This window comes from Scardinius erythrophthalmus (genome assembly GCF_964197995.2).
Source record: "Scardinius erythrophthalmus genome assembly, chromosome: 25".
NCBI lineage: Eukaryota > Metazoa > Chordata > Actinopteri > Cypriniformes > Leuciscidae > Scardinius > Scardinius erythrophthalmus.
In genome coordinates this window covers 5066704-5197859 of record NC_138245.1, presented here as the reverse complement: position 1 = coordinate 5197859, position 131156 = coordinate 5066704, and the positions used below count along the sequence as shown (strand labels likewise).

The window sequence follows — 131156 nt, the reverse complement described above, 5'->3', positions numbered from 1 at the left end:
ACCTGTACACGCATACCTGACTATGAACCGCTCGTATTCTCATATTCATATCTTTGATTTTTAACTCTAAACAAATTTTAAATAAGATTTTAAACTTCTCATTTTCCTGTAGTTTTATCTAATTTTACATGGTCTCTTTACCAGTTTCAAAGCACGTTTGTTCATTATTCATTTTCTCTTAGAAAAGTCAGCTGGGTTGTTTTGGTTCATTATCATTATTTTGCTTCAGCTTGCTTTTTAGCAGGCCGATAACAGAAAGAGACAGACAGAGTACCATCCCTTCCTCCACTCAAGCAGTCTCTCTCACTATACACAAATAATCTTTTCAACAGCCTCCTAAGACTGTAGCTAAATGAATCATAGTCTAGAACCCTTAATAGTTCACAAAAGTTTAAATACAAATGTTTAACTCAAATTAGAACCATTACAACAATCTAAAATACATTATGCTATGAGCATTTCTAAGGTTTTCTTTAGTTTAAATACTCAATTCACCTAACCTTTGTTATCCAGAAATTTCTCTTAACTCATCACAAGCTGTCTTCATCTTTAGCCACCACCATGTCTAACGACCTTCAGGAGTTAAAGTTAAAGTTAAAGTTAAAGTTAAATCTATCTTACAGACATAAGATTTCAATATCAACTACTATAATATTTTCCTTGCCCATAAGGCAACCAGCATCATGTTCCTGACATAAATTAAGTTTTGTTACTGTCTCCACAAAAAATAATGACAATCACCTCACGGTCTCAGCTGGCTCTTGAAAGCCCATTCCCATCAGCTCTTTATCTATAATCTTCATCAGGGTGTTGTCCCCTGGCATGGTTGCAAACACTTGTCATAATGAAAAACAAGCCATACAATGAATGCGGTTTCTTGCAAGTGGTATATAGAGAAACTCACATTTTCTGGGGCAGACTGCCGTAACTCCTCACAGCTCATCTCCCCTCTCAATGTTCTGCTGATGCTGCTGGCCTCACAGTCATCCGCTCAACTCTAATACCTTTCTCACATAAAAACACCTCCCTTCAGGAGATGCCCAGTGTCGGCGTGACCCCCTGCCTTAGGTTGACCTCTGGCCAAAGGTTCTTACCCGTCCTTGAGTAGCCACTTCGTGCACACTGGTAACCGCTCTTTCCCACCACAAAATCAGTTTTCCCCAACAGACTCAGTTGTTTTCTGGAGCTTAGGAAAGGCACATTCAAGAGTCACCAGAGCACTCTGGACTGCCAGTGTTAACACAGGGAGACAGGTTAATAACAACAGTATTTAATCACCTAAATCTTTTAAACATCTTCAAATCAGCAAAATCGCAACTGAATCAACCGTCCATTCAGTGTACTGTTACATCTGTAGCCGGAGCCATCAGCCCTGTTTCATGGTGGAGGCTAAAATCAGACAAAGAAGTTACTGGTCCTAAACTAGTCAAAAATGTCACTTCTATCGTTTAAGACTTCTTTAAAGTCATTCAGTTTTACTTTTAAAACATTTACAAATTTCCCTTTAAATGTATGAAATCTGAACTGCCTTGTAGCATGATTTCTTTTAACATCCATGTCTATGGTTTTCAACTAAAACAATGTGCCTTACTATATTATGACACAGGCTCAGATAACAGCTTTTAGCTGACATTGAATGAGAGAGACTCTGAGGCATTTAGGACTGGTACACTGCATTCTCTTCTAAAATTGAACTTTACCTACCATCTTTTAACTCTAGCCCAGCAGCAAGGCATCTTTGCCAGAATTTACATGTATTTTCAAATAAACATAATTTTTACATTTGTCTTTTGCCCACATCAGGGAATTTAGACATTACATTACAAATTTCCACTCAGATCTAGGGCTGGGACGGTTACCGCATTACCGCAATACCGCGGTCACGTGACGCCTACCGCGGGTCTGAGCTCGTCACCGTCATCACCGCAAAAAAAAAAAAAAAAAAAAAAAAAAAAAAAAAAAAAAATATATATATATATATATATATATATATATATATATATATATATATATATATAATAAAAATAAACACTGGCCTTCACATGTGTTCACGTTGTGTCTAATGACATGGATTCATTGATTCTAATGACATGGATTGTGTCTAATAACATTGTGTCTTACATGGATTCAAGGTTTTCTAAACAAAACTTATCATCAAAAGATGGACCAAATCCGACCTTTCGCAAGTTCGCAAGTTGTTTCATGACTCATAATAACATTCCATCTATTGACTATAACCCCTTATTTACACTCTGTGGCGCGTTACGGCTGCGACGCGGCTACCGGAGCTGATCGCGCCCACTCTAGTCAATGCTTGTGTTTACAACAGCCACGACGCGGCGCGTTTCAGAAGCGCCTCTCCGCGCCGCTTCGCTAAAGATAGGCGCCTAGTCTATTTTCGACGGACGCCGCTTCCAAGCCGCACCGTAAATAAAAAAAAAGTAAAAGCAGGACCTCAGCTTTTAATTGCACGTGCTTATTTAACACAATTCTCTCACGTAAAGACCGCATTTGTCAACCCTCGCGGAGTCGCGGCAAGTGCACACTCACAGCACCAGAGAGTAATCTTGACGGCACTTGCAAGAAAATGGATAAGTAGGCCACATAATCAAATTCACAAATATTACACCATTTAAACATTATTAAAAATACATAGGCTACTGAGTTACTAAAACAATATTTGTCAAAGAATACACTTGTATGTTCACAGTTTGAACGTTCTTGTTTCCATTTGTTTAATTTCAAGATCTGAGGTGAATTATCGTGAATTATATGAGGTTTAAAGCGGTTTACCGCAATACAGCGGGAATTTCTTGCTTTTCAACCGCGGTAAGAAAAAATCCATACCGTCCCAGCCCTACTCAGATCGTGTCTCTGTCGCACTGGCCGTTTCAGCCACAGCACACATCAGATTCAGATAAGCAAACTGTTTCAGCCAATCACAAGCTTATCTTTGGAAAGCAAAACATCAGCTCCTAGTTCTTTCATGGTCAATACTATTCCTCCACGTTCAAAACACTAACAAACTGTTTGTTTAATCAGACACACATTTTACATTTAGCAACTGTTAATCCAGTAATACTGCTTCTACTTATTTGATCACATTTCATCTCAATTTTAGTTGTCAAGTTCTCAATTACTTTATTGTTTTTTTTTTCCTAGGAGTTTATCAATCTGCAATTAGGATTCACACTAACTTTTGAGGCTGCTAGCACTCTCCACTTGTGATACATTTTTTGCATTTATCATTGTAAATAATCTGTGAGATTAGTCTCTCTATATCATCTAAACCCTTTTAAAGTATTCCATTAAAAACACAATCATCCTTTTAGTTACCGGTACTTTTAAAATATTTTGCAACTCATTTGTTGGAGTCATTATCTGTAATTTTACATCAACCTGTATTCATCAATTCACTAGCTCTTTCCTTCAAAAGGATTCCCTTAAGACTTAAATCTTTCAACCTTCTTTTAATCTTCAATCTTCTTACGACTTCCATCTATTAACTTTCCTTTAACTTTCTTTTCTCCCTTATTTACTTGCACGTTCTTTTCACTTTCTTTAGCACTGCGTTCACATTCTTAGTTCTTTCTCAGACGAAAACTTTAATATCGTCATTTAAATACTGTTCTACTTTCAAAAACCCACATTAATACGCGTCACTTTCACGTTATCACTTTCTTTTCTGAGTGTCCATTTACAATTACGGGCTAAATGGCCCCGCTGACCACAAGTAAAACACTCTCTTTGCCTATAGTTTGATCATTGAGCTTTCAAACGGCTCCAACTTACTGCACACCCTTGAAGCAGTGTGTCCCGATCAGGAATGTAAACAGAGCCACTGATAAGCCGTTCTCTGTATTCTTTTACAGTCCACCAGTGTGGATTCGATCACAATAGCCGAATCATAATCTTCATCATTATTATTGGCAGCACATTAATTTCCATAAGTTGCAAAGAAAATCACTCAACATATTCTAAGGGGTTTTCACTAAACATTTTCTTTCTTTTTTTAACTTCACATTTCTTTGAAGTCAAAGCTTCAGAGCACAGCTGCTCACAGCATTTGCTCTCTTCTGTCTCACTATCAAATGGTTAGTCTGCAGATTCAACTTAATATTATTTTCTCAGTCCCACTATCTCTGCTGTTTCTCAAAAAAAAAAATATCATATTACATATCTCAATCCCTAAATTGCACAGACAGCCATTATTGATGCTTGCTCCTTCAACTCTTGTTATGAAAATTCTCTACCAGTAAAATATAATTGTTCCCATTCTGCTTAATAAAACTTTTGTTCATTCCTCATCTTTGTCACTTAATTTGTCTTAACAGGCGTTCATAAATAGTTCCATAAATTCTATCAGAAATTGTATTTTCATAACATACATTTTACTATATTTCTTCTCAGCTTTCCCTACATGCTAGTTCCTTCTGCATCCTTTTCCCTTCTTTTCGCTCTGCCTCATCTAACCAGTACACGATTGTTTGCTTACAATCCACACACACGTCTCACACACAACAACCTTTTGTTTTTCACTTCCCTCTTCCATCGAGTCTCTCACCGCTGTCAGCCTAGTGACACTTAACATTCCCTCCCTGGGAAAATCTTGGTACTTAATCAACTTTACCATAATTTTTCTTCATTTGACTGTAAACCGGTGTACAAAACCGGTCGCATTTATTGTTAGATGACCCCATTTTGGCTGAATCTCCCTTCTGGATTTAACTCTTTTGACACGTGCCTTACTGATCCGTCAAACGTCTTCAACAGATCCGATTTTTTTCACCCAAAATCGGCCAGGTTTTAGCAAATATGCTCTGTGATTATATGAATCACCTGTGGCACTTTGGTCCACCTACAAGCTAGTGTTTTCGTAGAAACCGGTCTGAATCTGTCAGATCAGTTTCTCACTCAAAACTTTCTCTGCTCGTACCAAAAGCAAATTCAGCCAACATGGTTCACGTTCACTCATCATTTTTGAACCCCCAAAAAGAAAAGAATTTAGCTGTCTCTTACCAGAGATGTTTTGTTGCCACGGGTTCGTTTTCACTTTAATTCCAGTGGTTGCTTCCTCCGGACCCCGGCAGAACGGCCCCTCGTCCCTCAAAACTATTCGGGGTAGGGCTGTGACTCTGAGTCCAGGAGGCCAATTCACTGTTCGCTCTCGGGTCCGAAGGGCACATCCAAGGAATCCCACTCTTCTGACATCAAATTGTTGTGGCAAAAATTCATCAAACAATCATCAACTGCGTAAGAGACACTCTGAAATTCAAATGATCATTAAAAAGTATTTTATTCTTGCAAGAAGGCCCAGTTGCCACACAGAAGTCACCAGTACAGTCTGTGGAACAAGTGCGACAACGAGAGGGAGGGCAGAGGAGTCTTTATACTGCTTTCAAGGTCTCCTGCTTACAGGCCCTTATCTCAACAAGGAGAGGCTTCCCTGCTAGTTTTCTGATACTGCTAAGTTTATTCTTACAAACTCACAAGTTCTAAATTGGGCGGCCTCTCACCCTAGGGGTCAGAGGTCCCTTTTCAATCTGCCTCCTCCTGACGTCTCACCTGTTTCCCAGTGTTTAAAAACACACACACACACACACACACACACACACACACACACACACACACACACACACACACACACACACACACACACACACACACACACACACACACACACACACACACACACACACACACACATTAGTCATATGTTGGCAGACCACATACAGTCCAGCAAAGAGTCATTTCAATGTCTTACTGAAATTAAATGAAAATCAATACTGTAAATCAATGAAAATCAAAATTTCCCATAACACACACACATATATATATATATATACATACATATATACACAATAAAGTTGAATCAAATCAAATCAAATAAATAGAGCAACATTGCTAGTACAGTAAATACATTTAAATAGTCTATGTGCAGCGTGATTCAACGTGAATAATTTATTTTTACACAGCAATATTTAAACAATAAAAAATGAAAATACAATACAATTATTTCGCTTTTAGTGCTAATGTGATAGTACTGTGCAATAGGTGAAAAAGTTAATATTTTGTGATTTTTGAAAGGTGCAGATTGCAGTGGCCAGTGGTATGACAGGGATATCTTGCACTGATGAGCAGCGTAGATGGAATGCAGGGACCAGAAGAAATCATGAACAGAAACGAATCAGCCAGATAACATTTAAACATCACAGAGCTGAGGATGTATATATATGGTGCGTCATCAGCAAGGGAGGGAGAAAGGCTAGCATCTACACCATGCTATGACACACATCATGACTTCAGAGATAGTCAGTTCTTCAGATACAAAAGCTCTGTTTGATCTAAAAAATAGTCTTTTAGAAAAGTGCTACAATGCAAATGTACCAGAGCAAGCAGATGACATTGATAGTGTAGAACTCCACCAGCCACATGGGGAGACTTTGACTTGCAGTAAATGTAAAGCATTTTACAGCAACTACATGGAGATGAACAGCGACCAGGCAGCTGTATTGGAGATTCAAACACAAAATCAGAGCTTGTCAGAGGTTTGGCATAGTGCAAGACAGATAAGGATCACTGCTAGTTCAGCTAAAGGTGTACCAGTACGAGCAACAACAAATCCTGATAAATTCATGAGAGAGCATCTCTTCCCCACCTTTTGGGGTAATGCAGCTACAAAGTATGGGAGTGAGAAAGAGGTAATAGCTCTCAAAGTTCTCATGGCGTGACGGTGTGCTTAAACGTCTTTAAGAAACCAGCGTTTCCTTCAGCACAGTATGTTAACTTTTAGCATAAGTGTGTTCATTTAACAAATGACTCTTTAGCATCGGCTCTTTAAATGAACCATTCTGACTCCCACACTCGTGTGTAATAGTTTTTTGATTCAGAATAACGAATCGTTCAAATGAGTCAACTTTACGCTCCACTTTAAGTGTCAATACAGCGCAGTTTAGGTATATGATGTTTTTAGTCAAAGAGCAGCTGCAGCAATAAATCTTAATCAAAATAATAATAATCTTAAATCTTATCACAGCTTAAATAGCAATGTTTGACAAAATAATACCTATCAGTGATTGTTTATAAGCTCATTACAGAATGTGGGAAAAACTCAGCATTTGGTCCTTCATACATGCCATTTTAAAGTGTATTAGTGCTAAACTAAAATTCTGCATTATTATATTCTAAAATATATTGTTTTATAGATTGACTAACTTGTTTTATTGTATTATATATATATATATATAGTTGTGTGAAACATGCAATTTATTCTTTTATGCCTCATAATATATAGGCTTCTAATAGGGTATTAAGTATAATTGTAACTTTGTGTAAGAAAAGTGTTGTATAAGAAAAACACTGTATAAGGTTTTTATAAGAAACCTTATTATATGGAAACAATGTAAAAGGTTTTTATAAGAAACCTTATTATATGAAAACACTTTAAAAGGTTTTTATAAGAAACCTTATCATATGGAAACACTGAATAAGGTTTTTATAAGAAACCTTATTGTTAAGAAACACACTGCAAAGAGTTTTTATAAGAAACTCTTGAATCTGGTTTAAAGAAAAAAGACACTGAGACATGTTTTGATAAATTGTTTTATTGGTTTATAGAAAAGACACCACAACTGTTGTTTGTAAAGCATTTATTGAGAAGATGGTTTATAAAAAAGAGACACTGCAATTGGTGATGTAAAGACATTTATTGAGAAGATGGTTTATAAAGAAAAACAGACCACACTGAATGTTGTAAGCATTTATTAAGCATATGGCAGAGTAGAGAGAAATTGAAAATGTATTAGAAAGAGCTTTACCAAAGAAAGAAGAAAAATGCAATCATTACCGTCTATGTGTTGCGGACGAGACACAGAAGATACAGCGATGAAGAAAAGGTCCAGAAAAAGGAGGACGGAGAGACAAAGGCTTTATAACCAAGTCCTAGGGGGTTTCCAGGAGAGGATGACCAATGAACAAGTTTTAGGGAGATTCCAGGAGGAGATTTCTGAAGATGTCCAAAAGTTGATGGACTTTAAAAGAGCTGGGATGGCATGTCCAGTCAGACGCTGATTCACCAAGGACGGCCTCTCCGGTGTTAGATGCCTTGCCATTGCGCCTCATGAAGATGAAAGCTTGCAAATTATTTGGTTTGGATTTGCTTTTATTTTTATTTTATATATTAGTACCTTTTATGTAAACTAGTTAACCTGTATTTAATAAAAAAAATACATATAATTGAAATTAAGAAGCTCGCCTGCCTTAAGTCTCTGTTTTACTAAATATTGCGCTGAACTAAACCACGGAGCAGTCTTTCGATTGAATTGTAAGTATGGAAATTTATATACTTGTTTAGAACGAATTCGACTGACTTTACCTAACCTGAGAATAAACAAAATAAGGTAGAAGGTGTCTATATTTAAGACTCAAACAAGGGGTTAAATTAAGCACCATAAAACAAGAAATATATATATAAAAAAAATTATTATTACGAATTTGGTCCAATGTACAATATTTGCAAAATATACACACATGCCTGAATATGTTTATGCAAAGGGCTATACAGACATCTAGTGGCTAATGTATGGTATTACATATTTTGTTTTATTTTTAACTAATCTTTAACTAAAAAATAAAAACACAACATTTAAAATTTTTACACAATCTACATAGTTTATTTTAAAATAGCCCTACATGTTGAATAAAGCCGTGATCTTTCTTAATTTGCCTGACTGGACGTGGGGCGTTGGCAGTGGGAGTTTCCCTACATTACCTAGACAGCGAACATCCCGTTACGTGAGGAAAGATAAGAAAGGACATTTTGGGTACTAAAAAAGCTACTCTCCTAATTTCTACAAAATAGCAGCGGAATTTCCATGAATTAAAAGCGATTTTACCCGCAGGCAGCATCGTTTCTACTAGCAGCAGTGATTCAATCTGCGTCTGAGGAGATTGTAGAAAGCTGTTATTTGCACATGCACCAGCGCGTGGCACACGTGAGTCATTACTGGCAACAGAAACAGGAACTACTGTATAATCAAAGCAGCGCTTAAAGCAACATCATGGAACTTTTCCTCTGCGGTCGCCCTACAGGTTGGAAGCGGAATTGTCCATTACCGCTGTCGTAAAATGATTTACGGTTACTGTATATGAAGCATGTAGGCTTTTTTTCATATGGGCAATGATAATATTATTAATCTTCCTCCTTTTATAATTTATACATATTTAGTAGACTAAACATTTTAACTCAAACATTTGCGATTTGCATGTCGATTACAATGCTCAAATCTGAACGAGAATAATAGCGATAGCATCCTAACCATCTAAAACTAACGCATGTTAGTGTTTACTAGCTACCAGATTGATAATTCGCTCATCTACTAGCTGATTCATGAAGATAAATAAATGGAGGACCAGATTTCCAGTTTCCGTAACGTAGCCAGGCAGACAACAGATTAGAAAAACTAAAGATAGTATGCAAGCAATTTACAGTTACTTACTAGTTCAACAGTATGACGGCCAAGTCAGCATCGGTCTGGTAACACTCCTAACTCCATTAGCTCACGCCAGCGAGCAAACGCTCGACCAATATTGATCCTCGTCCTGTCTTTCAGTTTATCACTCTCCCTTTTCCTCTTCCGACTCTACTCCGACAAAACCTTGGACTTCTTACGTTTCGCTGCTGCTTCAGCCATGACGAAAACAGAAGTACGAAAACAAACGCGCTGGTTGGCCACATTTGAGGAAGTGTTGGGCGAAGTGACGTATGCCGTAAAGCAGTCGAATTTTGTAGTTCTTTTTGAGCGCTGGTTACTACCCGCACCCCGAAGTTACATAGTGCCAGTAAAAGCGATACAGACCCCGTCAGGCTCTGGCAGACGTCTCATTCAACCTACTGTAAGTCGATGTACTGTCACAAGGGTCTTGGAAATATATTATGAAGGTTGAAAAGTTCCATGTTGTTGCTTTAATATAGTGTTATTATGCCAAAATACTTATTTATTTAGTTTTAAATTAAACCATTGTAATCCTGAAAGTATTCCCCCTTTTTTCAAAATGTAACTATAATCTGATTACGACGTTTTTTGACGTAACTGTAACAGATTACAGTTACTGGATTTTTGTATCCTGATTACATAACGCCGTTACCCTGTCGACACGTCACAGAGCTGCAGGCTTCAAAGGCTAAACTCGTCCTACTTGACTAGTTGCTTTAATATAGCGGTTCAGTGTCGATATATGATTTTTGCATCAGTCTACAGCTTTTGATCAGTGTGCAATTTTGAATCAGCTAAGTGTGCAGTTTTATATCCGTTTTAATCTGTGTCTATTTCCAGATCTGTGTACAAGTACAGTTGAATTGCACTTTAGAGCTTTCTGATCTGTGTACGGTTTCAGATCGTAAGATTTTACTAGTAGGATTTTGGATCAACGTAGAGAATGTATAGTAATACATTGAGCAAGCTCAGGCCCCAGACACGTGTCAGTCCTGCTCAGATGAAGGTAAGAAAGCTATCATAGTATTGAATGTGTTTTTTCAACCATCATCAGTCACGGTCGTTATTAACATTAAGCCTGCGTTCATATGTGGAGCATTGTATTAAGGTGTTTTCTTATTCTTATGTATCGTCAACAGGAAAGGTCCACGATCTCCAGCCGACCGCAGTCTGTCAGGCTTCCTCCGAACTATGTCTCTGCCAGAGGTGAGCTAGTCCAGCAATCTGGATGGCGTGGGAAGTGAGCTAGGGCTCCCTGCCCATGGACGGGGCACGACACAGATCGACTACTGGATGCTCCATCGCCGTGACTTCAAGCTCGCCCTAGACACCAAGGTGATCCCATCGGACAACATTGGTCCCCAACATCGACCACTCATCCTCGATGTACGCCTTAACTTACAGCGGCAACCCCAGGCGCGGAAGACAGGGCCTGAATGAATCAAGTGGTGGAAGTGGAGTGAACACAAGTGCCAGCTAGCAGCAGCCTTGGCGGCCTCAACATCAATCCCTGTCACCCAGCAGAAGCCATGTGGAGTGAGATTACCACCCAAATCCACACCATCGCCACTCCTGTCCTTGGTAAGACGAAGCCAGGAAGAAGATTTATCGAAAAAGCAGTCTGGTGGTGGACTGAAGAAGTGCAAGCGGCGATCAAGGCAAAGAAGATGGCCTACAAGAACTGGTTCCGAACACGACAGCCCGCTGACCTCGACCGATACAGGACCCTCAAGTCTGCGGCGAAAAGGGCAGTGGCCACCACCAAGGCGAAACTCCTCGACGAGCTGTATGACGAGCTGAACACATCAGAGGGGGCAAACAAGATCTACCGCCTAGCCAGCTCTCGTCACCAGTCTACACAAGCCATCGCCCAAGTAGCCACCATCAAGGACGTCAACCACCGTCCGCTGCAGGACCCACCAGCCATTCTCCAGCGATGGCGCGACTACTTTTACGGAATCTCCAACGAAGAGTTCCAACACCCCCCAATACCAAGCATGGAGCCTGTTGTTGGCCCAGTACCACTAATCACCATCACCGAAGTGTCACAGGCTGTCAAGAAGCTGAAAAACGGGAAGGCAACTGGACCTGATGACATTCCTGCCGAAGCCTGGAAACTCATGGGACGCGGAGGCGCAGAAATCCTCACGCTACTCTTCAACCAAATCATTGCTGTTAATAAGCTTCCCCAAGCCTGGACAACTAGCACCACGGTGCCGATTTGGAAAGGCAAAGGGGATGTCAGCGAGTTCACTAACTACCGGCCAATCCAACTCCTATGTCACACGATGAAGCTGATTTGAGCGCATCCTGGACTCCCGCCTACGCTCTATCATCAGTATCATGCCAAGCCAATGCGGTTTTCTCAAGGGCTCTGGAACCACAGATGCTGCTAATGGAGCCCGCCTGCTAATGGGGAGGCACAGGGAGAAGAACATACCGGTCCATATGGCCTTCCTCAATTTGGAGAAAGCTTTCAACAGAGTTCCCCACGATCTTATATGGCAAACACTTCGATTGCACCAAGTCACGGAAGAGTACGTGCGCTGGACCCAACTCCTCTTCCGAGGTACCACAAGCAGCATCCGGTGCGCTGTTGGAACCTCGCTACCATTTGACATCTGGGTTGGCGTACACCAGGGATCAGCCCTATCGCCGCTGCTTTTCATCCTCTGCATGCACACAGTACCAGCCGACATCCAAACGAACCACCCATGGATGCTGCTGTACGCTGACGACGTCTTCCTCGCCAAAGAGACCCACCAGGAACTCAACGTCCAAGTGCAGCAGTGGAATGACCACCTTGGCGAAAGCGGCCTCAAGCTCAACCTGGATGAAACGGAATACATGGAAGGTGGCGCCCAAACTGATGGCACAATCCCCATCAATAGGAAGGACCTGAAGAAAGTGGAGAAGTTCAAGTACCTTGGCTCCACCCTCTCGGCTAATGGAGACAGCCTTCCAGACACCAGAGCAAGAGTCAATGCTGCCTGGATGAATTGGAGCCAAGTCACTGGTGTCCTCTGTGATCGACGCATGCCCACCCACCCCAAGGCAAAGGTTTACAAGACGGTAGTCCGCCCAGTCGCCCTCTATGGAGTAGAATGCTGGCCTGCAACCATCAAACACGAACAGGCCCTCCACACAATGAAGATGCGTATACTCAGATCTTATAAATCTTTAATCCCCCCCCCTCCCCTCTCGTCCTCTCCTCCAGGAAAGTCTAGAAGAACAGCAGGTAGCAGAAGGGAAAGAGATGGAGGAAAAGAAAAGAGAAATACTACATTTGTTGAATGAAATGAAAGTGTTAGAGCTTACCACCTCTAAGCAAGAGGCAGAGATAAGGCGCTTGAGTGCTGAAATAGAAAAATTGGTAAATACACAAACACATTTACATACACAAAAAGACACACTGATGTCACTGTGTCTTCTCTACAGTTCTGTCTCATAAGATTACAGACTAATCGTGTGTTCAACAGGAAAAGGAAGCAAGTGTAGATACATGAGAGAAGCTCCTCTACTACAATTTGAAGACCTGGATCGAAACAATATTCGACAATGTCACAGCCGGTCCCTGTCAAGAGAGCTTCTCCAAGTTTAAGGACCCCATCGAGCAAATGGAAGTGGTAATAATGCACAAATACTTCTGGCAATCTTGAAATAATCTGTATTTGTTGTTGAAATGTTTTTTTTTTTAATGAAAATGAGCTACAGTAAAGATTTAAAGTCGGCACACAGCAATGTGTGATAAAATGCAACTTTTAAAATTTTCACAACTGCTTTGATCAATAACTTTTTGTTTGTTGTTGTTGTCATTTTCCCTCCAGATTTGGGACTTTTTGCTAGGGGTGCACCGAAATTTCGACCACCGAAAATGTTCGGCCAAAAATGGCATTATCGGTTTTGGGCCGAAAACAAAAAAACAAAAACAAAAAACGTAAACCGAAAATGAACGTCACCCGCCCGACAACAGGTTTTTCGACAACAGGTTTGATACACCACCTGAAATCACAACATCCAATTGAACATGAGGAGTACCGCAAAACAACATTGGTTAAAAGTACCCCAACTACATCCCAAACACCCTCGGTGGCCACTCTTTGAAAAGACTAAGAAATTTGCAGATGATTGTGCCAAAGCGGTGGCATTACTGAGAAAGTAATGGAATTCATTGCCTTAGATGACCAGCCGTTTTCTGTCGTGGAGGGCATTGGATTTCGTAGGCTCATACAACACATTGAGCCATGTTATACACTGCCAGGCAGACGCTATTTTGCAGAAACATGTCTACCTGCAATGTATGACCGAGTTGCAAAACACGTTCATGAGCTCATGTCCACAGACATACAAACTCTAAAGTTTTACCACAGACATTTGGAGCTCAGACGTTAGCCAAAGTAGCATGCTTAGCTTAACAACGCAGTGGATTGACCCCGATTTTAAATTGCAAAACATTTTGCTTCACTCACGGGAGTTTGTTGGGTAACACACCGCAGCAGCGATATCTGATGCTTTGTCTACAATGCTTGACACTTGGCACATTGAGAAGTCTAATGTGCATGTGATTGTCCGAGATAATGCACGGAACATGATAAAGGCTATGGAGGACAGTGGACTGAACAGCATACCATGCATGGCACACACGCTTCAGTTGGCTATGAATGAGGGAGTGCTGAGTCAGCGCAGCATTTTAGAAATAACAGCAATCGGGAGAAACATTGTGGGACACTTTAAGCATTCTCTGCTTGCTTATTCCCGACTGAAAGATTTGCAAATACAGTTTGTGATGCCACCTAAACGACTCCAGCAAGATGTAGCTACTCGCTGGAACAGTACGTACTATATGTTGCAAAGTCTACTTGAGCAGAAGCGGGTCATAGCTGCCTATATGACAGATTACGATCTGCCCGCTACTTTGAGGGCACACCAGTGGATGCTAATGGAAAACAGTGTCTCTTCTAGCCCCATTCGAACAAATGACAAAGGAAATAAGCTCGGCTAAAGCCTCGGTTGCAGAGGTTATTCCTTTGGAAACAGATCAAGGTGTAAAAACAGCTAAAAAGACTCTATTGGAGGCTGTTAACAAGTGCTTTAACTGAGTCCAACCCTCTCTACTGTATTGCAACTATGCTAGACCCGCGCTTTAAAGAACATTACTTTGACGAAGAGAAAAAGCAGCGAGTGCGTGAAATGAGACAAAAAGAGCTGACGGAGATGGAAACATCTGGTGAAGGAAGAGACTCGACGGGGAGCGCACCGCAAATGGTGCCTGAGAAACGGTTATGTACAAGTGAGGAGGCATACACTCCCTCACTTTCTGAGATGTTTGACGAAATTTTACAGGAATGCACCCCGATTCGTAGCGGTGTTGGAACAAGCGCAGCCGCACAACAAATAGAGACGTATCTAGCTGAACTACCCATTGCCAGAAGCGATGATCCCCTTGACTACTGGCGCGCGAAGCAAGGCCGCTTTCCATTGCTTGCGCGGATTGCACGCTAGTATTTATCTGCCCCAAGCACCAGCACAGACAGTGAGAGACTATTCAGTGCAGCATCTCATGTTCTTAATGAGAAGAGGAACCGTCTTTCCTGTCAAAAAGCTGAGCAACTTTTGTTCTTAAAGAAAAACCTGCCACGTTTGCTTAAATAAACAGCTGTCCAATTTTCTGTGTGTAAAGCATTTTAAAGCAATTTATAGCAATTTTACATTAAAATTTGCATAGCACTGCACAACTGTTTCCTAAGGCTACATGGGCTTAAATGTTGTTTACAGTTTGAGTTTGGATTACGTTCTATTGCTGTTTTTGCACTGTTGTTTTGCACAGCAATTTAAAACGGAAGTAAAAAATTGTTTACATGCAGCAGCAGAATAGAGGCCCTCTGCCATTCTGTGATTTTGTGTGCAGTTATTCAAATAATTGTGGATCGTTTTTTGCACAAACAATTTTATTTGATGGAACAAAACTTGAAAAATAATATTATTTGGTATTATTATTTATATTTATTGTTAAAAATATTTTAGTTTTTTTTATGTAACTGTTAACAAAAGTTTGATTATTCTATTGGTTTGTGATTTTTCATTTCAGATCCATTAAATGCAAGCTAATATATATATATTATATTATATTATTTATATATATATATATATATATATATATATATATATATATATATATACACACACACACACACACACACACACACACACACACACACACACACACTCACCTAAAGGATTATTAGAAACACCATACTAATACTGTGTTTGACCCCCTTTCGCCTTCAGAATTGCCTTAATTCTACGTGGCATTGATTCAACAAGGTGCTGAAAGCATTCTTTAGAAATGTTGGCCCATATTGATAGGATAGCATCGTGCAGTTGATGGAGATTTGTGGGATGCACACCCAGGGCACGAAGCTCCCGTTCCACCACATCCCAAAGATGCTCTATTAGGTTGAGATCTGGTGACTGTGGGGGCCATTTTAGAACAGTGAACTCATTGTCATGTTCAAGAAACCAATTTGAAATGATTCGAGCTTTGTGACATGGTGCATTATCCTGCTGGAAGTAGCCATCAGAGGATGGGTACATGGTGGTCATAAAGGAATGGACATGGTCAGACACAATGCTCAGGTAGGCCGTGGCATTTAAACGATGCCCAATTGGCACTAAGGGCCTAAAGGTTGAGCCACAACCCCAACCTCTGTAAGACAGAACGACATCTCGATGCCGAACTGCCATCTGCTCGGACTGAGCTAAAATCAACCAATCGTCGAGATAATTTAATACGCGAATGCCCTGGAGTCTCAGAGGAGCCAGAGCTGCATCCACGCATTTTGTAAAGGTGCGGGGTGATAAACCTAGGCTGAAGGGAAGAACCCGATACTCAGGGGTGATAGTAGAAAAAAATCCTGAGCCTGAACTTTTTTCCATGGGAGGTAAGCGGGCCCCTAAGCCAAGATATATGGCTGATCAACATAATTGTCAAGCGGGATCCAGGGGTGTTTTTTGATAAATAGTCCCTTGGCAAGGTGCTGTGTTTTCACACTGCCTGCATCCTTGTCATAAAATCGGACCAGTACATTTAGAATCAATGGGTACATTTTGGGGTGGAACGGTACACAGAAGTCACGGTTCGGTTCAGACCTCGGTTCAGACATCACGGTTCGGAGGGAAAAGCAAAACAAAATTGCAGAAGGCAATTTTTATTTTATTTTGCATGTCTCAGGCTGTACCACCAAAGGAAAATAAATGTCTTAAGCCTTGTATTTTTTATATAAGTTTTATTAATAAAGTAAAGGCATAGAACCAGTTTATTTGTAGTGCACTGACAATAGTTTTATATAATTAGTTTATTAATTAAATTAATAAAAAGACAAAAAGACCTTGAGATATGTTTGGTAATTGTACCTGAATTTAAAATTAATTTGCTATATTACAGATCAATATATTTGTTTTACTTAAAATATTAATTAACACTAACTTTATTCCTAGCTCAATTATAAATAATTTAATTCTGTATAAAATAATACTACCATTAAAAACACATTTAATTTTCTATAACCAATGTAGAATGTGTAACTTAAAAATAAACAGATTAGTGCTGTGTTTGAGGACAAGAAATGAAAACCATGATGAATGTCCAAAAGACGGCACTGACAGACTGTTTTTATATGGGATTGGATAAATATTTCTGCGTTTAAACTGTGTGTGTGCGTGTGTGTGTGAGATTTTGGTTGGGTGGCAGTTGTAGGTTACAGTTTGTCAAGAGTTTACAGTTTGACAAAAGCACAATGTTGTTTTATATTGCGAGTGTACACAAATGTAAGTTAACACTTTGCAGTTTGAATGATGTCCCGTATGAACAAAAAAATGACGGAGTATGTTCGATCACTGTTCAATCGCGCCCGCGCCTCACTCAGACACGCACACAACATATTCCAGCATTGCAATCTTTACATCGCAGCCTGCTTCGGAGCATAGACAGTATGGCCAGAGAATGTCTAATAGGAAGAGAATTGGCACTCTCTGCTTACTTCCGGTTTCTGGACTGGCTGCAGTAACACGTCTCTGTCCATGCGGGGGCGCTCGCAGGCGAGTGCAGAATGAATGGAGGTCTATGGCGAAAAACCCTCAAAATCCACTTTTCTCAGGATATAATTTTTTGTCTAGTAATTTGAATGTTGTATTCGAAAGGAGATGCAAAGAAATTACACATTGCTGGGTGTTAGATTTTTTAGAGTCACTTATTTGGTTTAAAAAGTCTTTTAAAATGTCAATGACGTCAGAATGCTGACGTCATTTATGGGGCGCCGTTTGTAAAGCGGCTCACGCTGAAAATAACAGCAACATTTTGTCACATTTAACTTCAAACAATGTTAAAAAAACTGGTATGAATTTTTGACAGTCACTTTTTACCACATTTACAACAATATTTGTCAACTTAGAGATATTTTAAATAGTTAAATCTAAATATTAAATGTTACACCTAAATGTTAAATATTAAATCTAAATGTTAAATCTAAATCTAAATGTTAAATCTAAATCTAAATGTTAAATCTAAATCTAAATGTTAAATCTAAATATTAAATCTAAATCTAAATGTTAAATCTAAATGTTAAATCTAAATCTAAATGTTAAATCTAAATATTAAATCTAAATGTTAAATCTAAATGTTAAATGTTAAATCTAAATCTAAATGTTAAATCTAAATATTAAATCTAAATCTAAATGTTAAATCTAAATGTTAAATCTAAATCTAAATGTTAAATCTAAATCTAAATCTAAATGTTGAATCTAAATCTAAATGTTGAATCTAAATGTTTTGGGTGAAACTAAATATTTAACTAAAATGCAAATTCAAAATGCCGGAAGTGGCAAAATAAAAGCTCGAGGTGGTCAGTGTGTGTTTATAGCATGGTTTATAGTGTCAAATAATGAATAAAAACCATCTCATAATAATAACTATAATATAACGATAATAACTTCCTAAAATAATAAACACGTTTGGAGAAACTGTAGAGTTTCGTAATGAGAGTGATGACATGACATTCAGTCAAAGTGAGCCCCCTAGTGGCTGGCTATTATGGCTACAGGTTATAAGTCCCGCACTTTTCATAAAAGTTACACTAGCCTACTCTTCAAATACAGTTTCTCCAAACGTGTTTATTATTTTAGGTAGTTATTATCACGATAATCTATGTCCAAGAGTCCATTTCCTCGGATGAGATGGTTTTTATTCGTTATTTGACACTATAAACCATGCTATAAACACACACTGACCACCTCGAGCTTTTATTTTGGCACTTCCTGTTACCGGCATTTTGAATTTGCATATTAGTTAAATATTTAGTTTCAACCCAAACATTTAGATTCAACATTTAGATTTAGATTTAACATTTAGATTTAGATTCAACATTTATATTTATATTTAGATTTAACATTTAGATTTAACCTTTATATTTAGATTCAACATTTAGATTTAGATTTAGATTTAACATTTAGATTTAACATTTAGATTTAACATTTAGATTTAGATTTAACATTTAGATTTAACATTTAGATTTAGATTTAATATTTAGATTTAGATTTAACATTTAGATTTAGATTTAACATTTAACATTTAGATTTAACATTTAGATTTAGATTTAATATTTAGATTTAACATTTAGATTTAGATTTATATTTAACATTTAGATTTAGATTTAACATTTAGATTTAGATTTAGCATTTAGATTTAACATTTAACATTTAGGTGTAACATTTAATATTTAGATTTAACTATTTAAAATATCTCTAAGTTGACAAATATTGTTGTAAATGTGGTAAAAAGTGACCGTCAAAAATTCATACCAGTTTTTTAAACATTGTTTGAAGCTAAATGTGACAAAATATTGCTGTTATTTTCAGCGTGAGCCGCTTTACAAACGGCGCCCCATAGTCATTAGCAGAATGCTAGCGTGTTATGGGCAACAACAACTCAACCTGTAAGAAATCGAAAAGAAATAAGTAGGGGTGCACGATATATCGGCCGCCGATATAATATCGGCCGATATGGTCATTTTTTTTACACATCGGTATCGGTCCGATGTCAAAATAGGGCCGATGTGAACAGGCCGATATTTGACGTGTGAAGTTGAAGATGAAGTTACTGATGCTGACTCGTGATCTTACTGTGCGTTCACACCGCCGCCGACTTGAGCTGCAAAGAAGCTCTGGCCGCCCAGTCAAAGACGCTTGTCAAAAAGTACGAGGAAGCTTGTTGACGCTTTGGCCGCTCTGACGTAGCAGCATTCTGTGTTCGATCATGGGAGAAGAGAAGTGTCACACCATGAAATGTAAACAGAAAAAACAAGCAATGCATTCGGCAATTTAGGATATCGCGCAAGATTTGTCAGCACAGAAAACATTTCATCCCTGGAGAGTTTTTTTTCGACACCATCGTATCAATTGATTTTGATTAATATGCGCGAGGGAGAGAGAGAGCTGCATTCAAGACAGCGCTCGGGTGAGTAAGCGCGCGCGCGGCCGGGACTCTCTCTCTCTCTCTGCTCGTTCTTATGCCCTGTCAAGCTGACAGGACTTTAAAACACATGCAAATGATACACTTTCACTCTATGATGGTTAAACTCTGCAATTAATAATTTTTTCTCGGAACTAATGTTTTGGTAGGAACAAAAGTTTACATCGTATGTTTCTCCGGAATCAGCCAGCGCGAAGGACGTCTATTCCGATTGGTTGCTGGCGTTTTGCCGCTGCTTGCCGCTGAACCGCGTCATAGCTCATTACCATAAAGTTGAGCTTCTCTCAACTTTCAGATTGACGCTCAAAACGCTCAAAACGCCCAAAACGCGACGCCGAGGAATTTGACGCTCCTTGCAGCTGAGAGAAGCCAGCTTCCATTGAAAATGAATGACTTCCGGTAACTTTGGAAGCTCAAGTCGGCGGCGGTGTGAACGCACAGTAAGCAGTAGTGAACGCGCCTGAGAGAAATACACATTTCATACAGATGACATAAGCAGAGAACAGTCTGTTTTCTTTCTTGTTCTGTTTAAAAATAGATGTTTCAAGCTTTCTATATAGGCTATGTCTCAGGTCTGTGAGGCAGGTAGGTTTCGGTTCATTTGAGACGCGCTTCAATTCACGCGCCGTCGCCTCAATGTCCTGATTAAATATTTTCTAATATTTACTTCTTGTTTATTTTTTATGAAACATTGATCAAAATTAAGATACAATTAATACAAAACGAAATTAAATTTAAAGTCAGGCTTTGTGCTTTCTGTTTGAGGTCTCTGTGAAAGTTTTAAAGCAGTCTTTTAGTGCCGCACGGACGTCCGTAGGCTAATGGAGAACTGTCCCGTCAGTAACATTGTTAACGCAGTCCAGTGCGACTTATGTTTTTTCCTTCTTCATGACACATTTTTGATTGATCGTTTTTTGACTCGTAGATATTTGAATATATTGTTTGATATTCGATACCCGTTCGGATTTGATTTTTCTCAAAAGTGACAGCACGTGTGATTTGTGGATTACTGATAAGCGCGAGTGGAGAAACGGGTTTATATATTCATTCTCAGTGTTGAGAAACGTAGCCTTCATGTGTTACGTTATTGTGTTAATAATAACTAAAGTAGCCTACCTAATTATGTTACATATTTATTTTGTATGAAAACTAGCGCGTTCGTTACTTATGTATTAAAAAGTAGGCGTTGTATCAGTGCTGCGCGAGCTCTCCCTCACAAACACGGACGCGCGCACACAGAGAGAGAAGATAATTGTAAAATGAAAAATTGACGGGCTAAATTTAAATTTTGTTCTTGCTTGTTTTTTTCTATCAAAATGTCAAAGCATTTTGTATTATCCATCCGTGTTTTTAAAATTCGTTAAATGACGGACGTTTTACTGTTAACAGCCCATAGCCTATGTCGGATTCGTCTTAAATAGCCTGTTATTATTTTTAGAATAAGTGATTCGTTATGCTATTATTGGACTCCTGTCTATTCATTGTCAACTGTTTTCTATAAATATGTTTGTATTGGCTAACATTTATTCAGCTAATACGTGTCCTGTTTAAAATGTGCAATGTTCAAAGGCAAAGACAGCACGTCAGAAATAGAAGCCCTTTTCCCTGTGCTATTTAGTATCATATTTGGATATTGGAATAATAAATTAAGTAGCCTATCTTAATTGTACACAATGTTCCTGTTTTTTTTTTTCCTGTTTTCTAAGGGTTTCTTAATTTTAGACATGTTGACCAGCACACATTAGGCTATATGCAATGCAATAAAATGCATGTGTGTCGTATGTGTGACATATTTTGCATACAGGTAAAGGTGCCCAATATCAGTCATTTCTAAAGTAAAAAAAAAAAGTGTTTTGGAAAATAGCTCTTTATTTGATAATCATTAAAATTTGTTTTCTATACAGAGATATCGACATCGGTAAATATCGGTATCGGCCATAACAGCAATATTAATATCGGTTATCGGTATCGGCCACAATTTTCACATCGGTGCATCCCTAGAAATAAGTACTCGATCATTCAACTTTCGACCTATAACCCATGTTGAACTTGCAAAACTTACAATAAAATCTGAGATTTCTCAAAGGCAATCAGGTGAAAGAGACACATTTAGCCGTCTAGCCCCATAGACTCCCATTCAGTCTGCACTCGCCCGCGATCACCTCCAGTGGAATTCTAATGGAACTGCAACCAAGATCGATACAATGGGGCTAATAGGAAGTGCCAAGGCTCTCCGTAGACGGGCTCTGGTATGGCTTCGGAGCTAAGGCATGGCTACAGATTAGGTGTCCCTAAAGGACCCGCATATCTAACAGTAGTTCCGCATTACATTAATTAAATTGCACGCGAGTTTTATTCATTTTTATACCGTGTATTCTCCGTGTATATTCATGCACCGAACCCCACCGTTGTCCGTGGCCTCATCAATGTTAAGTGAAAACATGTTATTCTTAAGCTTGTCGGACAGATTTCTTTTAAATTCTGGCGAGATGCCGGGTGTGTAATAAGATAGCCCGCATGCTCCCTCGAGACAGACAGATGCATAACGGTCAGTTTATCCTCCGCTAATTTCTGTTAGATAGTCTAATTTATTCTTTATGCCTTTATCGACAAGTTTGGTATCTTCCCCTGGCTTCATAAAGTTGCACTCCATGACTTTGACTATGTTTCGCGCTGCCAGTGTGGGAAACACATTCGTAGTGTATGGGAAACACAAAACAACAAATTCGCACGTGGAGTGACTGCTGAAACAATCTGATTGGCCAAAAACCAAGACCAGACCCTACCCTTTTACCGATTGGCTGAAGTAGGCTTACTGGTGTGGTTTAGTGAAAGCGCCTCTCAGATCTTGGGAATTGTCAGATCACGCGAACGCAAACCTGTTTTCTTTTTTTTTCCCGCAGACAAGTCTGTACGCCGGAAATCCGGCATGGCGCCGGAGCGCTATCAGGCATGGATACTGGTATGCTTCGCCCCCGAAAGCAAACCTCAGGAACTTCCTGTGATGAGGATGGATAGATACAAAGTACACGCTCCTTCAAGTCTATTGTGACAAACCAGCCCTCGGATTGAATCTGTGACATATTAGCATACGTATACTTTGAACTTGAGATTCTAAAACCTGTTGTTTAATTGACACAGGTCTAGAATAGGATGCAACCCCTCATCCTCTTTCGGAACAATGAAGTAACGGCTGTAAAACCCTGACTATCTGCTGGGAGGAGGAACCCCTTCTATAACTCCTTTTGCAGAAGTGTCAGTACTTCCTGCTCCATAATCAGAGCCTGTTCGGGCTCCACCACTGTGGGGAGGAACCCCAGAAATCTGGGCGCCCTTTTCTATAGTGTGCAGGACCCACTGAGAAATATATGGCAGTAGTTTCCACGCTGCCAGAAATTCTACTAGGGGAACCAGTCTCTCGAGACTGGCCTCTGGATTTGGTTGAACAGTCACTTTGGTGCCTTGAAGCAGCGAACCGGCAGGGAACAACCGAACTGACCGTTCTATGCCCCTCCTCGGAGGATCGCATGGGGACGCTGACACCTCGGTGCCCTGAACGGAGAACCGGCAGGGAACAACCGAACTGGCAGCGCTGCAATCCTCCTCTGAGAGTCGCACCCCAGAGGGTGCCGAGGAGAAATGATTTTTCAAAACCGTCCCTACCCCGGAGGAACCTTCAGAAGCCTGATAGCGTCAGCGTCAGGACTTCTTGTCTAAGTTTTATTAGAGATAACGACAGTACTCAGATCTTGCCTACCTCTAACTAGCTTTGTTCCTACGACCCTCCTCGCAGGCACCTCGGCGCCGTGAAACGGCAAACCGGCAGGGAAACCGAACTGACTGCTCTACGACCCTCCTCGGTAGTGGTGCAATGGATCATCATTGATCCGTGATCCGTTCGGATCAATATCTTCGGTTCGGCACACACGTGATCCGCGGATTGATTTATGAAAAAAAAAGTTGAGCATGTTCAGTCCACACACAGCGTGGTCATGGCGAGCGTTATGAACCGCAGAGAGCGTGACGCCTCATTCGCGCCGCAAAACCTCCAGACGTGCGTAAACGCGTCTTTACATTGAAATCACTCGCGCCAGACGCTCTATTCGCGTTTGGTGTGAACGCAGCATGGGTGACGGCGAGAGAGAGAGAAAGAGTGCCTGCGAGTGCGAGCGAGCGAGAGTGAGGTCTGCGGTCTTGGCCATTAGTTGATTTACTTGTTTTTGTGTAGGTAATACGTTGTCAAATATGTTTAAACTTAAATGAACTACCTATACAAGTAGTTATGTCTCTTTGTATTAATTTGTCCTGTTATTGACATAATGTGCGTCATTGACAAAATGCGCAACCAGATGTTCGAATAATTCGAATATGTGTTTTTCAGAGGGAATATTCGAACGTCATTTTTGAGCAATTTTGATAGCCCTATATGACAGTGGAAACACAAAGCATTGGTCCATGTTTAAAGGAAGGAGATTCCTTTTTATGTTGCACTTTAAGTTGTTTTTCATTAATTATGTTAAAGGGGTGGTTTACTGCCTTTTTTCTTTGCTTGATTGTGTTTATGGGCATGTCTTCGTGTTTCGTTTGTTAAAAAACTTATTTTTCATAAATTTCACCTTTATTGTAAGCTGCTTCCTCCTCTGTCATTTGAACGACCGGTTGACTTCCTGATTCTATGAAACCACTCCCTCAGAAACAGGCAATGAGCTCAGATTCGTTAGTTCGGCCGGTGTGTTGTAATTGGCTAAACTGCGTCCGGAATCTTCACGCCCATTACCTTTACGGGCGACAGTTGCATGTGCTCCAGACCCGGTCAAATGTCAATATTGCCTCATCAGTTTGAGCCAGAATCAGATGGTGATGAAGAGAGTCAAGCAGAACCTCCGCAAACACGGCTCTTACTAAACGTTTCTGAATGGTAATTTTTTTTTATTATTAATATTTTCTCAAAGAATTTCCATTCGCTGTTACTTGAAAATGCTACTGCTGTTTGTTAGCTTTTGAGATACGGTTTCCCCCTGATTAAACATTTAATATAACTTAATACATGACTGAGTAATGCCGTTTTTTAAAGATATTGTTTAATTGATAGAATGAACAACCGTTTAACTATTCACAAAACTTACCGGTAGTTTACTCAGTTTGTCGTTTTCTTTAGGTGTACATGTGATAACAGCAGCTGAAGTTTGCTGTTGCAATAATTTTTTTAAGTTTGTACACGTTTCTTATACACACAAAATAGCATCGAACTAACTAGCTACTATAACCAAACAGCTTTGGCATTGGTTTGCGTTCTTGATCAAATAAAAAAATTACGTCATAAAGTAGGCCTATACATGGAAAATACGTTTACAAAATTTGTACAAATTCGGGTCCAAAATGTTTGTACGCATCTCTCATATACTAAAGCCAGCGCTGGCATTTTTTTACATCCTTGATAAAACTAAAACATTACGTCTTAAATTATACAGGCAAATACATTTAAAATGATTCAATCTTACTTGCAGGTTGTGGCCCAACAACTGCTGCCTCTGGTTTTAAAGCTGTAACTGCTTCATGTTGGAGTAATAGTTTCTTGTTGAATCCGACATTGAACTCGTGTAGATTCTGGAAGCTGTCTTTCGTAAAATGCGCAGAACAGAGAGCTAAACTACGATTTTAATTGTCAGGACATAATCAAACATAAATTTTAACCATTGTTGACTAACTACAGCGACTGTAGGAAGCCTGAACACAGAAGACCCAACAGCTGGGTGAAAATAACACTTTGACGGCTACAGCTCTCCACTACAACTCCTCCTCTTCGACAGCAGAACATGTTCCGGAGGGAGGGTTGATGTAAATGTATGGGTTAGTTACGTATAAAACCCGGGAAGTATCTCGTTGTAGTCCCATTCGAGTCGTTTTTGTAGGCATTAAACTTCCTGATTTTTAAAAGACAATATCTCCGCTTACGTTGAACTTTCAGCGCAGCAACTTTGCAGATACTGTTCATGCACCAACAGCAACATTACACACTATTTAAAATGAAAAAAGTGAAATAGCAATCAACCACCCCTTTAAAAAGAAAATATTATGCCTTGTGCACTTTAAGTTGATTTTATATATTTAAAAGATATATTTTAAAATAATTTAAAAGTGTTTTTTTTGCCGATCCGAAAAATGATCCGATCCGTGACTCTGATCCGAGAAACGATCCGAACCGTGAGTTTTTTGAGCCGTTGCACCCCTACTCCTCGGAGGATCGTTTGGGGACGCTGACACCTCGGTGTCCTGAAACGGCGAACCGGCAGGAAAACCGAACTGGCAGCGTTGCGACCCTCCTCAGAGAGTCACACCCCAGAGGGCGCCGAGGAGAAACGATTTCTCAAAACCGTCCCTACCCCAGAGGGGACCACCCTCAGAAGCCTGCAGCCTCGGCGTCAGGGCTTCTTCTTCCAAGCTATTTTAGAGTCCTCAAATCTTGCATATCTCTAACTGGCTAGACGGCGACCGCCACACAGGTCCCCCCCAATTGTGGATGAGCCCAGATGGCGAATCTCTGTTTTGCCGCACTCTATGCTGCGAGGAGCTTAAGTAGGCTGAGACTGCTCCCTCCCAGCAGTCTCAGGAACATTAGATCGGTGAGGAAGAAACATCTGGAACGCCGCTGACGAGTTTATTTCTTAGTTTTTTTGAAAGCGGAGCGTCCAGAAGAACAGACATATTTTATCTTAATTTTTCTTTACATCAGAAAAACTGTATATATACATATATATATATATATATATATATATATATATCACTCCGTGGCCACCAGCAGGAAACAACCGAACTGGCAGCGCTGCGACCCTCCTCAGAGAGTCGCCACCCAGAGGACGCCGAGGAGAAATGATTTCTCGAAACCGTCCCTCCCCGGTATAGTTTATCTGTTGCGCAACGCAATTCTCAAAAAGCGTCAGTGCTGTTACATCCTCACATTCATCCATGTCCTTATATACTTTACCTACCAGTGCTGCCTAATAATATTGATTTATTATTATGATGGCTGGTGGGTAACGTTGGGGTTATGATGACGCCGACCCAGGAGAGAGATAGCTCGCAAGCGTCTCTTTAACCCAAGGCACTGTCATACCATGATACTTAATACCCATAACATTACTATAGTAGAAGTTTAGGGATTAAACACATAAATAGAAACCGGCTTATTCCACGATCTCGACACCTCAGTGTGGAGATATGGAAAAAAAACGGCACTCCCCGACGAGGAGGCTGAAATATAGAGTTTTCCTTATATTTTCACTCTCATGTTCGGCTGGCCAGTAATATTTAATTTAACAACAACACTAGATAAAACCTCCTTTTATAAACTCCTCTTTATTCAACAGAGTTATGAGCTGACTTATTTATAAATCCTATTTATAGAATAAAAGTCTTTGAAAGTGACCAAATGTAACAAATTTAATTTGTATAAAATAAAAATAAATCAAATTAGTTCATATAATAAATTAAACAGTGTGTGAGTAATTCACAGTCAAATTTTATCTCAATTCACAACTGGACACAATATCACACCCAACAGGCAATATATTATATGTCAAAATAAATGAATGTGTCTGTCACACTTCCACTACAGATGAACTGATTAAAAAAAAAAAAAAAAAAAAATTCAAGGGCACTGAATAACCACAATAAGAATGATAACGAAACACTGTGGGACCCCACACACACACAGAACAGTTATTCCGAGTTCAGACTGCATGATTTTAGCCCCGATTTTGGCTCGCCGACAGGTTTTGAGAAATCGCCGACAAATGCCCGAAATCACAGGCAAATCGGTGCTCGTTCACGCGAGTGACAATCACGCAGTGTGAATGAGCAAAGACGCGATCTGAGAGAATCACCGACGAGTCGCCGACGCCCGTGAGATATTTGGCATGCTAAATATCTGGACCTGTCGGCGATTCAAAATCCTGCAGTGTGAAAAGTGTTCTGACTGAAAACTACATCGGCGATGACCGGCAGCCAATGAGAGAGCAAGATACAGAGCAGCGGGGAGTTCGGGGAGCAGTTATAGATCACAATATCAGTATTTTAATAGATATATTTACAATTATATCAAACAGAAACAAAACACAAACATTTGCTTGACCAGCAGCAACAGCAGCACATTGCAACATTATTTATTTACCCCCAACTCTCTTTGCAGAACACACAGTCCTTGCTCCCCTTGTCTTCCCAGCCATTTCCTCACGCATAATGTGTTTTTCTTTTTCTCCTTTTCGCTGCAAATCAGTGCACAGACAATTTGGATCGCAAGCTTCTTGCAGGCTATCATTTTTAATAACAATTTCAAACTCGCACGAGAACTGCGGTCTTACACACGCGGCGTGCTTATTTTGCGTTATTTCCTTATCACTTCTCGCGTGTGTGTTGGGTTGCGAAACGTAGTTTGCGGGCCAGACAGGAGTTGTCGGCGATTCTTCCTCCTGAAAGTCATGCAGTGTGAAACCTCCTGCCGATGCATCGTGCAGTGTGAACACACCAGCAACTGAATGTTACCCCAGATAGTCACGCAGTGTGAAAAGAACAGTGACCCGACTACTTTGAAAATCGTGCAGTCTGAACTCGGCTTTAGTTGTTAACCCACACACACTGTTGCAGGCCTGAGACGTTGCTGGGATACGTGGGGGCCTTTGAAACAATAAACTAGCCGCTTCACTCTCCTGAGCGGGAAAAACAAACATACACAAAAGGTACCTGAACTCAGTTGGTAACCCTAAGTAACTCAGCTGCACTCCGAGTAATCCCAGGAAATCTTCCTCCGTTGCGCTCGTTGCTGCGCGCCGATGAACACAGGCAAACGACTCCCATAGACAGTAAAAGAAATGGACACAACGACCCCTTTGGATTCAACGGAGAAAAGCAAAGTCAATTAGAAGCACTCACTTCCTGATGGCTGAGCGTACTGCGCAGACTCAAACTGAGCTTGACGACGTAGATGTGACGTCAGCAACCCGTCTGTCTTCTAGTAGCTGTGCCAAGCGAAATCTGAATCATTCCCTTCTGAAACTTGCAGAGACGGAGAGTGTGAGTAGGAGCTGTCCATGAGCGGGGAGCAGGAGAAACTTTTGCTAAGTATTCTGATTAATTACTTTGTCATTTTGCCTCCACGTCCCCCCGATCGCCCGCGAGCTTCTCCTCCTGTCTATTCACCTTATTTTCGAACGCGGAAGTAAATATGGGTCCAATGTCCGGTTTTTGTGCGGCACTTCTGTTTCCTTGCTTCCCTGGACGCGGGTCAATCTGACTGCAGTAGATGTGAAAGATATGAATAAAAACGATATTTTCTGAATTATTCAGCCAGTGCTCATACCTGTATTTACATCCTGTTTTCGTTCGAAGTCCATAGTAATCGATTGTCGAGTTCACGCGCATTGGTTTAGTACCTATGATCACGCGCGTGAACTCGACAATCGATTACTATGGACTTCGACCGAAAACAGGATGTAAATACAGGTATGAGCACTGGCTGAATAAACATCATTTTTATTAATATCTTTCACATCTACTGCAGTCAGATTGACCCGCGTTCACCCCGAAGGAATCACTCACATGACCTGTGCACTTGTAATGACACATCAAGGATGTTAAGAGGCTAAAAGCAGGTTTAAAACTTGCCCCATTGAAGTCAACAGGGTGCAAATTTTAAAAAGAGGATAACATGGTGTAGGCAACACCGATTTTTGTCGTTGTTCTCTGTATTGACAGCACTCCAAATGTACAAAAAAATTAGCTCAATGTTAAAATTGACTGGAGTTCTCCTTTAATAATGCCATCAGAATGCAACCAAAGCACAGGATAGCAATAAGTAGATGGCTATAAATAATTGTAAATCATACAAAATACATGCCATGATCATGATCATGCCATTATGCCATGATGACTAGATTTTATACAGAGGTTACTATAATGATTTTGTTTCTCCTTGGAGTTTTTATTGAGACTTCGAAGCCCAGCCACTTTTCTAGTATCGGGTGGTCTTCTGTAGGTCCTGTGTTCACGAAATGGAAAGAACAAACATACGGTCGTTTCGGTGGTTTCTTCAAATGTAAAGCTTTTAACCTCAAGCCAGCGACACACTGGCTGCGTGGCGTGTCCCTTTTTATTTCGGCTCCCATGTTAACAGGTTAGAGCTTGCACACTGCCTGCGTGACGCACGTCAAAACGCGTGCATGCTAGAAATAGAATCAACGCCTATTTTTCACGCGACAAGCAAGCGTTTTGGAAGCGAAATAGAATAGGAAAAGATGTTTGTATGTAATTTTGACATGAATACATATTAATAAATTACATTTTCATGTTTGAAAGTTTAGGTTTTGACATAAATGCAGATATAAATGTAATTAAAAAAATATTATCGATTTTCAAATATTGCACCTGTCAATACAGAACGAAATATTCTGTTGCCTTTTTTGCCGTCAACACTACCGACGTTGTCTTTGCTGCTATATATTATGTTTAACATGAAGTATAAGCCTTCCACAACTCTCTCCCCATATGTCGAATATATCACCAATGAGGCTTCTCATATGTCACCTAGCAGCAGCAGCGCCGCGTCAGACACGTTTCTGGTGTGCAAAGACATGGAAAACGCAACAGAAACGCCACGCTCACGCCACGCAGCCGGTGTGTCGGTCGTAGGGCGCCTGATGGTTCAAATGTCAATGATTTCAATGATTAAAACACTCCTGCTCCAAGTAAAATCTTTATTTTGTACCAGTTATTATGACCAGGGTTCGAAATGAGGGGGGTCTGGGGGGGTCCCGGACCCTCCATAAGTCATTAGGGACCCCCCATAAGAATTTATTTTTGGATTTTGGGGGGTCCCCGACAAATGTATTTTAACATTAAAAATGATTGTGAAAATTCTAGGTCTTTAGTGACGTTTTATATTTATAACAGTAATTAATTTATTTCCTAGCGCGAGGCAGCAATCAGGGCAGCTATTATAGCCGAGTGAGTTCCTATACAGCGTCACAGATTGCTGTTGTGGTGCTCCCACAGACATGTGCTGTAGCTGAACGCGGCAAAACGAAACAAAGAGTGAAATCCTGAATGAAAATCCTGTAAGTGCTTCGATTATATTTATATCTCCATAATTGCTTATAGTAAAATATTAGGAGTTCAAGTTCCTATATCAAAAGTTGCATTAACTAGATATCCAGTGTAATGATTAGAAGAGTAGGGTCCGTAGCCTACGTTTGTCAACGTTTCTTGCTATCTGTAACGTTATGTGTATGAAGCCAAATGATCTGCCAGCTAACAGCAGACTATGGAAGCTTGTTTCCGCCACAGAGTGAAAAATAAAAAAGGTAATTGCGACTTTTTAATCTCACAATTCTGACTTTTTTTCTCACAATTGCGAGTTTACATCTTACAATTCTGACTTTTTATCTCAGAATTACGTGATATAAAGTCGCAATTGCAGGTTATAAAGTCAGAATTGCGTGATATAAAGTTGCAATTGTGTGTTATAAAGTCAGAATTATGAGATATAAACCCGCAATTGCGAGAAATATACTTGAAATTCTGACTTTTTTTCAGTTTATATCTCACAATTCTGGCTTTATAATACGCAATTGGGAGATATAAAATCAGAATTGCATGATATAAAGTCGCAATTGCGTGTTATAAAGTCAGAATTGTGAGATATAAACTATTCTGAGGTAAAAAAAAATAACATAAAAAAAAGTCTGTCTTTTTTTCCTTAGAATTGGACTTTATATATCACAATTGTTAGTTTATATCTCACAATTCTGAGAAAAGATGTCAGAATTGCGAGATATAAACTTGCAATTATGTGTTATAAAGTCGCAATTGCGAGAAAAAGAGTCAGAATTCTTACTTTATAAGACGCAATTGCGACTTTATTTCACGCAATTCTGACTTTATAACACGCAATTGCGACTATTTCACGCAATTCTGACTATATCTCGCAATTCTGAGAAATAAAGTCAGAATTGCGAGATGTAAACTCGCAATTGTGAGATAAAAAGTCGCAATTTTCTTTTAAAATGTTTTATTCTGTGGCGGAAACAAGCTTCCATAGCAGACCTAGCAGCTAGACTAGTTATTCAAAGCTAGCATAACAACCTACTTTTCCAGTCAGTGATTACGAAAGATAACCAGGGGTGCGTTTCCCGAAAGCATCGTTGGCCAACTATGGTCGCAAGTTCCGTCGTTACCAATAGAGTTCAATGGACATTGCGATGAACTTGCGACCATAGTTGGCCAACGATGCTTTCGGGAAACGCACCCCAGGTCTGTGAGTTGATTAAAGTGAATGTGATTTAAGCATGAATGAGTATACATGAGAGCTTGGTAAGCTATCTAGGAAGCTAATATTATTTTTCTTAATTTAGAATCCTGCATCATGGAGAGAAAAAGAATTTGTAACTTTGTTGCTCCAGAGTTAGAGGTTTACCTGTTAGATTATAGCCACTTCTCCAGACACCACTACAATACTGGGCCTAGCCCAAACCATGAAAAACATCCCAAGACCATTATCCCACCTTCATCATTGGTCCATATAATTTTGCCTACAGTATATAGTGTAGCAAGGTAGTCTTCAGAATTTTTAATAATTTAATAATTAAATTTTAGGGGACCCCCCAAAAGTCCTATGTCATTTCGAACCCTAATTATGACATCCTCTAACTGCACAAACAATCCCGGTCTTCCTCGAAGCCATAACGATGAGTTAGTTGTTACGAACACTTGTTTGATTAACCGCCACGGTGAAAAGTGAGTTAGCTCGCCAGTGACCGGAAGTGCCTGACCGGAAGTCTCGCACAAAATACCGTCAACTGGCTGGGTCCGTATTTCCGTTAAAAATAAGGTGAATACGGTAATTTCTCTACTGTGCGACAGAGAGTCACGTGGTTATGACGCAATCGTTAGCCTATTTTTACAAAAACTGCTTCTACGGGGCCATAACGTAAGATGCAAGGTAATAGAGCCTTTTATACATTTTCGTGTTTCTTTAGAAATAAATAAAGACAAATGGAGTCTTAAAACGCCTCAGATGTAAAGTTATTCGCTGTCAAAGTGACGCCAAAATGAATGGGAGTCAATGGAATGCTAACAGCAGGTGATGGTCTGCTAATCAATGGCGGCGCCCGGGGAAGCTTCAGTTTTTTCTGAACGATTACCCCCTTGACGACTCCTCTGCACAGCAGTAGGCCTCCGCGATATCGCCCACGGCTGCGCCCTCTCTGATGATGAACATAGACTCGTCCCTCGCGGCCGACAAACTCCCGATTCTCTCGTCAAAACATCAACGAACAACAACCAAAGTTAGTGTCTTCCGTCCTAGAGTCCGTCCACTCCACAGTCATCTCCACGATAACTTTAAACACTGTCCGTAATGGCGATCTGCGCCACAAAAGGAAAAAAAAAACAGGGCCGCGATGTCGAGCGAACATACACGGTGACTCAGTTACAAAACAAAACAACACTCCCTCCAAACCTGTGTGTACTACACACGTTACTAGTCACAAACAAGTGTTTTAATCAGATGAATTATCCAGTTAACAACTTTTTGTTACCGCAATCTCTCAGTCAATCTCTTTTCGATCGACCGCACTTGTCCATATTTTCTGCCGTCTTCTCCTTGAACAACCACTCACGTCACGTTACATAAAACACCAGTGAGGGCGGGACTTAATTCACATAATAAACCAATAAAATAATGAAACGCCTAACTTGTTTGTTAATGCCACGTTTTGGTTTTTACATGTATATAGCAATCAAACTTGAAATAGGAACGACGTTCTTAAAGGAACACAGCCACCTTTATACATCACTATTTTGAAATGTATATTTCAATCACATTTTAGCTCATTATTAGAACCAAACCAAAACAAATAAAATGAGATAACCCAATACCTGAAGAATTGTATTCTACTGGGTTACAAATGCATCAAACTCATAAGTATGTAATGCCAAAGCTGACTTTATTATAAATAAATAAATACATAAATAAATATACGAAGAAATGTAAACAAGCAAAAATACATAAATAAATAAATATACAAAGAAATGTAAAAAAGTACAAATAAATTAGTATTTATACTTTTATTTCCTTATTTATGTATAATTGTATTTTAATTTATGTATAATTGTATTTTTCCACAATTTTTTTTTAATTTTTTTTATTTATACATTTATTTATTTCCACTTTTATTTATTTCCACATTTATTTATGTATATATGTTTTTATGTCTACATTTTAGTGCTGGGAAAAAAATTAATCGTGATTAATCGCATCCAAAATAAAAGTTAGTGTTGGCATAATATATGTGTGTGTACTGTTTATAATTATATTGTATATATAAATACACACATATGCATGTATTTATTTAAGACATATTTGCATGTATATACTGTATATACATTTATATATAATTTATATTATATATAAATATGAATAATTTATATATAAATAAATAAAAATCTTAAATATATACATACATTGTGTGTATTTATGTATACAAAATAATTATATACAGTACAGTACACACACATATATTATGCCAACACTAACTTTTATTTTGGATGCGATTAATCGTGATTAATTTTTTCCCAGCACTACTACATTTATTTATTTTCACATTTATTTATTTATACATTTATTTATTTCCACATTTATTTATTTATACATTTCTTTGTCCGTATGCTAATGAGGGGGGCGTGATTTACCTCAGACATCAGGAATCAAGCTCAGAGTGGCAGTGCTGAAGCTTTGAGGCCACAGTGACACCTTGTGGTGTGGCCAAACGAAACGCAAGAGGTGTGCGGACAATATCACATTAACTGTATATGACTCACTCGTTTAAGACAGTGACTTACCGCCACCTACTGGCTGTTTTAGTTTCATATTTAAACGTACAGTTTAATTGATCCCATCATTTCATATTTCTATATTCAAATGTTTTATTTTTCACATTAATCTCATAACGACTTTTATGCAATTGCAATTGCAGGGTAAAAGCATTCTCCTCTGTATTAAGATTTTGACTTTTAATGACTTTTGTTAATTTTATTTTAATGATAACAGCCATAGTGCCTTATTATTAGGCCTATAATAACTGAGTAGTTTATCGATTAATATTAAGAACTTGACATATATGATGATGTATACCTATTTAATAAGGTTTGGGGGAAAAAACGCCCTTGGAAATCAATTTATAGGGGGAAATATCACCACGACCGTGGGCACGACAGGTTGTCACGATACACACACACAGGGAAATAGGCAAGTTCCAAGAGCAGTATTTATTGGGTAATCCGTACTCACAACTAGTCCAGGCAAGGGTCAAATATCCAGTAAGGCAATCCAAAACACAAGAAACAAACAAGAACAGGGCAGATGCAAACGTCAGAAGTGCTGTGACATAAAACAAGGACTCCATGACAAACACTGAAACAGACAGGGTATAAATAGACAGATACAAACAAGGTAATGGGGAACAGCTGAGTGCAATAATCAAATGAGTCCAGGTAGGCATTATGGGATATGTAGTTCATGACGCAAGGATGACAGAATAGGGAAGAGAGACCTCTAGGGGAAAACCAGGGAACACCAACCAGACACTGTGACATAACCCCCCCTCTACGGAGCGGCTACCAGACGCACCAAGACCCGAAAAAAAACAAAAACAAAACAAAGAGTTCAGGAGGGAGGTGAAACAACGAAGGATCAGGGGGAGGGACGGGGGGCCAGGTCCATGGAGGGGAACAGGAAAAGAGGGTGATGGCTTAGCCGGCAGCCAGGGCGAAGCAGACGACCCCTCGGACAGCCATGGCGGAGACGAACCGTCGGGCGGCCAAAACGAAACAGGCTGTGCAGATGGCCCGGCCAGAAACATCAGTCCATCGGGTGGCCAGGGCAGAGACTTTTCCTCAGGTGGCCAGGGCGAAGCAAGCTGTGCAGACGGCCAGGGCAGAAACGTCAGTCCATCAGGCGGCCAGGGCAGAGACTTTTCCTCAGGTGGCCAGGGCGAAGACTCTCCCTCGGGCGGCCAGGGCGGAGACTCTCCCTCGGGCGGCCAGGGCGGAGACTCTCCCTCGGGCGGCCAGGGCGGAGACTCTCCCTCGGGCGGCCAGGGCGGAGACTCTCCCTCGGGCGGCCAGGGCGGAGACTCTCCCTCGGGCGGCCAGGGCGGAGACTCTCCCTCGGGCGGCCAGGGCGGAGACTCTCCCTCGGGCGGCCAGGGCGGAGACTCTCCCTCGGGCGGCCAGGGCGGAGACTCTCCCTCGGGCGGCCAGGGCGGAGACTCTCCCTCGGGCGGCCAGGGCGGAGACTCTCCCTCGGGCGGCCAGGGCGGAGACTCTCCCTCGGGCGGCCAGGGCGGAGACTCTCCCTCGGGCGGCCAGGGCGGAGACTCTCCCTCGGGCGGCCAGGGCGGAGACTCTCCCTCGGGCGGCCAGGGCGGAGACTCTCCCTCGGGCGGCCAGGGCGGAGACTCTCCCTCGGGCGGCCAGGGCGGAGACTCTCCCTCGGGCGGCCACGGCGGAGAAGACCCCTCGGGCGGCCAAGGCTCAGGAACTGGAACAGACACCACCAGTTCAGGAACTGGAACTGGCACCAACGGCTCAGGCACTGGAACTGGCACCACCGGCTCAGGCACTGGAACTGGCACCACCAGCTTAGGCACTGGAACTGGCACCACCGGCTCAGGCACTGGAACTGGCACCACCGGAACTGGCACCACCGGCTCAGGCACTGGAACTGGCACCACCGGAACTGGCACTGGAACTGGAACTGGCACTGGCACTGGAACTGGCACCACCGGCTCAGGCACCAACGGCTCAGGCACTGGAACTGGCACCACCGGCTCAGGCACTGGAACTGGCACCACCGGAACTGGCACTGGAACTGGCACCACCGGCTCAGGCACTGGAACTGGCACCACCGGAACTGGCACTGGAACTGGCACCACCGGCTCAGGCACTGGAACTGGCACCACCGGAACTGGCACTGGAACTGGCACCACCGACTCAGGCACTGGAACTGGCACCACCGACTCAGGCACTGGAACTGGCACCACCGACTCAGGCACTGGAACTGGCACCACCGACTCAGGCACTGGAACTGGCACCACCGACTCAGGCACTGGAACTGGCACTGGAACTGGAACTGGCACCACCGGCTCGGGAACTGGAACTGGCACCACCGGTTCAGGAACAGACACCACCGGTTCAAGTGTGTGCATAGCCCACACACACCACATGGCTGTGGTCATAATGGCCAGTGTCGCGGTCACTGAGGGCTCAGGAACAGACACCACCGACTCAGAAACAGACACAGAAACAGACACAAGCACAGGCACAGACTCAGGAACAGACACTGGCTCCGGAACTGGAACAGACACAGACACAGGCTCCGGAACTGGAACAGACACAGACACAGGAACAGGCTCCGGCTCCGGCTCCGGCTCAGGAACAGACACCGGCTCCGGCTCAGGAACAGACACCGGCTCAGGAACAGACACCGGCTCCGGCTCAGGAACAGACACCGGCTCCGGCTCAGGAACAGACACCGGCTCCGGCTCAGGAACAGACACCGGCTCCGGCTCAGGAACAGACACCGGCTCGACGGCGGCCATCTTGTCAGGGGACACAGGCTCGGCAGACGTGACGTGAACAGGCTCGGCGGCGGCCTTCTTGTCCGAAGACACAGGCTCGGCAGGCGTGACGTGAACAGGCTCGGCGGCGGCCATCTTGTCCGAAGACACAGGCTCGGCAGGCGTGACGTGAACAGGCTCGGCGGCGGCCATCTTGTCCGAAGACAAAGGCTCGGCAGGGGTGACGTGAACAGGCTCGGCGGCGGCCATCTTGTCCGAAGACACAGGCTCAGCAGGCGTGAGGTGAACAGGCTCGGCGGGCTGTTCGGGCACGGCCTCCAGGATGACAGCGTGCTGTTCGGGAACGGCTTCTGGTACATTGGGGAGGCAGGAAGTCCTCCTTCTCCTCCGCCTTCTTTGATGGCGAATAGCAGGCTCTGGGCTGAACAGAACCTGTGGTGAAGGGAGCTCTGGGTTGGGCATCATCAGCCCAGGGTCGAAGAGAGACTGAAGTGGAGAGTGGTGCCGGGGCTCACATCTAGCACCTCCCCTCCCACGACCTCCACGGGTCCCAGAAAACCTGGCCAGACGAGTTCCCTCAAATGATTGTCCGTGTCTGATGGAAGGGGACTCGGGGGAATTGACTGTCATGGCCTCCTCAGTCTGACTGGCCCAAAGCGCGAAACACTGAAAAATGTTCAAACGCGGTTCCGTCTCTCCGGCTCGAGAAACTCCACCATGCTGGGTTCCTCTCCTCCCAGTAGGGGGAAGGATACGGAAACCCGTACTGCTGGATCTTGACATTTGGATGGAGTCCTTCTGTCACGATACACACACACAGGGAAATAGGCAAGTTCCAAGAGCAGTATTTATTGGGTAATCCGTACTCACAACTAGTCCAGGCAAGGGTCAAATATCCAGTAAGGCAATCCAAAACACAAGAAACAAACAAGAACAGGGCAGATGCAAACGTCAGAAGTGCTGTGACATAAAACAAGGACTCCATGACAAACACTGAAACAGACAGGGTATAAATAGACAGATACAAACAAGGTAATGGGGAACAGCTGAGTGCAATAATCAAATGAGTCCAGGTAGGCATTATGGGATATGTAGTTCATGACGCAAGGATGACAGAATAGGGAAGAGAGACCTCTAGGGGAAAACCAGGGAACACCAACCAGACACTGTGACACAGGTGCTGTGTGAATGGGCATGATGATGCTTCTGTGCTCCAATGCATGGCGTGAGATGCGTGGCTCACTAGCTGCGTTTACATGAGCCCCTTTTGTTTGATTTAAGTAAGTAAATAGTAAGTCTGCAGCCAGACCCTATTGGATTGTTTCGAAGCCTCGACGAAATATGGCACATTTGCTTCAACTGTTTCATTGTTTCATGAAGCCTCGATCTGCCCACCACCACTACACACAGCTAATAACAAACCTATATGAAAGGGTACAGAGGCTGCACGTCGAGTACAACATCAAACACACCAGAACTGCAGAAACCACCACCTGTTGCTGCAACAACCATTTATGCTGTCTTAATCATATAACTAGCCACCTGCACCTGGCCAGTCTCCTCCCACATTATTATACATTGGGAAGATTACTGTTACAATGTTTATTTGGACTAGGGCCTACTATTATTTGTTATTGTTATTTGTACTTATATTTTTTTTCTTATATCTTTATTTCATAGAAAACCACACACACATGCAAAGCAGAATTGATTCAGTCTACTGAGTTGTGGTGATAATAAATGGGTTATTCTCTCCGTATACCAGGGGTACGTTCAAGTTCAAAACGGTGCGCAACGTTTTGCTACGGTTTCCAGGTTGAACGTCATGTTTCCTGGAAACGGCGTGACCCGGTGTGCAACTGCAACGGGGTTTGAAATAAGTTTTCTCTTGTTTGGTGGGTGTGTCAGAACTGCAGTCCAATCAGCAGCAACATGTATATAAAGCACGCGGTATTAAAGTGAACTCGCACAATGTGTTCGATGCAGCTCGGTATACGCAACAACTGAGGATATTAGAAGACATGTTCATCGTAAGTTTTTCTGTAAACATATAGGATAATCAACATAATGATGTAGTTGTTTATATTTTTAGCTTCATTGCAAGTGCATGACATTTGGTATAGAAATAAACAATGGTAATTAAGTGCTTTTCCTAAAAATGAGAAAGAAAAAAAAAGGGTATTAAAACAGTATGAACTACAAATAAAGTCAGTGTGTGAGGCTAAATAGATGTGTTTTACTCTGAATTAGGTAAGATGTGTGCTTCCATTACAGTTTCTACAAATCCCTTCACTCGATTGGGATGTTCTCTTTTGTTCTGGGCGGCAAGTGCAGTAACTGTAACATCAGGCATATTTTGTAGTATTAAACATATTTTTATACCGACTTCATCAGGCTCCGAAAATTCTTCACTAAGAACACAAAGAATGGCCTTCTCAGCTGCCATAGTTGCAACTCTTGCGTCATCAGAACAGTGTGTTCAACCTATTTTTTACAGTCTATGTGATCAACGCATCACCGTTTCTGTTTAAAAAACGTTGTGCAACGTTTTGTCGGGGCTGAACGCAGCCCAGATCATCTCTGGTAAAAGTCTCTCACCGGACGCTCTCTGTCTGTTATCAGCTGACAAATTCAGCTTCTAGCCTAGCCAACATTTTTACATACAGTTTAGTGAAAGCATTGCATGTTCCGGGAAAACTTAAGTTGGTAAATTTCGGTCACGGCGCCTTTTGATTGCTGTTTTTGTTCCGGCAATTATTCATTTACCAATAAATTAAGAACCCTGTGTTGGCTATTGTATTTTTTTTTTGTAGACACAAAATATTAATAGGCATTATTACAACAAGTAATCTAATCTACATTCCTCTCATGGACTTCTTGTGGTGACCATATAAAACACAGGTCATTCTCTCTTTTCAAATTTTAAATCAAAACAATAATCATATTCTTTGAAGCGCTGTTGTGTGACGTCATCGGAATGCATTCTATTCGACACGTCACAGAGCTGCAGGCTAAACTCGCCCTGCTTGACTCGTTGCTTTAATATAGCGGTTCAGTGTCGATATACGATTTTTGCATCAGTCTACAGCTTTTGATCAGTGTGCAGGTTTTAATCAGCTAAGTATACGATTCGATTGATTTATTCAGTGTAATCTGTGTCTGTTTACAAGTACAATTGAATTGCACATTAGAGCTTTCTGATCTGTATACGTTTTCAGATCATAAGATTTTACTAGTAAGATTTTGGATCAACGTTCTATTTTAGATCAGAGAATGAATAGCAATACATTTCCCAAGCTCAGGCCCCAGGCATGTGTCAGTCCTTCTCAGGCTGCACAACGTTTTCGTGATGCAGACATGGCTAGACAGAGACCACAAATAACGCCTCAAAGACGCCAAGAAGTCATTGCGTTGATGAGGGTAAGAAAGCTATCATAGTATTGAATGTGTTTTTTCAACCATCATCATCATCGGTCATCGAGATAGATCTGGAGTTATTTTGTTTAATGTTTGAAGACAAAACGGGTGCATTTCTTGAAATTGAACATTATCCCTGTTTTAATACCTAAAGTATCTACAGTAAAGATAAATCTTTAATCTCCCCCCCAGCAAAGTCTAGAAGAACAGCAGGTAGCGGAAGGGAAAGAGATGGAGGAAAAGAAAAGAGAAATACCACATTTGTTGAATGAAATGGAAGAGTTCGCGCAAACCATCTCAAAGCAAGAGGCAGAGATAAGGCGCTTGTCTGCTGAAATAGAAAAATTGGTAAATACACACAAACACATTTACATACACAAAAAGACACACTGATGTCACTGTGTCTTCTGTACAGTTCTGTCTCATAAGATTACAGACTAATCGTGTGTTCTACAGGAAAAGGAAGCAAGTGTAGATACACGAGAGAAGCTCCTCTACTACAATTTGAAGACCTGGATCAAAACAGTATTCGACAGGGTCACAGCCGGTCCCTGTCAAAAGAGATTCTCCAAGTTTAAGGACCCCATCCAGCAGTTGGAAGTGGTAATAATGCACAAATACTTCTGGCAATCTTGAAATAATCTGTATTTGTTGTTGAAATGTTTTTTTTGTTTTTTTTTTATGAAAATGAGCTACAGTAAAGATTTAAAGTCGCCACACAGCAATGTGTGATAAAATGCAACAAGCAAGCTGATGTTTTTTCACAATTGCTGATCAATAACTTTTTTTGTTTGTTGTTGTTGTAATTTTCCCTCCAGATTCGGGACTTTTTTCAACTTGTGAGAGCCGAAAATACTGACAAAGCCGAGACGAACCCACAAGAAGATTAAGATAATCTGATATATAATATGAAAATATACATTACGCTTTTGACTGGATGGTGTTCTATGAAGGTAAAAGAGTAGCAAAACGTAGTTGTGAATTTGAGAACTTATACAATAAATATTCATACTTGTACGTGAACATTTACACTCACAGCTCCAATGCTTCAAATTTCGCACCTTGACTTTTGCTACTCTTTTCGCGATATATTATGATGCAAAATTGGCTGGGCGGCGGCGCCAACCAATAAAAGGGCTCCTTTGAACACCCCTGTTCCCGCCCCCTTTCTCTCTCGCCGCCACTGAGTTGCAAGTGCACAAGTTAGTTTTGCACCTAATATATCGCTCTTTTACCTTCATAGTGTTCTGGGGTGGGAGGGACAGCAGGGATATATTTATAAGAATGAAAAGGTGAAGGATGTCCTGTTCCAGCCTGAAAACACCGAGATGGCACACCTGCATATCAAGCTCCTAACATCCCATTTTCAGGAACATGAAGATGGACTGGTGTTGCATGCAGATGTGAGTATTTAGCTTTCTTCTTTACTAAGTGATATTTTGTATTCTGACTTGTGTATTGTGTGTCCTCTACAGGTTGCTGCATCTACAGCTGATGTTGAGAAGAAACTTAATCTACCTGCAAGTCCTCGTCTCATTTTGCTAGGTTAGTGTCTTATAAGGATGTTAAGAAGAAACATTGACAAATGGGGGAGATACAATAAAAAATAAAAACATTTCTATTGTATACCACTGTTAAAGAAAAGTTCTCCCAAAAATGAAAATTCTGTCATTGTTTACTCACCCTCATGTTGTTCCAAACATTTCTTTGCTCTGCTGAATGCTACACACTGTTGTATTTTTTTCCTACTATGGAATTACTATGGTATACTATGCTAATACTATGGTGTCCCACAACTGTTGGGTTACAAACATTCTTCCAAATATATTCCTTTGTGTTCAGCAGTCAATTATTACAGAATTTCATTTTTGGGCGAACTATCCCTTTACAATGAAGTCTTCTCAAAGGCAAATCTTGAAATGAGTTGTGCCAATGTTTTCATTATTGTTGTTATATTTTTGGCTTATTTTATTTATTTTTTTGCTGTTTTTATTTTAGGTATGGCAGAGCAGACAAATGGTGTACGATGGATAAGCATAGAGGGCCGTGTTATTTGTGAGTGTCCAGTCTTCATTTTTGACTGCACTTGCAACACTGTTTGCTGTGGACTTGTCACAATACAGAAGGAAGCAGACAGGTAATTAGGTCTTTGTTGAACAGAGGCATGGAGTGGAACAGCAGAGAATCTGAATAGGATGATAAACTTAGCGGAGCGTTAATCTTGGTTTCTTGTTTGCAGGAGACTGAAGTGGATACGGCAGACTGAAGGTGAAGACGGATGACAGAAGACGGATGATCGGAGACGAAGTTCAGATAAGGAATCCTTGAGGTTGGTCGTCAACGGTAAGTTTCAACGGTGAGTATCAGGGTATGTATGTGTCTCTATGTGATTAAGTAATTTTAATTTATAAAGCACATTTACACACAGCACAAAACTGACCAAAGTGCTGGACAATGAATAACTAAAAAGACTCAATAATCAATAGACAATAATCAATAGAATCAATAATCATAATTATATAAAACATGAATAAAAAGAAAACCTTCAATATCAGGGCACACAACACAAAATACAGAAAACAAACAGGAGTGCCAGGTTAGGGAACAAGGAAGGCCAAGGAATAAAAATGAGTTTTTAACCTGGATTTGAATGCAGCAATGGAAGGGGCAGATCTAATATATTGGGGGAGCTATCACCCCTCTGTTTAAGCCGTGAGCGCGGCACAAGCAGGAGCCCTTTGTTTGAGGATCTCAGTGACCTTTGAACTGAGTATGGCTGTACAAGGTCGGTGATATAGGTTGGGGCGAGCCCATTAAGTGCCTTAAAAACTAACAATAACACTTTAAACTGAATCATAAAAGGAGCTGGAAGCCAATGCAAGGAGGCCAGAATGGGGGTGATGTGCTCTCGCCTCCTAGTGCCAGTTAAAAGACGCGCTGCTGCGTTTTGTACCAACTGCAAACGTCTAAGTGATGATTGTGGGAAGCCAAAGTAGAGGGAATTACAATAATCCAGCCGTGATGTAATAAAGGCATGGATAACTTTCTCAAGATCGTTAAGAGATAGGAATGACTTCAGGCGGGAAATCATTCTGAGCTGGTAGAAACTAGTTTTGACAACAGAACTAATCTGTTTATCAAGGCAGAGTTCTGAGTCAAGAATGACAACCAAATTTCTGGCATAAGGTTTGATAAATGGGGTGAAGTGACCTAAATTTTGTACCACATCTTGCCTTGGGAAAACCAAAAATAATGACTTCTGTCTTGTCACTATTCAACTGGAGAAAGTTGTTAACCATCCAAGTTGTGATGTCTTCGAGACAGACCAGAAGAGATTGTGTGGAATCCCTAGATTTTAGAGGCAAGTACAACTGTGAGTCATCCGCATATAGATGAAGAGATGTTATGCTTCCTTATGATGTCACCCAGTGGGAGCATATACGGGCTAAAAAGCATATGACCCAAGATGGACCAATGAGGGACCCCATATGAAACGGAAGCAGAAGATGAGGAGAACTTGCCAATAGATACTGAGAAAGATACAGTGCTCATTCAGTAAATAAACAGCTAAACAGAAGTGTTTTGAGTCTGGATTTGAAAGTGACTACTGTAGGAGCACATCTGATCTCTTCTGGAAGCTGGTTCCATGCTTAGAGTGAACCCTTGGTATTTCTAGCTGACTAGTGCAAAATGCCTGTACAAAATAATTTTTTAAGTGTGTTTTTAGTAATTGTTGGTTTGGTTTGTTTGAGTGCTCATTGTTACAATTACACAGCAAAAGTTCAGTGACATTTTTATTTGTGCATAGTAGAAAGCACAAAGTGAACTCACAAAGTGAATAGGCTACTACAAATGATGGCCGTGAAAAGAGACTGTGAACGCATTGAAAAGGATATGTTTAGTTGATGAATAGCATAGGCTACTATTACACAGTAGCGATAACGTTAAGCGCACCAGAATGAAATATAATATTCAGAAGTAAACAGCATAGCTGAGTTATAGATTCAGTTAACATCCACAAATGAATAAGCGCATCGATTCAGGGAGCAGTGCAAAGTGCCCGTGCAAAATCAGTTTTTGTGAGCTGATCGCCGTCAAAAAAGTTCAGGAGATATTTCTTAGCGATGGCTGATTTCAACAGTTTCAATATGATAAAAAATAACTTTTATATTGATTCAATAGATTAATTGCATTGCAAGTGTCATGAATTTATTGCATTTTTGGGGAAAAATAATCCGTTTTTATAATAAATCTTTGAAAATCAAAATCTGGATTTGAATTTTTTGTGTTATTATAACCTAAAGATGCTATGTGAAAGTTTGAAACAGAAAATAGTGGTTTTCATCTTGCCACTTTCTTGGTAAAGAAAACACATTTTTACTCAAATTAGGCCCCGTCCACACTACTGCGTTTTCGTTTAAAAACGGAGACCTTTTGCTACGTTTGCACCTCCCGTCCACACTAAAACGGCAAAAACGGAGACCCAAAACAGAGAAGTTTAGAAACGCTTTTCGTTTTGAATCTCCGGAGGGTGTTTTAGTGTGGACGGGTCAAAACGGAGGACTTTAGAAACGATGACGTAGTAGAGGCTCACGCTCGGCTCTATGATTGGGTGTCAGCAGTCATGGCGTATATCTTTGCTAGCAGCTGTTGTCCAAGTAAATTCTGCATTTTACAATGCTATAACTGCCTACTTGCGCCGGAGGCAAGCTATTATTCGAGCGATCTGTGACAATTCCCGTGTGCAGCGGCGGTATCGACCGTACATGGAGCGTCGGTTTTGGGTTAACCCGGGAAGAACCAGCGCATGGTGGGATAATTTTAGCAATGAAGTTGTGTTTACACCGGCACGCGCATGCCCAGTGTTGGTGAATGGTCACGTGATCCGCGTTTTCAGTCGTTTTAATGTGGACGGAGATCAATTCTAATACGCAGCTAAAACGCTGGTGTGGATGGAGATCGTATTCGTTTTAATTCTCCGTTTCTAAACGAAAACGCAGTAGTGTGGACGGGGCCTTAATCAAAATGGATTTATCACGTTTTGGAACCAAACTATAATATTCAGAAGTAAACAGTGTAGCTGACTGAGTGTTTTATGTCAGAATGTTTATTTTTAAACCACAACCTTCTAAGTGCTTCTTTTACCGATATATTTACTGATTTCTTTTGCATTTCTCATCGAAACAACGTCAAACTTGGCACTGCACTTACTCGTGCCCGTAGCGAGACACCTGTCAAGTTTGAAATCCATAGGACTAACGGTTCGAGAGATATGCAAATAACAGACATACAGAAACACACACAGACATACAGACAGATGTTTCTGTAATTTATAGATGGATATGATCCTAATGATCTGAGTGATCTGTTGGGTTTATATTCAGTGAGCATATCTGCAATGTATTGAGGTCCTAGGCCATTTAATGATTTATATACCAGTAATAATACTTTAAAATCAATCCTATATCTAACTGGGAGCCAGTGTAAAGACCTGAGGACTGGTGTGATGTGTTCATATGTTCTGGTTCTGCTCAGCGTTCTGTATGAGCTGCAACTGTCTTATGGTGTTTTCGGGAAGGCCAGTGAGGAGTCCATTACAATAATCCACCCTGCTGGTGATGAAAGCATGAACAAGTTTCTTTAAGTCTTGTCTGGAGTATACGCATACTTGCTCTCTAGGGGTCAAACAAGTAAAAATCAAGTCAGGAATCTTGGTGTGTCACTAGAGTCAGACCTTAGTTTCAGTAGTCATGTCAAAGCAATAACTGTGAACTTAGAATCGAAAGACCAGGAGACTTGGTTGTTTCTTCAGCAGGATTCTTTATTGAGAACACGAGCTGTCGGTAGCTGCAGTCACCAAGTCTGACGTGAATGTTCTCTTACAGTTTATATACATTTAGGGGCAGGAACTGAAAAAGACAGGTTTAGGAACCGGTTTTAGACTGAGAGCATTGCCCACCCTAATCCACTCAGCATATCTATTCAAACACTGAGACCCGAGTACAGGACTGGCTGGACTTTCTTGCTAAAACACAAACTCCAAGAGTTTCAGTAAAACAGGACTGACCAGAGTCTTTTGCTTAGAAAACTCTGATAATCATAATTTATACCTAACCTTAACATGCTAAATTCAATGTAAACCTAAATTAAACATGTTAACAAATTTGCATTCCCACACTATCATCTGAAAAATATTGCAAGAATTAGATGCTTTGTTCACCTTGAGATAGAAGTAGATGTGTCTTTAGTCTAGCTTTGAACTGACAGAGTGTGTCTGCTTCCCGGACAATGTTAGGAAGTCTGTTCCAAAGTTTTGGTGCTAAATAGGAAAAGGATCTACCACCAGCAGTCGACTTTGATATTCTAGGTATTATCAACTGGCCAGAATTTTGAGATCGCAATAGACGTGAAGGACTATAATGTGTTGAGAACTCGCTCAAGTACTGCAGAGCTAAACCATTTAGTGCTTTGTAAGTAATCAGCAATATTTTAAAATTTATACGATGTTTCATAGGGAGCCAATGCACTGTTGACAGAACGGGGCTAATATGGTCATACTTCCTGGTTCTGGTAAGAACTCGAGCTGCTGCGTTTTGAACTAGCTGATGCTGTAGTTTGTTTGTTAAGTGTGCAGGGCAACCACCCATAATGGCATTACAATAATCTAGCCTTGATGTCATGAACGCATGAACTAATTGTTCTGCATTTGTCAATGAGAGCATATGGTGTAATTTAGATATATTTTTAAGATGGAAAAATGCAGTTTTACAGATACTAGACATGTGACTTTCAAATGAAAGATTGGTATCAAAGAGCACACCCAGGTTCCTAACCGACGACGAAGACTTGACAGAGCAGCCATCAAGTGTTAGACAGTATTCTAGGTAACCATAGCCATAGTAACCATATTCTAGGTTATTATGTGAGGAAGTTTTTTGTCCAATAATTAGAATCTCTGTTTTTTCCAGAATTTAGTAGTAGGAAATTACTAGTCATCCATTTTTTTATATCAGCTATGCATTCTGTTAATTTTGTGAATTGGTAGGTTTCATTAGGTTTTGAAGAAATGTACAGCTGAGTATCGTCGGCATAACAGTGAAAGCTTGTGGTCGAGGTCGAGGCCAGCATTTACCCGCTATAAAGTTACCATAAACTTCGCAGCTTTAAAAAACAATCATCATTCCCAGAGCCATAGAGAGAAAGAGTTGCGACCCTCCCATACATGGATTTCTCGCCGACGTCATCACTGCTTGCGCACGCAACCAAGAGGCAAAAGACCCGCGGTCTTCATACAGGAGTAAAGGGTTTAGGCTAGTAGCATAGTGGTGGTGTTGTCGCTAAGTGAAAATGCCAAGGAGTTGTTGCGTAATTTATTTACATGCAGGCCTATCTGTTGTGTTTTATCTGCTCATTTAAATTATACGTGTTGTAATTCCAAATCTAGGCGAATGGAAGAGTGGGACAGAAGGAGGAAGTTGTATGTTATATTCTTTCTATTCATATTGACGAGCTGCACATGACCACATAGCACGCAGTTGTATGCATCAAGGGATTTTGTACACTCTAATCATTTCTCTTGTATACACACTTGGTGTCTGAATAAGATTATTATATATATCAGCAAAATAAAGAAGTGTGAAGTCCGCACACTGAAAATTACTGCTCCAAAAGAGTTTATTTTAGCAACGTTTCGACCCTCAGGTCTTCATCAGGCTCAATATAAATGTAGTAATGAAGACAACTTTAAATAGACACAGGTGATCACCTTAATCAGGCACACCCAAGAAATCATGTGACAAATACAAGTCATGTGACAAATACAAGTCATGTATGTCATGTGACAAATCCAAGTAAAATTTTTCTTAAATATTTAAATCTTTTTTTTTTGCTAGACTTTGTGTCAGAGCACTTTGTGGACTACAACTCTTCGCTGCTTTCGACGCGTTTGAAACGTCACCACCACTCGCGCACGGACACTATCTCACGGATCCCGCTAAACATGGCTGTGTCTTTGGTGCACTTCACCGCCTTCTTTCAGGGAGAGGACAAAATCGTTGAGGTTGGTGAAAACCACGGGTAAGTCAACTTTATGGGGTGACGTCACATAGGCGACATGTAGTCTTTCTCGTTATGTCTTTTCCACAACTGCTAGCCGAAGAATCATACCATATACTGTCAAACTCGTAACATGAAAAGTTATATAAAAAATTCACAGACAACATATGTTCACATTCATGGCACAATTCAAACGGGACCAGAAAATAATTATTTTCTCCCATTCACTTGCATTGACGATTTTTCAACCTAGAGGTCCACTTGGGGTTTTACGGATGGGCGGGACTTACCAGCTCTATAGAAATATACTCTTTCAAGTATAGAAAAAATTTGGCATCGTAGGTGCATGTCCACTGTGAGAGACATAATCTAAAAAAAAAATCCAGAAATCACAATGTATGATTTTTTTAACTATTTATTTGTATGATACAGCTGCAAATAAGTATTTGAACACCTGAGAAAATCAATGTTAATATTTGGTACAGTAGCCTTTGTTTGCAATTACAGAGGTCAAACGTTTCCTGTAGTTTTTCACCAGGTTTGCACACACTGCAGGAGGGATTTTGGCCGACTCCTCCACACAGATCTTCTCTAGATCAGTCAGGTGTCTGGGCTGTCGCTGAGAAACACAGAGTTTGAGCTCCCTCCAAAGATTCTCTATTGGGTTAAGGTCTAGAGCAGGGGTCGGCAAATAACTTTGGCCGCGGGCCAATATTTTTTTTAGCCAGTAGATGGCGGGCCAGCTACACGGAGTAGTCCGCAAAAATTAGATCTCATTTCCAGAATCTCACATTCAAATGTCTCTAACGGAAAGAGAGAGATTAAGTAGCCTATAACAATTATAAATGTTATACAAAAATTGTGTTCGTGTCAATATAAATATTATTTTAACATTGTAGCCTACTGTCAGCAGAGAAAAAATGTCACAGAAAAAAAATAATGAAATATAAATAACAAATAAATATCAAATCACTCAAGCAACATAAATGAAAACCATATTGCCCTACTGAAAAATGAAGTAGGCTATTTTCTGCCAAACTATCTCAAACATACTTGCAAAAAAAAAAAAAAAAAAAAATGTTGTTGAATGACAATGGTTTCAGTACCAAACAGCTCCTCAGAGCTATAGGTGTAGGCTACAGGTGGTCAGAATGAAGTGCGGATGCGCTGTCAAAACACGTCGGGAGTCGGCTATTGTCAGTCAGATCGCCCGCTCTGTCCAAACCTACACCAGAGTTCTGACCGCTACCGTCTTTATACTTTAAAATAGAGTCCTGCACGGGTTCGGGTACCCGACGGGTCACCCGCAAATTTTGCTCAAACGGGGGAAAAATATCCAACTGTGTCGGATACGGATGCGGGTCGGGTCTGAAACGTTGGAAACACGGGTCTAAACACGGGTTTAAAACAATCACATTCAAACGTAAAAATATATGCATATTTTTAGAAACACATCTATAAAAAATATGCCTGTATTTCAAGTTTATAAAATAATTTAAAATCCACATCAGTTTATTTGTGCCCACGCACCACGCCCTCCAAGGATTTATAACTTTACCTAGGTTACTTCCACTTTTAAAAATTCATCATAACCGCGCGCACGATCTGCTCAGTCGTCGAGATGGATGCTGAGGAGTTGAAGAAAAGAATAGCCAGTGGAGATTGTAAAGTTGTCGACAATAGTCATCAAAAATCAAGTCCAGTGTGTGGGAGAAATTTGGAGTTATCTGAAGAAAATATTGTAAGGCTTTGCTGCATTTTCGTGTTGGATAGCCGCAAATGTGGAACTTCATCACAGGAAGCACGCAGATAACTGTGGTAAGTTAACAAAGCAGTTCTATCGAACAGTATTTTTCAAATTTAACACTGTTAAGTAGCCTACGTGTGGTGTGCATTAAAATGGCTGTAATCTGTTACCACAATAGTACTTGACAGAGTCGGCGCCAGGGCAGATCTACTGGAGGGGCATTGGGTCATCGGCGGGGGGGCACTGACGTTTGACAAATATTTTGACGCAGTGGCGACATCATAGTCCAACACAGCACAAATGCTATATAAATCTAAACACGTTTATTATAATTATTATTATTATTATTACAATTACATGGCTTGGTTGAATTCTAATATATAACGCGGTCTGTTATTTCTTGATTACAGCCGCTGCTAAGTATAACGTTAACACACCATTGCCATGAAAAACAGCGTTGCTATGGACGCAGGACTTAACCCTAGAGACGGAACGGATTATTTTCTTTAGCGGAAGCAATACAATAGTTTTTAAATAAATAAACTCCTTTTTAAATCAATATTTTGTGTCAAATTATTGATTTATTTTGTTGGTAGCCATGTAATACAACCGCCTCGCTCTACATGATCCCTTACATATCTTCTTACAGGCAGCCAAGTATACACAAATGCAGATATTACTACACATTAATTGCGCAGATATTAACATAAATAAATACATAATCTCTGTATTACATACATACTACATTACATACATAGTCTCCAATACCATCTCTGCTGTTCTTCTTCGTGCAAATTTTTTTATTCCCCAAACTACTTCAGAGGACATTAACGTTAACAACTCGCTGGCAGACAAGACAGACCAGCTTTTGATATGAAACAAAGTCTCATTTGGTAATTTCAAACACTTCAACTTTCAAATTTGGTAATTTTTTAAAGAAAAGTAAACAATACCGTTTTGTGGCTCTTGAATGTGTCGGACAGATCGCTGTAGAGCCTCAGTTAAAGCTGCTCGTGAACCAACCATCTCTACCTTATAGTTAATTTATATTTATAGCATCAAATAAACATGAATGAATATAAAAAGGAATGTTGTTTTGACCATGGAAAGACGTTTGTTGCCTAGTGCCTACCCTCCGTTTTTCAAGTTCAAATCCTCATGTTAATCTACTATGATTGGTCAGATCGCCTGTCAAACAAACTGCTGTTTGAATACACCAAACACTGATCCCTAAAACTACCCGTCATTGTAACCTTAACCAATGAAATAAGCTGCAGGGCGGGATTTCTGCTTAACTGGTTTGCGCCCAGTGGGATTTTTTAAAAATATTTTTATAGAAAGATTAAAAATACGGGAGAAATTCGGGGAAATATTTAAACGGGATGATAGCGGGATAGTAAGGTAAAATACGGGAGAATCCCGGGAAAAACGGGAGGGTTGACAGGTATGGGTAGGAGGGGCATCAATAACCGCTAGGGGGGGCACGGCCCTCGAATGCCCCACCACAGCGCCGACGCTGGTACTTGATCTGTTTAAAACGATTTAATTGGTATGTCTGCTAGGTGTTAAATTAAAATTCAACATTCAAATTCGTCTAAACCTGTTATTCATTTTTTCTATTTTTGATCTGAGCGAACAATCAGAAAATCGGAAAACGAGTCATTATTCGTTTTTTTTTTTCATTTTAGTTCAGGAAATAAATAATGGAAAAACAAGTCGTTTTTTATTTTTTTATTTTTGGTTTTAATTAAAAAAAAACACACGATTGAACAAATGATACGCGGGGTCTATTTGTAAACCGTTATTGTAAAATAAAAATAGGCTGATTAAAAAAAAAACGGACTTCCAAAATAATCCGGCGGGCCAGACAATATTGCTGGCGGGCCAGTTTTGGCCCGCGGGCCGCCTATTGCCGACCCCTGGTCTAGAGACTGGCTAGGCCACGCCAGAACCTTGATATGCTTCTTACAGAGCCACTCCTTGGTTATCCTGGCTGTGTGCTTCGGGTCATTGTCATGTTGGAAGACCCAGCCTCGACCCATCTTCAATGCTCTAACTGAGGGAAGGAGGTTGTTCCCCAAAATCTCGCAATACATGGCCCCGGTCATCCTCTCCTTAATACAGTGCAGTCGCCCTGTCCCATGTGCAGAAAAACACCCCCTAAGCATGATGCTACCACCCCCATGCTTCACAGTAGGGATGGTGTTTTTGGGATGGTACTCATCACTCTCATCTGACCACATGACTTTCTCCCATGACTCCTCTGGATCATCCAAATGGTCATTGGCAAACTTAAGACGGGCCTTGACATGTGCTGGTTTAAGCAGGGGAGCCTTCCGTGCCATGCATGATTTCAAACCATGACGTCTTAGTGTATTACCAACAGTAACCTTGGAAACCTTGGAAACGGTGGTCTCAGCTCTTTTCAGGTCATTGACCAGCTCCTCCCGTGTAGTTCTGGGCTGATTTCTCACCTTTCTTAGGATCATTGAGACCCCACGAGGTGAGATCTTGCATGGAGCCCCAGTCCGAGGGAGATTGACAGTCATGTTTAGCTTCTTCCATTTTCTAATGATTGCTCCAACAGTGGACCTTTTTTCACCAAGCTGCTTGGCAATTTCCCCGTAGCCCTTTCCAGCCTTGTGGAGGTGTACAATTTTGTCTCTAGTGTCTTTGGACAGCTCTTTGGTCTTGGCCATGTTAGTAGTTGGATTCTTACTGATTGTATGGGGTGGACAGGTGTCTTTATGCAGCTAACGACCTCAAACAGGCGCATCTAATTTAGGATAATAAATGGAGTGGAGGTGGACATTTTAAAGGCAGACTAACAGGTCTTTGAGGGTCAGAATTCTAGCTGATAGACAGGTGTTCAAATACTTATTTGCAGCTGTATCATACAAATAAATAGTTAAAAAATCATATATTGTGATTTCTAGATTTTTTTTTTTTTTAGATTATGTCTCTCACAGTGGACATGCACCTACGACGACAATTTCAGACCCCTCCATGATTTCCAAGTGGGAGAACTTGCAAAATAGCAGGGTGTTCAAATATTTATTTTCCTCACTGTATATACTGTCTAAAGACATGAAAATGACTTTAAACGTTGAATATATTAAATGTTGAATTTCAAAATAACTATCTGATGCTGAATTACAAAATAAAAGGCCCCCACAAACTCAATTATAACCTGTTTTATCTATTTGGATCCGATTCAGATTGACATAATTTGTACACAGCCCACTTTCACTTTTTTCACAGAACTGATTACACCTCGGAGTGTCACTCGCACAATGTCAGTACTGTCTAATGTATAACTTCAAAATAAAAGCCCTCTAAAAACTCACACAAAAGCTGTTTTGTCAATCAATTGACCGTTCGCAAAGACCCGCCCCCTTTAGTTACTGTTGCTTTGTCCGACAAGCCACGCCGCTCTCACGCCACACACCATCTCAAACGATGAAAAATACATTGCGGAGCAGAGAGGACACTGACAACGCGCTGACAGACAGGACAGACCAGGTTACTTCTGATGTAACAAAGTCTCAACTTTCAAATTTGGTCATTTTTTAAAGAAATTTAAACAAAATACCATTTTGTGGCTCTTAAATGTGTCTGACAGATCACTGTAGAGCCTCAGTTAAAGCTGCTCGTGAACCGATCATCTCTTGCTTCTAGTTAATTTATAGCATCAAATAAACATGAATGAACATAAGAAGGAGTGTTGTTTTAACCGCGGATAGACGTCAATACACTCCGTTTTTCAAGTTCAAATTCTCCAACGTTTATCTAGTAACTCTCCTGACTGCTTTGTCAGACAAAAATGGCGGATTCGGCGGTTGGCGGATTATGATTGGTCAGATCTTCTGTCACTCAAACTCCCTGCAAAGGGTCAATTCAGATCGGTATAAAAAGACAACTCCCCTTTCCCACTGACCAATTTCACTTCAGATTGATAGTACACCTCCTCAGAGTCAGAGATGGGCACAAATACATCAAATAGTATTTTGTTACAAGTACAAATTCTGTATCATAAAATACAAAATACATTTCTCACACCAGTAGGGTGATATCAGGCAAATTGGGCCATCAGATAAAAAAGGGCCATTTAAGGTTGGAGTGATGATCTCTTTAAAAGTTAACAGCCAATGACTGCAAATAATTTCAAACTATTGCCATAACAGTACTTGACATTTAGCAAATAAGTTTATTGGTCTGAGGTTGCTAACGGGGCGAGGCAATGCCTCATTTTGAGACCACACCAGAAAAAATCAAGGTCAGTGGCCTGACATATCAAATCTTACTTCTCAATAATAAGGTTGATAAATCAATAAAAAAACAAATGGACATTTATAAATAATTATTCAGGATGGCCTCTTTGAAATAAAGTGCTGATATTTTGCTAAATAATCCAGATTTTTATAAAAAAGGTATTTTTAGTTACTGGCCCAATTTACCTGAACGTGTTAGATAAAACCCAATAGAGAATCTTTGGAGGGAGCTCAAACTCTGTGTTTCTCAGCGACAGCCCAGAAACCTGACTGATCTAGAGAAGATCTGTGTGGAGGAGTGGGCCAAAATCCCTCCTGCAGTGTGTGCAAACCTGGGGAAAAACTACAGGAAACATTTGACCTCTGTAATTGCAAACAAAGGCTACTGTACCAAATATTAACATTGATTTTCTCAGGTGTTCAAATACTCATTTGCAGCTGTATCATACAAATAAATAGTTAAAAAATCATACATTGTGATTTCTGGATTTTTTTTTAGACTATGTCTCTCACAGTGGACATGCACCTACGACGACAATTTCAGACCCCTCCATGATTTCTAAGTGGGAGAACTTGCAAAATAGCAGGATGTTCAAATACTTATTTTACTCACTGTGTATATATATATATATATATATATATATATATATATATATATATAATATAAAACATTTTTTTAAAACATTATTTTCAATTGAAAAAAAAATGTCATATTATTACAGTTTTTCTGTATTTTTGATCAAATAAATGCAACCTTGATGAGCATATATATATATATATATATATATATATATATATATATATATATATATATATATATATATATATATATATATATATATGCTCATCAAAAAACTATATATATATATATATATATATATATGGATTTTTTTTTTTTTTTTTTTTACATTTGAGCCCCTGCCCCTGAGGAACTCTCTGCACGAAAATCTGAAACTCGGCAAGATTTAATATTTGAAGTTTTTTTATTACAATGTCTATTTAGAACAAGGCAGTTAGTGGTGTTGGTATACTTGCTCTGGGTGCCAGCACATGTGGGTGTGGATGGAAATGAGGAAGTAGAACAGCTGGCAAAGAAAACATTAAATCATCCACAAATGGAAATTAATGTATCTTTAAGTAAATCAAAATTAGTAAGAAATGGCTAATGATATGGAATAATGAATCTAAGGAAGACATCTTTATCAGATTCAGGAGTGTGGAAATGAGAGGAAAAGAAATGGAAATAGAAACAGTGCAGCATATTATTTTTGAGTGTGCTGCATATGTAAGGGAGATACGACAGTTAATTCAAGAATTAGGATGGATGGGAAATCAATAAAAGTAGACTATTGTTAGGAAACGAGGCAAGACAGTGAAGAAGAGTTATTATTTAAATGTCAAAAGAAAACGGGAACAATGAATAGAATCTAGCTGTTGTGTTTTTTTTTTTATATATATAATTTATTTTTATATTATTTTCTGTCCCTCATTAATTTCTTTCAATTCTTCCAAAACTATGTGCACTCCACATAATGGTAATGCACCTTTTACGTTGGCTTGCCAATCCGCCATAAAACACCAGAAGAAGAAGAACTCTCTGCACGTCGCTGGTTGTTCCCATAGACAGTAAAATAAGGTTGTTCCAGTTGAATTATTGATTAAAGCTTAGTTTATCAGAATGAAATGCATGTTCGTCTCCTGCAGAGGGCGGTATTGATGAACGAGCTCCTCCTCCTCCTGCTCTGAAGCCGCCTTTCACTGCACCGGACATGACAGCGGACAGCCGTCGGACAGAAAGTCCTTCATTTCCAACGGAGAGTAGCACGGGAGATGCGTGGAGTTCCGTTGAAAAACAGAGTCACGACTCTCCTATAGACCGCCACATTTAACGGCTATGTTCCGATCATTTACGTATGCGGAAATTTCGGATGCGTTGAAGGTTGAAATATCTGAACTTCTGCGGCTGGACCGTATGCGACCGGTCGACCGGAAGTGATGTATTCTAATCAAAACAATGAGCGCGAAGCTAGAATGACCACTATTTTAACTCTTTAACCTTATTCTGCAAACGACAATCCTGTAAAATGGAGGTTATTAGTAATTAAGGCAGGAATAATTATTTTAGAATTATTAAATTAATATTTTTACTGATTAGCTCTATAAAATCGACTGTGTTTTTATTTTAGATGTGTTGAGTGTCATTTGTTTTGTGTGGATATATTCAGGCATGCATTACATTAATTAAAGTCATTAATTTTTACCATTGCCGAGGGTTGCTTCACGACCAATTTCAAAGTTCCGAGCGGCTGCCGCTAGGGGGCGAATGCGTCCATCGTATGCGAATGACGTGTGCAGTGGAAAGGCGGGGAAATGCGCTCATTTCCGAGGCGTTTCCGTTATCTTGAGTTAGAAGAATCCGCAGGTCACGCTTCTGAGATGATGTGTGCGCGCGCCCTCAGACACAGGATCAGATTCAGAGAGTGACATATAGGAAGCGCGCGACTTCAACTCGAGGACAACACTGCGGATTAATTTCAACGGTATGAGCTGCAATTGTTATGTGTTTACTTTATTTGTTAATGTTAGATCCAGTAATAATACAAGTCCAATAATAATAATAATAATAATGCAAGTCAATAATACAAATACAAGTGATTCTATACAGATGTGTGTGTGTGTGTGTTTCATGTATACGTGCTTGGGTTCTGTGTCTTTGTTTTTGCGTGTCTGTAAAGGTGACGTAAACAGTGTAACCTTATGAAAAAATGTCTATATTCGTTCACCACAGCTGTGAATTGCTTTTTAAAGTAATCATCAATATATCGTTTTAAGTATATCCTGATATCATTTTCACTATGTATTGATGTCTTACATTTGCATGTCTATTTGCATTTATTTGCACCATTCCCAATATTTGAGTCCAAAGTTGAACAAGCAGCATGCATGTGTACATTCATACAATACACTCACTGTTTAAATCACTTTACATTACATTTGTCTTCAGTGTTATGATGGCTTATCAAATCTCTTGGCAACTATATAGGCATGACACTCAGTAAACTCATGTGTTCGACATCTGTGAGGCATTTCCTGTGATGTGATTTGCACAAAGACTTCTTGTCTGTCATTGTCCTCGGGTGTTCGTTGTGATCTTAAAGTGTTTGTCCCAGTTGGAGCTCTTTTTTAGGTTAATAATATTTTTGAAGCTTGACCTTATTTTCTCTTGACCTATTTAGTGTTGAAACTGACATACTTTTAAAAAAAAACCTTTTTTTTTTTGAGATATCAACCTAAAATTAGAAACACAACTTGTTCAGATTTTTGGCTTTGATTGTCTTTTAGAGTACAACATGTTTTGAAAATATATATTTTATATAAAATATGAAGAATTACATTTTTACATGGTACATTTTCATAAACTCCAAATGTATCACTTTTGTTCTGTTTCATTTTCTTCATTTATTTCACATTTACAAAAATCTGCCAAATGTCTTTTTTTCGGAGGCAGAGAAAGCAAAAATATCTTTACATGAAAGATTATGATTGAGTTATAATTATGTAACAGATATTGAGGGAGGAATTTACCAATAATGCGTTGCCCCAGCTCATTGCATCTTTTATTGGCACACAATTCACTAAAGGACTTATGCAAATCAGGTAAACCAGAAACCAGCCCAAGCTGGCTTAAAACAAGTCCAATCTTACGTCTATATTCCAAAGCATTCTTGAATTACAACCATTTAAGTACGGAAAGTGCATTTAATTAACCTAAAATTAGGAACACAACTTGTTCAGATTTTTGGCTTTGATTTTCTTTTAGAGTGTTTATGTTTTGAAAATATATATTTTATATAAAATATGAAGAAATACATTTTTACATGGTACATTTTCATAAACTCAAAATGTATAACTTTTTTCTGTTTCATTTTCTTAATTCATTTCACATTTACAAAAATCTGCCAAATGTCTTTTTTAAAACAAGTCCAATCTTGCGTCTATATTCCAAAGCATTCTTGAATTACAACCATTTAAGTACGGAAAGTGCATTTTAATGGTTATGCAAAACCATTATGTGGTAAATGGGTTATGGTTATGGCTGGGGGGGGGGGCACTTAAGGGGTTGAACAGCATCATTATGACTATGAGATCCATACAGCTGGTCTTATGTATGTGTGATTCACAGGTCTCCAGTATGGCAGAGTTGCTGCGCTCGCTCCTGTGCGTGGCAGAGAAAGCCGCAAATGTGGCTCGCGTCTGTCGTCAAGAAGAGTCTCTGTTTGAGCTCCTCGTACAGGAAAAGACGGGAGCTGACAAAAACAAGAAATTCGTCCAGGACTTCAAGACGCTTGCTGACGTGGTGATTCAGGAAATGATTCGCCATGACGTTTGTGCCCAGGTTCTTAAAAATAAAGCTTTCATTGAGATCACAATTCATTTTAATTAAACTGATCCGTGTTTGTCGAGGGCTAAACATTCTTCATTCTTGCTTTATAATTATAGTTTCCAGAATTGACGGGCTTTATTCATGGAGAGGAATCAAACAAGTTTGAGAACGGGCTTGGTGAGTTACCTGTCATTTTTTTAATTGTGCTGCATTTGAAAGGATTTCATATTGCAATTATATTTAAATGTCATTCACCGCTCGTGGCACTTGATCTTTGACTCTTTAAGTCAGCATGAAACAGTAGACATGCGATGGTCTTTTCTTCCGTGTATCCGAGTGGAACGGCTTATGGAAAAAGAAGAAATATGGATCTTGTCCATAGGGAGTTGGTTGGGTGGTTTGCTGTTGGTGGATCTCATGTGATTGACAGTTTGCCTCGCCCTGGGCCGGCGCCAGTGAACACCGTAAACATGTGATCAGAGAAGAAAAGATGTCACTGAAAGGGTTGCACTTTATTACAGTACTTAACTTAATTATTATCCGGTTATTGTAATTACTATAAGTAGTACATAGTATGTACATGGGGAACAGGACTGAAAAATAAGTGATTAAAGTTACGAGGCACATGCATTTAAAAAATAAATAATAATGTGCACAAATAAATGATTTATAATAAATGCTGCAATATTCCATAAAAAAAAAACAAGAATTGTCCATTTTGATTTCCTAGTGAATTTAACTCAACTGAAATATGGAAAGCTGGCATATTGTGGATTGTGTGACAATCTAAATTAACATTTCTTTGCATGCAGAAGTTGTTTAGATGATTATTTGGAAAAGTAGAATCAGATCAAATTATGCGAACGTTAAAACCGGTTAAATTCTGAGTTGAAGTACGGTATGTTGAGGTGTGCTGTCCATGTAGCAGTGGTATAAGAAACTATATGATTTCATAAAGGATCCAAGCATTCTGTTGTAGACAACATGAGATTGGCCGAGTACAGAGCCCTGTGGGACTCCCTGTTAAGATTCATGAAGTGCTGTCACAGGCACCGTTTACACCAAACTCAAGCAAATGTTTCTGATCATAGTTTTTAGCCTGACCTATGGGGGTGTGTATAGCCCTATAGAGCTGGTAAGTCCCGCCCCTTCCGCTAACCCCCCTGGACCTCTAGGTTGAAAAATCGTCAATGCAAGTGAATGGGAGAAAATAATTATTTTCTGGTCCCGTTTGAATTGTGCCATGAATGTAACATATGTTGTCTGTGAATTTTTTATATAATTTTTCGTATAAAGAATGCTACAATTTAGCGGGTAGAAGTTTGATACGGTTAGACTTTGTGTGAGAGCACTTTGTGGACTACAACTCTTCGCTGCTTTCAGACGGGAATCTGAAGAAAGAACAGCCCATTTGGTTTGAATGGTGACATTTGGGTACAAAACACACAGGCATCTCGATCTGTCTCCATAGATTATCGCAGCATTAGCACCGTGATTTGACAAGTGGAGGGAAAATGTGTTATGGGTTGACGTCACATAGGCGACATGTAGTCTTTTCCACAACTGCTAGCCAAAGAATCATACAATATACTCGTAAAAACTCGTAAAAAATTCACAGACAACATATGTTCACATTCATGGCACAATTCAAACGGGACCAGAAAATAATTATTTTCTCCCATTCACTTGCATTGATGATTTTTCAACCTAGAGGTCCACTTGGGGTTTTATGGATGGGCGGGACTTACCAGCTCTATTCGCACGGGACTAGTATTACCTGGTGACCTCTAGTCATTTGTAATAATTGCGGAGGTTGTCTGTGATCTTAATCCCGTGCGAATCGACCATGTCTTTGATTTGTAAAGTAAAAATTCCCCCGCTAATAACCTACCATATTTCGCCGAACACCGAGGTCCTGTGATGATATTAGTCCCGTGTGAATCGGCATCTCTGTGATTTGGTGGGGTCGTTTATACTTTTTTCAAGGTTTTTGTTTCCTGTGCGCTTTATCCATCTTTCGTGAAGAATTGAGGCTGCTTTGGAGTGTTTTGATAGTGTTTTGGGTGCTGGGTCATATCGCTATACACCACACAACTATACAATTTGCAGAAAGAGAAAACCATCAGAAGAGCAAAAACAAAAAGAAATATAGCTGCGAGCAGCGATTACGGGCCCAAGCCGGTGGCACCGCAACCCCGGTGCCTTTAGTTACCTAAAGGCACCGGGGTGGCGGTACCGCCGGCTTTGGCCCTCCATCGCTGCTCGCAGCTATATATATATATATATATATATATATATATATACATATATATACATACATACATACACACACATACATATATATGTATGTATATATATATATATATTAGGGGTGGAGCCGAACCCGAATACGGTATTCGGAAAGCACAAATAATGTGTTTTTTACGAATACTTATTTAAAACAAATACTTTTAAAAATATTTGTATTCGGGAACAAGAAAAACTTTATATCAAAAAGCTGCGTTTCCTCATGAGACATGGCGACCGGCGGTGCTGCTGATGTGGTGGCTGAAATATTTTGGATTAGGCTAATGTCACGTTGTCATAAGGGGTAGTTCACATAGCGCGTTTTTTGCGCGTGCAGATTTCAAATGTAGGCGCGCGGCAAGCGCCCTTAAAAGCGAGCGGCGCGCTGCATAGCAACGACAGACGCCACGTGAGGGCAAGCGCTTGTGGAAAGGAGAAAACGGTGCAAACTGCGCTCTTCATGATGACGAGGAAGTATCAGCAAGAATTAATTGATTTCTAGCCCTTGCATTAGCTTTAGATATATTTATGGAGATGAGAAATGAAATAAAAAGCCGTCATTATGTTATTAATATCAGTCCGTCAGAAAAGCAGTTCTAGGCTTATTCTTGGCTGGATAACTCTTAGCAGGTTTAAAAAGCTCTTTTAAAATTAAATATGAATGCAGTTTTGTATTAAATAAAAGTACAGTCAAGTCAAATAAAACATGTTTTATCTCCTGTTTGTTAACACTACAATAAGATACCATTCATTAACGTTACTTAATGCGTTATCTAACATCAACACATTGAGTGAACAATATTTTTACAACATTAATTAATGTTTGTGAATGTTATTTAATACAAATACTTGATTGGTCATGTTTGTTCACTTCATTCATTGTGCATTAAATAATGTTAACATAAATAATGTTAACTTTTGATTTTAAAAATGTATTTTTAAATGAACCCCAAGGAGAATAATTGCGACAGTATAGCCTAACTATTGTTTATTGTTAGGTCATTTTATCTAATGTTATCTAACAAATGGAATCTTATTGTAAAGTGTTTTTAATACTACAGTTTCCTTCTTTGTAACCGCGATATACACTTTAATATATGTAAATTTAATCTAAATTAAGCTTTGGTACCGAAATTGTTACCGAGAACCGTGGATTTTCACTGGTATTGGTACCGAATACTGAAATTTTGGTACCGTGACAACACTAGTAGCTCTGTTAGCTCGGTAATTTAGACAATAGGCTGTTGACAGAGTAACGTTAACGTTATTATATAAATAAAGAATACTTACACTATAACGTAAATTAGAAGTGTAACGCAAAAAAAAAATGATTTTTACACCTATTTTGAATTTTACTCGAATACAAATACAAATACAAATACTTTTCCCCTCTCAACAAATACAAATACAGATACAAATACCGGCTGCTTTGCACACCCCTAATATATATATATATATATATATATATATATATATATATATATATATATATATATATATATATATTATTGTTCAAAAGTTTGGGGTCAGTAAGATTTTTAATGTTTTTAGGAGAAGTCTCTTCTGCTCACCAAGGCTGCATTTATTGATTAAAAATACAAACAAAAACAGTAATATTGTGAAATATTATTCCAATTTAAAACAGCTGTTTTCAATTTTTAAATATTTTACATAGTAATTCATTTCTGTGATCAAAGTTGAGTTTTCAGCATCATTACTCCAGTCTTCAGTGTCACATGATCCTTCAGAAATCATACTAATATGATGATTGATGCTCAATAAATATTCATTATTATTTTCAATGTTGAAAACAGTTGTGTACAGATTTTTTTTTTTCAAAATGCTTTGATGAATGTAAAGTTCAAAAGAACAGCATATATTTCAAATATATATATTTTTAACATTATAAATGTCTTTACTGTAACTGTTGATCAGTTTAACTCATCCTTCATAAATAAAAGTACTGATTTATTTTATTTATTTCCCCCAAAAATAAAATTTTAATTATTACTAACCCAAAACTTTTGAGCGGTAGTGTTTAACGTTACAAAAGCTTTAGATTTCAGATAAATGCTGTTCTTTTGAACTTTCTATTCATCAAAGACTGTACACAACTGTTTTCGACATTTAAAATAATAATGAATGTTTCTTGAGTATCAATCATCATATTAGAATAATTTCTGAAGGATCATGTGACAGTGACGACTGGAGTAATGATGCTGAAAACTCAGCTTTGATCACAGGAATAAATAACAGTTTAAAATATTAAAATAGAAAGCAGCTGTTTTAAATTGGAATAATATTTTACAATATTACTGTTTTTGTTTGTATTTTTAATCAAATAAATGCAGCCTTGGTGAGCAGAAGAAACTTCTCTGTTATGTGCGCGCCACAGACTGCACGCACGTCCGCTTAGAGTTCCGCCTTTTGCCTTCCGTCAATATTACGTTATTAGAAAAATATTTTTTTAGAGAATCGATTTTTTGACATTTGTGAATCGATTCAGAATCGTCCACGTCCGCATCGCGATGCATCTAAGAATACATTTTTTCTCCCACCCCTAGATTTCATACAACAGGTTAATAAACAGTTACAATTAAGTCACTTACATTTTAGATGCAATATTGACTGTTTTTGTTCTGTTTCAGCAGCGAAAATAGTTAAACAAAGATCACGGTAGAACCATCACGCATCACGTGTTTTCTCATAACTGAACGATTCAGCATTTTTAACGAATCGGTTGACTAAAAGATTGAATGGTCAATCCATAAACATCTGTCTTAATCATGATCGACTCATTCGAACGAATCGTTTGAACGAATGAATCAATGACTCGCTTATTAAGATGGATGCCTGGCGACACCTAATGGCGGTTTAGTGTTGTTTAAAAGCATCATTCTTTCCCACATGTGTGTGATTTGTGTGTGCAACATTATCATTATTTTTCTTTCACTATTATATTAGCGATTTAAAAGCACCCACTCGTGTCACACGTCGATTAACCGGTGGGAAAATATCCTCAGACACATACCTAATAAATGTATATTTAAATACAATATTGGCCTACCTGGTAAAAAGTTTTATATACTATTTTGATGTCCTTTTGGACACAAGAGGGCAGTATAGCCCTATGTTTGCTTTTTTGTTGAACCAAATAGCACTAAATAGCCTGTTTTAACTTTTTCATTCTTCTTGAATTGCAAAAACAGAATAAAATGGGTGTAGTTGTGATATTTGTATTCTTTTATATAGAAATAAATGGTATATAATTACATTTGTAGAAGATTTTTAGTGTTTCCTTTTTGGACATTACTTTAATCCCTCGCCATAGCAAAACCGTTTGAGATATTTATTATCCATTCACAATTTAGCATATTTAATGTAGTTTCATCATGTTGAAAAAGTTTGGTACGAATAAAATAAATAGTTTAAGAGGAGTGGCTAAAAATTCAGAGGCTGATTTTGCAAAAAAATTCACATTCAGACCAAAATATCTGACTTCCTGATGGCCAGAGCTATTGAATGTAAATTAGAAAGTTGTCCGGCTTGATGGGAACAATATACAAACTGTTTTTTCTTTACTGTAGTTAAAACTAATCCCCCCACTTTTGTCAAAAGCATGTTGAAAGTGACACACTTCCTGCTGCCAGTTGGTGGCGCTATAACTTTGACTCACAATAGCTACATCCATCTGATCGGCTTCTTACCACGAACACACTGCTGAAGTTTCATCAAGATCAGTTAATGTATGCAGAAGTTATTCCACTTCCGTGTTTCTCTTTTCTCGCCATAAATTCGATTCCTCGCCACAGCCAAACCGTTCGAGATATCAAAAATCCGTCCGCAATTTAGCATCCTCAAAGTCTTGACTACATGCACACCGAGTTTGAAGGGGACACAGTGAATTTTCTAGGAGGAGTATTTCACATTCCACAGCAAGCGTTTTCCAAACAACCCATAATAGCCGACTTCCTGTTGGGCTGGCGTAAAACTTGACCGGGGTAAAGTTGTTCGGCCCGATGAGATCTATATGTGTACCGAGTTTCATATTAATTCATGCGAGCGTGTTTGATATATGGATCAAGTTTTAGAACCCCGTTCAAGGGGGCGCTGTTGAGCCCCCCAGCCACGCCCGGGTACCAGCTTCAGCCCGGCCCTGATGGCCGTGGGTTCTGACCTGTGTGCAAAGTTTCAAGAGTTTTTGAGCACGTTAAGGACCCCAAAAGCCCCTGAAACCTTGATTAACAATATAAAAGCAATAGTCAAATCCCCCCCTCCCCTCACACACACACAGACACAGAGAGAGGGAGAGAAAATTCTTCAGAAAATCCACATTCAAACCAAAATATCTCTCTTCCTGTTGGTCGGAGATGGTTCATGTAAATTAGAAAGTTGTCCGTCTTGATGAGAACAATACACATACCAAGTTTTGTGATTCTAGGAAAAACTAAGCCCCCATTTTTGACTAAAGGTGGCGCTACTGAGCCATTCCACCACGCCCGTTTCTGAAACTTTGCACATGTCTACGGGCTAATAAATGTGATGTGTCTGTTGAGTTTCATGCAATTTCAAGTATGTTAAGAGTCTCAAAAGCATCAAAAAATAATATTAAAGTTTGATGCGTTGCCACGGCAACAGTATCTAAGATATCAATAATCCTTTCACAGGTTTACATCTGCCGTGTGTCTACATTGTACACATAAAGTTTGAAGCAAATCGGGTAAAAATAAGACACTGATTTCAAAGCATTTTGAAAGTGATGTACTTCCTGCTGCCTGTTGGTGGCGCTATAACTTTGACTCACAATAGTCACATCCATGTGATCGGCCTCTTACAACGAACACACTGCTGAAGTTTCATCAAGATCAGTTAATGTATGCAGAAGTTATAACACACTTCCTGTTTCATTTTTTCGCCATAAATTTGTTTCCTCGCCACGGCCAAACCGTTCGAGATATCAAAAATCCGTCCGCAATTTAGCATCCTCAATGTCTTGACTTCATGCACACCGAGTTTGGAGGCGAATCGATGAATTCCCTAGGAGGAGTACATTAAATTCCACAGCATGCGTTTCCAAACAACGCTAAATAGCCAACTTTCTGTTTGGCTGGCGTAAAACTTAGAGCACGAAAGTTGTTCGGCCCGATGAGATCTATATGTGTACCGAGTTTCATATTATTACATGCAAGCGTGTTTGATTTATGGACACGTGTTTGGATCCCGTTCCAGGGGGCGCTGTCGAGGCCCCCTGCCACGCCCGGGTACCAGCTTCAGTCCGGCCCTGATGGCCGCGGGTTCTGACGTGTGTGCAAAATTTCAAGAGTTTTCGAGCATATTAAGGGCCCCAAAAGTGCCTGAAAGGTTGACAAAATAATAATAATAATAATAAATATAGCTGCGAGCAGCGATTACGGGCCCAAGCCGGTGGCACCGCAACCCTGATGCCTTTAGTTACCTAAAGGCACCGGGGTGGCGGTGCCGCCGGCTTTGGCCCTTCATCGCTGCTCGCAGCTATATTTATATATATATATATATATATATATATATATATATATATATATATATATATATATATATCTTTAATGTATTTTTATCATGTTGAAAAAGTTTGGTGTGAATAAAATAAACCACTTAGGAGGAGTAACTAAAAACTCAGAGTCTGACATATCCAAAAAATCCACATTCAAACCAAAATATCTGACTTCCTGTTGCTCGGAGCTAATGACTGTAAATTAGAAAGTTGTCCGGCTCGATGAGACCAATATGCGTACTGATTTTTGTAACTGTGGGTAAAAGTAACCCCCCCACTTTTGTCAAAAGCATTTTGAAAGTGACACACTTCCTGCTACCAGTTGGTGGCGCTATAACTTTGACTCACAATAGTTACATCCATCTGACCGGCCTCTTACCATGAACACACTGCTGAAGTTTCATCAAGATCAGTTAATGTATGCAGAAGTTATAACACTTCGTGTTTCTCTTTTCTCGCCATAAATTCGTTTCCTCGCCACGGCCAAACCGTTCGAGATATCAAAAATCCGTCTGCAATTTAGCATCCTCAATGTCTTGACTTCATGCACACCGAGTTTGGTGGGGATGTGATGAATTCTCTAGGAGGAGTAGTTCACATTCCACAGCAAGCGTTTTCCAAACAACCCATAATAGCTGACTTCCTGTTGGGCGGAGCTAATAACTTAGACTGCGGAAGTTGTTCGGCCCGATGAGATCTATATGTGTACCGAGTTTCATATTAATTCATGCAAGTGTGTTTGATATATGGACCAAGTTTTCAGACCGTGTTCAAGGGGGCGCTGTTGAGCCCCCCTGCCACGCCCGGGTACCAGCTTCAGCCCGGCACTGATGGCCGTGGGTTCTGACCTGTGTGTAAAGTTTCAAGAGTTTTTGAGCACGTTAAGGACCCCAAAAGCCCCTGAAACCTTGATTAACAATATAAAAGCAATAGTCAAATCCCCCCCTCCCCTCACACACACAGAGACACAGAGAGAGGGAGAGAAAATTCTTCAGAAAATCCACATTCAAACCAAAATATCTCTTTTCCTGTTGGTCGGAGATCGTTAATGTAAATTAGAAAGTTGTCCGTCTTGATGAGAACAATACACATACCAAGTTTTGTTGCTGTTGATAAAACTAACCCCCCCACTTATGACTAAAGGTGGCGCTACTGAGCCCCTCACCACGCCCGTTTCTGAAACTTTGCACAAGTCTACGGGCTAATAAGTGTGATGTGTCTGTCGAGTTTCATTCAATTTCAAGTATGTTAAGAGTCTCAAAAGCATCAAAAAACAATATTAAAGTTTGATGCGTTGCCACGGCAACAGTATTAAAGATATCAAAAATCCTTTCACAGGTCTACATCTGCCGTGTGTTTACATTATACACATAAAGTTTGAAGCAAATCGGGTAAAAATAAGAGGGTGATTTCAAAGCATTTTGAAAGTGACACACTTCCTGCTGCCAGTTGGTGGCGCTATAACTTTGACTCACAATAGTCACATCCTTGTGTTCGGCCTCTTACAACGAACACACTGCTGAAGTTTCATCAAGATCAGATAATGTATGCTGAAGTTATAACACACTTCCTGTGTCCCTTATTCGCCATAAATTCGTTTCCTTGCCACGGCCAAACCGTTTGAGATATCAAAAATCCGTCCGCAATTTAGCATCCTCAATGTCTTGACTTCATGCTGACCGAGTTTGGAGGCGAATCGATGAATTCTCTAGGAGGAGTACATTAAATTCCACAGCATGCGTTTCAAAACAATCCATAATAGCCGACTTCCTGTTGGGCTGGCGTAAAAAGTAAAAGTACGAAAGTTGTTCGGCCCGATGAGATCTATATGTGTACCGAGTTTCATATTATTACATGCAAGCGTGTCTGATTTATGGACCAAGTTTTCGGACCCCGTTCAAGGGGGCGCTGTCGAGCCCCCCTGCCACGCCCGGGTACCAGCTTCAGCCCGGCCCTGATGGCCGCGGGTTCTGACCCGTGTGCAAAGTTTCAAGAGTTTTCGAGCATGTTAAGGGTCTCAAAAGTGCCCGAAAGGTTGACAGAAAAATAAGAATAATAATAATAATAATAAATAATCCTACCGAAAACAATAGGGCCTTCGCCCTTTCAGGGCTTGGGCCCTAATAATAATAATCCTACCGGAAACAATAGGGCCTTCGCCCTTTCAGGGCTTGGGCCCTAATGATTAGATGGAGATGGATGACATGTATAGCAGCGGTGAGGAACATTCCTATGTTTATGATATCTCACACAGCTAGACCTATAATAACGACAAGACATTTCCAAGCAAAAGCCTATTGACATCATATCCGGGAGATAAGTCAGTAAATTCGAGTAAAATCACAGGCTTCGCTTATCCCGTGCGAATGGGTAATTTCTAAATCACACGAGGTCCCCAGATAATACTAATACATATGGCTTATGCCAGGATTTGATTTGAGGTTATGCAAACCATTTTTAAAACAGATGGGTGGGATAAAGCCAGTGGGGAGGTTGTGGCCGGAGCACCTTGTAGGCAAATGGTTTCGAGATGATAGTAAAAAGAATCATAGATATCATTATGGAGTATGAGGATATTGGAGGACCTAAAGAATATTTAGCATGAGATAGTAATGCAAATGTCTGTTTTGAGGCGTTCACGAGATGCCTGGGAATAACGTGTCATTGTCTTCATACCTGCAAACTCGTCACCTTCCTGTGAAGTTTGAAAGGAGGTTTTTTATGAGGGCTTATATGAATGTATATCTGGGAATTCTTATTGCTTTTTCTTTTCTTCTTCTCACTGTATGGTGCCTAATAAAGTAGCGCAGAGATTCTTTGTGCACAGGAGTAACTGCGGTCATTTTCCATAAGTGTATTTTCCATATGTCTACTTTTCCATAAGTGCCACCTACTTTTAGAGAGTGAATTTGCATTTTCATTCAGGCAGGCCATTTGCATAATCATTTAGTAGGCTGAAACTTGAGGTTTATCATTTAGGGGGAAAAAAATGTGTCAAAATTTGAATAGCAAAATAGTTTAAGTCAAAAGGTTTTATAGTCATTTACAGTTTAGAATGTTTCCATGTAGTTTTAAAAGAACGTTGCTACCTAAAAAACATATAGTTCTATTCTAATTTTGAAAATTTCTGAAACAATTTTAACTGCTGATTCCAAACAATTAAAAAGAATAATGTTTTTTTTTATTTAACTGCTGATTCCAAGCTATTTTTAGATAAAAAAAATATATATATATATATATATATATATATCTGCTGATTCCAAGCTATTTTTAGATATAAATATATATATATATATATATATATAACTGTTGATTCCAAGCTATTTTTAGATATATATAAAAAATAAAAATATTATATATATATATATTTATTATTATTATTATATATATATATATATATATTTTTTTTTTTTTTTTTACTGCTGATTCCAAGCTATTTTTAGATTTTTTTTAACTATGCTTCTGTGATGGCAAAGAACACTCAAACTCAGAGCTAGTCAATGTATTAATGGAATAAATTGTGATTGTATGTCCATCAGGGGAGAGTGTTACTGTGACGGTCTGTGCTCGGGAACAGGACACGACTGCTCTGTTGGCTAAAGTCCTGGATGGGGATCAAACCGCCGCGTCCCTCCTGAGCAAAGCCATCCATCAGGACCTTCAGCTCAGAGACCAAACAGCCGAATCCCTGCAGCTGTCAGTCAGCCCAGCCGACGTGGGCATCTGGATTGATCCCATCGGTAATGCATTTATTTTCTGTCCATAAAATTAAATAATTTGTTTAACTTAGATATTTAGTTTTACAACAGCATTCTGCTTAGACTGTAAATGCTTAGACTAGTCTATCAAGTTAGTCATTTAATTTTTAGTCTTAAAGGGATAGTTCACCCAAAAAGTTCCCATGATTTACTCACACTGAAGCCATCCTGGGTGTATATGACATTCTTCTTTTAGACTATCGGAGTTACATTAAAAAATGTCGTGGCTCTTCTGAACTTTATAATGGGAGTGAATGGGCACAATTTTTTCCATACAAGTGCATCTATCCATCATAAAAGCGTCCCAAACGGCTCAGAGGGGTTAATAAAGGCCTTTTGAAGCGAAGCGTTGCGTTGGTTTAAGAAAAATATCAACCAAAAGAGTGAAGTATGTATGATGTAAGAGTAGCGTAAGCTTTGACGCCTCTCGCTGTTCAAACAAACAGGACTGGGCAAACGCGTTCATCATTACGTTGTGCGTCAAGTTCAAGTGTTACACTTTTGGCGTAAGTCTGTGTGTACGGCCTCAGCTTGGAAGAGCCAGGACATTTTTTAATACAACTCCGATTGTATTCGTCTGAGAGAAGAATGTCAAACACCTAGGATGGCTTCAGGGGGAGTAATCATGGGCTAATTTTAATTATTTGGTGAACTCTCTCTTTAACTTAACTATGTTTATGTCATTGTTCAGTAGTTGCAGAACTAGTTGTAGGCATGTACAGGAGATAATCATGTTAAAACTATGTGAAAAATGACTACAGAAACTGTGGCTGAAACTGGAAACCTTGTTTTGAAACAATTCAACCTGTAGAATGGAAAACAAGTTTTTTTTCTCAGTGTGTGAATTGTCCAGGTTATCAACATATGTATTTGGTTATTTTCTTTAAACAGATGGGACAAGTCAGTACATTGAAGGGAAAGAAGAAGAGGAGCCGGATGAAGGCTTTTGTCCTTCGGGACTCCCTTGTGCTCTGGTTCTGATTGGGGTTTATTTACGAGCCACTGGTCAACCAATCATGGGTGTCATAAACCAGCCGTTCAACCACAAAGACTCCACGGGTAAAGGGTAAGAGTGCTGCTTTACTGTGTGTAAGTGTAGTCACAGCTAAAGGGGTTAATTACACTCTTTGTAAATATCACAATAATAAATAAAGACCTTAATTAAATCTGTAAGTATGACTTAAGTGATTGAGTTGGACACCAAAAATGCAGTTAAAAAAATCCAACAGTTAATTTTAAGTCTTCAACTATTTGAGAATGGAGAAATTATACTCATTAAGAATTTCAAGAACTACAATTATTACTTATTTCATATCGGTCACAGTGAGTTGTAGAGAATGCACGACGAAACAAAGCAGCATCCAAAATAAATGGATAGTCTATTTTTAATCCACAAAAGAAAACTCAGGAGATCGTAGGAGGAATACACACAACCATGTTAAACTAAGACGATACCGGACCGGTTTTACATGCAAACCAATGGGTCAATTTAAAGAGCAATTCGCCAGAAATAAACAACAACAACAAAAGTCTCTAAAGATTCATGTAAAAACAGAAAACTGCTTTTGTAGCTTGTCGGAGACAAAAAAATCAAATATGAGAAATTAAGAACTACTTTAAAAAACAAGTCAATTTGACCAGAATATTTGTATGTTCAAAATTAGCTGCACAGACCCTAATTAAAACATTCTTGTAGTAAAACTACTTGTAGTGACTATTTCCATACTGGGGTCCAAATAACTACAAGTAAGTATAAATAGTATCTAACATTATTTGTGTAAATACTGCCTTTACATCTGGTCCCCAAACTTTAAAAGTATTGGGTTTTCTCACACTTCTTTTCAGTGCTGCAACAAAATAGTAATGGAGAGATCCAAAAACATAATTTCACAGACTTTTTGACTGAAACTCGAATAAATTAAGAAATTGAGTATTTTGCATGGAATATTCTTCAATTTCGAGTAAACCTTGAGTCTTAAATTTCATAATTTCTCATGTATTAATGTTTGACCAGCTCCAGTGAAGGTTTTCTGTTTTTACCTGTCTCTGCCTTTTTTCAAAATGTTGATTTTTGGTGAATTTCATGGAAACCATGTCAGTTTGAACCCAAATACAATCAATAGCTGCTTTTGGCCGAACGGTTTCAGTTATATTCCCACTTGAGCTTGGTTCGGCACAGCACCATAATGAACCGTTCTCGGTCCGGTATTCTCCGAACGGTTGAAAAAAAGAAACCATATCCATACCGGCTAATAGCTGTGTTTTGGAAAGGCTGTACAAATTTACACATCAAAACATTGCCTGCCTTTTATACACTCCGCTTTAATTCATCAGTTTAATAAATTAAAGGGTTAGTTCACCCAAAAAAAAAATTATGTCATTAATGACTCACCCTCATGTTGTTCCAAGCCCATAAGACCTCCGTTCATCTTCGGAACACAGTTTAAGATATTTTAGATTTAGTCCGAGAGCTTTCTGTTCCTCCATTGAAAGTCAATGGACGGCATACTGTCCACGTCCAGAAAGGCAATACAGACATCATCAAAGTAGTCCATGTGACATCAGTGGCTCAATCTTAAGTTTATCAAGCGATGAGAATACTTTTTGTGCGCAAAAAGTAAACAAAAATAACGACTTTATTCCACTATTCATTTCCTTCTCTCTGGGCCTCGAGTGAGTTCACATAGTGTTTTTGCGCAGCGCTTCTATGTTGTACGTCACACGGATCACACATGACCAGCGTCGGCCAATAGCGAGCCTACGTGTGACGTACAACACAGACGCGCTGCGCAGTTACACTACGTGAACTCACTCGAAGCACAGAGAGAAGGAAATGAATAGTGGAATAAAGTCGTTATTTTTGTTTACTTTTTGCGCACAAAAAGTATTCTCATCGTTATAAACTTAAGATCGAGCCACTGATGTCACATGGACTACTTTGATGATGTCTGTATTGCCTTTCTGGACATGGACAGTATGCCGTCCATTGACTTTCAATGGAGGAACAGAAAGCTCTCGGACTAAATCTAAAATATCTTAAACTGTGTTCCGAAGATGAACGGAGGTCTTATGGGCTTGGAACGACATGAGGGTGAGTCATTAATGACATAATTTTAATTTTTGGGTGAACTAACCCTTTAAGCAAATGATTTAAACTGACGCATTACTTACGCATTACTGCTCCAATATTAAAGTGTAAATTTATAAATGCTTTACTCATCACATCAAAAAAGTAATCTGATTACATCATGCACGTTACTTGTAACATGTTACTTTACTCATTGCATCAAAAAAGTAATCTGATTGCATAAAGAGTTTTGGCCCAAAAGTGGCTAATGTAAGAGATGTGTTTCAGAAAGGCTTCAAATTTACGCGTTGCATGCACGTTAATGTGAAAGTCACAAAATTTCAATAAGTAAATAGTTTAACCACTGCTATCGAGTGTGGGTCGAAAGATTGAAGCTATCATGACCCAATACTTTGGTTACTGTATTACATAATGTCCTGATTTTGTCCTGATCGTAGATGGAAAGGCCAGCACATCTGGGGAGTCTCGTATGGAGATGTGAACGTGTGCTCGTTCACTCGGCCGTCGAATCCTCCGAGCGAGCGTTTGTCGGTTCTGCTGAGCTCCAGCGAGAGGCCCGTCGTGAAGAACGCGCTCGCCACGCTTCCCAACGGATCGCTGATGTACGCGGCGGGCGCGGGATACAAGCTCCTGTGTGTGGTGCGGGGTCGGGTGGACGTGTACGTGCTGTCGGAGGGGAGCACGTTTAAGTGGGACTCGTGCGCTCCTCATGCGGTGCTGCGGGCGCTGGGTGGAGGAGTGTCTGATCTGAGCCAGTGTGTCACGGGTCACACCACTCAACTCACATACCACCAACCACACAAACACAGTCAAGGGGTGGACGTATGGGCCAACCGGGGAGGAATCATCGCCTACTTGGACTCCAGCGTTATTGAGAAAGTCGTGGAGGCGCTTGCTGGGAAGATATGACAGAGATATTATGCAAGTTTTATTTTTTGCGCATAATCTCATGTCCGTTTATGATTCTAGTTTCATAATGTATAGAGGCATATTCAAATGTTGTTTTTTTAGGAGAAAAAAAAAAATATATCATTCTTGCAAAGTTTTATTTTTTGGAAGAGTTTTCATTTTCAAGAGAAAGGGGAAAGGGAAGCAATCCCTTTGTTTCATTACAGATGATATTACAGGTTTTACAGTTACTTGAGACAAAAGGAAAGCTAGAAACTGCAGTTCTGTGGGTTTGGATTGTCATGCGTAACTCATGGACATTCGTGCCCTTTTATGGTGATGCTTTTGACTTATTTTTGAGAAAAGCAGAAACATCATGAGTGCAATGACAGTCTCTCACTGGAACATTTGGCTTGTTGTACTTTACCGTCTCATTCTAAACCTTTACGGACATATTTAAGAAATATTGTGAAATATTATTACAATTTAAATTAACTATTCTCATCTGATATTGTAAACTGTAATTTATTCCTGTAATCAAAGGAATATTTACTCCAGTCTTCAGTGTCACATGATACTTCAGAAATCATTCTAATATGATGATTTGCTGCTCAATTATTAATAATGGTTCTTATTATTTTTTTTATTTTTTTTTGTGCTGCTTAACATTTTTTGTGAAAAGTGAAAACTTGATCACTTTTTTCAGGATTATTTGATGAATAGAAAGCACGTTTTTTATTTCTTCTTCGTTCTTATCCCAAACTTTTGAATGTTGGCGTATCATGATTTCAACAAAAATATGAAGCAGCAAAAACTGTTTCAACATTGATAATAATCAGAAATTAATCTTGAGCAGCAAATCAGGATATTAGAATTCCTAATCACAGGAATAAATGATATTTTAAAATATATTCAAATAGAAAACAAATTGTTATAATATTTAAGCTTTTACTGTAATTTTGATTAAATAAATGCAGCTTTGGTGAGCAGAAGAGATTAAAAATCATTAAAAAAGTCTATTATTCCAAACGTTTGACCACCAGTGTATGTCATATGAAAAACATTGCTTTAAATACAGCAACCTTTGTTTGTTCAGTATTTATGGGATATTTTTATGTTCAAGACCTATCATAACTGTTACAGTCTGTAAAAGTCTTCATTATGTACTGAAATATTAAATAATGAAGACTTCAAAAAAATAAATGAAAAATTGTTGTTTGGTATATTTGTTACCATGATGGAAAAGCTTTGAGCTGATGGGGAAAGTGGGGGAAGATGGGGAAAGTGTGTTAAACAGCTTAGAGGGACACTGATGCCCTTTTACGTGCACAAACCATCAAAAAGATCCTCATTTAATTCTCTCTCGGCTTTGTGCCGGTGCTTATATGACTAGAGCGTCACTTCACACTGTACACATACAGGCCATGTGAGTCAGTTTATAGAAAATACTGGATAAATCTGGGTCTTACAAATCACATTTTCACATTAACAAAACCCCTTTGTCTGTTCTTTAATGTGTAATCAACATTGGGGAAATGTACTTTTAAAAGTATTGCGTTATAAAATTGTGTTACTCCCTCAAAAATTAAGTGACTATTGTTCAACAATCTATACAACATCCACCTTCAGTTTCTTTTAAAAATACATTTAGAATATTATATTCTGAGCACTTTAATATTTCATTAGAGCGATGTGCGGCACACAAAAGATCTCTGAACATTACGAGTTTTACGAAAAACTCAAGTAACATGCATTACGTAATCACATTACTTTGTGGATTATTTTTATTGTGAAATTATTTTTGCATGAAGGGTAGATCGAAATTAAGTTTAAGCTTAATTTGCTTTGCAGAAGACATACAAATGTTATTTTTTACAGTTGTTTGTGGTTCTAAATGGTAAGTACAATTTAGCCTATAGTCTGATAAATTACAGTCCCACACTGCAGGAGTGGAAAAGAAATCTAGCCAGCATAATCTCACATTACGCCAAACCGGGCAACCGTGGACAAGAAGGCCAACGATACAAGTAGTGATCATATGTAGCTTTTAAAAAATATACAAACACAAAGTTGTTGCTAATTTTTATCTTGTTCTGTTCTTAAGTTGAAAGTGCGCAAAATGGAAATGCAAATCTTACGGTTTTTGAGTCAATCACTGATACTTAGCAAACAATATTTTCGAATTTCAACAAAAATTAATGTTACCCTTACGGTAGTATAACGTTATTTTGAGCATAACCAGAAAAAAACAACTTTTCTTTTTCTGTCCGTCTTAGTATACGATGTAACTACTGAATAGTCAAGGTTTAAATAGGAAAAATATCGAAACTCTTTTGTCATTTTTTTGAGAGAGATGCTAACGGTCTAATCAGATTCAATGATCTATGCTAAGCTATGCTAAAAGTCCTACGGCCAGACCCGGAGATCGAGATGGTCCTCAATGCAGAACATGAAATCCATGGGGAGGAGTCGGATCCAGATCCAACTCCTCCCACCTTACATACCTAAACCTACCAATCTCCACCCCCTGATCCCTAAACCCACCCCTAAACCTACCCATCTCCACCCCTAAACCTACCAATCTCCACCCCTTATACAAGATCCGACTCCTCCCCCCGGATCTTGTGTACTGCATTGAGGTGCTACTGGGGAGATCGGCTGAATGGATTCGCAAACGGTAAAAACTCAACTGTTTAACTCTGGGGGAGTTGGAAAATGAAAAAAGTGCTCCTTTAACTTGAAAGTGTGCAAAATGGTAATGCAAATCTTACGGTTTTTGAGTCAATCACTGATACTAAGCAAACAATAAGTTCGAATTTCAACAAAAATGAATGTTACCCTCACGAAGGTATATTTTGAGCATAACCAGAAAAAACATTTAGCTGCAAATGGGCTTTATAAATGATTCTGTATTGTCCTAATGTTCTTCTGTCAACTTAGAGTTGTAACAAATTCAATGAATGAAAGTAGAACGACATATCTAGAGCAGCGTCTGCAGCTGAAGCGCTTTAATGTGGGCCTGAATATTTACTTTACACTAGAGTTTAATGCAGAAACGTTATACTTGCACACGCTCAGGAGCAAAGCATTTGAGAAAATCAGCTTTAATGTAGGAGGGTTGGGGAGAAAGGCAACAAAATACCAGATAATGGGGGGGGGGAGTGTCCTGCACAATATAACCACTTTAATGATTATCTGAATCTAGAGCATTTTCTTGCATATACATTTAGATCACTCTCTACAACACCATCCGTCTGGAATAAACCTTCATTTAATCATGAAATACATTTGTGCCGACTTCAAACAGACTCTCTTTGAGTACAGTGAATAATGGATGCAATACCCATCATATGTTCAAGAAACAGTGAGTGGAATATTGCAAACAATCAAGTCACACAAGCAATACAATTCACAGCCATGTCTGAGTTTGTTGTTTAGACAAGTTAATTTAAAAAGTTACCAATTTTTTGTTGAAAAGTTCAGTAGCGCCTTAACATCAAGAGGAAGTTTAGTGCAATAATAAACGGTCTAATGTTTTATTTCTAGTATGCCACTTCAATTATCAGCTGTGAATAGAAATTAAAACAGCGTCGTTAATAGAAAGTTTCTGCTGTAAAAATATCAGAATCAACTGTGAAAATCTGACGAAAGGGAAACGTTTACAAAACTGAAATTTACCCTAAACCGTCAGAAAAAAAATTAAGTAATCGAAACTGTTTAGGTCAACTATAGTTACAGTGTGGTCAGTCATTTTTAGCCTTCGAGATCATTTCATCGGTAAACGTGCTGCTATTTTATCATGCAGTTTTTAAATCATTGCCTAACCACGTTAAACCATTATACCCATCGCTAGGCTTAAAGATCATTGACAAAGAGCAAAACAACAATTTTATTTCATTTCTGGAGAGTAGAGCCTCTTCAAATCGCTTTATTGTTGTAATTGATCATTTCCTTTAAAGACTGTTGTTAAACAAGCGCATTTAACAGGAGATATAAGTAAATCTGAACAGAGAGTTTGTGAAAGCATCTCTGAGAACACATGAAGCTGAACACATTATGCATTAGTATGTTTCAGCTGTACAGAGGCAAAGCTGTCCGTGTCTTAGCGTATATTGGGCCGAGTGTGAAATAAAGAAAAACACACAAAAGCAAGATGTCAGGTTTGGACACTAATGAATCTGTTGGCCTGGAAAGAGAGAGAGAGAGAGAGAGAGGGAGGGAGAGACGCTTAAGATGATTCCTGAGTGTTAAGAAGTGGTCAAAAATTAAAAGTGGACTTCTTAAAGGGAGGCTCTGGGATTTTCACATCAAAACCCAATTTTGAACTTGACTTCAAAATCTATGCATGCAGACATCTAAGGTCTACATCATTTCATTTGTGCTTTAACTCGTACTTAAATTAATGTGTGTTTTTTTCTTAAAGAGTTTTTTCTTTGTACAGTGAAGCGTAAAGCGATTAAGTCAACAGATCCAGGTATCAGGCAGAGCATTTAATGGGAAAATCCCACAAGAATCTTCCATCTTCTGATTCAAAGTTCCATTCAATCACGTGAGCAGTTGATTTGAGCCATTTCAAGAATACCAACACATATCCTGTCACTTTTGTAAAATATTTGTAAATATATTTGAAGTATTTCCCTCCTAAACACGTGATTTAAACAATGGGGGAAAACTATTCCCCTGAACAAATCAAACTGGTTTTAACGTTGAACTGCTGAATTCTGTGGCGTGAATAACTGGTTTAATCAGGATCACATGATCTCTAAACAATACGCCCAGGAACACTGGGGAAATCACAGCTACGTTTTCTTCCTGTTCTCTTACTAGTAGCAGATGAAGAGAAAGAAAAGAATCCCTGAGGTCTGTGTGTGATTTATACATCATCTTAATGTGATCATATCACAAAACATTCAGCCAACATTTTCCATCAGATTCAAGCCTGACAAAAACGGAAACATTTTTAAAGTAAAACTTCACCCAAAAAAATGGGTCATCATTTCCCTCACTTTGTTCCAAACTCTGATGCTGTTATTTTTTCCCAAGAACACAAAAGGACAATTTTTTTAGAAACATCATGCAGTTGTTTTCCAAAAGCAAAGTTATCCATCCCTCCATTGAAGATACAAAATGGACTACAAAAAGCTTCGACCTCTTTAACCCTAAACCCAGAAGAACATGATCAGCGAACAGCTTGAACTCGGGTCTTTGGGTCGTCACACCACGTCATCTTAAATATGCTATATTTCAAAACATCTGAAACCATAAGAGTCACATGGACTACTTTTACGATGTTGGCTATTTTGATCTTGTTGTGCTGAAAAAAGCTGAGAGAACATCCAATGAAAAAAATAAAAGGCATAAAGGTTTAGAACTACATGAGGGTGAGAGTAAATAGACGGTTTTTAACATTGGGTCAAATATTCTTCAGATACACCAGGAGCCTCTACGCACGAGTCCTTCTGTTTCTTCAAAGAATGTGATTTCAAATGCTTGAATGTTGATTAATTTGTGTCAAAACTAGAGATAACAAAACCGAAAAATACCTTCAAACATGAAACGAAAAGACCTCTTTTCGCTTGCTCCTCTACGAAATTCAACGCCATTTCATTTTATAATCAGGAAGCTTCAAAAGCGCCAACACTGGATGTTCAAATGAGGTCAAGATTTTGTCCTCGTTTTGTTGCACTAGTTGGCCAATATCACGTCACAGCATGGCAACACACAGCGCTCCACCTCTGCGTAATATAGTACCTTTCTCAGCGCTGGAATGGCTTGCGAACTTTCTTGCGCCGGCGCGGGGGTTTTCCTCCGTCAGTCCAGTGTTCGCTGGGGTCGCCCCGCTGGGCTCCTGGGCTGAAGAACCCTGTCTGTGGAGCTGGCCCTGAGAACATGTTTGCAGGCCCTGCAGCTGCTGCGGAGGCATGAGGCGCAGGGTTTCCCGACGGGAAGAATCCTCCATTAGCAGACGCGTCACTGGGAGCTCCGGCCTGGAAGAAGCGGCTGAAGAAGTCCTGCAGGTCCGCGGGCGAGCCGCCACCAGTTGCAGGATGATCTGGGGCGGGTCTAGAGGACACAGACAATTACATTTACATTTAAATCATTTAGCAGACGCTTTTATCCAAAGCAACTTACAAATGAGGAGAGCCATAGAAGCAGTTAAACCAGTGGTTCTCAATCCTGGTCCTGGGGACCCACAGCTCTGCACAGTTTGTATGTCTCCCTCATTTAACACACCTGATTCAGATCATCATCTCGTTAGGAAAGAGCTCTGAACTGAACAGGGTGTGTCAGATAAAGGAGACATATAAAATGTGCAGAGCTGTGGGTCCCCAGGACCAGGATTGAGAACCACTGAGTTAAACTAACAATGGGACAACGGTATGCAAGTGCTGTGACCCTTCCCAGTATAGCCTATGTAAAAATATAGAGTAGAAGAGAAAACAAACTGTGTATCAATGGATCAGACTGTCATAACAATAAGTCACATGTGGTTTGTTGCTAATTGTTCTTTTAATGTAGAAATCCCTCATACTTCTTTTGTCTTCTCTTACATTTTCAGCTCAATAAAGACAAACTTTTAGTAGATTGATCAATGGCAAATTAGGATTTCCAAGAAAATTAAGAAACGAATCATAACAAAAAACAAGTCTGTTTAAAAGGTATGTGTAAGTTCGTATAAATGTGTTACAAATATAAGTCTTTGTATCCCAGTAGGCTTCAACATATACCACTTTATGCAATTTTGCAAAAACAACAAATAAAAAAAACTACATTTAGGCTATCATATTTTCTTTCCACTAAATGCATGTAAACATTTTAAAAATTAATTATTTTTTCCCCAAACATTTTAGAGTCAGTCATATGTTTGGGTGCACTTTTTTACGATCTTAAAGTGCCCATGAAATCAACATTGACAACTCTATATTGCAGTGTTTATTATAAATGATTTATCTGTGCACATCAATATTTTTTTAACTTCATGTGCCTCATAATCTTGAAACAAAGTAAATTCCCTCCCTCTTGTAGCATCTCTTCTCTGATGACGAGGGGCGGAGCAACCTGTCACTCATGAGATCCACCAATAGCAAACCACAACCATCCAATCAATTCCTCACGGTCAAAATCAAGCCCCGCCCTACATTTTGTTCTCGTTCTAGAAGCCGTTTCACTCCGAAATACATCACAAGACGGAGAAAAAGACTCACAATTTCTTTTCATGTCGACTTTCATAAATGACTTTTACCTATTTACTTATTTTTAAATAGAAAAGTATGTCATGTATTTTGGGTTTTTAGAAACTTTTCCAAATTTTAAGATACATTTTCAAAAAAAAAAATTAAAAAGTGAAAATCTAACAGTGACGATATCATAATGGCCTTTGAATAATACCTTATGTTGTCATTATGGAATTTGAATTCACTACCGGTCAAAAGCTGGGAATTATTATGATTCTCAAGTCTCTTTTGCTCACCAAGGCTATATTTATTTAATCAAAAATACAGTAAAAAGCATCAGGATATTAGAATGATTTCTGAAGAATCAGAAGCTTTCGCACCGGGTAGTTCTAGGAACTCAGTTCCAGGGTGGTTCCCCGAGAACTAAATGTTCCCCTAGGAACATTTTCCCAGTTGCATTCGCATCGCCCATAGGAACTCTTAAAGTCCCCGTGAACTGGAAGTTGCAACTGACTTTATTTCAGTGTTGTGACATATTTCCAAGAAAAACAGAAACCTAAATGAGAAAAATAGAGGGCGTGGCTTGTTTTTTCCAACTGGAACCTGATTGGATCTAGAAAAGTAGGTGTTTCGTTCAGGCAGCAGACTGTCAGATGGAGGGGCGTGGTTAAGGATGTTAAGCCGAAGCCCAATCCGTCAAACTGACATCATCAGAGAAGGGCCGTCATTGCAGAGAGGAGCATTTTCAGATTTTGATTAAAGATTACGAAGCCAAATAAATTTTTTGTGTGTGGATTGACTTGCACGGATGAATTGTTCACCACAAAACTAACAATTTGTGCTGATAAAGTAAATATGGTCAATTTTGATTTCATGTGTACTTTAAGTGCTTGTTGTTGTGACCTTTATTTTGACGTCGCTGAGAACGCCAGTGCTCACATTCTCCGTGTTCATTATTTTACGATCTGTCTAAAAGTCCTGTCTAATACGTTATTAGATAGAACTGTTATACATAAAAAGTAGACAGTAAAAGGTGTTAGCATATGCTGTGTGGTTGATATCCAGTGTCGCTAGCTGAGCAGAAATATATGATCAAGTCGCGTTGGATTTTCTCCTCAGCGTAAAGTTTAGGAGGCCCATCTATCACTGTTTTCCATGTTCGTAGAGTTCATTTCTGGAGTAAATATATAAGCCATAATCTGTGAGTTTACACTGCCTTTTTAAAAATGGCGGGTGCTGGTGTTTCGCGTGGATTCGGCCAATCAGCGTACACTAACGTCACGGGTAGTTCCTATAGTGCTAGTTTAGACCCGACTCTGAAGCAGGAGCTAAATTAGTTCCTCCAAAAAGAGTTCCTAGAACTAAAATCGTTCCTAGTTCCTGCGGTGCGAACACACCAAAGTCCGGGAATTTCCGCCAATGGATCTAGGAACTATGAAAAGGTTCCTCCGGTACGAAAGCCACTAATTATTCAGAAAATTCTGCTTTGCATGACAGGAACAAATTGCATTTTTAAATATATTAACATACAAAACAGATCAAATAAATGCAGCCTTGGTGAGCATAAGTGACTTTTTATTAAACTTTTGACCGGCCCTGTAGCTGATGACCTTACAATGGTCTGAAGATAAAGCACTTTTCATTAAGAGAGTCTGAGTGGTTACCTGTGGCGGCTGGCGCTGCTGCTACCTTTAGAGCCGAAAGAGATATGATATGGCACGCGATGAGTGTCTGGAGAGATGCTTATGCGCTGACAGCCGGCCCACTCTGTGTAGAACATGGGGACATGCGTTCAACATACAACATATGAACATCATACAAATATCTGATGGTGTGGATGCCAATAAACTACCAGTAATGTCAAAGACTTTGCCGTCCATGAAGGCGAAGTACGTGATGCGCAGTCCCAGCATACTAGATTCAGCCCACAGGTCTCCCTCCTCGGCACTGTGCCATTTATTACATTCAGCACAGAATCGGGCCTCGCCAGGCTCACGGTCCATCTCAAAGCGCCTGGGGAAAAGACCATGCTCAGGTGAACATAGAAGCGCAAGAATGTAACACAGAACAGAAGCTTGTATGAAAGAACAGGACTGAGATGACAATGTCAGTCATACGCACTTGTGCTTGCCCTCACATTTAGTGCACATCATTGTGTTCATGGCTTCTTTCAGGTCGTCCTGCAGTTTGGTCAGGAACTCGTTCATGGATTTTGAAAGCTCTGTAGCAGCCATACGCTTCCTGCAGACACAGAACACAGAAACAAGACATTTGTGCTTATATCACAGAAACATGTACACATTAGAGTGCGGATCGGGCCGAATTTTTCTGTCCGAGCCCGGCCCGCGTCCGACAGAGCAGTAACCGAACCCGACCCGAGCCCGACAGGCATAAAGATATTTATGTCCGAGCCCGACCCGAGACCGACAGTTAAAATCCCTTTTTTTTTCTCATACTAATGACACATGTACGTTTGTTTGTGTGGAAAGCCCGCTTTTATTAAGCAACTATAGGAAGGCATTCGGAAATGTCAACAGGATGAGTGCATCAGCGCGCACGGAGAAACAAGCGCACTTAACATAGGCGCGCATGCACGTGTTTGGTTGTCACGGCTACATCAGGCTAAACAAATTTGAAATTTGCGCACACAGGAAGACAGATGTTATGGTAAAATTTTACATGCATTTTAATCACAAAAACGAACGTTTGCATCAAATGAAAGCATCAGGCACATTGGCTAACGTTACCTACATAATAAGCTGTTTTAAATTTAAAATGTTCAATGCCTTATCGCGCTGATGTGACCGAGCCCGACCCGAACCCGAACATAATTTCTAAATATCTGTCCGAACCCGGCCCGGCCCGTCGGGTACCGACGGGTCCCGTCGGGCTCGGGTCGGGTATCCATCCTCTAGTACACATCACATTTATAATTTGTTTAATTCTTAATATTGTAGTTGGGTAACTTTAAGAATCACAGAATTTAAAATGTAGCATGAACGAAAGGCAATACAACAGATATTCCCATAAAACAATATTTGGTAACACTTTAAAAATACTTGAATGCATCAACTAACAATGAGCAAAACATTTTGCAACACTTTATTTTACAGTGCCCTTGTTACACGTTACATGAACTTACTAAACGAACCCTAACCCTGAGTAAGAATTATTAATTAATATTACTCCGTACTTAAATGTATAATTACACTGTAACAAGGACACACTCAAATAAAGTGTAAACTAAACATTTCTTATGGTATTAATCATATTTGTTAACATTACAAATACAACTGTTCATCGTTATTTCATGTTAGCTCGAGTCCATTAAATAATACTAATAGATAAAACTTGTTTTGACTTTGTGTTAATTTCAACATTTACTAATTCATTAAGTATAATACATGCTTTAACTATAATATTTTTTCACATTCCATTAAAAGAGAACTAAATTGTTTTGCATTGCAGTAATGAGAATTTGGGGGAAATTTGTTCGATTGTCAAGAAAATATTGTCAATCCAAAATAACAGGAGTAATTTTTTCATGCAAATATATATATATATAATTTAATTCTGTCTTTTGATTTAGGAGCGAGACAAGAGGTCATTTTATGCCCTTTTTCAAAGTCTTGATTTTGTTTTTGGACTCTACTAGACCAGGTTTTCATGCTTGAATGTTCAAAAAACACATTTTCTCCATATTTGACATTATTGCAGCTCCTCTCTTCCCAGTCCTTTAGTTCCTGTCTCTATGAAGCCCCTCCTTCTGAAAAGTACTGTGCTCGGATTGGTCAGCTGGACCAGTGTGTTGTGATTGGTCAAGCGCTTCCAGCGTGTTCTTTCTTTATTTATAAAGCACATTTAAAAAAAAACATGGGTTGACCAAAGTGCTGTACACAGAATAAGAGAAATGATTTGATTTTAGCCAGGCGTTGAAAACGGAAAAAACTCGTATCTGCTTATCAAATGTTAGTCCAGAATCAAATCGAAAGCCCAATTTTTTTTTGCACACAGGGTGACCCATTGGGTTAGATAACCAAGGTCATAATTACTGGCATTTGGGAAATGTCCCGCCCTTTACCATAACCACGAGTTTCAACACACTACTAACTAACTCATCCAGGCCCCGCCCCTTTATTCTGCGTATGAATTATTTAAATTAGGAATATTGTGACGTGTTCTTTCCCTGAAGAAAACTCAAGACTACACTGGAGGCGTTTCAGGGAGTTCAGAAACAGTGACACTGATATAGAGAAGAACTCCAGCTGGAGGGACTTTGACCATTTTCAGAGCTTTTTCATGCTCAAACAGCAACATTACACACTAAAGAAAGATTAGCATGGAAAAAAGCATAATAGGTCCCTTTAATTCTTTTGTGGCAATTCTGTAAACCAATTCAGTGGTTGTTTTCTAAAAGCACTCACAGTTCATACTCTCTCCGTGTCTCTGGGTTACTGACGATGTCCCACGCTGCTCTTAACACCTTGAAGGCCTCGCCAGCGCCTGGGTGCTTGTTTTTGTCTGGATGAACCTGCACCAACACAATCCATTAAATCTTGACAAATACATAAAACCCATAATTCATCCAACACAGACATTAAACAGGTTTCAGGGCAATTCTTTTATTTCATCTCACCTGTACTGCCAGCTGCCTGTAAGCTCTCTTGAGTTCAGATTCAGTGGCATGAATATCCACTCCAAGAACATTAAATGGGTCCAACTCCTCTTCAGGGATCTGAACCAGAACAGCATTTGATAATACGTTAAAAACTCATTACCTGTCCTTGTAAAATTACAGTATCCAACGTCAAATTACCAAGCAACACATCAATATATCAAGAGCTTACTAAATGAATAGGCTTTATATTTGAATAAACCATTAAAGTTGGAAACTGGATTCTATAAAAGCTCAAACTCACTTGATCCTTAATAATAATAATCCAAATAAAGCTTGTTATGTAGCTACATCAACAAAGTTATGCACAGAATCTGTTATTTTGAATTTTCTATTCATAAAAGAATCCTGAAAAACTGTTTTCAACATTGATAATAATGAGAAGTGTTTCTTGAGCAGCAAATCATCATATTACTATTAGAATGATTTCTGAAGGATCATGTGACACTGAAGACTGGAGTAATGATGCTGAAAATTCAGCTTTGATCACAGGAATAAATTACATTTTACATTATATTCATATAGAAAATTGTATTATGTCCACAATATTACTGTTTTTACTGTATTTTTAATTAAATAATGCAGCCTTGTTGTGTCTGACTTCTTTCAAAAATATTTTAAAGGGGTTCTATTATGTCCTTTTACGAAGTCTTGATTTTGTTTTAATATGTTTTCATGCTTGATTGTTCAAAAAACATTCATTATTTTTCACATATTTTACATTACAGCACCTCTCTCCCCAGTCTGGCTCGAACACACAGATTTTGATGAAGCCTTTCCTTCCGAATTACAAAATGTGTTGTGATTGGTTAGCTGGCCCAATGTGTTGTGATTGGTTAGCTGGCCCAATGTGTTGTGATTGGTTAGCTGGCCCAATGTGTTGTGATTGGTTAGTTGGCCCAATGTGTTGTGATTGGCAGCGCTTAGCACGTGTTCGGAAAATGTCCCGCCCCTCCTAGTGTAAATGAGGATGGCGTCAATTTCAAATCAATTCGAGCCGATTCAGACCCTGACAATGTTAACGAACAAGAGGATCTTGCAGAGCGGATTCGTGCACAGACTTTGCAAGCACGGATTTCACCGGACGTTTCAGAGTGGTACGTTTTTTGTAATTTCCCTTTACATTATAGATACAATGTTATCCACCATTTAATTGTGATATTTGTTGGAAAACTAAGGTAATACAAACAGTAATCGATCACAAAACCATGTTTAATTTAGCTAAGGAGCGGTGAACCATCTTACAAAAGCGAGAGCTTACAAAAGCTACAGAAAACTAAATGTTCTGCATAAAATGTGCAGCACACAGATAAACGTTTGGGTTATAATGTTCAGGAACAGTGTTTAAACCTCTCTAAGTTCATCAGCCTTAGAAAGGTCAAACAAATGAGTTTTGGAATCGTTGTGGAAAAAAACAGCGTCTCCTTGATGAGGCCTGATTGAGCTGCATTAGTGAAGACAGTGTTGTTCAATTATTACAATATTATTACAATTTAAACAAACTGTTTCCTATGTGAATATATTGTAAAATGTAATTTATTCCTGTAATCAAAGCTGAATTTTCAGCATCATTACTCCAGTCTTCAGTGTCACATGATCCTTCAGAAATCATTCTAATTTGATGGTTTGATGTTCAAGAAACATTTCTGATTTAAATGTCTTATCTAATGCAGCTCAATTGCGTATTGCGTGGGTGCGGATTATTTAAATGAATAACATTGTGATTTCATAAGATCAGGAAAAATTGCGTTGTAGTCCAAACGAGCCGTTCATTGTAGTTCTTGGAAAGTGGATTCTGTCTCCCTTTGGAGTGATATAGCTTTGTAACCTTGCAGATCTTTTTTATGCTCAAAAAGCAACATTACACACTAACTAAAGTTGAAAAAGTGGAAAAGCATAATAGAACCCCTTGAAAAATAAACTTACTGACCCCAAACTTTTGAAAGGTAGTGTAGTTTTGCTTTAAAATATAGTGCTTGAACTCTTCTTTAATCAAGTCATCAGACTAGGGGTGTGCGATATGACGATTTTTGATAGTGGGCGATTAAAATGTCTTCACGATCTGCTTTTGAAGAAATATCGTAGAATCGTGCATTAGCCTATATCTGTTCTGGCGCCTCTGTCCCAACATACTGAACAACGCGACGTATATTCACATAAAATGTTAACGCAGCGGAACGGGACACTGCAGTTCACAAAAGTTCATAATTTGCATGTGCTTTAATGCCTTGTCGGTTAAACATTTAATTCGCGTGCTGATGCGCTGCTCTAACATGTGTGTTCCTCAGCGCGTATGTGAAGCTCACGCACTAAAAGCCTGTCTACCAGCGCCTGGATACTGGACTAAGTTATCTTTCGAGTCTTATTGTGCTTATACTGTCAAATACACACAAGGTTTACATAAAGTCGTTTATGTCTAAAGTGAAAGCAAACTTGAGAAAATTGAGAGAAAATCTGCTTGTCTAATGCGTGTATATTAGACGCGTCGCGCACAACTCTTAAAGAGACAGTAGCAATAGTAAACACGCTGCCGCTTGTCCTTAAAGGGATATCCTTTAATGTTAATAAAACAACAAAATGCAAAGAGAAAATCACTCATTGCTCTTGACTGATAACTTTAATAGTAGCTTTAATAAGTATCAATGTTTAATTTATACAGTGAAGTCTGTTTTGTTTTACTTTCATATTTGTTCATTTAATTACTTTCTTCAATGCTGCTGTTAAATACACCTACTGTAGCTGAAAATATAAAGCACTGTTTAGCCTATTTAATTTGTATATTAAGTTGTGTATGTGTAATGTGTATCTGTGATCTTAATATTTAATAACAAAGAAAATAATGACAAATATTTTTATCTTTGCCCCTGTCTGCCATTTTTTTTAATTTATTTTTTATTTTGTTACCTAAGGTTTTGTTTTTAGAATATGGACATTAGATTGGCTGTAATGCTAAGTCACAAAATAGTAAAACCAACATAAAAAGAATCGTGATAAAATCGTTAATCGTGATTTTCCTGAAAAAAATCGTGATATGATATTTTTGCCATATCGCCCACCCCTACATCAGACATTAACGCTAGATCACTACCTTGGCTAGTGCAAGCAGTCTCTGCAGCTCTTCTCCAGGTTGCCACTTCTCTGCCCCCCTGTTGGGAGACTCTGGATTTGAGCTTTCATTCGCGGCGCCTTGTTTAAAGAAACACCCGTGAATCCTCGTGGTCAGATCCGACACTTTCCTCCAAACCCTGCTGCTTTGGAAGGCAAGCCACCATTGTCTGCCTCTCTCTCCCGCCAGCCTTCCCACGACGCACCTCATCATCTGAGAGCCAACGCTTAGCGTGGCGCAAACAAATCTGAAACCGGAAAGAAGAGCCTGTCGAGCCCAACACAAAGTCCTGCCAATGCCTTCTATTAAAGCTACAGCTGAAAACCGGCTCCAGTCCAGGATCCGCCTCAAATCTTGAGTCAAGCCTGGAATATCCGTGACCTTGCAAAGCATGCGTGATCCAAAATCGTACATCGCGATTCCGGACGATTCCACCACGACTCCACATCTGTGGGTCAAAGAAATGATGAGTTCGACGACCATGTGGATGCATGAAATGCACCAGGGACTGACAATTTCCGCAAGGAAATCCCGACACACCATGACCAGCTGGTTCCCGTTTTTCCTTCGTGCGCGGCTGTGATTGTGCAGATGCTGGTTCCGTCGCTTCACCTGCTTGTGTCTGCTGGGCCCGGACGATGCGAGGAAGGATCTATGAGACATTGAAGCGGTCCATGATGGTGTTTGATCACAAGGCCCCTGTGCCGGTCCACTCTTCTTGGATTTTCCTTTCCTCCCGGTTCCAGCATTGCGGGATCTCGACTCTCCGTCGCCCCTCAACTCATTCTCCAATTCATTTTTCCCTCCTCTTTCACATTTCTCCTTTTCAGCACTCCCATCTTCCTCCTGATCCTTAGCTGCGGTATTTTGCTCTTCGTTCTCGTCTACTTCCAAATCAAAGTCTTCATCAGGGAATTCACAATCCAAATCATCAAACGCCTCATGTTCACAGTCAGGTCCCTGAGGCGGCATCACATGACTGTCATTTTCATGACTCGGACTGGCCATAGAAACGATGGGCAGCCCACAGTCAGTGCCTTCCTCTACTGTCTCCCAATGTATTGCCATGTCTTCTTCCATCTTGCTCAGATATCCACAGGTTCACTCCCTCACGCTTAAGACAGACATGGAAATATCCATCATGAGCTTCAGGGTGGCAGCAGACTTAGACATGCAGCATGCATTGCGTTTAACAGCTGTCTCATATTCACAAATGAAACACAATATGGGGTCTTCAGCATGTCCAGCATTGCAGACGATCAGAGATTAACATTTCCAAATCACACCAGCATTCTGAACCCCTGCAAATGAAAAGAAAAATCTGTCAACGTACTAAATATACAACATAACATGATGTATGACACCGTATGTTCAAGATGTAATCTAACAAATTATACACTACAACATAAAAAAAAACATATAAAACTTTCACATCAACATAGCTGTAAGGTTCCAGAAGTAAAAATCACAACTTTCAATGCCAACCATACAATGGCATATAGTTCAGTAGAAGCCAGTGTAATTTCTAATTCATTACAAGAACGGCTGAATTGAATTGATAATCTTGAAGAGATGCATTAAATCAATAACTAAGGCAACAGATAATCTCAGAGCTTGGTTGATGGTTTAGACAGAACTTAAATATATATTGTAATTTCATATAGAGAAGTGAATTGGAAAAAGACTTGACGAGTTACTGTTGCATTACATATTGAGATCTGTGGATTACATATACATACATATATATATATATATATATATATTATTTATTTATTTTTTGGTCAATGGAAGGTTCTTAAATAGTTTACATATATTCGCTTGGACGTTTTTACAACCAATCAGTGCTAAAATATAATGCATTCACAAACAAATTGTTGTTAATAATATATAGCCGGTTCACTTTGCATTTTGTTGACAGCAAAACACATATCACCGTTAGTGCCAGCAAGTGTGCTGTTCTACATGACCTAAAGTTACACAGTTAAAACTACAAACCCATCAGTTTTTCTGAGCTATTAAACCAGATCAGATCCACGAGAGACGGAGCAGAGAATGAAATGTAAACAAGTCTGGAACTTACTGACCTCTCTGTCCTGATAAAGTACACGAGCATCGACTCCTCAACTGCTGTCGACTGAGGTTTACATACGGTGGTTGTGATTTCCTGAATGTTTATGTTTAATAATGTTTATTCTCTTCATTTACGATGCTGTTTTGCTTTAGCAGACATGCTAACTGAGGAACACAAACAGCTAGCAGTCCTGCCTTACGACACTAAAACAACGACAGTGTACGGGCAGCAAAGTTAATCTCGAGAGTAACATGAGCTCGAAGCAGCTCAGCCTGTTTTCTCACCTATCTTTAACTGCTTTCACTGCCCTTCTCTCTTCTTTCCAGTTCACTTCCGAGTACAGCACACAAGCCTAACGTCAGTTCCGTGTAAGTAACCCTTTCCTGTCATTAACACGAGGGACGGGGTGACATCACGATTGGCTACGTGATCGTCTGTAGTCTGTCCCTTGGGGAGCTGACAGATGAAAAATGCAATAACAAACATATTCGTACTATTTGTCAAAAAAACTACATAAAATAGCACCTACAGGATTTTTTTGGAACTCTATTATTGATAATATTACCTGGAATTGTTTATATAGGCCTACATAAACAAATATGCTTAAATTAATCCCCAATGTTCAAGGTGTTCGTGGTGGAATTTGATTGTTTTATGTCTTCTCTGAAAAACAAAATTAATTGACATGATTAAAATATTATGATATGATTACTGGATGTTACCAATTAATATCACATCTTGTGTTGCATTTTTTATGCTAGCCTATATGCTATGTTTGCTAGGCTTACTTATTCAATAAAAAGTGTGGGAAAAGTGTGGTCCTTGCCTCCAAAGCATCTTCTTACCAATAAAAGAAATAACATTTAAATTAAAGTCAGATGTTACAATATTTTTTGTCCCTCTTCTGTGGAAGACAGAGACATTTTGGTCAGATATCTTAATGTTTATCCAATCTCATCATCCAATCTCATCGTTTCCTGTAACCAAATTACACAAAAAATCCTCTCTTTACTTTATTCAAAGTGTATATGGAAACAATCTAAAGCTCTGTAAATAAAGCAGTGAAAACTATTCACTTTTGTGTCCTCTTAATATGTATTACTTTTTGTGCATGTTACCCACGTTTGTGTCTATGCATACAGCTGTATGTTTTGTGTTTCTATGCCCAAAGCTGAAGTTATTAATGTTCTGTATTTACACCTAAAAGTACAATGGATTTAAACATCCCTGTTGTTTAGTCCATAACTTTTCCTGCACATGCCAAGTCAAGTCACCTTTCTTTGTATAGCGCTTTATACAGATTGTTTCAAAGCAGCTTGACAGTAAACAAGAAAATAATGTTGCAAAGTTCTTCAATTATGAAACGAAAGCAATTTCAGCCATAAAGAAACTCTAAAATGACAACAGTATCATCACTCAGTTCAGTTCATGTTTTGATCTCATCCAATAGTTTCAGTGCAGTCAAACTGATAATAACTACAGTTTTTCTCAGTCGCTTTGGTGCATTTCCCACATCACTATTAGGTCAACTTCCACAACATTTAGTCATTTGTGCACATCATAGTAGCAGTTTCTCATTCCTTCCAACAAACTACAAATGCTTTTGGACATGCATCAATTGCCTTCATACAACTCTCTGCTGTTTTATAACATTATTATTTGCTTATGTCACGTCAGTCAAAATTAACTATACTTGTGAATGCTGAATAGTCATTCCATATAAAACTAATAGTCCTCATTTCATTGCTTGAGTCATTACATACAAAAATGTTGAACTAGTTGTCAAAATCTGTCAAGCAAATTTTACACATTTTTTTAAATCTTTTTTTTTTTTTTCCTGAAAATGTCTCCTAAATTGAACAATTTCTCTCAGGTGAATCTCAGCTTTCACTGATGAGGAACGTCTGGATGTGCATGAATGATTACAGTACCATGTATGTTGTATGTTCAGTTCCAATATGTACTGCAATATTGTTTACAGTTGTGCACAGCTCTACCCAAAGGGAGTTTATGTTTGTTGTAAATAAGAGTGTATTTTTTATTTTGCACACTGCTGTGAACAAATTAGAATTGCAAAGAGCATATGCAGTAAAAATGTGAAACATACATATTCAGTGTCTTGTACTCAGTTACCTCATAAATACAGTAATGTGTAACTTTACTGTATTTTTCAAATGGCTGTGCAAAAAAGTGCTGTCTTGAGCATTTTCAGGTAGTGTCACCAAGATCTGACTTTTTTGCATTGGAAAACATTTACAGAGTAAACTGTCATAATGAAAACATGACAAAGCCATTTGACTATCTTGTTCATAAACAATGGTGTCAGGACTTTTCATCTTGATGACACTGACACTTTCATTGACATGAATACTTGCTTTTGAGGAATGGGCTATCCATTTTGAGCAAGTGCTTTTGCAGGTTATCAACTAGGTTTTGCAGTTTGTACTAATTGTTTTGAGAACTGCATTAACTGTTGTGCAAATGTAAATAGTGATGTGAGAAATGCACCAAAGCGACTGAGAAAAACTGTAAATCACTAAATATTAAGTGCCTTTTAAACCACATGCCAGTCACTTTTCTACCTGCATTTGAATTTGAATATAATTTGAAAAACAACAGCAGATAGATAGATAGATAGATAGATAGATAGATAGACAGACAGACAGACAGACAGACAGACAGACAGACAGACAGACAGACAGACAGACAGACAGACAGACAGACAGACGGATAGACAGATAGATAGATAGATAGATAGATAGATAGATAGATAGATAGATAGATAGATAGATAGATAGATAGATAGATAGATAGATAGATAGATAGATAGATAGATAGATAGATAGATTGGTGGATTGGTGGATAGATAGATAGATAGATAGATAGATAGATAGATAGATAGATAGATAGATAGATAGATAGATAGATAGATAGATAGATAGATAGATAGATAGATAGATAGATAGATAGATAGATAGATAGATAGATAGATAGATAGATGGATGGATGGATGGATGGATGGATGGATGGATGGATGGATGGATGGATGGATGGATGGGTAGACAGACAGACAGACAGACAGACAGACAGACAGACAGACAGACAGACGGACAGACGGACAGATGGATGCATGAATGTTGTTTTTAGTGGACGTTTAACCAGTCCAAACATATTTTGTACCACCAGAGGTCTCTGTCAGTCCAGAATTGTGATGTGTTACAGCAGTTACTCACTTATTAATCAATCCTTACAAACTCATAATATCTTGTTGGTAGTGCTCGAATTGAGGGGGGGCTGGGGGGATCCGGGACCCCCCATAAGGTATCAGGGACCCCCCATAAGAAGTAAAAAATAGAATTAGGGGGGTCCCTCGGATATTTTTATTTTAGTAAAAATAATAATGACAAATCAAAATAAATGCATGCAAAGGATACAGTAAATATCGTGAATTGATTATTTACAATAATTTATTTTAAGTGTGTTTATAGGCTAGTTGTCATGTCTCTTTAAAATGTAAACGCCCCGCCTAAAGAGAGCTGTGCGCGCGCATGACATCGTCGACTGACAGGACTGTTTGTTTGGCGCCGCTCCGGTGAAGCTAATTTTAGGTTTTAAAATATGGAGAAAAATAAACCTCCACTCGCAGTCGGGAAGAGAAAGCTTCTTACTTACTTTTTTGAGGGGTAATTGTCTCTCGCTATATATCTTTCTACTTTATATCTAACATTTATCCACTCCATGTCGGGGCTTTTATATTCCTAGCATATATTCAACATTTAGGCTTACGTTACTATGGTTCTACAGGAGTGCTAGTGCTAGAGATCGCGATGAAGATGGATAACAGATTTTTAGTAATTATAAAGGGAGCGCTCGTTGTGCGCTTTCTATGCTTTATATCCATTCAGAATTTGTATTTATTTGTATATGACTTGTTTTTCATGCTGCTAGGACCAAAGGCTGTATAAACACGGCAAAGTTTTCGGAATTACATAACTTACGCATTTATGCGGGATTCACTCTTGAAATAGCAATGATTTATTTTGATTGCCATAGTATTGTTTGTTTATGAATAAAGCAGCCTTTTTCACTGAAATGGTTGAATAGTCTGCTGACTCACTCACTCATGACAGTGCTTTGCCGCCACCTACTGGACGTAACTATTTAAAAATCGTATGTGCTGAAATAGTTGAAAAATCCCAACCAACACACAGGCTGACAGCCTGTTTTGCCACAATTTATAATAAACAAGTTTCATGCATTTAATCAAGTCTTTTGGAACAAACATTATCACAGTGTCACATCAATCATGGACATCCCTATGTTAAACTTATAAACTATTCCAAAGACTGTATCCTGTTTGCCCAGTTGTCCTGCACTCTTTGAGTAAAACGATACTCGGTTACTCACGTAACCTCGGTTCTCTCTAGAGAGGGAACGAGTATTGCGTAAGCTTGCTTACGCTGCGGGAAAGTCTTCTTTTCTCGAGATACTGAAGCCAAAAATTATCCTTAATTTCATTTTTTGTCAACGCAGTGCAGCTGCGGGCAGCTGAGCTAGAGCGGCATACTGCGCGCTCATTGGCTGCCGCGCGGCAACTGCTTAAGCCTACCAGTGAGCCTGGCGTGACGTCACGCCCAATGAGGGCGCGCGCGCCCTAGCGCGTCACAGCCCGCCAGAATGGGCGGCGTCAGAGCATATATAAGGAAGGCTCGTAGGCTATATTCTCTGTTTTCTGTCGAATGAAGCGACACGAGCTACAGGCTTCAAGCACGGCAGGGAACGCAATACTCGTTCCCTCTCTAGAGAGAACCGAGGTTACGTGAGTAACCGAGTATCGTTCTCTTACGAGAGGTTCTCTCGTATTGCGTAAGCTTGCTTACGCTGCGGGAACCCCTTGTCCACGCCGTGCGAGCCTAACAATCACATATGACTCTATGAAGAGCATAGAGGTGAAAAACAGGTGGCCAGCGGTGCGGGCCAACACATGTTCATAAGCACATCTAGGGAACGCAAGAACGGCAAGGCCGGTCTATGTATACTGACCCTGAGCGTGCAGCTCAACAGACAAGCTAGTCAATAGTACAACCTGCGCATATGGGCAGGACATGAACACGACTAGACTGACAGAAGTTTTGCCTGCAGAGCGGGAACTTCCAGGTTATAAAACCTAACAAAAGTGGAGGGGGACGCCCAGCCCGCCGCCATACAAATGTCATGAATGGAAATCCCGCTGGACCATGCCCACGATGAGGCCATGCCTCTGGTGGAATGAGCCCGTATGCCCAACGGACATTGCAGGTCTTTTGACGCATATGCTGCCGCAATAGCGTCCACTATCCATCTGGATAGCGTCTGTTTCGAGGCGGCGCGACCCTTAGCGCGCCCTCCAAACGAAACGAAAAGCTGCTCTGAGAGCCTGAAGGCTGCAGAGCGCGTGACATAACACCTTAACGCCCTGACCGGGCAAAGGCGGTTGACACCCTCCTCACTGCCGGATGACGGCAGGGCCGATAGGGTAATGACTTGAGCCCTAAAGGGAGTACCTAACACTTTGGGGACATAGCCGTGCTTCGGTTTGAGAATGGCTAACGAGTCGTTAGGTCCAAACTCGAGGCACGACGCGCTGACAGACAGCGCATGCAAATCGCCCACTCGTTTGACTGAAGCCAGAGCTAGCAGAAAAACGGTTTTAAGCGTCAAGTATTTCAACTCCACAGAGTCCAAAGGCTCGAACGGATGCACTTTCAGGGACTCTAGGACCAGGGACAGGTCCCAAATAGGGACTGACGGGGGCCGGGGAGGGTTCATCCTCCTGGCCCCTCGCAGAAAACGGGTGATGAGTTCATCCCTGCCCAGTGAGCGGCCGCGCGCCGAATCGGCGAACGCTGCTATGGCCGCGACGTAAACCTTGAGCGTGGAGGGGGACCTGCCCGCGTCCAACATCTCTTGGAGAAAGTTCAATACCTGTGGGACTCCACAGGACTGAGCATTAGAACCCATTTCCACACACCATTTGTTAAACACTGACCATTTAGACGCATAGAGCCGCCTCGTCGAGGGGGCTCTGGACTGCGCGATCGTGTTAATTACCCCTTCTGGCAGATCAACGAATATCCGTTGATTTCCCACGCATGCAGAGACCAGTGCTCTGGATGGGGATGCAGAATCGATCCTCGAGCTTGAGAGAGAAGATCTCTCCTCACCGGGATCGGCCATGGGGCTGTGTCTGTCAGCCTCATTAGCTCGGGAAACCATGGTTGGTTTTCCCAGCGCGGGGCTATGAGGAGCGCTGCGCAGTTCGTCTCCCTGATCCTCGCTAGCACTTGAGGCAGCATCGAGATCGGGGGGAACGCATACAGCGGAACGCTGGGCCATGTCTGGGCCAGCGCGTCCTCGTGTTTCGAGAAAAACCTCTGGCACTGAGCGTTCTCGCTCGCGGCGAAGAGGTCGATCTCCGCTTTGCCAAAGCGATGCCAAAGCGCTTGGACCGTCTGGCGGTGTAGAGACCATTCCCCTGGGGGAACGTTGTCCCTGGACAGTCTGTCCGGGCCGTCGTTGAGGCGACCGGGTACATGAGCTGCCCTTAGGGAGCGCAGCGGGCCCTGAGCCCAGGATAGGAGGCGCTCTGTGAGAGCGCGCAGGGCTCTGGATCTGATTCCGCCCTGGCGGTTCACGTAAGACACTACTGACATGTTGTCCGAGCGGACTAGCACATGGTGTCCCCGTAGGAGTGGTAGAAAGTGCTTCAGCGCTTTCTCGACCGCCAGCATCTCTAGACAGTCTATGTGAAGGCTTTTCTCCGTATTCGACCACCGGCCGCAAATCGGACTGCCCTCGTGAGTCGCTCCCCAACCCATGTTGGACGCATCTGTCGAGACCACTTTGCGGTGTGCGATGACCCCCATCGACACTCCCCGCTGAAACCATTCGGCCGCCAGCCAGGGCTGCAGGGCTGAGACGCAGCGCTGAGTCACTCTGACTGGTGCACGGCCCGAAATCCATGCTTTGCGGGACACTTCCGACTTTAGCCAGCACTGAAGCGGGCGCATTCGAAGTAAACCCAGCTGCAGGACCGCTGCGGCTGACGCCATATGGCCCAAAAGCCTCTGAAAGGTTTTTAGGGGAAAAACTTTTCCCACCTGAACGGAAGCGGCGAGGTGCCGAACACGGCGCGCGCGCTGTGTTGACAGTCTGGCCGTCATCGCCGCCGAATCCAGATCTATACCCAGGAAAGTGATAGACTGGCTGGGGGTTAGAGAGCTCTTGTCCCAGTTCACGGAAAGACCCAGGCTTTCCAAATGACCGAGAAGCGCTTTCTTGTGAGAAACTAGTTCCTCTGTTGACTGCGCTATAATGAGCCAATCGTCCAGATAGTTCAGAATTCGCATCCCTTTCGATCTCAGGGGTGCGAGGGCCGCGTCCATGCACTTCGTAAAAGTACGGGGTGCCAGGGACAAGCCGAACGGCAGGACGGTGTACTGATATGCCTGACCGTCGAAGGCGAATCTCAAGAATGGCCTGTGACGGGGAATAATCTGAATCTGAAAATACGCGTCTTTCAGATCGAGAGAAATGAACCAGTCCCCCGGGCGAATCTGCGCGAGGATTTGACCGGTCGTGAGCATTTTGAACGGTCGTTTCACGAGCGCTTTGTTCAAATATCTCAGATCTAGTATAGGTCTGAGCGCTCCGCCCTTCTTGGGTACGAGGAAATAGCGGCTGTATAAGCCTGCCTCGGCAGCCAGAGGGTGAACCCGTTCTATGGCACCTTTGTGCAGTAAATTCGCTATCTCTGTGTGAAGCAGATGGGCTGCATCTGCTTTCACTTGTGTCTCGACCCGGGCGCGAAAACGCGGGGGGCGGCGAGCGAATTGAAGCGAATAGCCCTTTATCACTGTGTTTAATACCCAATCCGACATTCCCGGAATAGCTTTCCATGCATTCGCACTCATAGCTAGGGGTCGGATAGCCTCCGGGTCCCGCCCGCCGCACAGCGCGGGACGGGGAGCCTGTGGCGGTATGTGCGCGAGTCGCGCAGTGACAGTGAGGGGAGACGGGGGCTCGCTGATAGCGGCAGCCGGCTGAATGACGCTGTGAGAGAGCGTTTTGAGCAACGGCTCGCGGCGCGGGAGCGGGGCGGGCTCGTGAGTGTGTACATGAGAGCGTGCGTGCTGTATAGCGGGCACAGGACTCTTTATTAACGCACAGCCGGCGGTGGAGTGCTTTCGTCCCCGAATGTGTGAGGCAGAGCGGGCACTGTGTAGGTGTGAGCACTGGGTTGTGGGCACGTGACCTACAGCTAACACTCGAGCGGCCGTAGCGCGCTTTATGTGAGTGCACTCTGTGGGGTACACAGGGGGGATTGTGCTTGTGTGTAGTGATGAGCACTGGGGTGTGGGCATGTTTACTACACTCATAGCACTGACGGCGTGAGCCGGATGACCAGATTTTACACTCTTTATTCGATTTATCTGGGTCGCCGTAAAAACGGCGTTTGTGTGCAGGCGAGAGAGTTGAGAAACTGGCTCGTTGGCTGCGGTGGACACTACTGCAGTAGCCTTTATCAAGGGGACTGGCAGAGGGATACAGGTTAGCTTCGACGGCGGTCCGGCCGCGGCGGGACTCAACCGTCTTTTCCTCCTTGCGAGTGCTAGGAGGATTTCGCAGGCTCGGTTTTCAGCGAAACTCTAGGCCGGGGACCCCGCGGGGGTGGCGGCCTGTGTTGGCTGGTGGAGCGGGACCTGGGTCGGCCGCGCTGACGCTGCTGCGATGCTGGAGGTCGGGAGGGGCGCCGCGTGGGGCTGCGTGCAGGAGGCTGAGTTTTAGAGCGGCCTGCAGCGGAGCTCGAGCGGCGGGGCAGGAAGAGGTTCATGGCCTGTGACGCCTTCTGAACTTCCGAGAAGCTGTCCACGAGGCCACTTACCGCGGGGCCGAAGAGGCCGGCGGGTGAAAGCGGGGCGTTGAGAAAGACGGACCGCTCTTGCTCTCCCATGTCGGCTAGCGTTAGCCAGAGGTGGCGCTCAATGACAGTCAGCGAAGCCATAGATCGTCCGATCGCTTGGGCTGCTGTTTTCGTCGTGCGAAGAGAGAGATCCGTCGCACTGCGCAGGTCGGTCAAAGCGGATTTATCAAGTTTTCCCTCGTCGAGCTGGCTGAGGAGGTCGGCTTGAAAAACTTGTAAAACCGCCATTGTGTGCAGGGCTGAGGCGGCTTGCCCAGCGGCGGAGAAAGCGCGGCTGGCAAACGCCGAAGTAGTCCTGCAGGCCTTGGACGGGAGGGCAGTCTTTGAGCGCCATCTCGCGGATGGGGGGCAAAGATGCGCTGCAACCGCTGGTTCGACCGGTGGGATCCGGTCATATCCTTTCTCCTTGGCTCCGTCTACGCGAGAGAGAGTAGATGAGGCCGGAGAACGGAGTCTGGCCGAAACTGGAGCGTCCCAGGATTTGGTAAGCTCCTCGTGAAGCTCCGGCAGAAAAGGCGCTGGCCTGGACACTGGAGCTCGTCGACTGGCGGGCAAGAAGCACCCGTCGAGTCTGTTGGGCGGAGTCACCGCTGGCGGGGACCATTCGAGGCCCAGGTGTTCGACTGCTGCCGTGAGGAGGCGGAGAAGCTCGGCGTCCACACTGGCGTGAGTCCTGCTGGACGCTCTGGTGGAGGAGGCGGAGCGGACAGAACCGGACCATTCCTCGCTGTCCGACGCCATTAGTGAGCACGTGTCCAGTAGCGCGTCATCATCCGCTTCATCCCCTGAGGCGACGGCATCGAGGGCGTGAGCCGTCGGCTGCGCGTCGGGAAGCGGGGGCGGAGAAGGAGAGAGCGAGGCTCGCGGGAGAGGCTCCGGCGAGGCCTTGGCTCGAGTCTCGGGCTCCGGTGGTCGCTGCGAGCGGCGTTTCTTCTTACGCGGCCCGAGGACAGTTGGAGCAGGTTCCGCGAAGAGGGCGAGTCGAGCCCGCAGGGTCGACATCGGCAGCTCTTCACAGAAAGCGCAGCCGCCCGTGGAAAGCGCGACGGCTGCGTGGTCCCGGCCCAGGCAGAGAGCGCAGAGAAGATGGCGGTCTCCGTCGCTGAGCGCGGAGCGGCATGAGCCGCACGTGGTGCGAGGCATTTGCAACAACGCCTCTGCTCTTTTAGAAAGTGCTGCGGAAGCAAGAACACACACAAAAGAGCTTGCAAAGGATATTCGCCGGATAGCTGAGCTGGCACGGCAGGCTGAAGGCGGCGAAGATCGTCCGGCTTCCTCAGGCTGACCTAAGCTGGCTCGTTAGCTGGGCCTTGAAGGACAACGGCGACGGCTTCCTCTCCGAGATCAGCGATGCGAGTGCTTCGCTGAAAAGACAGAAATCAGAGAATATAGCCTACGAGCCTTCCTTATATATGCTCTGACGCCGCCCATTCTGGCGGGCTGTGACGCGCTAGGGCGCGCGCGCCCTCATTGGGCGTGACGTCACGCCAGGCTCACTGGTAGGCTTAAGCAGTTGCCGCGCGGCAGCCAATGAGCGCGCAGTATGCCGCTCTAGCTCAGCTGCCCGCAGCTGCACTGCGTTGACAAAAAATGAAATTAAGGATAATTTTTGGCTTCAGTATCTCGAGAAAAGAAGACTTTCCCGCAGCGTAAGCAAGCTTACGCAATACGAGAGAACCTCTCGTAAGAGAACTCCTGCACCTGGGTTCATACTACATCATTACAGCCTGATAGTATTTTTCCATTCTTTTGCTACTGTTTAAGTAATAAAAAAGTTGTGAAGATAGATATCCTTTTGAAGTTACTGACTGCTCTCTTTTCACTGCTTTCGGAGACATTATGAAATAATTATCCCTGTGCCACTGTTGAATCTGACAGTGATACCATCCAGTGAGACTGAAAGCCATCTGATTATTTTCTACTGTTTTTGAGACATTTCAATGTATTTTGAAGTCACTTGCTTTTACGGGTGTTCAAGTGCCTTATATGTAGTGGCCTGGTATATTTGCCATAGCTGCCCTTTTGGGTCTGCTGCTTTGTCACCCTCTAAATCCATATTACTCAAGTAAGTAATTTAAAAGAATATATATATATATATATATATATATATATATATATATATATATATATATATGTGTGTGTGAATTCAAGCGTTTTTAATAAATAGTATATATTTATGCATATTATGATCAAATATATTGTATATTTTGTATAAAGTGTATATTGCGAGACTAACCAACCCCCCACCCAAAAAAACTTGGGGACCCCCCATAAGACTTGACTCAATTCGAGCACTGTTGGTAACCAAACAGTTAATGGGCACCATTGACTTCCTTAGTATGGAGAAAAATACTATGGAAGTCAATGGGGCCCATCACTATAATCTTTTGTGTTTAGCAGAAGAAAGAAATTCATACAGGTTTGGAACACTTTGAGGGTGAGTAAATGATGACAGAATTTTTATTTTTAGGTGAACTATCCCTTTAACTTATCCCATTTACTTAACTGAAAAAAGCCAGTATTGCAGATGTAAACTGGCAATTGTGAGGAAAAAATGTCATAATTGTGAGATAAAAAACTGAAGCCTTTGAGTTTTTTATTTATTTATTACAATATAATATTTACGGTAATTCATTTGCTTGTGGTGCTGTGGCAGGGCTCAGATCAGCTCAACCAGATCAACCTTATTGCAATATTCATAAATGATTTATCTGAGCAAAGTATTATTATTATTTTAGATCATTTGCCCTCGTAATCTTCAATCAAAATAACATCTCTTCTCTTCTCTTCTCTTCTCTTCTCTTCTCTTCTCTTCTCTTCTCTTCTCTTCTCTTCTCTTCTCTTCTCTTCTCTTCTCTTCTCTTCTCTTCTCTTCTCTGATGACGTGTTTACTTGCGCGAGGGCGGGGCAACCTGTCACTCACGTGAGATCCACCAATAGCAAACTAAAGCCATCCAATCAATTCCGCATGGGCAAAATAAAGACCCGCCCTACATTTGATGTCGTTCTAGAGGCGTTAAACTCGTTTTTGGAGTAAAATCGCTGACTCGTTGCTAAGGTTTATTTCAAAGCTAACAGTTTATGTATCCTAAATATACAGAAATAATAATAATAATAATTTGAATTAAAAAAAAAACTGATCGGCAATAGCGCAAAATAAAAATATTCTATCGTTATAGCCATAGGCAATTCTATATATATATATATATATTAAATTAACATAATAGCATTTGTAAAGTATCTTAATGATAAAGAGCTAACAGTTTATGGATCACCCCCACAAAATCTGCATAATAATTAAATAAACATATTCTATCGTTATATAGGCAATTCTACAAAGTTATATCTTTTCTATAAAAGATAAGTTTTTGTAAACATAAAGGCACTTGTAAAGTATCTAATATGAATGATAAAAAGCAATAATAACTAATCTTTTTAAAAACCCAGTCGCACATAAAGCCAGATCAGCCTGACGCAAACGCCGGGGATTCCCGCAGCTCAAGCCGCGTCACTGAGCGACGCTCACCGCCCACAGACCCGGTGATCTCCGGCACTCCTCCGCACAGCTGACGGACTGCAGTCATGTTTGCTCATGTATAAAATCGGCTACTTATTATAATATGATTGGTCTCTGTAATGCTGTTTAGTTTCCTATCCTAACCATTTTATACAGGCATGAGCTTAAACAGTGAAACGGACAGATTCCCCGTCCCTCCACACGCCCTGCTGCGAAAGCCGGAGAGGAAGGCGCTCCCCCCTGAGCTCAGGAAGGCTCTTATTCGGTCAGATGGCGTGCCGCAGTCCGCCCACGCGTTTCTCGCGCCCACACAGGCAGCGAAAGAGCGTCATTAACTCACCGCTCCTGCCAGCACAGCAGAGAGAGACTAGACAACACAAGAGTTTCAAGAGTATTTCAGTACAATCTCACATCTGTGGAATAAGGTCTAACAAGCACTGAAAACAAATATGAGTTTTCTGTTTGAGGCGTAAAGATACAGGTCTATAAATAGAAGGAAAAGTTTGAAGTGAGTTAAAGCAGTGCACATCTATAGGTTCCGTCGCTTCGGTTACTGAAGCTCAAGTTTCTTCTGGATCCTGTCCTGGATTCTGTCTTGAAGTCTCTCGAGGTGAGTAGTAGCCTACACAACTAGCCTACCGATGTACATTCAGCAGTTACACTCTTAAAAACAAAGGTTCTTTAATGGCATTTGATTCATTGAAGAACTTTTAACATTCATGGAACCTTTACATTGGACCAAAGGTACTACTTTATAGTGGAAATGGATTCTTTGGATTTTAAAAATGTTCTTCATACTAAGAAAAAAAATTTTTTTTTTAGAACGGTTCATTGAAAGGATCTTTGGGGAACTAAAAATGGTTATTTTTGACATCACTGTGAAACCCCCCTATTGGAACATTTATTTTTAAGTGTGTACTATCTTTGTTATACATTTTCACAGGGAAACTACTGTAGGCTGTATTTAACACCATTGCAGGATATGAATGCCTCACACAAACTATGCTCATTTTAACTATGTAAGCAAAAAAAAAAAAAAAAAACAGAGAGAGAGAGAGATGTAGCCTGTATGTTTTACTATAACTGTAATTACTGACTGTGTTGCAATGTTTTAGGGATTTTACAAATTTTCCCTCTGTATTATTGTAAATAAACACTTGTTGTTTGCCTTTAGCGCTTTGGTTTCATTTGCTTGCACTGACATCGGTCCGAAGTCAGTAATGTTATTCCCCAAAACCCTTAATAACGCCAGGGGACGTAACAAAGACCTTCGTTCATCTTCGGAACGCTGTACAACGTTGTTTACATTGTAAATACATTGCAGCGCTTCAGGCTTCTATGTCAGAATGCTGGCTCATTATTGGCCGATACTTGTCACGTGTAATGCTGATGCAGGAACTGGCCAATAATGAGCCAGCATTCGGATGTAGAACCCGGAAGCGCGGCAATGTATGTACAACTTAAACAGTGTAGGAGACTGACGTAGACAAGAAGAAATTGTTGAATAAAGTCGTTATTTTTGTTTGTTTTTTTGCGCACAAAAAGCATTCTCGTCGCTTTATAACATTAAGGTTGAACCACTGTAATCACATGGACTATTTTAACGATGTCTTTACTCCCTTTCTGGACCTTGAAAGTTGCAATGATGTTGCTGCCTATTGCTGGTTTAGAAACCTCTCAGATTTCATCAAAAATATCTTAATTCGTGTTCTGAAGATGAACGAAGGTCTTAGTGGTATAGTTGTACCCATTAGGAAAGGTCAAGTGTTACTGTAGTGTATACCACTTAAAAAAGTACGAGGAGACATAACCACACCGTTTTGTGACAGAACTTTCACACTTTCATTCATAAATTCACCCCGACTTTGATGTGAAGTGACAGAACGTCACAGAATTTGGCCATTTTTGACAATCTGTTGTTTATGAATCACAACTTGTAGGTATGTCTTATTATTTGTAGATGTGTTTTCTATTAACAGTTCCAATTATAAGCTTTATGTAGTTGCTATGAAGGGCAAAGCTTTGTCTCCGCTAACGTGCTAACTAAGTTATATTACAGTATTGATGTAACGTTGGTGTTGACAAAATGGGAATGTGGGGGAATGTCTTCAGGAGGTTTTGTGCGTATAGCCTGCATTGGACTCTGTCTGTCTGTCTGCTGTTCTCCATAAAATGTGCAGCGCACAGACAAACCTTGAGGTTATAAGCTTCAGGAACAGTGTTAAAAATACATTTTAACCTCTCTAAGATCAGACAAACTTTTTCCGGGGTGAAAAAAACAGCGACAACAACTCTTCCTCTTTTCTAAAGCAGTCCAACATAGCCTCACCCTCTTTGTTGCGTGTTTCCGGGGTTTATGTAAATTTGAGGGTTTGTGATGTCATCAACCCCGGAAGAAGCTTGTTGTAGTCCTTAAAAAGCAATTTCTTTAAAAGAAAATATCTCCCTTTGCATTGAATTTTGAGCGTCGTAACTTTGCAGATGTTGTTGTTTATGCTCAAACAGCAACATTACACACTAACTAAAGTGAAAACCCCCTTAAATTTGAGATATTCTGAAGTCTGCGCGTCTCTGTGTGTGAATGAGATTAAATAAACTTCAGATTTTAGCCTAGGATCAGAGGAATCTTTTAGGATTTAAAAAAATTGTCTCCGACGTCCAAATCGTGGCCAAAATCGTACAGTGTGAACCCGGCGAAGGGTGAAGATAATTTTTAATAATCTAAAGAACCTTTTTCCACTATGAACAACCACTTGTGGAATGGAAAGTTTCCATGGTTCTTCATGGACGCCTGTAAATGAACCTTTATTTATAAGAGTCTCCATATTATACTGTGGGAGGAGCAGAAGGAAATTTGACTGCACTGCAACTGGACTGAAAAACACCTGAAAATAAAAATAGTTCCCGAAGCTCTAGTTTGGATCCAGCTTCTTATGAAGACATCAGAAGAGACGACTCCAACTCCTGCCAGGACTTCAGATGGTGTAAAATCTGAATCAGCATACACCAATGCTACACTTTATATATATTTTAATAATTATTTTCTCAACTTAAATAATTACTCCAATAAACTCATTGTTTGTGAGCTCATGAGCTCAATGATCTTATTTATTACGGATAAATACATACTCTTTATTTTGAAACAACACCTACAGCTCCATACTGATAAACTAAACAGATATTTTATATAATCAAGGGAGCAGCTATATGAAGTCTGTTCAGAAACTACAAGATCCACATTCATTATTCAAACAAACACTTTCCACTGCTGTTGATCAGACCTCTGCAGTGGTGAGGTGACTGGAACAATTATCGATAAAACTGTTTTCATAAAACTGTATCTAACATTGCCTGAAAAGTGTCAGCTGTTTGATATTTTTATTCCGTATGTTTTTAATCGCATGTTTTTAATATTTCCTGAACACACAACAGTTATACCATGTTCACTCCCAGGATTTCATTTATCCCAATTTTCTAACTCGTTTAAAAACTTCCAGTAGTCTGGAGCCCCATCTATATTTTACGGTAAGCTTGTGCACGGCCAAAAACAGTCTGTTAAGCTGATTTGTATTGCAAACTTTTTATTGTTATCGCAGAAATTTCAATTCATTATTGTAATTATAAGAACACTGTTTAGTAGTGCAAATAGTTTTAGCGTTTACTGCAATTTGCACAAAAAACTGTTCATTTTCAAAAATGATTGGAGTGTTTTACAAGAAAGTACTATTATAGTCTTTGTACATCAAAATGTTATGTGTAAATCAATGTGTTACTTGCCATTTCTCTGTAATTATTTGTGAAATTTACTAGCATCTTACTGAAATTCTACACCTATTTGTTTATATATATATATATATATATATATATATATGGTAACACTTTACAATAAAGTTCATTAGTTAACATTAGTTAATGCATTTACTAACATGAATTAACAGTGAGTACTACGTTACAGTATTTATTAATCTTTGTTAATGTTAGTTAATAAAAATACAGCTGTTCATTGTTTGTTTATGCTAGTTTACAGTGCATTAACTAATGTTAACAAATACAACCTTTAATTTTAATAATGTACTAGTAAATGTTGAAATTGTCTTTATTCATAAATATGTCCTCATTGGTGTAAAATTACCTCTGCCAATGATCTGACTTATCCTCGTAAGCGAAGAATTTCTTATCTTTATTTACATTGGACGGGCAAGTCCAAGGAGGCTTCCATGTCGTTCCGCCATTTTGAAAAACTATAATAGCAGAGAGGGACAAAACGCACTAGCCTACCTCAACGCATTTCCACAACGCATTTTCGTTCAGAGCCAGCGTCACGTGACTGAAACCAGCTGAAACGGACAGGGAGATCAGTGAGAGGCGCTTGTCACTGTCCCGGCAAATTTGAAAGGCTGCACTGCACGGTACTTCTTAATGCAGGATCATACTTATGCCGAGCCACAGGAGAAGGAATCCTCGTCGCCAAAAAAGCAAAAAGCAAATTTAATTTAAAAGGACACGTGACCGACGAAACCTCATCACCCGAAAGGAAACTTGATGAAGTGCTATTGGAAGACATGTTGTCATAGCTTCTTGGTACATAACGGCTACCGTAGTTGCAACACGGATTTGAAAAAGCACATGAAAAAGCACAAAATACATTTTCACCGCTAGATGGGAGAAATTCCTACACAGTGTACCTTTAACTAATGTTAACTAATGAACCTTATTGTAAAGTGTTACCATATGTAGTATATAATATATAGTACTAATGACATGCTTTGTGGGAATCCTGTTGCAGTCATGTCATTTCCCCGGACGCTGGGCGAGTTGCAGCTCTACCGAGTTTTACAGAGAGCAAACCTTCTGATGTACTACGACACCTTCATCCAGCAGGGGGGCGATGATGTCCAACAGCTGTGCGAGGCGGGTGAAGAGGAGTTTCTTGAGATCATGGCACTAGTTGGCATGGCCACAAAACCCCTTCACGTGCGACGCTTGCAGAAAGCCCTGCGCGACTGGGCATCAAACCCAACGCTGTTCAACCAACCACTGGCCACCAGTGTGGCTCCCAGTGGAGTCCCTCTCCTCAGGATCGACAGCACCAGTTCTGCTGGCTCGGTTATGGGTGCAAGAAAATCTTTAAGCAATGGTCAGCCAGGCTCTCCATGTGAACGAGAAGAGGTGGGGTCTTGCCTTACGCCGCTCAGAGATAACAGTCCGAGGAGTCCCTGTTCACAGGCGTCTCCTGTTCCTCCAGACCATCTGTACAGAGAAAAACTGTCCCCTATGGACCCTCACTGGCTCAGCCCTGAAATGTATGGAGCTGGTGAGTTAGATGAAGACCAGCCCATTCCCTCTCTGCCTTTCGCTTGCCACTCGCGTCTTCTGGGTCCTCCGACGCCTAATTCTTCCTCCTCCTCTTCCTCCTCTGTGGTCTCTCCGTGGCCTGGAGGTCAGCTGGACTCTGAGACCATTAAAGCCGTGGAGGAAAGCGTCGATCGGCTTCTGAGAACCATGCCTCAAGCCGATCAAAGCGAGCTGAAGACGCTTTTGAGACTCAATAAGAAAATGGCCAAGACAGTGGGCCACATTTTTAACCTGGAACCTCATGACAAGAGCAAAGAGGAAGAGATACGCAAATACAGCCTGATCTACGGGCGCTTTGACTCTAAGAGGAGGGAAGGGAAACAGCTCACCCATCATGAGGTTTGTGAAAGAGAACAGTTTGAAAAAGTTTGTCAAGACAAACTTTGTTGGCTTCGGAAAGCCTAAGAAGTTTGAAGTAGTTTAAGGAGTTTTCCATTCGAAGCAGTTTGAAGTTGTTTTAAGTTAGAAAGAATTTGAAGGTTTTATGTTGAAAGGTTTTATGTTCAGGTCTAAGTTTGACAGGTTTAAGTTTGAAGCAGTTTTTAAGTCCCCCTCTAGTCAATAATTTTTAGTGATAATAGCGATACATTCTATTTACACTATATATATAAAAGCAGCAGTTCTTTGCAATAAGTGCAAATAGTTGTTAGATCCCATGCATACTTATAAATAGTGGCAGATACTATTTTCACCCCAGTATTGTTGTTCATAAACTGTATGCAATAATAACATAGAGTGTCAATTATTATATTTATTAAAATCATTAAATGGATGCCACCTTATTGGGACAATATGCCCTCCCTACACCTACCCCTAACCTTACCCGATAAATACTTTATTAATAAACACTCGTTAGGCACTTTATTTACACTTTTATCTTCATTATCACACATCTTCATTTTTATTGAAAATAAATGCCTTTCTGGTCTGATATGTGAGTTTGGCAAAAGGCGGACTCGAACTCGGGTCAAAAGGCGTGCGTCTTTTCTAATCTTGTGTGGCCCAACCAGGCATTGGTGGGCGGAGTTAGTGTAAATAGCCTTTGCCAGCAACACAGGCGATTACACTTAGTGTAAATAGACGCTACAATAATTGTATCCCTTAAAACTTTGATCACCAAAATGACATATTTAAAAGTTTTTTTTTTCCCGGGAAAAATGCTTCATGCCTTAAAATAGCTTGAATGTAACACTACACCCTTGCTTCATTTAGTATACACAGATCCATGAATATGCAAATTAGCCCCGCCTCCACTCACTCACACCAACTCAGAGATCCACTCGGCCGGTCAACTTTACTGTAGTAAACGCTGCACAATGGTATTGCTCTTTACAACTTCGACACATAATGGTAATTAATATGATTCGCTTTTTGCTTGACTACGTTATCAAACAGCTAATAATGTGTTGCTAATGATACACAAACCATGTTCCCGTTCGCCATCTCCGAGTCCAACAGCTGCCTCCTAAAAATCAGCATCCTGGCTTAGAAAGGCTTTGAACATCAGAACGTCAATGGAGAAAGGCATATTGTTCATCATAACATCGTACTAGACATCATACCAGTTGTGATGTTGTACAATGAGGACGTTGTCATGTCTGCAGAAATAGAGTAATCAGTGTCCCAATGTCTAGTGAGCCAGCGTCCTTATCAGTGCCCGAATTCATGTACGCGATATCCTGATTCACTCTCTAGGAAGCTAGGGAACTGACTGAGACTCAGCCTAGGTGTAAACAGGGCCTAAGAAAACCTTAGCATTGTCCCCATGACTTTAGCACAGCAAGCGAGATTTGATTCTACAATTTTTTGATTACAAGCCCATTTAAAACTTTTTCAAGAAAAAAATAAATAAAAAAACAACAACATTGATTTAGATAAGTACAGTAATGCAGCTATTTCATTTTCAGAGAATTAATATCACATGAGTCTTTGCATGTGTTTTTCCAACTTAAAGTCAATTTATGATACATTTTAAAGATAACTGCAACTCCTAGATTCTTGTACAATTGGACCATTTTAAAATATGAGATGTTGTAAATATAAAATACAGCAGTTGTTTAATGCATTTTGTAGATGGTAGTTTTTGCATGATTTAAGCACTTTCATAGAGCTCAGATGATCTGCTAAAATAACATCAAAGTATTGATTCTCATATTTCCACTTTTAGATGCTCATCAATGAGGCGGCGGCTCAGTTCTGCATCCGGGACAACGCTCTGCTGTTACGCAGAGTTGAACTCTTCTCATTAGCACGACAAGTGGCGAGAGAATGTGCCTACACCTCAACATTTAAGCATCACAGGTCAGGAATGAATCTTACTGGGACTTTTAGTTTTTTCAAGATTTGTATTTTGCATTTTGATGAAGTGGTTGCATATGTTGTTAAATACATTTGAATGTTATAGACCCAGACATACAGATGAACACATGCACGCACATATACAGCTCTGGAAAAAATTAAGAGACGAAATGACCAGTTTCTCTACTATTTTAGGCATGTGTTTGAGTAAAATTAACTTATTTGTTTTTGTTTATGTAAACTTTTTTTATGCCATTTCTGGAGCAAAAGTTTTGTTTTGATGGCTTTGTTTGATGCTTGTGGCCATCCATCTTCCTCTTGATCATACTCCAGAGGTTTTCAGTGGGGTTCAGGTCTAGAGATTGGGCTGGTCACACCTGGAGTCACATTGGGTAACATTGTCAGAGTAGAAGGAAGCAGGTGTTCTTCCAAGTTAACCTTGTACATGACTTCATTCATCTTTTCAGCCTGATGAGTCCAGTTTTCAGCTTTGCTTTGAGAGAGACCTCGAGAGGCCTATAAGCCACGGTATATTGCACCCAGTTTGAAATTTGGTGGAGGACCGGTGATGATCTGGTGGTACTTAAAGGGTTAGTTCACCCAAAAATGAAAATTCTGTCATTAATTACTCACCCTCATGTTGTTCCAAACCCGTAAAACCACAAATGAAGATCTTTTTGATGAAATCTGAGAGTTTTCTATCCCTCAATTGACAGCTACGCAACTATCAATTTGACACTTCAAAAATTTGATAAAGAGATCATAAAACTAATCCATATGAATTAAGCGGTTCTTCATTTGTGTTCTGAAGATGAACGAAAGTCTTTCGGGTTTGGAACGACATGAGGGTGAGTAATTCATGACAGAATTTTCATTTTTGGGTGAACTATCCCTTTAAACAAGGCTGAATCGGACAGATTGTGAAGACCCAGCCCAATCTCCAGACCTGACCCCAATTGAAAATCTCTGGAATGTGATGTGAAGGATTGGTGGAGAGCATTTCAAGATGCAGGAAACCTGGGATTGGGTTATTCCACCAAATCTTGATTTCCAAACTTTTCCTAAATTAAAACGTTAGTATAGTGTTGCTTAAAAATTAATAAGAACTTTTTTTCTTTGCATTATTATTATTATTATTATTTTTATTTTTTTGACAAGTTCTGCAAATAAATGCATTAAATGACAGTATTTTTATTTGGAATTTGGGAGAAATGTTGTGAGTCGCTTATAGAATAAAAAATGTGTCCATTTTATTCAAACACATACCTATAAACAGTAAATCCACAGAAAATGATCATTCTGTAATAGTCTCTTATTTCCCAGTGCTGAATATGGAGAGCTTTTCCAAAGTTATGAGCAGAATCTTTAGATTTCATGACCAGTAGGTAGCGCTGTCTCCAAACTGCTCAGGTACCCTCAGGTCTTGGTTGTGATGACATAAGTTTTATTTTAATATCTCAGAGCGTTGTGAAGATACCCTCATGTAATTCTTAGTGTGCTTTCTGTTGAATTATTTGAATCATTACATGGTTTGGTTTGATTATATCAAAAAAGCTTTGAAGATGATATTAGCTAAATTGGGTGAAGATGATCTGATGAACGCTGTAGGAAGAGTATGTTTTTCAGAAAATGTGGGCAGAAATTGAATCCATGGTTTGTGTTTGACTTGGCACAAGCCCAGTAATCAGAAGAATCAAAATAATTATGTTTTTCAGACCATACGGTGCAAAGACATAATCAAAAACAGAAGTGCCAATTTTAATTGTTGGTGGTGCTACACGGTTTGAGATAAAGAGCACAAATTTGAAGATTTAACTATTTACCTTACAGTTATTTGCTTTTACTCTGTTCAGTTGTTTATCCAACAGATTCAGCAGAAATATGATGACGGACAGAATTCATAATAATTATTCTAATTTAAAAAGGTGTAGAAGAACATACAAAATCATTGTTCGACTTTAGGCTGAGCAAAATCTCACCAATATATCAATTTCTTTCAAAGACATTAAATAAGTCATCTGGACAGAAGGGCTTGTGTAGAGAGGAATTTATTGGAGTGTAGCAAATTCTTTTGAACCAGTGTTGCTTGCATTTTTACCTTATAAATCCTTGTCCCAGTGTACTGTTTGTGTGACCTGGTAACATGCTAACTAAACATATAGTCTAATAAATGCATCTGACAGAATCTTAAAAAACTCATAGAGGAAAAACAGATTTGTGTAATTTGACATTTGACTTAAAAACTTAAAGTTAATGAGATATTTTGACTGCGAGCCAATCCGCCCCCTACATTTGTCCTTGAAAATTGAGTGTTTGACTTCATTACTGTGACTTTTTTTGAATTCTGAGCTGGGAATCTGAGCTGAGTTTGTTATATTATTATCTCAGGACATACTCAGATGATTGTTCTCCCTCTGTTGACTGTACTGCTCAGAAGAGAATCAAGCTTGATGTAAGTACATCAAGATATGTGTCTATTTATACATTTGCATAAAAAGGAATACAAGCCTTCTAGAAATATGCTCAGGTGAAGTATTAATAAAATGATTAGAAAGGTAATGGGATACCTAAGGAGATGAAAACAAAGATATGAAGTTAGTCATTGACTTTAGCTATACTTGGGGTGTCAAACAGAGACCTGCGTGGGACGGATTTTTCATAAATAAATGTCACCACCTCCTAGTCCCACCCGAAGGCGAATGCATACATAGATTTTTCCATTACGTCCATGAAAGTTCCATGAAACGGTTTAAAGTTACGTGCCACCTAGCCACAACATTACCATCCCAGCATAAATGCTCCCGATAAATTATTTGTTATCAAAGCATCTACATTCACGAACCTGTTATTTTCAGTGGTGAGGGGAACTTAAACACCTCTGATTGGCCACTGCGTTCAAGAAATCAACAGATATGTCTGTGATTGGCTACATCACTCAACGCTGCAAAAAACACGTTGTAAATAGAAACCTTTGATGCTCTCCAGAGCGCAAATACAAATACGCATTGGATCGCTTGCCAAATCAGTTTCGCTAATATGCTATTATTGTAGAGAAAACTGATCCTAGACCTGCAGTTATGGGCAGCTTGGCTTGCGCCTGTAAATAATTTGTACTTTATTTTAGCTGGTCTTGTTGCTTTTGTGCAATAAATAAATAACAATTTAATTGCTTTAATTTTATTTCTTAGATATTTCTATGTTGCAGGAGTCCCGCAAAAATTTTTATTCTCCCGTAACCCGCAATCGCTCATCAAATCTTGTCCCGCAATGCAAGGTATTCCCACGGGAGAGCAGGTCTCTAGTGCCAAACTTCAAAAAGAAGTTTTGAACTCCTTTTGAAATATTGATATTATAACGATATCTGTAACTTTATCAAACAGGTTGAAATATTCAGTGTTGGGGTAACGCATTAACAGTAACATGCATTATGTAATCAATCAGATTACTTTTTTGATGTAACTAGTAATGTAATGTTTTAATTAGCTTAAAACCACTGAATTCAAATTCTCTCTCTTCTCCATAACGTAGTCACTTAAACATGCATGACTTACATGCACTTAAACATAACTCATGCATGCGCGCAAACCGATAAAAAGTACAAAAGTAACAAAACACATTACTTTTCAGTTGTACGGTATGTTATATAACCCATGATGTTAAGAAAGCTTATTTATAGCGTACAAGGATCAGGAAATATTCAAAGTGCTCAGAATAATAATATTCATATGTGTTTTTACTGAAGGTAGATGTTATATAGACTATGTTGTTGAATACATTACTGCGTTAAACACTTGCTAAAAAAAAATCTCAAAGAGAGCGAGCCTCAGCCAGCTGAGAAAAAGAAACGCAAAAGTAACATAACGCATTACTTTACAAAAAATGTAACAAAGTAACGTAATTAATTATTTTTGGGGGAGTAACGGAATATTGTAATGCAAAGTAAAAAAGTAACTTTCCCCAACACTGGAAATATTTAATATTGAAACAAATCAACTACTGTTACAAAACGCATAATACTAACATGTTACAGGTCACAGATTCGGACAGGCTGTCTAAGGACCCAGTAGCCAATAGTGACATCAGATCTACAGCAGATGACAACAGCCTTTCTGGAGAAAGTCTAGATAGTTTAACACAAGGTAAGAATTGTATTATTATTATTTGACTGCAGTGTTTGTCAGTAAATCCTAGACGTGTAACCCCAAAACCATCACTGTCCCACATTGTGTCCCACATTGTGCCACGCAGGGCCTCTTCACACGTAAAGTGGGTTACTTTGACGTAAAGATCATGCAAGATTTTCCACATTTTTGTCCATTCATACTCGTGTCTGGTTGAAACATTGCTGAAAGAAACCGTAACGTGATTGAGAGGCATGTTTGTCTAATTGTGTGTGTCTTGATAGATATCAGCCCTCAGTTGCACCCGTCCTCATCCCCTCACCCCCCCACCGACACCACTGGCCTCATCACCTGGAGTCGCCAGCTCATGCAGCAAACTCTCATGGATGAGGGCCTCAGATTGGCTAGAATGGTGTCACGTGACCACGCAAGCAAAGTCAGCCTAGGGTCAGAAAAGAGACAGATTTCAGGTGAATTCTGTGATGTTTTATAACATAAACCACGCTTTTCATGCACAAAATGTGGTACAAAACATAGTTTGAAACTTAAATTACCAAAAAAAGAGATGCTTATACCATCAGATGATTATCTACCTTGTTGTTTATCTGCCTCAACAGGTAAAACGTATATAAGCTGTTCATTTTTTTGATTACACTTTATTTTAAGAGGGTGTAGTTACGCTACATATACTTACAGTATAACAGTAACAGTAAAACACACATTATTGCAATGCAACTAATCCTAAAACTTAACCCTATAGTAAAGTGCATGTACACTCTTAAGATAAGAAGGTTCTAAATAGAATCTAGAAGGTTCTAAATAGAATCTAAAAGGTTCTGTCAGGCGCTTCATATATAGAACCTTTAGAGGTTCCCATCATGAGATCAGTTTTAATTCTTTCATTTTGTTATAATTATTCTTTCATTTTGATTAAATGTTATGATTTAAACAGCATGTCAACATACTTTTTACTTGAAAAAACTTGAAACATGAAAGTATTATGCAATCATTTAAGACATTTTTACTAATATAGAACCTTTTTGGGTTCTTTATAATTAAGTCAGAACCCTAGGGATCTATTCGCCTTATTCTTAAAGGGTTAGTTCACGCACAAATGAAAATTCTGTCATTAATTACTCGCCCTCATTTCGTAGACCGCTACACAACTAAGCAATTTGTTCATTATATAAAGCGATCAAATCTCTTCAGAAAATTTGGACTAAACCGCTCAATTCACAGATTAGTTTTACGATCTCTTTATGAACTTTTTGAAGTGTTAAACTGGTAGTTGCGTAGCTGTCAATTGAGGGACAGAAAGCTCTCAGATTTCATTAAAAAGATCTTCATTTGTGTTCTGAAGATGAACGAAAGTCTTACGGGTTTGGAACGACATGAGGGTGAGAAATTAATGACAGAATTTACTAACTAACCCTTTAACTAATGTTAACATACGAGATTTTATTGTAAAGTATTACTGAAATTTCCTCTAAAGGCTTCAGGTTCGCTATGAAAGAATTCATTTTTACTAGAGATGATAGTGAAGAGACTAACACACCTTGAAGTGTCTCAGAGGAATGTATAGAAGAACAGTGACAAATGGATTTCTTGTACTTATCAGGTTAGCTAATTTTGCTCATCTTGGATGGGATGAATCAGAGATTGTCAATGAATTTGAGAAGCTCTTGCAGAGGCAAACATCTCAGTCAGACATCGTCATTAGGGACTGCAGAATAAAAGAGAAATGAGAAGAGAAATGTTTTTGGGTGGAGGGGGCCACAGGAAGTGTGTGTGGGTGATAAACTGGAGCCCCTCTTCCCTGTCTGACGTCAAAGCTCATGAAAATGTGTGAGTGGAGGGCGGATGGATGGATGGAGAGAAAGAGGGGGTGAATGAGTAGGAGGGAGTGAGAAGGGCGTCGCTTTGACTCAGAAAGACAGAGTAAAAATAAACCATGTGGGCAGTGAAAGGATGCAGTCTCTCTCTCTCTCTCTCTCTCTCTCTCTCTCTCTCTCTCTCTTAATGAGCAAACTCACCAGTGCTTCTGTTCAGTGGCCAAAAATGAGCTTTAATCAGTCTTTCTCTGGGTTTTTTGTCTCTCCTTCAAGTGAAAATGCAAGTTCCTCATTTCATTGCGCTGTCAATCATTCTGCACATTCCTCAGCATTGTTCTGCATTCACATAACAATAAAGAGTTTTAATATAATGTTTTATTGCATTGCTGTAACAAATACCGGATACGTTTGAAAACACATCTTTTATATGTTTTGGTCGTCCACACTGAGGGCACGTTTACTCGACAACGATGAACTAAAAATGGATAAGACTTTCCTTCACGATTATTTGCGTACAGATGATAACGTTGTCAAAACGATTCCCACATGGTTTCTGCAAAAACGACTAAAAATGTTGTATTCTGCAGCCAAGCCAGTAGTTGGTGATGTCACTTTGTTAAAAGAACACTCTTTTCAACATTTTTTCATATTAAACTATGTTATTCCCTTAACTAAGATGAGTTGATACATACCTCTCTTCCTTTTTATCCTTTTAAAGTCTTACGGGTTTGGAACGACATGAGGGTGAGAAATTAATGACAGAATTTAAATTTTTGGGTGAACTTACCCTTTAACTAATGTTAGTTAAAAGTTAGTAAAAAGTCACGCCTGAAAAATCCTCTCCCCCTCTCCCTCTCACTTCTGTCATTAGAACCAACGTGACTTTTTACTGCGCCGAGTCAAAGTGCTCCCGAGTCCCAAGTGCTATTCCGCCATACATTATAGTTATCCTTTTTACCCGCTTTTATTTTGTGTCTCCATACTTGGTCGTGTAACTACTCGTGTAACTGTATTTAAATAGGGAAAACGTGGAGGTGTTTGGTCGCTTCTAACTTCATCTCTGTTTGGATCCTAATGAATGAACTGGGCTAAGCTAAGTGCTATCAAAGTGTCGCCGCGCGCCAGAGCGATTGAGTGCACGCACTAAGACAAGAGAGATATGTATCAACTCGTCTTAGTTAAAGGGTTAGTTCACCCAAAAATGAAAATTCTGTCAGTAATTACTCACCCTCATGTTGTTCCAACCACGTAAGACCTTCGTTCATCTTCGGAACACAGATTAAGATATTTTTGATTAAATCTGAGAGCTGGATTACTCCTCCATAGGCTGCTAGGTGACCAAAACTTGCTGGCCCAGAAAAGTTATTAAAGAGATCGTTAATATAGTCCAAGTGACTACAGTGGCTCAACCACAAGTTTATCAAGCGACGAGAATACTTTTTGTGCGCAAAACCAAACAAAAATAACAACTTTATTCCACTATTCATTTCCTTCTCTCTGGGCCTCGTAATGTGTTTTTGCGCTGTGCGTCTGTGTTGCACGTCATCACGCATCACACACATGACCAGCTTCGGCCAATTGTGAGCCTACGTGGTGACGTGTAACACAGACGCGCAGCGCAAAAACACTACGTGAACCAACTAGAGGCCCAGAGAGAAGGAAATGAAAAGTGGAATAAAGTCGTTATTTTTGTTTGTTTTTGCACACAAAAAGTATTCTCGTTGCTTGATATACTTAAGATTAAGCCACTGATGTCACATGGACTATATTAACGATCTCTTTAATAACTTTTCTGGGCCAGCAAGTTTCAGTCACCTAGCAGCCTATGGAGGAGTGATCCAGCTCTCAGATTTAATCAAAAATATCTTAATTTGTGTTCCGAAGATGAACGAATGTCTTACGCGGTTGGAACAACATGAGGGTGAGTGATTACTGACAGAATTTTCATTTTTGGGTGAACTAACCCTTTAAGGGAATAACATACTTTAATATGAAAAAAACGGTGAAGTATCCCTTTAAGTTTTACACATGTGCAGTAAGATGATTTGAACGTTTTCAGTTTGAACACGCAACTTATTAAATGCTAGTGTGGAAAAAAACAAAAAAAACATTTCAAATGTATCCGGTTTCAAATTAGACGTAGTGTGACCTTAGTGTCAGCTGTTTAATCAATCAGGTATCCACTTGTCTAAAAGCATAATCACGTCAATAATAACACAAGTAGAAATGCAATGAGAAACCCAGTGATACAAACTCTCCCAGTTCCATATACTCTTGATAACTCTTTACATCAATGTGCAGGACAATCCTGACAATCAACTGTCTTGCTTGTTGTTTTCAATGGGAATGTGTCACTTTCAAAGGCAATTTGTTCATTCAAGTTAAGCCAATTTAACCTTTAAGAGTGTCAGTGTGAGCAAGCATATAACAATTGATGAAATTGTGATACTATAAAGTACTATATTGTGCTCCCAATCCTGTTGATAGTCAGAAATGACTCAAATTTAAATAAAAGTAACTTTGTTTATATTCTCGTAGAGATGGAGGAGAAGGTGTCCGAGAGGAGAGGATCGAGTAACAGAAGCATCAGTCCAGCGAACACCAAAGACGACCTATAACCGACATTCTGTGTTGAACTCGGGTCGGATATCACGCAGCCATGGTGTTCGGTTCGCGACCTTCATTATTAGAACATTTACAGACATAAAGTTGTGTCTTTTCAAATGAAAGTTGAAGCATACATTTCATTTTCTTGATCTGGATATTTTAACTTTACAGACAATGGTGCTAATTTTTATCCATTACCAAACCATTATTTATTAGGATAAATGGCATGCTTCTCGTTTGAAGAGCTGTGAGACATTGGGATGTAGGTTTCAGTACATTTTCTCAGTTTCGATGGCGTTTTAAACAAAAGTTCATGAGGTGCGTGTTCATTTAATCCAACCAATGACAATGCTAGAATACGCTTTATATAAACTGCTCAAACACTTTATTATGTACAGCGGGCAAAATATGTTAACCTTTACATGTTTTGGATCATGAAATTGACTGTATTGAGAAACCCTGACACTATTTACTTATACTGATGCAGTGAATATTAATATATCAATTCTAAATGCTCATATTTTAGTAGATTTCCGAGGTTACAACAATATGTAAATAATTCAAATGAATCGTGGGAAGAATAGTATTCTCACTGTTTAAAGGTTGAATGGCTATAATGAATTTGTGAATTACATCTCCAATATTAGAAATATATCTGTGGCCTCTTTAATGACAGAGTATTTATTTTTTAATTCCTCAATAAATTATATCGTAATGTTTCTGTTTTACGTCTTGAGACTGTTACTTGCTAATAGTGTAAAAATATAGAAACTTTGTTTTACAACAACTTTTTTCCCATATGCTGCTTTTTGTCTGTCTCAAGGAATTAAAGTACTGCATATGAAAATGTATAGACAATTTTGAGGTTTCTGTCACACTGATCCACCACCCACTCGCCCCAGTCTCATCTCAGCAAACCCAGACAGATGATGCCTGTGATTCACTGGCCCGATCCTGACATCATCATCATCATCATCATCATCATCATCATCATCATCATCATCAATCTCACAGATGGGGGAGTGTTTTGGAAACTTGTCTTAATTGTTTCAATTCTGAAAAATTCACCTTTACTGGATTAATCAATCTGTAATCATTAAATTGATGCAATGTGCTTGTGAAGACCAGTGATTGAAGAGAAAGGCAAATATTTAAATTCTGTCATCATTCAATTACCCTCATGACCTGCATAGATTTCTTTATCCGTGGAACACAAAAGTACAGAGGACAGAAACCCAAACATTCATACTGGTTAGCATGTGTTTAAAGCAACACATAATAAAAAGTAATGGCAAGTAGGATGTATACAAGACTAAAGAGATTCGTCATGTCATGTAAAAATCTTTATCCAATTATGCCTTAATGGCAATAATCATCCCAGGTAAGAAAAAAAATTGTTCCACGTACATTTTCCTAACGTTCCCATTAAGTTTTGATTTTGAATGTTATCTAAACGCTCAAAACGTTGTTTTTGTCATGGTTTTAAAGTCCCCCTGTAGTCAATCATTTTATTCGAATTTTTTTTTCTTGAAAAAATCATTTCTTCATGCCTTAAAATAGCTTGAATGTAACTCTACACCCTTGCCTCATTTATTATAGGCGGTTCTATGAATATGCAAATGAGCCCCGCCTCCACTCACTCACTCATTCAGAGATCCACTCGTTGACGATCACACGTTGATCTGATTGGTTACAAGGTAGTTTGTGACGTCAGAAACACCAGCTATTTAAAAAATGTTCTCGGTTATACAAATGTTAAGGGAACATTCCATTTTGCAAACATAATGATAACGTTACTTTTGAATGTTTTCTGAATGTTCTGAAACAAGTAGTAACATTTCAAAAAAGTTAGACGAATGTTTCAGAAAAAAACGTTTCTGAAAAAAAGCGTTCCATTAATGATGTATAAATAATGTTTTTGATAATAACACTTTGAGAACATTATTAAAGACCAGATAACTTTGAATGAATGTTCTATTATTGTTACTGGAAGAACGTTTCTTCACCAGAACGTTGTTCCATAACGTTAGCCGAAGTTCTGAGAACATTCCCTGTTTGCTGGGATACCACTGATTTACATGTAGCCTAAACATAATGATAATCTAATGAGGTTTCACAGCATTCATGCCGCCTGTTGGTATGATCCATTAATGCCCCACAAAACATAATTTTATAGTGTATTTAATCTTTAATTGATAGACAGCACTATTCACTATCATGCGCTATAGGGTAGTGAAAATACAGCATTTGGGTAAAAACAGTAAATTCAATTTTAAAAAAAGAAAGAAAGAAAGATATATTTCTATTTGTACAAAACAAATACTTTTCTGTGATGGAACCATATAATTAGGACAGGAGATGAATCATCATGTGATAAACAAATATGTGCATGTGTAACATTTTTGTTGTTCTTCCTGCTTTATCATATTCCCCCCAGTTTCACAGATAAGGCTTAAACTAGTCCCAGACTAAAATGCATCTATGAGCTGTTTTAACTGAAAGCATCTTGCAGTGATTTATCTTAAAATATGCCATTGTTTTGTCTCAAGATTCACACCAGTAATGTTTTTTAAGGCACTTTCATAAAAGCTACTTAAATGTCCTATTTGAATGAAGGCTTAATCTAAACCCTGTCTGTGAAACCAGGCCATTATGTATTTGCACTACATCTTTGTATGCATTACAATTTATTAAAAAGAAATCTTGACCATCACTGACCTAACCTTAAATATTTTCAAAATCCACTTTTATTTTCTAGTGAATTTGATTCCCAGAACTGCTTTTCTTCAGGTCATGTGTGTAGTGAGGTGACGCAGAAACTCTCCACGGGTGCCTGTGTGTCCCGGAAACACAGCGTGACAGAACTCACACACCTGCGACTGCAGCGTCATTCCAGACATGAACAGCCCTCCCGCTTGACTGACCAACTCGCTGTCCAGAAAGGAGGATGACCAGGGCCTCTGTGGGACAGACAAACACTCTTTTCACACACATCAGATTGTAAACTCTTAGGGCGCTTCTCAAATGGATGGCTGTGTCCTTCTTAGTCTAGTCCTTGTCAGCATTAAACCCTAGAATGAGACCGTCTAGTAAGTGAGTGTGACTATCCCTTAAAAGTCATCTTTGATCACCAAAATGAACAAAAAATGTCACATTATGTCTGTGTGGTGGTTTTAATGTGATTTAAGACAAACCACGAGTAAATTCATAAGTCGACACCATTGCTGAGTGTTTTCTCCTTAAAACTGCAGTGAACCAAAGACAGTCAACGAGTGGATCTCTGAGCTGAGTGAGTGAGTGGAGGCGTGGCTCATTTGCATATTCATAGAACCGCGTATACTAAATGAGGCAAGGGTGTCGAGTTACATTCAAGATAATTTAAGGCATAAAGATTTTTTTTTTTTTTTAAGGAGAAAACGTTTAAATGCGCCATTTTGGTGATCAAAGATGAGTTTTAAGGGATAAAATTATTGACTACAGGGGGACTTTAAATTCTTGCATAATTCGTTTATGGGGGTAACTTACATTTTTTGTCTAGTTTAGTTTACAAGCTGTTTAATTAATAGAATTTCATTAAAAAATTAAACCAAATCCATAATATGTCTTATTAACCACTGGTTCTATATATGAAGCGTCTGACAGAAGGCTTTCAAGGTTCTATATAGAGTGTAGAAAGAGGTTTAGCAGGAGGTGAGGTCAGAAGGACTAGACACAATAAATTAAAAGTCATTCTTCAAGTTTAGGAGCTTAAAACTGAAAAGAAACCCGGAAGTGAACCAAAGCTAACTAAAAACAGCTATGATACAAACCCGCAGCCGTTGTGAAGTCTGGTTAGCATAATAATGTTGCTCAACTTTCCTCAGGTCATCCCAGGCACTGGTTTCAGCCGTCTTTATGGGATTATGGAAAACCACATTATCGTGGCTACCTCGTTTCTGATCGGACACGTCCAGGTTAAGAAGCAGTTGGTCTAGTCCTCTATCAATGTGACTGAGATCATGAGCAGCTGAAAAACAAACACATAAACAGCAGAATGAAAAAACTTGCGCTCAAAAGATTTACAAAAGTAAGTAATATCAATGGTACACTGACAACTTTCACTCAGAAACTGCTTGTAAATTTCAGTTATTTACAATGAAACGGCTTGTAACACTGAATTAAAAATGACATTTTAAAGTAGTATTTTCTTCTAATCTTTGTTGTATTTTAAAACTATTTACATCAGTGTAGAATAACTTTCATAATGAGAATCCTGTACTTTGAGGATTTAGTATGCGTGTTTCAGTGGGATGTCTCCGAGATTCATGGGATTCTGCAGGATGGGGTTCGCGTCCCGTCTCTTTCGCTGTACACTGGCACAGGTTGGCCGACTCTGAAAGTGAACATCAGTGCCATTTAAATAATTTATCATAATCTCTACAATCATTTAATACATTAAGATATTAATAATACATGAAGTAGTGAAAATTGGTATTGAAAGTTTATTTGAGTCCCATGACCTTGTTGTCGTTGCACTGTGTCAGAGAGATGTTGTAGCATTGCTGCTTGTTTTAAGCAGAGAGACTGGAGACGGACAAACTCCTGATACAGCGCTGTATACGCCTCCTCCATCTTTATGAGTGGAGGAAATTAAAAATAAAACTTATTGGAAAGTCTTCAAGCTTGCAGTCTTGTAGTCAACTTCTGTATAGTAAGAAATGGAGAAAGAGAGAGAGATTACAAACGTACTTTTCATTGACCAAAATGGATCAAATTCACTCAATGTCATTAAAAAGCCTATTTACAGCTTATGATATTTTTTTCCAGCAAAATTTAACAGCAAAAATGCAGTGCATTTAAAAGTAACTTTATACTTTTTTTTTTTTTTACTATATACTATAATAAAATTAAGGCTGCTCTGTCCCTGCTAAAACTTCTGTGTAAAGTCATAATGCTGCATAAAAGCCAGATTAAATTATGCCTGCTCTGATCCATCTCAGACCCTAGAATCAAATTATACAGTAGTAATTGCTGTGTAAATGCAACTATGCCACCTCTGAGCAGCATTAAAGTCAGCATGAAACTGAAGTTGCGAATCTGCGATAGTCTTTTCTTTTCAATTGCGACGTATATCTGATTGAAACAGTGTCATGACGAATTGGGTCCTCCCTCGAAATCAGTTAATGATTATACTAAGCACGTACAAACAATATTAATTTTAAATATGTGTAACTTATATATAGTGCATAATAGCCTAAAACAAAATGAAAATTTCTTTCACTTGATAAAACTGCAAGTTAATAAATAAATAATAATATTAATAGCCTATTAAGTGAATAAATTAACATGATTTACATTCTTTTTAAAACTGAAATATTTGGAAATTTAACACATAATTACATTGTGAAATGAATACATGTAGAGTAAGTACAAATGCGTGTATAAACTAAGCTATCAGGCTAATCGGGTATCTGTATGCTATGCTAGTACATAAACTAATTAATACAACCATTAATGGTCATTATAACGTTAATTCAAACAGCATTTATTATAACATGATTTTGTAGGAATTGTAAACGGGCAAGTGCCTATTCAAAGTAATTTGAGCCAATGGGATCGCTTGGGGTCCGAGACCCAATTTGCGAATAGGACCTGATTCGTCGTCACAATGGCTTCTGGAACAAGAACAAATTTTTAAGTTAAGTTAACCACTTCATTAACCCCACAAGGGGAAGTTATGGGCGTGGCTTGATTCTGTCCATGGGGAATTGATTGGATGTTTGTGGTTTGCGATTGGTGGATCTCATGTGAGTGACAGGTTGCCCCGTCCTCACGCCAGTAAACACATCATCAGAGAAGAGATGTTTCTGCAAGATGGAGGGGAAGTTATTTTGATTTTAGATTTCGAGGCACATGAATTTAAAACAAACAATAATTTACAAATAAATACTGCAGAATTCCATAAAAATTGCCCATTTTGATCTCATTGATTATGACTTTAAACAATCTGTGTAGTAGACACCTAATTACTGCTTCAGAAGCCACATTTATAATGAATATTTGGGAAATAAAGTTTTTTTTTGTTTTTGGTTATGACTCAAAAAAGCATTGGTACCCGCCTTAGAACAGATTAGCTTCGACAAACAGGGAAGTAAACACAACAGATTCTGGGTGCCACAAAAAAAGTTGCTGTTTATTTTACCATCGGGAACTAGAGGGGAGACAAGTTAGTTGTTACAGGTCATAAACTGGGTGCTGTCACAAAATTATAACATCTGAATATTTTTGCCCTCTTGATTGACATAAAAAAAAAAACTTGGTTGTCTGGGTGAGAACAACTTTTCAGTTTTCCCTTCACAGCGATAAGAATCAGAATCTTTACAGAGCTTCTCAGAGATGGCGACAGCTTCGAAGTCAAAGGTATTTTCTGACCGAGGTGACATTATTCTTATTGGACATTTCAGTTAACCGATAGTTAGCTAGGTTAACAACCATGGGTAAACCTCAAACCATCAAAATCATCCGCAGTGTTCCTCCGGCTACTTCAACCACAGGTGTCAACCGAAAGCACAACAAATACAGAGCAGCCTACCTTTGTTTGTACCACCAGATATTCAAGAATAAATCTGTAGCAAACAATAGCAACACGTTTCTACATTGCATTGATGTGGCCACAGAATGAAAGCATAAAGAGGAAGAACAGATTTGCATAATAGTAGCCTATACATAATCTACGTGCTTACTGATATCCAGACATTCGTAATCAAATCGATACAATGGAAGATATATATATATTTTACGTTTGTCACTCAGATGACCGTGCGATGAAGAAGAGTCCGTATATGCAGTCCAGAGTAAACTTTACAAATTTAAGAAAACAGTAAGTTGGCTATCAGGAAATCCAAAACAGGAACTCGAGCAGGATCCTCCTCCCGGGTCAGTTAAAGTGACCCAGCACAGAATCATCGCATTATCTCTTATCACGTCTGTTCTCGAGTAAACTGTCCACACTGGATGTGTTATCATGGGAGCATAGTGTTGTGCGTGTTACAGGGCTACTGGTGTGTACTGTACTGTGTGTAATTTTTTTTGTTAAAGGTGACATGAACTGCATTGTTTTATTGTTTTAGAATGTTTCCTGAGGTGCACTTATAATGTTAGTATGATTTTTACATACATTTTTGGTTAATTTTTCCTACCCTGATTTTAGCCTCTGATTTAAAGGGGCGTGTCTGCTGTGAGACTTCAGTGTAAACGCCCACTGCTGTGATTGGCTGACATCTTTGCATATAAAATAGTTAAAGGTATAGCGGAGGATTTTCTTTTTCCGGGTGGGTAGTGTAAACCAGGGGTTTTCAAAGTGGGGGCCGCCAGGGGGCGCCAGGGGGGCCGCAGCAAGTTGGGGAAAAAAGCGGAAAAAAGTAAAAAAAATATATATTTATAAAAAATATTAAATATTTGCTAATATGAGTATTGTTATGAAATAACATTATAATAATTTGTTGCATAGCCTATCTTAACACTATACTTTTAATGTTAATATTTTAGAGATGAACTGATTGATCGGCTAGTGACAAGAATTGGCCGATTTTCACGTGATTTTCAGTCTGACATATGCCGATTCAAATGCACTCGGGCGCCGCATGAATAACATGATCGCGCAACATCAGCATCACACATGCACACAGAACGCACATGTAGGAAACATTGTGAATTACGGTCGTTTCAGACCGCGAGCGGCGCGCGAGCAGCGCGATTTTTTTTCCGGCGTGCACTCACTGAGAGTGCATTCACACCGCGAGCAGGAGCAGCGCGTGAGCGTCAAGCAGGAGCGTCGCGTGAGCAGCAGTGAAGCGGAGGGTTTCGGCGCCGAGTCTATTTTTGCTGCGCTGCTCACGCTCAATTAAAGTGAAGGCACACTTTTGATGGACAAAATAAATATGATTTCACACAAAAAGTACCTAAAATGCACATATTGCATGTATAGTGTGTTTGAACAAGAACTGGAGTAGGATTTTTGCCTTCATTTTCTTTTCTGACATAGCCTACTAAAGAAAATGAAGACAAAAATATTTATAGAAAATGTATTAATTTAAACTTGTTTTTATTAATCAGTTTGGGTAAAAGTGGTGTTTTATTATATATAGGCTATATTGGGGCTGGAGGAATTAACGCGTTAATCTTTGCGATTAATTTGAAATGTTTAACGCGTTAAAAAAATAACGCATTTAACGCAGCACTTTTTTTTTTTGCCTCGTTTTAATGATTTCCTGTTGCGGCTGCTATTAAAAAGCCGAAAATATGTGGATCGGGTTTCATTCTCGAGCAGCTTTAATGAGCGGGTCTTTTCCGCTCCGTGTGCGCCGCCGCACTCTCCGTTCCGTGTGTGTGTGTGTGTGTCGGCCATAGGTGTCGGCGCGCTGCGCGTTCTGCTCTGTCGTTCACGGCCCAAACGCTCCAATCATGTACCGATCACGCACTGGAAAAGCAAGTCCGCTCAAATAAGGTGAAATTTCTCTCTAGACTTCTGTTTGCTGCGCTGTTATTCATGCTGGGCAACAATGTTAAAGGGATAGCTCACCCAAAAATGAAAATTCTGTCATTTACTCTCCCTCAAGTTGTTCCAAACCTGTATGATTTCCTTTCTTCTGCTAAACACAAAAGAAGATATTTTAAAGAAGGTTTGTAACTAAACAGTTGCTGGTCCCCATGACCATAGTATTTTTTTTTCCTATATGGAAGTCAATGGGGTCCATCAGTCGTTTGGTTACCGACTTTCTTCAAAATATCTTCTTTTGTGTTCAGCAGAAGAAAGAAAGTCATAAAGGTTTGGAACAACTTGAGGAAGAGTAAATGAGGACAGAATTTTTAATTTTTGGGTGAACTATTCCTTTAAAATGACCTGCTCTGATCACATGCTATGTGTAATAATAGCTTTTTTAGGACTATAGTTTATTTTTATAATTAGTAAAAAAAAAAAAAAATTGAAAAAAAAATCTTAAATTGATTATGTTGATTGATTATTGAAAAAGAATAATACATTGATATATTGATGTTTAATATTATTTTAATATAGGGCTATTTTCTGTTCCTTTTTTCTGGTGATTCTAAGTTTTAATTATTGATGATTACAAGCTTGGAGGAAATGCAATTAATTGCAATTAATTACAGCAAATTGTGCAAGTAATTAGTTAATTTTTTCTAATCGATTCCCAGCCCTAATATATATATATATATATCTGATGTTCACCTAGATGTTTTATTTATTTATTTCTACACGTGCCGTAGTATTGTCGATGGGTTCAATAACACATCCTGCAAAAGGGGGGCCTTGGCCAGAACCTAGTGGTATTTGGGGGGCCTTGGCATGGAAAAGTTTGGGAACCCCTGGTGTAAACTATTGGTCCACCTAAGTGTCAATCATTCTGGTGATATGTTTACGTAAGGCCGTCGTACGTGCTCGTCCCTTAGTTTTCGCTTTCTGCGCATGCGCACTTTCAGGTGTTTATGTGTGGTGAGCTAGAGCTAAGCCATTCATTGAAGCTCACCGTTTCACCGGGTCCTTTGAAAATGTCTGAGGGTTGCAAGAGAAAAAGTTTGTACGAACTGTATGAGAAGAAGAGAAAGGCCTCAGAAGAGAGAAACAAGATCAGAGTGTTTTTGGGAGATTGTTTCACACGATGGCGTGCGCTGAAAACACAGGTTGGGCTTGCCACTGATGCCTCAGTCGCGAAGTTTATACTCGACAGGTAAAGTTTGGAGAAAAGTGGAGAGGGCGGTTCTTATCTAAAATTCGGAAAGATCCTCCGCTATACCTTTAAGTATTACATTATGGAACTCTCTTGCAAACTTTAACCACATTTTTACTTTTACAGCTGTCAAGGTAAACTAATCGTAATTAAGCTTGATTGATGAATATTTTCTTGTTCAAAAAGGATAGAGGATTCGACCTGAATCCAACCTCAAACCCAAAACTTTTTTGCCAGCCGAATCCCTTAGACATAAAATATGAACCCCCTGAGATTTGAAGTTAATATTTCAATAATTTTAAAAACATTGAGCACAACACATTTACATATTCACGCTTCTCTGATATTTTTAAATAGTCACATGACAAGCAAGTAAATAGATTTAAATAAATATTTGATATTTTTTAATAAGTGTTTTATTTTGACATTGTAGCTGGACTTTTTAGTTATGATGCCTTGGTTTTCTTTTAAAAATGTCACATGATCCTTCAGAAATGAACAGGTGTGTTCGACTAGAAGTGCCGCTGTGCAGACTGATTGGTGTATGACATAATCAAAGTACCAAAAGAGCGATTCAAAAGCATTACAGGGGAGCCGCCTGCTCTCTAATTGTTCTCGCCCCGGAGCAAATGCCCC

At 39.8% G+C, this 131156-nt stretch overlaps 5 protein-coding genes and 1 long non-coding RNA gene across 10 annotated transcripts; 4 read left to right on the top strand and 2 right to left on the bottom strand.

Annotated features, from left to right (window-relative positions):
- The first annotated feature begins 40952 nt into the window (after positions 1 to 40952).
- LOC308685606 lies at positions 40953 to 41669 on the top strand. The gene is made up of 3 exons (XR_014029479.1): positions 40953 to 41069; positions 41259 to 41414; positions 41523 to 41669. It is a non-coding gene; the product is annotated as an uncharacterized lncRNA (long non-coding RNA).
- Positions 41670 to 41884: 215 nt separating this feature from the next.
- LOC308685605 (uncharacterized protein) lies at positions 41885 to 43596 on the top strand. The gene is made up of 4 exons (XM_081357491.1): positions 41885 to 42469; positions 42542 to 42611; positions 43065 to 43203; positions 43306 to 43596. Exons 1-4 carry the CDS (start codon positions 42395 to 42397, stop codon positions 43346 to 43348), a joined length of 327 nt encoding a protein of 108 aa, XP_081213617.1. The 5' UTR covers positions 41885 to 42394; the 3' UTR covers positions 43349 to 43596.
- Positions 43597 to 56878: 13282 nt separating this feature from the next.
- On the top strand, positions 56879 to 76653 carry inpp1 (inositol polyphosphate-1-phosphatase). Its single transcript, XM_081357878.1, has 6 exons — positions 56879 to 57679; positions 59323 to 59535; positions 59640 to 59700; positions 70879 to 71079; positions 71989 to 72163; positions 74623 to 76653. Exons 2-6 carry the CDS (start codon positions 59332 to 59334, stop codon positions 75092 to 75094), a joined length of 1113 nt encoding a protein of 370 aa, XP_081214004.1. The 5' UTR covers positions 56879 to 57679; positions 59323 to 59331; the 3' UTR covers positions 75095 to 76653.
- Positions 76654 to 78164: 1511 nt separating this feature from the next.
- On the bottom strand, positions 78165 to 92503 carry dnajc14 (DnaJ (Hsp40) homolog, subfamily C, member 14). Of its 2 annotated transcripts, none has more exons than XM_081357877.1 (8): positions 92385 to 92503; positions 90012 to 91330; positions 86885 to 86983; positions 86673 to 86779; positions 84370 to 84489; positions 84101 to 84261; positions 83913 to 84015; positions 78165 to 81136 (listed from the first exon to the last, which is right to left on the bottom strand). In XM_081357877.1, the coding sequence occupies exons 2-8, from the start codon at positions 91107 to 91109 to the stop codon at positions 80830 to 80832; spliced, it is 1995 nt and encodes a 664-aa protein (XP_081214003.1). In that variant the 5' UTR covers positions 91110 to 91330; positions 92385 to 92503; the 3' UTR covers positions 78165 to 80829. The 2 variants fall into 2 exon arrangements, with proteins under 2 accessions (XP_081214003.1, XP_081214002.1); XM_081357876.1 differs by having other exon boundaries at positions 92114 to 92488.
- A 12361-nt stretch (positions 92504 to 104864) lies between these two features.
- Positions 104865 to 121906, top strand: nab2 (NGFI-A binding protein 2 (EGR1 binding protein 2)). Of its 2 annotated transcripts, XM_081358284.1 has the most exons (7): positions 104865 to 105189; positions 109366 to 110273; positions 112102 to 112235; positions 114621 to 114684; positions 116263 to 116371; positions 116638 to 116823; positions 120724 to 121906. In XM_081358284.1, the coding sequence occupies exons 2-7, from the start codon at positions 109368 to 109370 to the stop codon at positions 120801 to 120803; spliced, it is 1479 nt and encodes a 492-aa protein (XP_081214410.1). In that variant the 5' UTR covers positions 104865 to 105189; positions 109366 to 109367; the 3' UTR covers positions 120804 to 121906. The 2 variants fall into 2 exon arrangements, with proteins under 2 accessions (XP_081214410.1, XP_081214411.1); XM_081358285.1 differs by lacking the exon at positions 104865 to 105189 and having other exon boundaries at positions 109347 to 110273.
- Positions 121907 to 122964: 1058 nt separating this feature from the next.
- On the bottom strand, positions 122965 to 127846 carry LOC308685795 (uncharacterized protein). Of its 3 annotated transcripts, none has more exons than XM_081357795.1 (5): positions 127572 to 127846; positions 125292 to 125475; positions 125051 to 125164; positions 124602 to 124798; positions 122965 to 123752 (listed from the first exon to the last, which is right to left on the bottom strand). In XM_081357795.1, the coding sequence occupies exons 2-5, from the start codon at positions 125401 to 125403 to the stop codon at positions 123579 to 123581; spliced, it is 597 nt and encodes a 198-aa protein (XP_081213921.1). In that variant the 5' UTR covers positions 125404 to 125475; positions 127572 to 127846; the 3' UTR covers positions 122965 to 123578. The 3 variants fall into 3 exon arrangements, with proteins under 3 accessions (XP_081213921.1, XP_081213923.1, XP_081213922.1); XM_081357797.1 differs by lacking the exon at positions 127572 to 127846 and adding an exon at positions 127364 to 127448 and having other exon boundaries at positions 125292 to 125403; XM_081357796.1 differs by lacking the exon at positions 127572 to 127846 and adding an exon at positions 127364 to 127446.
- Positions 127847 to 131156: the final 3310 nt, after the last annotated feature.

Excerpts from the sequence above, each read along its gene's own strand:
- LOC308685605 (XM_081357491.1), top strand. The coding sequence starts at position 42,395 with ATGGCACACCTGCATATCAAGCTCCTAACATCCCATTTTCAGGAACAT. Across the intron at positions 42,612-43,064 it reads TCCTCGTCTCATTTTGCTAG|GTATGGCAGAGCAGACAAAT; the intron begins GTTAGTGTCTTA and ends TTTTTATTTTAG. Across the intron at positions 43,204-43,305 it reads ATACAGAAGGAAGCAGACAG|GAGACTGAAGTGGATACGGC; the intron begins GTAATTAGGTCT and ends TCTTGTTTGCAG.
- inpp1 (XM_081357878.1), top strand. The coding sequence starts at position 59,332 with ATGGCAGAGTTGCTGCGCTCGCTCCTGTGCGTGGCAGAGAAAGCCGCA. Across the intron at positions 71,080-71,988 it reads CATCTGGATTGATCCCATCG|ATGGGACAAGTCAGTACATT; the intron begins GTAATGCATTTA and ends TTCTTTAAACAG. Across the intron at positions 72,164-74,622 it reads AAAGACTCCACGGGTAAAGG|ATGGAAAGGCCAGCACATCT; the intron begins GTAAGAGTGCTG and ends TCCTGATCGTAG.
- dnajc14 (XM_081357877.1), bottom strand. The coding sequence starts at position 91,109 with ATGGAAGAAGACATGGCAATACATTGGGAGACAGTAGAGGAAGGCACT. Across the intron at positions 86,984-90,011 it reads GACTGCTTGCACTAGCCAAG|ATCCCTGAAGAGGAGTTGGA; the intron begins GTAGTGATCTAG and ends GTTCTGGTTCAG. Across the intron at positions 86,780-86,884 it reads ACAGGCAGCTGGCAGTACAG|GTTCATCCAGACAAAAACAA; the intron begins GTGAGATGAAAT and ends GTGTTGGTGCAG.
- nab2 (XM_081358284.1), top strand. The coding sequence starts at position 109,368 with ATGTCATTTCCCCGGACGCTGGGCGAGTTGCAGCTCTACCGAGTTTTA. Across the intron at positions 110,274-112,101 it reads AACAGCTCACCCATCATGAG|ATGCTCATCAATGAGGCGGC; the intron begins GTTTGTGAAAGA and ends TTCCACTTTTAG. Across the intron at positions 112,236-114,620 it reads TCAACATTTAAGCATCACAG|GACATACTCAGATGATTGTT; the intron begins GTCAGGAATGAA and ends TTATTATCTCAG.
- LOC308685795 (XM_081357795.1), bottom strand. The coding sequence starts at position 125,403 with ATGGAGGAGGCGTATACAGCGCTGTATCAGGAGTTTGTCCGTCTCCAG. Across the intron at positions 125,165-125,291 it reads CACAGTGCAACGACAACAAG|AGTCGGCCAACCTGTGCCAG; the intron begins GTCATGGGACTC and ends GTTCACTTTCAG. Across the intron at positions 123,753-124,601 it reads AGACTTCACAACGGCTGCGG|AGGCCCTGGTCATCCTCCTT; the intron begins GTTTGTATCATA and ends TCTGTCCCACAG.